Source organism: Dendrobates tinctorius, unplaced genomic scaffold, assembly GCF_039654945.1.
Source record: "Dendrobates tinctorius isolate UK_male_01 unplaced genomic scaffold, ASM3965494v1 ptg000143l, whole genome shotgun sequence".
In the NCBI taxonomy this organism is placed as follows: domain Eukaryota; kingdom Metazoa; phylum Chordata; class Amphibia; order Anura; family Dendrobatidae; genus Dendrobates; species Dendrobates tinctorius.
This window is the reverse complement of record NW_027361810.1, coordinates 24,767,877-24,912,055: the sequence shown is the minus strand read 5'-3', so window position 1 is coordinate 24,912,055 and position 144,179 is coordinate 24,767,877. Positions and strand designations below refer to the sequence as shown.

Sequence of the window (144,179 nt, the reverse complement as noted above, 5' to 3'; positions counted from 1 at the left end):
TGGTTAATTCACTAAAAAAAAAGTACAAGTAGGCCTGGATGCGTTTCATGAAAAATGTAATATTACAGGTTATTGGGTACTAAATTTTGTGGGATGATGATCCAAAGATCTAGTCTGATTGCCATATGTGGAGTTGGGAAGTAATTTTTCCCCTGATATGGAACTATTAGCATCTGCTTAATGAGTTTTTGCCTTCTTCTGGTTCAACATGTTAGTTTATAGGTTGAACTCGACAGACTTGTGTCTATCTTAAAGCTTAAAAACTATGAAACATCTCATCACAGAATCTAGTACTCACTGACAACATATACTGTATGACATGTGTGCACTGAATTTATGGAGCTGTCGCAGCAGTGATATACAGCTGGCGTCCAAGTTTAACTTCAAAAATAAACCTCGATACAACTCCACAGAAAAGTTTAAAAAAAAGTTATAGCTTTTGAAAAGTGAGGAGGGAAAATCATAAATAAAGTACAGCCCACTAGAACTCCATCGCACATTGGTCTATATTAGTGATGAGCAAGTATACTCGTTGCTTGGGTCTCCCCGAGCATGCTCGGGTGGTCTCCGAGTATTTTGGCATGCTGGGAGATTTAGTTTTTGCCGTCTCAGCTGCATGATTTGCCACATGTATTCAGCCTGTCAACAAGTCGCAAATCATGCAGCTGAGACGAAAACTAAATCTACGAGCACGCCAAAATACTCGGAGATCACCAGAGTAACGATGCTACTCGCCCATCACTAGCTATGTAAACTTGGAGCCGGTCCTGGCACTAGACAATATAGTTCAGGGTGTAGATATGTATGGATGTGGCTCACGTGCCTCGTCTCTCCTGAATGCCAAGTGCATGTGTCATGTGCGGCTTCCTAATGTTTTATTTATGTAATGTGCGGTATTATAATGTGATGTTTTCTTAAAGTCTTATTACTGTAATTTCAATGTGTTTGTATCTGTGTGCTTTAACTTAGGGACAACATCTGGGAGGAGTTAGAGGGAGATGGTGCAAAACCTCAGCAGGGTCAGAGGAAAAGGATTTCCTGTTTTGAAGGCAGAGCCCGGGCAGGCTTGCCCAGGGTGAGACGCTCACCACATCGAGGGACAGAGAGTGCCCCAGTTTAACCGTTGGAACAGAACTGTAACTTTGTGGTGTTTCCGGAGATCTGTTCCCCAGCAGCCAAAGTTGATGTGAAAAGGAGGTAACCGACTGTACCGCAGGACTGAGACTTCTCTTGTCTTTCTATGTGCAAGGTGCCAGGGTGTTCACTGACTGTTGCTTAAGGGATTCGCCCATGACTACCACCCTGTGCCGCCTTGTTACAGATAATCTAGGGATTTCAGGTTTCACAATGCAAATTGCATACAGCTCTTTGACATGATGAAGCTGATGTGCTTACTTTGAAAATACACATCAGAGTGGCTTTATTATATTCAGATCAGTTTTATTTTGTAATTGTAGATATTTTTTTTACAGATGTTCTGTACATGTTTATGGGTCCTCAATATACAAAAACAATGTTCACAGTATTTGGTCAGTATTTTCCATCAGTATTTGTAAGCTAAAATCAGGAGTGGAACAATCAGAGGAAAAGTATAATAGAAACACGTCACCACTTCTGTATTTATCACCCACTCCTGGTTTTGGCTTACAAATACTGATGTAAAATACTGACCAAATACTGAACGTGTGAATGTGGCCCAAAACTGCAAGCAGTTACCTATTTTTATTTTTTTTTTAACATTGATAAAAATCTGGAAAGTTAATTAAAAACATCACTAAAACTGTTAGACTCAAGTTTTTCATCATTCTTATTTGTTTAACTGTACTGTAGGCCATTCTCTAATCATAAATTATCTTTACAACTACTTTTAAAACTTAACTTTTCTTTTTTAATGGTTTGCTTTGACTGGACCAAAAAAAGCTTATTGTAATTATATTTTACCCAAGAGGAATCTAACTTGAATAAATGCCAATTTTCATGCTATCCCAAAGGAACATATAGTAGAAAGTGCTCAAAACTACCACACATTTCATTTAATTCTTGGCTCAAGAAAATGTTTTTTTCCCTAGAAGATGTGAGATGACGTCTACGATAAGATAATGAAAAGTGTCCTTATGACCGGAACAGTAGAATTTACACTCCCCAGGCATCATATATATATTATCACATCCAGAAGCCGGCTGATGGGCTGCGTGCCAGGTTCTACATTCACTGTGTTTAACGGAGAAGACAAAAACACCCTTTATTACATCGAGCTGGTCCGGTTCTTAAGAACGTCTAAGATGATGATTGACCAGACGTCTCCTTTCCTGTTTAATCCTCATTATGAGCAGTTTCCATTCTCTCACTTTCTTGCTCAAAATCCCCCAAAGAAATAGTAAGGTAAGAATGATAAAGACATTTTTTCATAAATGCCTGAGGTCACACTCATCTTATAGGTGGACCCACCCATTAACCAGAGAGAGATATGTCTGAAACGATGGAACAACTTGGCAATGGGAACAGCCCATGCTGTACTGAAATCCGACAGCTGCACAGAACTGCTTTGACCTTAAAATGGGAGGAAATAAATCATAAAAGAGCAAAGAAAGCTGTTAACACAATAAGAAGAACATGTGGAACCGAAAAATTCAATTTCTATTTACGGGAATGAACTTGTCATGTCGGACGCTGTTCACACCACAGCATCCGGCAGGCAGAGGTAATTCCACCTCCAGCCACTATAGCCTCAGTGGCGCCGGCCTGATCTTCAGGCTCTCGGGGGTTAATCCTGCTGGAGACCAGGTTGGATGGTTAGTCACGCCCACGGTCTTTAAATAGTCATGCTGGCCTATGGGCGTCGCCGATTATAGCTTGTGTTTCATACCAAGTGGTTCCGGTCTGGAGTGGAGGTGTTCAAGAGAGAGAGATTCATATCTGGTGTCGTATGATCCGTCGTTATCCTTTCTCCTTCCCATATTTGTGTTTAGTTGTGCCCTGTTCACATTACTGTTTATTCCTGTGTGTGTGCGGCGCAGTGCAGTTTAAGTTCTCCCTGTCTGTCATTATTTGTGTGGGAGCTTTGGTGGTGACTTCTCACTGGGTGGAGGGTGGAGGGTTAAGTGCAGGGCTGAGCAGGAGATAAGGAAAGGTCGGAGGCTCAGGCATTTGCACCTTCAGCAAAAACCCTGGGTTGAGGGTCAGACAGGGTTTCCCCTAGTAAAGGGACACCACAGGGGCCCCGGGTCTTTCAGCCTTAGTTGAACTTAGCCCCCGTGACATTATAATCGGCCCACATTTTTCAGGAGTCCATGGATCCATTAGATTCCATAACCCGCCAGTTGGCGGCGCTGTCCATACAGGTCTCCGAGTTGAATGGGGCAGTTCAGCAGCATGGCCTGGTAGTAGCAAAGGTGCAAACGGCATCTGCAGGTATCGGTGCAGAGCCGAAGTTTCCGCTGCCAGAACGATTTTCAGGCGATCGCAGCAAATTTGTCGTATTTCGGGAGGCCTGCAAATTATACTTCCGCATGCGGCCAATATCCTCAGGTAATGAGGCCCAGCGAGTAGGGCTGGTGTTGTCATTACTGAGTGGTGACCCCCAAGCATGGGCATTTTCCTTACCACCTGACTCTGCTACATTTCATTCGGTCGATAATGTTTTTTCTGCCCTCGGGCTCATTTACGATGACCCTGACCGACTGGCTCTAGCGGAATCTAAAATCCGCGCCCTCCGCCAGGGGGAGCGCTTGGCAGAAGACTATTGTTCGGAATTTCGCCGCTGGGCTGTAGACACACAGTGGAATGACCCAGCACTGCGGAGCCAGTTTATTCATGGGGTATCAGGGAGGGTGAAACAAGCCCTCCTGATGTATGAGACTCCGGCATCATTGGAGTCTGCCATGAGTTTGGTGATACGTATTGATCGCCGTTTTCGTCAGGGGGCACAGGAGACGCTACCTCTGGGGGAAAACAGAGGTGCAGGTGTGGTTGAAGTAGATGAGTCCCCTGAACCTATGCAGATTGCTGGCGTGGCACAGGTTCGGCCTCGCGCTCCGGGAGTCCGGAAGTCCGGAGCATGTTTCTACTGTGGTAAAGGTGGTCATTATGTTAACGTTTGCCCGGTACTACCTAAGAGGGTCACACCGGCGGAAAACTGTTAAGCTCAGAGGGTATGGAGGAGACCCAACTGAGCGTATGCATATCCTCCATGATGGTATCTCAATGTATGCTCCCTGCCAAGGTTATTGTCGCCGGCAGAGAGCTACCTATATCAGTGTTTGTGGATAGCGGTTCCGCCACCAATCTCATAGATGAGGAGTTTGCACACACCGCCGGGTTTAAGATTGAAAAACTTCCTCACCCCATACAGGTGGTGACCATTAATGCTGTTCCCCTCCCTCAAGGGGAGATTACTGAGTTTGTGGCAGAGGTGAAACTCCACATTGGGGTCCTACATTCTGAGTCGGTTACATGTAGGGTCCTCCGTAATCTCCCAGCTCAAATGGTCCTGGGTTTTCCATGGCTGTCCAGGCACAACCCGGTAATTGATTGGAAAACTCAGGACATAGTACAATGGAGTGGTTTCTGCCAAGACAATTGCTTGGCCACATGTGTGTCCGCCGTGACGCCCAGCCTGCCGGAGGCTTTGCAGGATTTCGCGGATGTTTTCTCTGAGAAGGGTTGCTCAGAACTGCCTCCACATAGAGCCTATGACTGTGCTATTAGGCTAAAACCCGGGGCCAAATTACCTAAGGCCAGGATGTTTAATATTTCTGGTCCTGAGAGACAAGCTCTGAAAGACTACATCGCGGAGAGTCTGAGCAAAGGTCACATCCGGCCTTCGTCCTCGCCTGTAGCCGCGGGGTTTTTCTTCATTAAGAAGAAAGATGGGGGGTTACGCCCGTGTCTGGATTTCCGAGAGTTAAACCAGATTACTATCCGTGATCCCTACCCAATGCCGTTGATCCCGGATTTGTTCAACCAGGTAGCGGGGGCAAAATGGTTTTCCAAGCTGGACCTCAGGGGGGCGTATAACCTCATAAGGGTCCGTCAGGGGGATGAGTGGAAGACGGCGTTTAACACTCCTGAGGGTCATTTTGAGAGTCTGGTTATGCCGTTTGGGTTGACCACCGCGCCTGCCGTTTTCCAACATTTTATTAATGATGTCTTTGCTCATGTCCTGGGGAGATTTGTGATTGTATACCTGGATGATATCCTCATTTATTCTAGCGATCGGGACACTCATTTGCAGCATGTTAGGCAGGTGTTACAGTTGCTCCGGGAGAACCAGCTCTATGCTAAGCTGGAAAAATGTTTATTTTTTGTCCAGGAGTTGCCCTTTTTGGGATATATTGTGTCCGCAGCTGGTTTTAAAATGGACACCGCTAAGGTGCAAGCGGTGTTGCAATGGGAGAGGCCGGAGAGTCTGAAAGCACTCCAGCGGTTCCTGGGGTTTGCGAATTATTATAGGAAATTTATAAAACACTTTTCGACTGTCGCCAAACCGCTCACGGACATGACAAAAAAGGGTGCCGATCTGGCGAACTGGCCTGAGGTGGCTATACGTGCATTTGAGCGTCTGAAGAATAGTTTTGCTTCAGCCCCCATTCTGGTGCAACCAGACGTGTCTAAACCTTTTGTGGTAGAGGTTGATGCGTCGGAGGTGGGAGTGGGGGCAGTACTGTCTCAAGGCTCGTCCTTGAGCGAGATGCATCCATGCGCCTACTTCTCCAAGAAGTTGTCGCCGGCCGAACGGAATTATGATATCGGCAACAGGGAGTTGTTGGCCATCAAACTGGCTTTTGAGGAATGGCGACACTTCTTGGAGGGGGCGGCTCACCAGGTCACAGTTATCACCGACCATAAGAATCTGCTCTACCTGGAGTCGGCCAAGCGTCTGTCTCCTAGGCAGGCTCGCTGGGCATTGTTTTTTACTCGTTTCAATTTTCTTGTGACGTACCGTCCCGGGGCTAAAAACACCAAGGCGGATGCTTTGTCTAGGTGTTTTCCGGGGGGAGAACCTCGGGAAGAGCCGGTACCCATCCTCCAGAAAGGGGTAGTGGTCTCGGCTCTCACGACTGAGGTAGAGGCGGAGATTGCCGAGGCCCAAGAGGAGGTACCACCAGGACTTCCCGCCAACAAATCATTTGTACCCCTGCATCTTCGGCCTAAGGTGTTGAAGGAACACCACGATTCGGTACTGGCTGGTCACCCAGGGGTGAAGGGCACCTTAGAGCTGGTATCGCGTCGTTTCTGGTGGCCCAAAATCCGGCAGGACGTGGTCTCGTACGTGGCAGCTTGCATCACGTGCGCTAGGGCTAAGTCACCCCGAACCCGTCCTGCTGGCACGCTACAGCCTCTGGGGGTACCCAATAGGCCATGGACAGAAATCTCCATGGATTTTATCACTGACTTGCCAGCCTCGGCAGGGAACACGGTCATCCTGGTGGTGGTTGACCGTTTTTCAAAGATGGCGCATTTTGTGGCGTTGTCCTCTTTGCCCAATGCTAAGACGTTGGCTCAGGTATTTGTGAAGGAGGTGGTCAGACTCCACGGAATACCGTCTGACATAGTATCTGATAGGGGTACGCAATTTGTGGCGAGGTTTTGGAAAGCTTTTTGCTCAAGGTTGGGGATCAAGTTGTCACATTCATCGGCGTTTCATCCACAGTCTAATGGACAAACTGAGCGCATGAACCAAAATCTTGAACAGTATTTACGATGCTTTGTGTCCGACAACCAGGAGGAGTGGTCTACTTTCCTTCCTCTGGCCGAATTCGCATTAAATAATCACCGCCAAGAGTCATCAGGAGAGTCTCCATTCTTTTGTGTGTACGGTCAACATCCTCAGTTTTGTACCTTACGTCAGGGTGACTCCGGGGGTGTCCCGGAGGAGGATCAGCTAGGAGCCCAATTGTCATCAGTCTGGAGGCGGGTGAAACAGCGTTTGTTGAGCATGAGTGCCAGGTACAAACGGGTGGCTGACAGTAGACGCGTGCCAGGTCCGGACCTGTGTGTGGGTGAATGGGTGTGGTTAGCTACGAAGAACATAAAACTCAAAATCCCTTCTTTAAAACTGGGTCCAAGGTTTATTGGGCCTTTTAGGATTTCTGCCATCATTAACCCAGTGGCTTATCGGTTGGAACTTCCCGCAGTGTACAAGATACACAACGTGTTTCACAGGGCTTTATTGAAAAAGGTGGTAGGCTCTGTGGACACAACGCCGATGCCACCTCCAGTCATGGTGGATGGCGAGTTAGAGTTCGAGGTCGCCAAGGTAGTGGACTCTCGAGTAGTACGCCGTACTCTTCAGTATTTGGTGCACTGGCGGGGGTATGGTCCAGAGGAGAGGTCTTGGGTTCCAGCCTCAGACATACATGCGGATCGGCTGGTCAGTTCTTTTCACCGTCGTCATCCGGACAAGCCGGGTCCTATGAGTCTTGAGGGCCCTGGGGTCCCTCGTAGAAGACGGGGTACTGTCATGTCGGACGCTGTTCACACCACAGCATCCGGCAGGCAGAGGTAATTCCACCTCCAGCCACTATAGCCTCAGTGGCGCCGGCCTGATCTTCAGGCTCTCGGGGGTTAATCCTGCTGGAGACCAGGTTGGATGGTTAGTCACGCCCACGGTCTTTAAATAGTCATGCTGGCCTATGGGCGTCGCCGATTATAGCTTGTGTTTCATACCAAGTGGTTCCGGTCTGGAGTGGAGGTGTTCAAGAGAGAGAGATTCATATCTGGTGTCGTATGATCCGTCGTTATCCTTTCTCCTTCCCATATTTGTGTTTAGTTGTGCCCTGTTCACATTACTGTTTATTCCTGTGTGTGTGCGGCGCAGTGCAGTTTAAGTTCTCCCTGTCTGTCATTATTTGTGTGGGAGCTTTGGTGGTGACTTCTCACTGGGTGGAGGGTGGAGGGTTAAGTGCAGGGCTGAGCAGGAGATAAGGAAAGGTCGGAGGCTCAGGCATTTGCACCTTCAGCAAAAACCCTGGGTTGAGGGTCAGACAGGGTTTCCCCTAGTAAAGGGACACCACAGGGGCCCCGGGTCTTTCAGCCTTAGTTGAACTTAGCCCCCGTGACAGAACTTTCTTGGAAATAGATGAGATGGTTCTCATTTATTTTTATGGTGTTGCTGATCTGTAATGATGATCAAGAAATTCTTACGAATTTGTGGAAAATTGAATAAGTTTGTGATCTATGACCATGTCCTGTTTTTGTATTAGGCCGTGTTCCCACGGAGTAATTTGAAGTGTGAAATCATGAGTTTTTCAAGTGGAAACTAGAGATGAACGAACCCGAAATTTAACTCTGTGCTGAATTCCGAACATGGACTTTTACCAGAAGTCCATTTTAGTATTCGGAGTTCTGGGTGAAGTCCGGGAAGAGAGAAAGCGAGAGAAAGACAGACAGAAAGAGACTGTTGATTTCAATGGAGTTCTGGTTCAAGTTCAGATACAGTTTTGGTACTCGAGCTGAACTTTGGACTGGTACCAGAACCTGAACTTCCACAAGTCCATTCATCCCTAGAGGAAATCCTTCAGGAAACGCACCTTGATGACTATGTATACATGATGCCTATTAGATCCTGGAGCAGGCACTGAGTTTTCCCAGACGAAGCCTCTTCAAGAGAAAGCTAGGATCTTCGCGGCAACTTTGTATCCGGCATCTTTTCCCTTGTCTCTTGATTAAGAATTAATAGGTTACTTCCTTTAACCTCTCCAAGGTTTCCAAACCCAGAAGCTGTTAAAAGAAATAAAATTACTGGACATGTGCACAGCAATGTCATTTTTGCATTGCTGTGCATTACGTCAATTTTGTTGAGAACATTTTGGTGCTTTTTCAGGTGGATTCTCTCCAAAATTCACCTGAAAAAGACACCAGGTCCATACAGACACTATGAAGTTCTTGGAAGAGCTTTTTTTCCTAAAGCATTTTTTTGCTGCCTTTTCAGGATCCATTTCAGAGAAGTGACAGAAACTTTTTTTTTTATCCCCATGGTTAATTTTCATGATTAAAAAAAAAAGTTAAGAAACTCTCCTCATATAAACAGCAAAGTGGATTTCATATAGAAATGCAGAGAAGAATTTTTCAAGCCGTTTCAATCAGTTTTCAAGGACGATTTTTAGGAGAGAATCCACTCAAAAAAACTGTCTAAGGTCACGTTCACACATTCAATATTTGGTAGTATTTTACATCAGTATTTGTAAGCCAAAACTCGGAGTGGGTGAAAAATGCAGAAATGGTGACGGGTTTCTATTAGACTTTTTCTCTGATTGTACTTTTGGCTTAGAAATACTGATGTAAAATGCTGACCTAAGGCCACATTCACACATTCAGTATTTGGTCAGTATTTTACTTCAGTATTTGTAAGCCAAAACCAGGAGAGGAGCAGTCAGAGGAAAAGTATAATAGAAACATGTCACCACTTCTGGATTTATCATCCTCTCCTGGTTTTGGGTTAGAAAATCTGATTTAAAATACTGACCAAATACTGAACGTGTGAACATAGTAACATGTTTATTAAGGTTGAAGGAAGACTTTAAGTCCATCTAGTTCAACCCATATCCTATCCTAACCTGCCCTAAAGCTGGAGTCACACATAGCGACTTACTAGCAATCCCGAAAACGATATCAACGTGTCAGGATCGCTGGTAAGTCGCTATGTGATCGCTGGTGAGCTGTCAAACAGACGCGCGCGCGGCATCGCTGTGTTTAGCGCTGATGCCATGGATCCATGTAAGAAATACAAGTAAAATAAAAAATATTGTTATTCTCACCTTCCGACGTCCCGCGCAGCATTCCCGCCTCTCTCCACGCTCCGGTCCCAGTAATCCTTTGCGAGAATGACCGCGATGACGTCCATTCTCGCGAGATTGCGAAGTCTCGCGGTCATTCTTCCAAAGGATTACTGGCACCGGAGGGTGGAGAGAGGCGGGAATGCTGCGCGGGACGCCGGAAGGTGGGAATAACAATATTTTTTATTATTTTACAGCTGATCGCTGGTCTCCCGCCTGTCATACGCAGCGATGCGTGCTGGCCAACGGGAGATCAGCAATGAAAAAAATGTCCAGAGGTTTCTTGCAGCGATCAGCGATACCGGTAGGGGGGCCGGTCGCTGATCGCTGTCACACACAGCGATCTCGCTGGTGAGATCGCTGTTGTGTCACAAAACTTGTGACTCAGCAGCGATCTCGCTAGCGAGATTGCTATCTGTGACGGGGCCTTAACATGTTGATCCAGAGGAAGGCAAAAAAACCCATGTGGCAAACAGTAAGCTTTACATTGGGGAAAAAAATTATTTCCCGACTCCACATACGGCAATCAGACTAGCTCCCTGGATCAACGCAATATTAAGGAAACTAGTGTATATACCCTGTCATATTTATTATACTTTTCAAGAAAGGCATCCAGTCCTTTCTTAAATTTTATTAGGGAATCACTCATTACAACATCATATGGCAGAGAGTTCCATAGTCTCACTGCTCTTACAGTAAAGAATCCGCGTCTGTGAGTATTCTTAAACCTTCTTTCCTCCAGACGTAGAGGGTGCCCCCTTGTCCCCGTCACAAGTCTAAGAGTAAAAAGATCATTAGAAAGGTCTTTGTACTGTCCCCGCATATATTTATATTTAGATCACTCCTAAGCCTTCGATTTTCCAAACTAAATAACCCCAAGTGTAATACCCTGTCTTGGTATTGCAGACCCCCCAGTTCCCTAATAACCTTGGTTGCTCTTCTCTGCACCCGCTCCAGTTCAGCTGTGTCTTTCTTATACACCCGAGACCAGAACTGTACACAGTATTCGAAGTGTGGTCGCGCTAGTGACTTAAATAGAGATAAAATTATGTTCTCCTCATGAGCATCTATGCCTCTTTTAATGCATCCCATTATTTTATTTGCCTTTGCAGCAGCTGCCTGACACTGGCCACTAAATGTGAGTTTGTCGTCCACCCATACACCCAGGTCCTTTTCAGTGACAGTTTTGCCCAGTGTTTTACCATTAAGCACATAATAATACATATTGTTCTTCTACCCAAGTGCATGACCTTACATTTATCCCCATTAAAGCTCATTTGCCATTTATCAGCCCAAGCTTCTAGTTTACATAAATCCTCCTGTAATATAAAATTGTCCTCCTTTGTATTGATTACCCTGCAGAGTTTAGTGTCATCTGCAAATATTGAAATTCTACTCTCTATGCCCCCTACAAGGTCATTAATAAATATGTTAAAAAGAAGCGGGCCCAAAACTGACCCCTGTGGTACCCCACTGCTAACCGTGACCCAGTCTGAGTGTGCTCCATTAATAACTACCCTTTGTTTCCTATCCCTGAGCCAGCTCTTAACCCACTTACACATATTTTCCACTATCCCCATTGTTCTCATTTTATGTGTCAACCTTTTGTGTGGCACCGTATCAAAAGCTTTTGAAAAGTCCATGTACACCACGTCCACTGCATTCCCTTGGTCCAGTCCTGAACTTACCTCTTCATAAAAGCTTATCAGATTAGTCTGACAGGAACGGTCCCTTGTAAACCCATGTTGATATTGGGTCATGAGGTTATTCTTCTCCAGATACTCCAGTATAGTATCTCTTAGAAAACCCTCCAGGATTTTACTCACAGTTGAGGTTAAACTTACTGGCCTATAATTTCCAAGTTCAGTTTTTGTCCCCTTTTTGAATATTGGCACCACATTTGCTATACGCCAGTTCTGTGGTACAGACCCTGTTATTATGGAATCTTTAAAGATTAAAAATAAGGGTCTATCTATGACTGTGCTTAATTCCTGCAGTACTCAGGGGTGTATCCCATCCGGGCCCGGGGATTTGTCAATTTTAGTGATTTTTAGATGTCGCCGTACTTCCTGCTGGGTTAAGCAGGTGACATTTAATGGAGAATTTTTATCCCTGATCATGTTATCCGTCATGGGATTTTCTTGTGAAAATACTGTTGAAAAAAAGTCATTTAGCATATTGGCTTTTTCCTCATCCTCCTCCACCATTTGACCCAGACTATTTTTAAGGGGGCCAACACTATCATTTTTTAGCTTCTTACTATTTATGTAGTTAAAGAATATTTTGGGATTATTTTTACTTTCTCTGGCAATGAGTCTCTCTGTCTCAATCTTTGCTGTCTTGATTTGCTTTTTACAGAATTTATTTAATTTTCTGTATTTATTTAATGCCTCATCGCTACCTACTTTGCTTTAATCTCTAAATGCTATATTTTTGTCCCTTATTGCGCCCCTTACAGCTCTATTTAGCCATAGTGGTTTCCTCCTATTTCTAGCATGTTTATTCCCATACGGTATATATTGTGCACAGGTCCTATTCAGGATGCTAATAAACGTCTCTCATTTTCTTTGTGTATTTTTATGTCTCAGGATATCGTCCCAATTTGCCTTCCTGAAGCTTAGTGTACTTGTAACCCCTCTACTACACATCTTATTAAAGGATACATGAAAACTTATTAATTTGTGATCACGATTACCCAAGTGACCCTCAACCCTTAGATTTGATATGCGGTCTGGCCTGTTGGTTAATATTAGGTCTAGCAGTGCCCCCCCTCTTGTTGGGTCCTGAACCAGTTGTGAAAGGTAATTGTCTCTCATAGTTGTCAGACACCTATTACCTTTGCTGGAACTGCAGGTTTCGATTCCCCAATGTATTTCAGGGTAGTTGAAGTCCCCCCATAATAATGACTTCTCCTTGAGTCGCAGCTTCATCTATTTGCTTTATGAGGATATTCTCTGTTGCTTCCATTATTTTTGGAGACTTATAACAAACCCCTATCAGTAATTTATTATTTTTCCCCCCTCCCCTTATCTCTACCCACAGGGAATCTACATTTTCTTTAGATTCATATGTATTATCATGAAGGATGGGTTTTAAGGATGATTTTACATATAAACACACACCTCCCCCTCGCTTATTTGTTCGGTCATTTCTGAACAGACTACAGCCCTGTAAATTAACCGCCCAGTCATGGCTCTCGTCCAGCCATGTCTCAGATATCCCCACCATGTCATAATTATGTTCCAACAACATTTACTCCAATTCCTCCATCTTGTTGGTGAGGCTTCTGGCATTAGTATACATGCACTTTATGTATCTCTCTGTACCTCTATTCTTTCTTAAATTATTAATTGTTCTAACCCCACCCCCCAGGCCACCCCCATCCCCAATTTCATTATTTGTGCCCAGGTCTCTATCTGCACTGTCTTCCCCTCCTATAAAAGGAATACCCTCCCCCCCGTGCCTAGTTTAAATACTCCTCCAACCTTCTAGCCATTTTCTCCCCCAGCACAGCTGCACCCTCCCCATTGAGGTGCAGCCCGTCCCTAGCGTAGAACCTGTAGCCAACTGAGAAGTCGGCCCAGTTCTGCAGGAACCCAAACCCCTCCTTCCTACACCAATTCCTGAGCCACTTATTAACCTCCCTAATCTCCCGTTGCCTCTCTGGCGTGGCACGTGGTACAGGAAGTATTTCCGAAAATACCACCTTGGAGGTCTTTGCTTTAAGCTTACAGCCTAATTCCCTGGAATCTTCTTTAAGGACGATCCTCACCAGCCCCTCCCAGTAATCTGTCAACCCGATCAGCGATGTGTCGGACTCGAGCGCCAGGTAGGCAGCACACCGTTCCATGATCCCTGTCTTTGTGACAGATTGCCCTATCTGTTCCCCTAATAATTGAGTCTCCCACTACCAGAACCTGTCTGGCCTGCCCTGCTCTCCTATTTCCCCCCTTACTGGAGCAGACACTCCTCCGGCTTTCAGAGGACGTGCTACTCCTGCACTAACACTCCCCTCATCTGCCAACTTTCCCTTTTACCAGTACACCACCCTGCTGCTCAATGCACTTCCAAAAGGAGCTGCGCCCCGACCAGCTGCCCCTTATAAACCCTTAATTATGAACTCCCACCCTTAATTAACCCCTTGTGAATATAGTTACACCTCAAGATTTAAATGCAATACAGTTAACCCTTAAAAACACAGATAGTAAAATATGAGATTAACCCTGTAGAAAGAAAAAATAGGTTAAACAAGCCCCCCCAAAATTGAACAGGTAAAAAGCACTCAGCAACCTACAATTCAGTAACTCACACAGGTATCTGTTATAGGTTTTCCAAATACCTCTTCACTGAATCACAAGTCACACACTTACCACAGTTACCACATGGTCTACAAAAACGCCGTGTGACTGTAAACTTATATGGTGAGATTTTACAGTCCGGGGCCAGGTTCCCATTGGGTGGTTTTGTGTAATTTTTCTGTCATTATATATACACATACAGATTTTCTTCAAAAATGTGTAATGATACAATATATATATATATATATATATATATATATATATATATATATATACAGTATATATAGTGGCATTTTGACTGGTCATGTGATTGATAGGTGGTATGTATCACAGAGGTGGGTGGCCCTGTGATGGAAGGCTGGGTGTGTTTTGCTCAGCAGATCTAAAGCTGAGGGTTTTTGCTATACATTGGGAGGCTTCCAGGTGACTTAGAGAGATGGGTGGGTCCAGTCACCTACATACCCACCCAAGGGGTGTGTGTCTAAACACCTATTGAAGCCTGTGTGGTTGTGTATGTTTAAGAAACTGTGGTGATGTCATGATCATTTGACCAGTGCGTGTGATGTTACCTCACCTGTGGGTGTGGTTAGAGGCTACCTAATGGAGCCTGTGTTTGGGGCACATGTTGCAGTGCTGGCTAGTCTGAGCCAGAGGAAGGAGGCCTGTGAGACACCTCCGAAGTGAACGGTCTGTTAATCGTGATTGATACCGACCAGGGTCAGTGAGAGACGTTGTGGGATACCTCTGAAGATAAGAGGTATCCAGGAACCTGTTGATGTCAACCAAAACACGCCCAGGCTTCCATCACTGCGATACATACCGCCCATCAATCACATGACCAGTTGCCATGCCACTATATATATATATATATATATATATATATATACTGTTACTTAGTCTCGAAACAGCCCCCCACTTTTCCATTGTTGTGTCTGGTATTGACATTTGGGTCTAATGAAGTGATTGGATCCAATTTGCATTGTGGACAGATGTGGAATCCTGTTTGGAAGGAAGTAATTATATTTTGGTAGTCCTGATAAAAAGACAACTGGGCTATTATACCAAAAGGCACAAGAGTAGTGTATCATTTGTTTAATAGCTGCTAAGAAAGGATAGAAAGCTGATCGTTACAGGTCCTCAGGGAGAGGCGTCCTCCTCCTTCCTCCCACCCTTCATCAGTAATAGACTGGCTTATATTTCTTACATGTACTTTCTGGAGACACAGCGGCGATTAATGAAGGGAAGGTGGAAAAAGGCAGCAGAGCCTCTGATCTCGTGAATTCAGCCCATTACTGTGACTGCACCATATTATTTCTTAGTGGTTATTAACAAGCGTATATTGATCTGGTCTCGAGCTTCAGAAAAATGGCGTTGGTGGCAGTACACGATTTTGTTCTCAGCTCAATGACGAGCCGAGATCTCATTCTCTGCATGCGCCACCACAGCGCCATTTTCATGAACCCTGCCCCCAGATCAATCTGCGCAAGTGTCACCCGCAGCTAGGAAGGTGCTAAAGCGAAATTTAAATGAGGAAGAAGATAAAAACACCAATGGTCATAGAGGGGTGTGGCAGAGCCAAAAACTCTACCCACAGTCCCATCCCAATACATGCAGTGCAATCAGAATTTTCTATTGATGATTTAGCCAAAAGCAGGCTATAGATTTCTACACTGACGGTATCTAATAAATCAGTATAACAGCCCCATTATGCCCATAGTTTAAGGGTATGTGCACACGTTGCGGATTCTGGTGCGGATCCGCATCGGATTTGTCCCTGCGGATCCGCACCAGAATCTGCTGTGGTGTACAGTATGTGATAAAACACTCCGGGATCGGCTTTGCTGGGGTCAAAGGTCACGTGCGTTCAGTATGAAACTCAGGCGCAGAGCTGGGATTCGGGTGTAACTGACCCTGGGTCAGGTTTATTAATGGTGAAAGCAATGCAAAAGGAAATAAAACATAAAACAAATCCTTGCCTGTCCGGCACTAACTAAACAATGGACAACCTAGCTACCAACTGGCGGGCTTCTCCCGTCCAGCCAAACCACAGTTGCAGTGGGCACTGCTTTCACTCACGTGTGTCTCTCACACAGACAGGCTCTCTGTGTTCCCAGGCAGAGACACTCACACAACCACCTGGCATCCTTTTGTATCCACCTCCCATTATTCATTAGCAAGCAGGTGCGATACTGACCAGACTAGGCCACATAGGAAAGGAATCTGGGCGAGATATACCTGCCCTCATCCACTATTCCCACATGATTCTCACAAGTACCATATTATCCAATGCAAAATAAAAACCGCTGTGCACATGCTGCGGAAAATTCCGTGTGAAAAAGCAGCGGTTTATTTTCCGCAGCATGTCAATTGTTTTTGCGGATCCGCAGCTGCGTTTTCCATTCTGGCACATACAAATATACAGTATATATTCTCTCTCTTCTCTCTCTCTTTCTCTCGATCTCTCTCTCTCTCTCTCTCTCTCTCGAGAGAGAGAGATGCTCAGTCTCCGCAAGATAAATAGTACAGTCTATTAATAGGATGCGGTGATTCCGCATATGTTCAATGAACACATGCGAAATTACCACGCATACAAAAGGGGGCAGCGCTTTGGGCAGAGCCGTGTTTCTGCTGCGTCCAAAGCGCTACATATTCGGACCGTGGACACATACCCTTACAGTATATAGCAAAATCATGTTTTTCCTTATGAAGCCAGGCCTGTAGCTGAGCTTCACAGGAAGACTAACGTAGCCGTTAGAAGAGGGCTTCGGCAGGTAATTGTATTCCCACCATTGCGCCATTTAAATGCAGCTGTCAGATACTGACACTGGCATTTAAATGTTTGGTTAAATTGCTAGCTCCGACCACTTCGGTCACAGGCAGATGTCGGCTATGCGACACAGCCGGCATCTGCCTGGTATGAAGCAGGATCACTTCCTGAGTCAGGTTTGTACTTTGCTTGCTTTGTATAATACCCTGGACATGGTAAGATGCTTGTTGTTGCCCCTCTCTGGCACTGACATTCCCCTCAGCTCCTGTTTCACTGCCCCCCTGAGCCAGAGCATTGTTAAAAAATAGTCATCTATAATAATAAATGCCCTAAGCAGCTTCCGGTTGTAACAACTTCCGTCCAGTTGTAACCGGTGACGTCACTGCACACCTCTTTCCATGTTAACCCTCAACACACCACTCCTCCTCAACACACACACTCCTCTCACCTTTCACCATCTCCACTCACGTCCACTCACTCTTTCACTCCACATACGACCCTTTCTCTCACTCCGTCTCTCATACTCACGCTGTCATCGCCGCTGATCCACGATCCCCGACATCTTCTTCCGCCGGCGCCATCCTGGATGCAGACGTCCTCCACGCCGGCGACATGTTCTTGCGGCGACGCCACCTTGAGTATCGCAAAATCCCGCGATACTCAAGATGGCGTCGCCGCAAGAACATGTCGCCGGCGTGGAGGACGTCGGGATCCAAAATGGCGTCGGCAAAATCTCGCGAGATTTCGCCAACGCCATTTTGGATCCCGACGGCATCCACGCTGGCGACATGTTCCTGCGGCGACGCTATTTTGGATCGGCGAAATCCCGCGACACTCAAGATGGCGTCGCCGCAAGAACATGTCGCCGGCGAAGACGACGTCGGGATCCAAAATGGCGTCGGCGAAAACTTGCGAGATTTCGCCGACGCCATTTTGGATCCAGACGTCGTCCACGCCAGCGACATGTTCTTCCGGCGACGCCATCTTGAGTATCGCGGGATTTCACGATACTCAAGATGGCGTCGCTGCAAGAACATGTCGCCGGCGTGGACAACGTCTGGATCCAGGATGGCGCCGGCGGAAGAAGATGTCGGGGATCGTGGAGCAGCGGCGATAACGGCGTGAGTATGAGAGACGGAGTGAGAGAAGGGGTCGTATGTGGAGTGAAAGAGTGAGTGGACGTGAGTGGAGATGGTGAAAGGTGAGAGGAGTGTGTGTGTTGAGGGTTAACATGGCAAGAGGTGTGATGCTATCACATCCTCCCGATGCGATGGCATCGGGCCATAATCTAGTTTACCATATTTAGGCTTCAAGCCAACTACAAATGTATAAAACTATATGTGCAGTAAAAATATAATAACATAAAATATTACATCGTGCTCAAGTTGTTTATCTGTTTCATTCATTCACCAGCGTTACCAATTTTTCCCGTGAATATAATGAATCACACTTACCCGATTACAGCAAAATGGATATTGCGTGAAATATACATGAAAGATCTCAGATCCGATTAGTCACGCTGACGACATCATTATGTGGTTTTTCAGAAGGAAGACAATGATCCATATGTTTCAGCTTACACATAGGCGGACCTGGAAACATTTCATTACATATGGGATTCGGCTTTACATTTGAAATGGTGACTCCTAAATGAAATCACCTTCTAAAAATATTTTAAGAGAAAACAGAATTTTAAACGAAAGGCTGAAATCCGAAATAAAAAATACTGTTATATTTTTCAACATGATATATTTTTCCTATAGAGCCTCAAAATGCCTTCATATACTCCATAAGGGCCAATATTTCAAAACAATGCCAATTTCAAATGACTGTAATACAGCTACCAGTTAGGACTCCTTAAGTGCCTAAAACATCCAGAACTTTCGTGGTCCAATGAACCAAATTTCCAATAGATCCCTGGGGTGATTTTAAAGGGAGTCTGTCAGCCCAAACTGACAGTAAAGACAAAACATATAGCCTTATAGGGGATATAGCCCCTCTAAATATTGCACCTGTAACATCTGTGTTGTGTCAGTCCAAATCCCTGTACATGGCTTAAATGGTGAAGACAAGAGTGGCTTGCGCTAAGCTTGTCCATGGAAGCTCTATTAACAGGTATGAGTCTTCCGCGAACAGATACATAGTGACAGCACCTTTATTGTTCTAATCGCTGCCTCCATTATTCAGAAACTTAAAGTTAATAAAATATACTAATTAGGATACTCAGTGCATCGTTCTGTAAGGGGGTTGACTAAAGAAGTTACAGCATGAAGGAGCGGATGTAAATAAGTGTTATAAGTGAATGTTATGATTACACGATTGATAAAGTGTGTTGCATTTATCTTTATGGCCGATTTTGGTCTCTGTTCTCCTGGAGGCTTTGCCTCAAGGCCGTCTCTAGGAATTGAAGGAGGTCTGTCCACTACGGGAACCATTATAAGCATAGGGATATAGTTTACATCACACAGGGAAGTATACAGTGAACACAAGGGATTAACCCAATAGTTGGAAGGGCTTGATAAGTTAATAGGGGAAGCACTTGCTGCTTCTAGTCAGTAGAGTGTGGAGTCTAGTCAAGTTCAGGGTCAATTGTGTGAGTGGAGTTCAGAGGAAAGGCTAGACATTGCAGTGTTAACAGGTTATAAGACAGTGCATGCTATGCAGCAGAAGCAAAAAAGTTATGTCACATACCATATAAGAAAAGCAGGACAAAGGCACAGCTGCATGACCTCGGGTTAATGAAGCTGCACACACATCAGGAATACACTTCCAAGGAAAAAAAAATCTGTGTATCCATAGAGAAGAAAGCGGATAGGCACAATCCGTCCCGTTGAAGCGCAATGTAAGCGCGAAACGATCGTAGTCTGTATTTGCTCCATTGTTTTATCTGCCTGCTGTTGGTAACTATGTTGCCACAGTAAAGGATTTTTTTTGCACGGGACGGATTGTGCCTATCCGCTTTCTTCTCTATGGATAAAATGGTTATGTCAACACTAGTCTCCAAACAGTATAACGACACATCTGAAGGTTCGTGAGGATGCTGGGGCAGTTTTGGGCCTAGGGTCCAGAAGAGGCATTGAGTGTCATGTCTCTATCTTCCCTGTGAGGAAGATGTCGGCCAGGTATCAGCAAAAGGGAAGGATGGTGGGTGTCTGGAAAGCTGTAATGCCTGATGGAAGGTTACTGGTACCAACATTAAAGGTTGAGGTGGGGGCAGGTCCAGCATAACAGAGGCAAGGACTGAGTACACAGGACAAAGGGAACATCACCAAAAAGGGACTCTGTCTCAATATGCATGCTGCAGCCATGTGTAACTGAGTTGCACAGTAAATCTAAATCTGACCTAAGGTCTCCTGTCATGTCTGTAGCCAGATCTGGTCCCATGGACGGGGAGGTAACTAGGATTCCTGAACAACAAGTGAGTAAAGTCAGACTCCTGTTTAGAAGAGTGGTTTCAGGCCAAAGAGGACTCCGTCCCGGCCCACAGCAACCGGCCCTGTACTGCCCTTCAGTTCTGCCAACTGTTTTTACATGCCCCAACTCCCTCACTGCTGATTGACAGCACTGACTTGCCTGGAGCAAGCAATGTCTTTAGAGAAAGTACAGGCTGCCAATCACCAGTGATAGGCGGGGATGTACAAAACAAGGAGGCAGGTCTGTGCACTGGGCCTCTTGGTCACACCCAGTTTGCAGTGGGAGAATTTAGCATTTTAGATCCAGATGAAATATTACAAAAGGTAGTAGGACATCACAATTGATATCATCAGGAACCCCCAAGTCTTTCCAATTTTCCTTGCTTCCTCCCTTCCAATTCTTTAACATAGAAAACTGCGTTTATTTTTGTAAATTTTTAATAACTGCTCATGTATAAAAACAGATATCATATGGATTGCATATGAATGACAAATGATAGAAAAAAAATTGTCCGAGTTTTCTGGATGAAACTCAGATGACTTTTTTTTGTATACGCTTGTGTTGATCCTACCATAAAAAAAAAAAAATAATAATAATAATGATGATGAATGGTGTATTAAAAACATTTGTGTTCAATTAGATTCTAATGAAACTAAAAAAAAATAAAAAAAAGGTAAAAAACTGCAACATTTTTTGGGCAAGCCAACAAAAAGCTAATGAGGAATGTGCAAAATCTCTAAAAAGTGTCACGTCAGGCAAATGGACATGAAGACTCGAGCTTTGGGACACATGAATGTATTTAACATGATACCATTAGGTAACAGTTGTGCTAAAAAAGAGTAAATATACCCTATAGAAGCATCTCAGAAAACATGAATTCTCTTTAAAATATGTGGATTTCGCTTTATTTATATTGCAGCATATGAAAATTTAATCTGGAATAAAACTACATTCTACTGTGTTTTTCTGAAAGTGTATAGGATGGTTTTACTACTGAAACTAGTGGCATGGCTACATAGGTCCTAAGACAATGAAAAAATCATGCCTGTTTCGTAGTAATCTGGTGTGCGAGCGCTGTGAAATCAAGCTCTGAAGCCACATGCAAATTAGCCAGGAAGTGCATTAAGGGTGTGTTGATACAGTCTCCCCCCACACCTCTGTACAGGAATATGAAAAACACTTTAAACCACTCCGGAGAGTTAGGCTATGTGCACACGCTGCGGATTCACCTGCGGGTTTTTCCACACGGATCCGCAGGTAAAGTGACCTGCGGTTTTCCCCTGCGGTTTGGCACCTGGACAATGGAATAGGTGCCAAAACGCTGCGGAATCCGCAGAAACAATTGACATGCTGTGGTTTGTAAACCGCAGCAAAACCGCGCGGAAAAAAACGCAGCGTGAGCACAGCGGTTTTTAAAACCCATAGGGTAACATGGTACTGTACCATGTCAGCGGAACTGCTGCGGTTCCGCAGGGCCAAAAACGCTGCGGAACCGCAGCAGAATCCGCAGCATGTGCACATAGCCTTAGGGTGTGCACACGCTGCGGAATGCTCTGCGGATTTGTCCGCGCGGATTTAGTAAAATCCGCAGGTAAATCCGCAGGTCAGAAGACCTGCGGTTTATCTGCGGATTAGCCTGCGGCTTTGCCCTGCGATTTATCATCTCTACAATGGAGCAGATGGCAAACCGCAGCGGAATCCGCAGAAATAATTGACATGTCATTTCTTTCTGCAGATTGAAAACCGCAGCAAAACTGCGCAGAAAAATCTGCACCATCTGCACTGCGGTTTTCGTTTTCCATAGGTTATAATGCTACTGTACACCGCAGCAGAAACTGCTGCGGATCTGCAGGACCAAAACCGCTGCGGATCCGCAGCAGAATCCGCAGCGTGTGCACACACCCTTAGACGAAGAGTTAGGGAACAGAGGAAAGAGAAAGCTGTAATGATACTGATAAGTGATACACCCTACTGTGGCGCATGTGGATTTGTGGACCAACTGTGCCACAGGACCGGTCTGCCCAGGAATGGGTGTAGCTAAGCGGCTACGTGGTGTTCACTGGAGCTCCTGATAGTGGAGACAGACTGAGCTGCAGGTAGCCGCCAGGTACCATTCCTGGGCAGAACCCAGTACTGCAGCTGCTGAATTCAGGCATCAGGTACCCTGAGGCTGTGTGCACACGCTGCGGATTAGGTGCGGATTAATCCGCGCGGATTTTGTAAAATCCGCAGGTGAAACCGCAGGTCAAAATACCTGCGGTTTTACCTGCGGTTTTGCCCTGCGGTTTTTCATCTCCTCAATGGAGGAGATGGCAAACCGCAGCGGAATCTGCAGAAAGAATTGACATGTCAATTCTTTCTGCGGATTGAAAACTGCAGATAATCCGCGCGGAAAATTCCGCACCGTCTGCCTTGCGGTTTTTGATTCCCATAGGGAATCATGGTACTGTAAACCGCAGCAAAATCCGCAGCATGTGCACACAGCCTGACACTGATTTAGGGCTTAATTCAGACACACCAGTCTAGGGTACTGGAACAGAGACTGGACACACACGGACCGGGAGATAATGTTCATGCACTGGCCGCACCAGGACCAGGGGACGAGGTTCAGGCACTGGACACTCCGGGATTAGGGGAAAAGGTTCCAACACTGGTCGTTCCGGGACCAGGGGACAAGTTTCAGGCACTGGCCGCACTGGTACCAAGGGACAAGGTTCAGGCACTGGCCACTCCGGGACCTGGGGTCTACGGAAATAGGTCTCGACGCTTCAGGACCAGGACACGTATGGTAACAGGACTGGCCACTCTGGAACGGGGACTACGGATACAGGACTGGCCGCACCAGTACCAGCAATACAGGTTCAGGACACTGGCAGCACCAGGTCCAGGGGACCTCAACTCACTAATCATTCTACGTGTTGCTTGGCGTCTCCCTAGGGGAGAGGGAGTCTTTTCTACAAGATGCCTTACAGATTTTGGCTCAGAGCCATCTTGTATGTGCACTACATTATATTAAATGGCTCTCAAATACCAGCTGAGGGCATTTAGTATATGTGCGCTGCCTCTTTAAGAGCAGGGGAGCACATATGCACGCACTAGGCGCAAACACCAGGGACTGCAGTGCAAACACACAGACCAGGAGGATGGAGACCATGGCACCCTGGGGACCGCGCCCAGGACCTGGGGGCAGTGAGTAAGACGGCATCCCTGGAAGGAGGGAGAAGGAGACACCATGCAGGGGTGCCGAACATAGCGCTGCAATAAGCGTACACCATAGTGGTCTGAATGGGCATCCTCCATTCTACCTGAGGAAGCTAGAGAGAGAACGTACTCCATTCTTGATGAAGACAGGGAGATCATATTCTCCAATTGTCTGAGGGAAACAGTGAGAGAGAGAGAAAGTAGTAACTTCCATTTATAAAAGGTAGACAGTGAGGCAGCTTCCTCCATTTTAAGTCACGTAGTGAGACAAAGACATAATCCTTCACTCTGAGAAACAAAAAGAGAGAGAGACACAGAGAAAGGACATCTTCTCTTTTATCTGAGGTAGAGAGAGAGGCTTTTATTTAATCTGTGGCAGAGTGTGAGATAGCATCCTCCATTTTGTCTGAGGTAAAGAAAGATTGAGCCTCCGCCATATTATCTGAGGTACATGGAGAGAGATCGAGTCTCCGCCATATTATCTGAGGTACATGGAGAGAGATCGAGTCTCCGCCATATTATCTGAGGTACATGGAGAGAGATCGAGTCTCCGCCATATTATCTGAGGTTCATGGAAAGAGATCGAGTCTCCGCCATATTATCTGAGGTACATGGAAAGAGATCGATCCTCCGCCATATTATCTGAGGTACATGGAGAGACATAGAGCCTCCTCCATATTATCTGAGGTACATAGAGAGAGATCGATCCTCCGCCATATTATCTGAGGTAAATGGAGAGAGATCGAGTCTCCGCCATATTATCTGAGGTACATGGAGAGATCGAGTCTCCGCCATATTATCTGAGGTTCATGGAAAGAGATCGAGCCTCCGCCATATTATCTGAGGTACATGGAGAGAGATCGATCCTCCGCCATATTATCTGAGGTACATGGAGGGAGATGGAGCCTCCTCCATATTATCTGAGGTACATGGAGAGAGATCGATCCTCCGCCATATTATCTGAGGTACATGGAGAGAGATCAATCCTCCGCCATATTATCTGAGGTACATGGAGAAAGATAGAGCCTCCGCCATATTATCTGAGGTACATGGAGAGAGAGCGATCCTCCGCCATATTGTATGAGGTACATGGATTGACATCGAGCCTCCTCCATATTATCTGAGGTACATGGAGAGAGATCGATCCTCCGCCATATTATCTTAGGTACATGTAGAGAGATCAATCCTCCGTCATATTATCTGAGGTACATGGAGAAAGATAGAGCCTCCGCCATATTATCTGAGGTACATGGAGAGAGATCAATCCTCCGCCATATTATTTGAGGTACATGGAGAGAGATCGAGCCTCCGCCATACTATCTGAGGAACATGGAGAGAGATCGAGCCTCTGCCATATTATCTGAGGTACATGGAGAGAGATCGAGCCTCCACCATATTATCTGAGGTACATGGAGAGAGATCGAGCCGCCTCCATATTATCTGAGGTACATGGAGAGAGATCGAGCATCCGTCATATTATCTGAGGTACATGGAGATCGATCCTCCGCCATATTATCTGAGGTACATGGAGAGAGATCGAGCCTCTGCGATATTATCTGAGGTACAAAGAGAGAGATCGAGCCTCCGCCATATTATCTGAGGTACAAAGAGAGAGATCGAGCCTCCGCCATATTATCTGAGGTACATGGAGAAAGATCGAGCCTCCGCCATATTATCTGAGGTGCATGGAGAGAAATTGAGCCTCCTCTATATTATCTGAGGTACATGGAGAGAGATCGAGCCTCCGCCATATTATCTGAGGCATATGGAGAGAGATTGAGCATCCACCATATTTTCTGAGGCACATGGAGAGAGATCGAGCATCCGCCATATTATCTGAGGTACATGGAGAGAGATCGAGCCTCCGCCATATTATCTGAGGTACATGGAGAGAGATCGAGCCTCCGCCATATTATCTGAGGTACATGGAGAGAGATCGAGCCTCCTCCATATTATCTGAGGTACATGGAGAGAGATCGAGTCTCCGCCATATTATCTGAGGTACATGGAGAGAGATCGAGCCTCCTCCAGATTATCTGAGGTACATGGAGAGAGATCGAGCATCCGCCATATTATCTGAGGTACATGGAGAGAGATCGAGCCTCCGCCATACTATCTGAGGAACATGGAGAGAGATCGAGCCTCCGCCATATTATCTGAGGTATATGGAGAGATTGAGCCTCCGCCATATTATCTGAGGTACATGGAGAGAGATCGAGCCTCCTCCAGATTATCTGAGGTACATGGAGAGAGATCGAGCCTCCGCCTTATTATCTGAGGTACATGGAGAGAGATCGAGCCTCCGCCATATTATCTGAGGCATATGGAGAGAGATTGAGCATCCGCCATATTATCTGAGGTACATGGAGAGAGATCGAGCATCCGCCATATTATCTGAGGTACATGGAGAGAGATCCAGCCTCCGCCATATTATCTGAGGTACATGGAGAGAGATCCAGCCTCCTCCATATTATCTGAGGTACATGGAGAGGGATGGAGCCTCCGCCATATTATCTGAGGTTCATGGAGAGAGATCGAGCCTCCGCCATATTATCTGAGGTACATGGAGAGAGATCGAGCTTCCTCCATATTATCTGAGGTGCATGGAGAGAGTCAAATCATACATATATATCCCTTAAAAATGGTACTTTATTGTTTAAAAAACCACAAATGTGGTATACACCAGAAAAAGCGTGACTAAAGATGAAAAACAAAAATTAAAGTGTTCAAACAAACAAGCCCATACTAAGGTGACACCTTGGAATCCCTCGTAAAGACTAAGCTGTATCCTGCCTGTCCGCGGAGGTTGGCACCCTAGGGGGGAACGTTGTGGCGCCCCCGCTCAACGATGGCTGTCCCTAGGGGCCCTGATAAGCCCTACCGCCACTAGTGGTCCCTTCTACCCGATGCAAGATATGGGAACCCCTATCTCTAGACAGAGACCAAGCTGCTCTAAAGAGGACCCTGTGTCCCAAAGCAAAGAGGTTAAAATTAAATAGAACACATATGGCAATCGGTGGTCAGATTAGAGCAAGAGACATCATAATAGAAAAAACAGTTTGTGAATAGTGCCTCAATCTCATGTAGAAGATCTCTTAATATACAGAAAAGGCACTGACTCTAATAAGTCATAACACACAGAACGGATAAAGGCTATATCCCATTGCTGTATAAATACAGAAAAAATGCAGAACTGCCACAGCGATACTCATCTGCATTTTCTGCCACCTGCCAACAACCAGTTAACGCCTCAACGCGTTTCGCCTTATTAGGCTCATCAGGAGGTCCGATGCTGCGATATCTTGTGTCCCATAAAGGTGCAAATAGCTTACCGATACTCAGTGCAACTCCCCTCTTTAAAGCCGCCGCGCAGAGCAACAGCTCCGCCCACTCACGTTGCATGGCGTCTCTGCGCGCCAATTGCCTCGACACCCATCCACTGTTGCTCCAATCAGCTAACCGGACTCTCCAGCAGCGTCATGGTGACCAATCCGATGTCCTCAGACAGAAAGTCTCCCAGCATTCACCAATCAGCAGAGCTGAAACTGTTTGCCACGTCTGACATACACGCAGCGTCACTGCTGGATCGCCAATCAAATGTCTGTGGATAAGCCATCTCACAGCGCTCTCAAAGCGCTGCGGCTTAAAATCGCTGTCCTCTCCGAAGTATATCACCCACATGTAAAATACACTCTCCAAATAAATCCACAGTAAAGCGCTAGGTATGGCATATAGACCGATGATCAGTAGTCTTAGGCCGGTTTCACATTAGCGCTTTTTCAGCGCACGCACGGCCGGGGGTAGCTCCGCCCCCGAGCCGGCTCTCTGCCCGGCGTGCCCGCCCCTTGCTTGTAGCGCCGCCTACTAGCGGACAGCGGCGCCTGCGATCGGCGCACCCTATCTTTAGCATAGGGTGTGCAGATCGTGCGCAGGCCGTGCGCTAGTTGCGCTTTGACCTGCGCTGCGCACTTTTGACGGTGCGCCGTGCGCGCCAAAATCCGAAAAGTTTGATTTTGGCGCGCACAGCGCACCGTCAAAAGTGCGCAGCGCAGGTCAAAGCGCAACTAGCGCACGGCCTGCGCACGATCTGCGCACCCTATGCTAAAGATAGGGTGCGCCGATCGCAGGCGCCGCTGTCCGCTAGTAGGCGGCGCTACAAGCAAGGGGCGGGCACGCCGGGCAGAGAGCCGGCTCGGGGGCGGAGCTACCCCCGGCCGTGCGTGCGCTGAAAAAGCGCTAATGTGAAACCGGCCTTAATATGTTTTTCTTTTTTCGGCATGATGATTAGCATGCAGGTACGCAACTGTAAATCGCATCATAACCTTCAGCGGTGTGAACAGGAGTCAGTGGGCATGCCCCTCATTAAATGAATTGAACACTCTTTTACAATCAAAATATATATACCTATAGGAAAAAAGCATTATAGCACATATATATAGATCCTATAGTTGTTAATCCGATGTTAAATGATTTGCAAACATAGTTGGAGATAATAGTAGATATGCATCAATATATATATACAGCATCCCTAGCACACACCTGTTAAAAAATTATTATGCCAATGGAGCTGAGATTAATAAGAGCTGTTCACATTCATTAGAGGGTGGATCTAGATACAGCAGTGAGGAGGGGAATTTTTTATATATATCCAATATTCCATGACAATGCATGGGAATCCCATTAAAAATGGGAAACACAAAAAAACCCAAAAGACCAATATCCTCAAAGCAGAACACATTATTCTACTGTGGCTCATAAGAAACAGGCAAACGACAGTTGCTCAATTTTATTGCTTCAATTTAAATGAGCAACTGTCGTTTGCCTGTTTCTTATGAGCCACAGTAGAATAATGTGTTCTGCTTTGAGGATATTGGTCTTTTGGGTTTTGTTTGTGTTTCCCATTTTTAATGGAATTCCCATGCATTGTCATGGAATATTGGATATATATAAAAAATTCCCCTCCTCACTGCTGTATTTAGATCCACCCTCTAATGAATGTGAGCAGCTCTTATTAATCTCAGCTCCATTGGCATAATAATTTTTTAACAGGTGTGTGCTAGGGATGCTGTATATATATATATTGATGCATATCTACTATTATCTCCAACTATGTTTGCAAATCATTTAACATCGGATTAACAACTATAGGATCTATATATGTTTTGTCCCCGTTACTGTTAATATGTTTTGTCCCCGTTACTGTTTTCTCTCTATACGAATGATTGCATCTCTTCAGCAGACTCAGTAAAAATCTTGAAATTTGCCGATGATATGACACTGATTGGTCTCATCAGGGGAAATGCTGAAGACTTGTATCGGAGTGAGGTGGAAAGAATATGTGACTGGTGTAAAGCCAATAATCTTGTACTCAACATTAAAAAAACTGCTGAGATGGTTGTGGATTTTAGGAAAGATCAACATGAGATACTTCCAATCTACATCCATGACGAAGTGGTTCTTAGGGTCACAGAGACCAAATTCCTTGGTGTTATCATCTCTCATGATCTTAAATGGGGGAAAAACGTGGATGCTGTTATAAGAAAAGCACAACAGAGGATGTTCTTCCTGCGTCAGCTGAAAAGATATGGTTTGTCTAAGAATCTGCTGATCTTATTCTTTAATGCTGTCATCAGATCTGTGATTTGTTCCTCTCTGATAGTCTGGTATGGGGGAGCCACTGCTCATGACAAAACTCCGCTTACAAAGGACTTTCGGAACAGCAGAGAGAATTATAGGCTCCCCCCTGCCTAAAATCCAGGGTCTTTATGATAAGAGTATTCGATCCCACGCATTGAAAATTTCATCCGATCCCTCTCACCCGGGACACTCCTCATTCCAACTACTCCCTTCAGGACGTCGCTTCAGAGTCCCCAAATGCAGCACCAACCGCCATATGAACAGCTTCTATCCACTCTCTGTTCAACAATTAAATCGTCATGTGTAGACTATATACTGTATCTGTCTTGTTAGATGTTACTTGTTGTATCTGTTGTTATATATTATGTTGCCTCTTTGCCACAAAGAATTCCTTGTATATATGTAATATGTACTTGGCGATAATAAATTTGATTGATTGATTGATTGATATATATGTGCTATAATGCTTTTTTCCTATAGGTATATATATTTTGATTGTAAAAGAGTGTTCAATTCATTTAATGAGGGGCATGCCCACTGACTCCTGTTCACACCGCTGAAGGTTATGATGCGATTTACAGTTGCGTACCTGCATGCTAATCATCATGCCGAAAAAAGAAAAACATATTAAGACTACTGATCATCGGTCTATATGCCATACCTAGCGCTTTACTGTGGATTTATTTGGAGAGTGTATTTTACATGTGGGTGATATACTTCGGAGTGGACAGCGATTTTAAGCCGCAGCGCTTTGAGAGCGCTGTGAGATGGCTTATCCACAGACATTTGATTGGCGATCCAGCAGTGACGCTGCGTGTATGTCAGACGTGGCAAACAGTTTCAGCTCTGCTGATTGGTGAATGCTGGGAGACTTTCTGTCTGAGGACATCGGATTGGTCACCATGACGCTGCTGGAGAGTCCGGTTAGCTGATTGGAGCAACAGTGGATGGGTGTCGAGGCAATTGGCGCGCAGAGACGCCATGCAACGTGAGTGGGCGGAGCTGTTGCTCTGCGCGGCGGCTTTAAAGAGGGGAGTTGCACTGAGTATCGGTAAGCTATTTGCACCTTTATGGGACACAAGATATCGCAGCATCGGGCCTCCTGATGAGCCTAATAAGGCGAAACGCGTTGAGGCGTTAACTGGTTGTTGGCAGGTGGCAGAAAATGCAGATGAGTATCGCTGTGGCAGTTCTGCATTTTTTCTGTATTTATACAGCAATGGGATATAGCCTTTATCCGTTCTGTGTGTTATGACTTATTAGAGTCAGTGCCTTTTCTGTACATTAAGAGATCTTCTACATGAGATTGAGGCACTATTCACAAACTGTTTTTTCTATTATGATGTCTCTTGCTCTAATCTGACCACCGATTGCCATATGTGTTCTATTTAATTTTAACCTCTTTGCTTTGGGACACAGGGTCCTCTTTAGAGCAGCTTGGTCTCTGTCTAGAGATAGGGGTTCCCATATCTTGCATCGGGTAGAAGGGACCACTAGTGGCGGTAGGGCTTATCAGGGCCCCTAGGGACAGCCATCATTGAGCGGGGGTGCCACAACGTTCCCCCCTAGGGTGCCAACCTCCGCGGACAGGCAGGATACAGCTTAGTCTTTACGAGGGATTCCAAGGTGTCACCTTAGTATGGGCTTGTTTGTTTGAACACTTTAATTTTTGTTTTTCATCTTTAGTCACGCTTTTTCTGGTGTATACCACATTTGTGGTTTTTTAAACAATAAAGTACCATTTTTAAGGGATATATACAGTAGGGAAAAAAAGTATTTAGTCAGTCAGCAATAGTGCAAGTTCCACCACTTAAAAAGATGAGAGGCGTCTGTAATTTACATCATAGGTAGACCTCAACTATGGGAGACAAACTGAGAAAAAAAAATCCAGAAAATCACATTGTCTGTTTTTTTTTTCATTTTATTTGCATATTATGGTGGAAAATAAGTATTTGGTCAGAAACAAAATTTCATCTCAATACTTTGTGATATATCCTTTGTTGGCAATGACAGAGGTCAAACGTTTTCTGTAAGTCTTCACAAGGTTGCCACACACTGTTGTTGGTATGTTGGCCCATTCCTCCATGCAGATCTCCTCTAGAGCAGTGATGTTTTTGGCTTTTCGCTTGGCAACACGGACTTTCAACTCCCTCCAAAGGTTTTCTATAGGGTTGAGATCTGGAGACTGGCTAGGCCACTCCAGGACCTTGAAATGCTTCTTACGAAGCCACTCCTTCGTTGCCCTGGCGGTGTGCTTTGGATCATTGTCATGTTGAAAGACCCAGCCACGTTTCAACTTCAATGCCCTTGCTGATGGAAGGAGGTTTGCACTCAAAATCTCACGATACATGGCCACATTCATTCTTTCATGTACCCGGATCAGTCGTCCTGGCCCCTTTGCAGAGAAACAGCCCCAAAGCATGATGTTTCCACCACCATGCTTTACAGTAGGTATGGTGTTTGATGGATGCAACTCAGTATTCTTTTTCCTCCAAACACGACAAGTTGTGTTTCTACCAAACAGTTCCAGTTTGGTTTCATCAGACCATAGGACATTCTCCCAAAACTCCTCTGGATCATCCAAATGTTCTCTAGCAAACTTCAGACGGGCCCGGACATGTACAGGCTTAAGCAGTGGGACACGTCTGGCACTGCAGGATCTGAGTCCATGGTGGCGTAGTGTGTTACTTATGGTAGGCCTTGTTACATTGGTCCCAGCTCTCTGCAGTTCATTCACTAGGTCCCCCCGCGTGGTTCTGGGATTTTTGCTCACCGTTCTTGTGATCATTCTGACCCCACGGGGTGGGATTTTGCGTGGAGCACCAGATCGAGGGAGATTATCAGTGGTCTTGTATGTCTTCCATTTTCTAATTATTGCTCCCACAGTTGATTTCTTCACTCCAAGCTGGTTGGCTATTGCAGATTCAGTCTTCCCAGCCTGGTGCAGGGCTACAATTTTGTTTCTGGTGTCCTTTGACAGCTCTTTGGTCTTCACCATAGTGGAGTTTGGAGTCAGACTGTTTGAGGGTGTGCACAGGTGTCTTTTTATACTGATAACAAGTTTAAACAGGTGCCATTACTACAGGTAATGAGTGGAGTAAAGAGGAGACTCTTAAAGAAGAAGTTACAGGTCTGTGAGAGCCAGAAATCTTGATTGCTTGTTTCTGACCAAATACTTATTTTCCACCATAATATGCAAATAAAATGAAAAAAAAACCAGACAATTTGATTTTCTGGATTTTTTTTTCTCAGTTTGTCTCCCATAGTTGAGGTCTACCTATGATATAAATTACAGACGCCTCTCATCTTTTTAAGTGGTGGAACTTGCACTATTGCTGACTGACTAAATACTTTTTTTCCCCACTGTATGTATGATTTGACTTTGAGAACCCTTACAACATTGTAATTGAAATTGTACATGGAGAGAGATCGAGCCTCCTCCATATTATCTGAGGTACATGGAGAGAGATCGAGTCTCCGCCATATTATCTGAGGTACATGGTGAGAGATCGAGCCTGCGCCATATTATCTGAGGTACAAGGAGAGAGATCGAGTCTCCGCCATATTATCTGAGGTACATGGAATGAGATCGAGCCTCTGCCATATTATCTGAGGTACATTGAGAGAGATCGAGCATCCGCCATATTATCTGAGGTACATGGAGAGAGATCGAGCCTCCGCCATATTATCTGAGGTACATGGAGAGGGATGGAGCCTCCGCCATATTATCTGAGGTTCATGGAGAGAGATCGAGCCTCCGCCATATTATCTGAGGTACATGGAGAGAGATCGAACCTCCTCCATATTATCTGAGGTACATGGAGAGAGATCGAGCCTCCTCCATATTATCTGAGGTACATGGAGAGAGATCGAGCCTCCTCCATATTATCTGAGGTACATGGAGAGAGATCGAGTCTCCGCCATATTATGAGGTACATGGAGAGGGATGGAGCCTCCTCCATATTATCTGAGGTACATGGAGAGAGATCGAGTCTCCGCCATATTATCTGAGGTACATGGAGAGAAATCGAGCCTCCTCCATATTATCTGAGGTACATGGAGAGGGATGGAGCCTCCTCCATATTATCTGAGGTACATGGAGAGAGATCGAGCCTCCTCCATATTATCTGAGGTACATGGAGAGAGATCGAGCCTCCTCCATATTATCTGAGGTACATGGAGAGGGATGGAGCCTCCTCCATATTATCTGAGGTACATGGAGAGAAATCGAGCCTCCTCCATATTATCTGAGGTACATGGAGAGGGATGGAGCCTCCTCCATATTATCTGAGGTTCATGGAGAGAGATCGAGCCTCCTCCATATTATCTGAGGTACATGGAGAGAGATCGAGCCTCCTCCATATTATCTGAGGTACATGGAGAGAGATCGAGCCTCCTCCATATTATCTGAGGTACATGGAGAGAGATCGAGTCTCCGCCATATTATCTGAGGTACATGGTGAGAGATTGAGCCTGCGCCATATTATCTGAGGTACAAGGAGAGAGATCGAGTCTCCGCCATATTATCTGAGGTACATGGAATGAGATCGAGCCTCTGCCATATTATCTGAGGTACATTGAGAGAGATCGAGCATCCGCCATATTATCTGAGGCACATGTAGAGAGATCGAGTCTCCGCCATATTATCTGAGGTACATGGAGAGACATCGAGCCTCCTCCTTATTATCTGAGGTACATGGAGAGAGATCGAGCGTCCGCCATTTATTTGAGGTCACAGAGCGATATTTTGTTAGAAAAATGAGAAATCGCTTGTCACCTTTTAACCCTTCTAACTTTCTAACAAAAATAGTTATGTTTCAAAAATTGTGCTGATGTAAAGTAGACATATGGGAATTGTAATTTATTAATTAATCGTTTTTAATAAGTCAATAGTATACATGGAAATAAGCAATATTGCAAAACATCTTATCAGAGAAATCATCTTTCTCTGCCAGAATTGATCAGTCATTATCAAAAATCACAATTTTGAGGTAAAATCTGTATCCAGTGAAGACTTTCCCATTATATACTGAGATAGGTGACAGCTGCTACTGATAAGATTCTATCTAGACAGGAGGGGGAGGAGCTCTGCCTCTAACTCCTCCCTCCTACATAGAATTGTATCCATAGCAACTGTCATTAATCTCATTGATGGGAAAGTCTGTCTTGTTTGCCTGAATAAGAGCTACTGATAGTTCAAAAGTCTTTTTACTTCTAGGCCAATATTCAGTTTTGAAATTTAGGTTCCAGTGATAGAGCGGCAAGGGACCCAAGGACACTGGTGTCTTCATTGATAACTGATGAGAGGGAGGCAGGGGACTCAAGGACATTGGTGTATACACTGATGACATGTGACAGGGAGGCAGGGGACCCAAGGTTACTGGTGTCACTGACTAAGGAGGCAGGGAAACCAAGTACACTGATGTCTACATTGATGACCGGTGATACTGGTGAAAAGGAGGCAAGGGACCCAAGGACACTGGTGTCTACATTGATGACTGATGACACTGATGATTGGGAGGCAGGGAACCCATGGACATTGGGGTCTAAGCTGTGACCTGGTTACAAAACTACAACTTCAAGCTTCCTTTGACTATGCTGCGACTACCAGAAAATGCTCTGCACTGTTCTCTTGTGACACCTAGTCGTCATTGACCGTAGACCACTAGTATATTGTGTTTATATAGAAAGCCCGAATGTTGGACTGCAATTACCATTTGACATAATGTCTTCCCCAGTGATATAATTGGTTTATTTTGAGGATAAATATCAGATGGCTAGGCGAGTGTAAGGATCCTTATGACATTATTTTATCTATAAAACTAAGTGAAATAAACAAAAAACAAACTACAGTTGTAAAAACAATCAAATGAATATTTTACTGATTATTTGGGGCTATAATGACTCATCCTAGCACTTTGTAGCATCTGGTGACTCATTGTTACAGTAATACTGTAAACAAATACAGATGAAGGAGTGAGAAATTAAAAGCAGAATTTAATACATTGAGCAACAAAAGGGTTGATCGGCTCCCAAAAATAAAAAAAAAATTAATATTAGCAAGTAATGGAATTACTGGAAGTCACATGATGACATTTCAAGTGAACAACAGTCCATGAACGAACAGAACGGCTCTTTGCTCTGGGGGTCTTCATCCAGTGTGAACTTCCGTCAGCTGATGCCCTGGCCACTTCTTTTGAGCCATAGTGAGTAGCCCTCACGACATCATGATGTTGCTGGGGCTTAGTAATTACAAGAGAAGGCCAAGATATTGCAATTCGAGTGTCATCCAAGTAAATTTGCACAACCCTGTTCTTGCCACAACAAAGTACTGACTTTAATGCTTGACCAAGGTCATCTAAGCCTTTTTGCTTAGCTCTAGCCACAGTATATGTCATAGATGTCCAACAGAAGTGAGCACTATCACCGAGACTCATGTCTATCTCAAGAATGTGGCCTTGTTACACATAGAGCTGACTCTTTCCATTTACATCTGAAATCCCGTACAAACAAATGAAAAGAGCCACCTCTTCAGTCTTGGTGGCATACGATGGGGCCCCATTCTCCAGATAAATGCTGGTCTCAGAATCTGAAGGGTCTGAAATCTCTCAGGGTTTAAAGTCTGAGGCCTGAATAAATCTTTGGAAGTGGACTTCTTAATACATTTTGTTGTATAGTGCCTGAATGAATCATGAGGACTTCAACTTTGAGTCCTTAAATTTGGAGTCTGAATTAATTGAGGGATTTGATGGCTGGGGTCTTACTTCCACTAAAAATAACACACAGTCATTGGTTATAAAAGCATTTATTGCATAGCATATATAAACTTCATGAATGACAGTAAACCATCTACTTTGCAGATTTATAGTAAACAAATTTTCAAACTTAAACAAATGTCAAGGTTAGGACATGGTTAATATCCTGTTCTCACAGGGTTAACTTTTGCCAGCCTCTCTTTGGATCTGGGAGGGGTATTTATACTCACTCCAAACTAGCATTCTCTGTCAGTTATACTGCTGTTCTGGTGTGTCTGACTCCTGGTGTGCGTGTACTCTGCGTTGTTTGTTTGCTTCCCGTGTATGACCCGGCTTGTTCCTTCACTCTGTACTCCGTCTCTCGTTTTGATACCATTGTCTTTTCTGGTTCTGACCTCCTGGCTTGGCTATCGTTACTCCGTTACAGTTTACCCCTATTGTACCATCTAATGCCCGTTCTGGTTTTCTGATCTATTGCTACGTCCTGACTATCCATTCTGTCTAATCCTTTGGTACTGTATTGCTATCTCGTGCTTTGACCTTGGCTTGATCTGGTTTCTGTCTCTGTCTATGCCCCTTGGTAACATTGTCCTGTAGTTACCTTTCTAGGAGTTTCCCTGCAGCTCCTAGCTCCGTGGAGCTTAGGCCACGCCCCCAGCAGTCACGTGATTCAGGTCCTGGAGCATGCATTGTCACCACTGCTGCCCGCTCCGCAGGTATCTTTGTGCACAGTCTTTGTACTCAGGACACGCGCTCTGGCTCAGTGAGCAAGTGCAGTGCGGTGTTCCTGACACAAATGCATAAAAAGATAGAACAAAGCAAAAAAAAGTAATCATGTCTGCCTGATTAACATCTCTGCTGTGGCTCACAGAGGAACGGATCTCAAGCGGGGGACTCCCTCCTATGATATCGCTATGTGACTAATAGGACAATGGAAAAAGTTGCATTTATGAACACTTTTGGAGCACAGTATACAGTTAACGTTGCTATTAACACGGCAGTAGTGTTAGTAAATAAGCAGCTTGCCAAAAATTATACATCTGGTGAACTTATGGAGTCAGTTTGCTTGGCGGCAGTTGGGTTGACATAATCTGTTCTAGGAGAATATTTGATGGTGGGTCAGTCCCCCCAAAACTGGCATGTTCGGAAGACTATTACTTAATGGGAATGGGGGCCTTAAGTGAACAGACGTCATTGCTTTGGTCACAGACAGTAATTCATCTAGTGGCTTGGGAAAGAACAAGATACAAAAATCTCCACCTAGAGCATACCACCTACACCTAAGGGAGTGGTAAAACAAGCAGTCATTAATCTAATTGCTAGACTGGTAAAAGGTAGAGATTTTGTGGAGAAATTAGACTTCAGTTAATTTTATCATGTATGTAAATCATAACTTCTAACTATTGACATTTAGTTAAAGCTGTACAACTGTGTTGATTAATTTTACCTTTGGATACTGAAGACCGATTAATTAGTAATTTTAATGAAAGCAGCAAAAAAACATTTATACTTCTAAATTCCCTATGGTTATAGTATTGGCATTTAAACGGGCTGTTTCATCTTCCTAAATGAGTAAAAATGTCTGTAAAGATAAGCGACTTTGCAATTGACCTCTTATTAAAAATCCTCTCCATTCTCAAGAACGAAATCATTTGTAATTCTATAGTTAACAGCTTGTTGCCTAGGTTACAGGCCACTTCTCCAGTTTATCAGAAGTGCAGCGCTTACAAGCTCTTTGCTGTAGAGCTTGCATTTACCTCTCTGAAGCTGGCCGGTTCACTGTATCTGTCCAGCTTTTGTGGCCCACTGATGCTGCCGAGATAAAGCTGCCTCTGCTTGCAGCATCAAAGTGTGCACACTTCAGACCAGCAGAAACCATCTTGCTTGCCTGAACTACATACTCACGGGCATGAAGCTGGGTGCGCTCTTGAACAGACAACTTGAGAACAAACATTTCACTAAATGGCTTTTGGTCTATGACTGTAAAAAAAGAAAACCCTGACCTATGGGGAATGACAATGAAATCAGGAAATTGATCTATTTGGATATATAAAATAACTTTTTAATTGGACATTCACTTTCAAGATGACCTGCCATTTCTCCAGACATTTCTATTTTATTAAATACTATTATTTCCTATTAAGTAACAATCCGGGAATGCTAACAATGTCTCACAACTCTAAAGATATGATAACTAAACTAATGGCTTCTACCACTTCCTTTGTCCTTCCTTTGGGGGGGTGTTTCTTTGCACAGATTGGCATAGGCAGTACTGTCAGGAAACGCCCGACCCTTAACGGTAACACCAATTTGTCAATTTGTGAAAGAAAAGATGCACCAAAATTGTTATTTCACAGTGAACACAAATATTTTCTAAAATTAGAGAAATTGGTTCCTTAGGTTCCTTGTTTATTAAATTGATTTATTTTTGTAATCTAAATATTTAGGAATCTTCACAATGCATATGGACCCCCAAACCACACTTCTGAGGGTTGCTATTCTTACTTAAAGAGCTAATTCACTAAGTAGTGTAGAAAAAGAAATTGCAGCCTTTTGGTCCCAGTAAATTAACATCACTTAAAAGCTTTAGCAAGAGATTCACGAAAGGCAGATTCCCTCTTTCAGTAGGTCAGACTATATCAAAAGAAGGTGTACGTGCGATTTTCAACATTTCTTATTGTGAATATTTTGAAAAAAATTTCAAAACTCCTGTACTGTAAACAGATGATCAGCATTTCTTGAATGCGATCAGATATTCAGGGTAGGCGACATCATCACGAAAAACGACAAACATTTTGGGGTTCTTGACATCATCAACAACTGAATCATAGCGGCCTTTGTTGGGGTCACCATCGACATGTGGAGCTTCCTTATAGGAGCGATCTCCCTTACAGTATCGTCCAGTTATCACTGCGGCTTGGTAGATGTATTTCATCCCATTAGCATCAGGACAAGAGTATGTGTCCCTACAAGAGTACTTTGAGTCTTCAGCAAAGTAGGTCCCGTTTCCATACATTGTTGCTGTTGGAAATTAATAAAGTGAATTTAGTAACATGTGATCAAAAGACAATAAAATATACTAAAACTGTACTGCTGGCCATAGACATTATATAAGTATCAGCCAATTCTGCAGTTTTGGTGTGAACAGCTTACGATCTGATGGGCTCTATCCTTTGTTCACATAATGAGCTGCTGCCAGAATATTAACCCATGGAAAGAAGTACAGTAGGACATCCAGTAATGTATGGTCACCCTCGTTCCCTCCAAATTGAAATATTAAACTTAAAAGAAAATCTGTCAGGAGGATTTCACACCCCAAACTATTGATATGAACATGGAACTCTTTCAAGGTGTCAGCAGACGGCAATTTAAAAGTCATATATGAATATCATGCAGAGAAAGATTTCCAGTTTGTCAAGAAGCGCTTCCGGCTGATTCATTAATTACTCCGAGTATTTCAAGGAATATCCAGAAAAAGAAGGGGGGGTGCAGATCTAAGTGCAGAGTGTTATCATTGAGTCACCGTAGGAGGCAAAAACAGAAATACTAGCTAAGTCCAGAAAACCAGAGAAGTTGGCAACTATCAGATTGCAGACCCCTGAACCTATCAACACAACTAGCAGTAGCCGTGGGGGGTTCCTACGATGACCTAGACCCCTCGATCACAGCCGGAGAGATACATAGGCCTAAAGAAGGAAAGGGGAAATCTAACTGCCCCAGAGCAGACCCCAAAGCCATAGGCAGCCCCCCACATATAATGACGGTGAAGCAAGATGAAAACACTTACACAGACAGAAAGACAGGCTGAGCAAAGACGGGGCCAAAAACTACCTAGATAGGAACGGATAGGAAGGCTGCTGTCTGCAATCTGCCAAAACCCTATCAGAGACCAAAGCCAACAAGCTGATATAAAAATGGCCCTGAAGCAACTAAGCTTCAAAAACTAAATCAGCACTCAGGTACTTTCAGAAGACAGAGCTAACGGAACACTGCACACTCCAGCAGGGAGTGGCAGAATCCAAAAAGCAAGAAAAACAAAAACAAATCTTAAATGCAAAAAGGCAAAACAGAAAACTTAGCTTTAGGAGAGCAGGAATCAGACTGGTGTCCAAGAGTCCACAGAGAAATCACCCGCAGGGCAGAAAGGGCGTAGGCTGCCTTAAATCCAGTCAGTGACTCCACTCAGCCAATCGTCTTCATTAGTCCCAGGTGCCTGATAATTAGGCTCACTACCTTCCTTCACTAGAATAGGGAGTTCACCAGGCCTCAGTGACGGAGGGGAGAATGAACTCACAACAGCAGAGTTTTAATTATGTCAGATAGAAATAAAAAATTCTTCTCACCTTTTTGGTGTCTTGTTGCTCAGCATATAACCCTGTGTTTGGGTACCGGAGTAATCGTCTGGATCTGCTGGCCTGCAGCTCAAAACAGGTGGAACAAACTACCTTGTAGGAGATTCGTCAGAGAATGCAGAAAAGGATTTCCAGTTTGTCAAGGAGCGCTTCCGGCTGATTCATGAATTACTCCAAATATTTAAAGGAATATCCAGTTTATTATTAGACATCATTATTATCATTATTCCTTTAAATATTTGGAGTAATTAATGAATCAGCTGGAAGCGCTCCTTGACAAACTGGAAATCCTTTTCTGCATATATGAATATCATAAGTTTATCAGAGCTTAGCTGCTTTTTACATATGGGGTTTATGAAGTCGGATAATTAACCCCCCCCCCCCCCCCCGTTTTCCCTATTAAATAGCCTTTTTGAATCTTGCACAAGCAGTTCTATGATCTTATATAAGAAATTGTTTCCTATGGATGGTTACAATTTTTGTGTAAAACTGTACCCTGAATTTTTCACATGTATGATTCAATTTGAAAATATAATATATGAGCTATAAAGAAAATGTACCTTTTATGTCATATAATAAAATAATATTGTTTGTTGGATGAATTTATACCACCATGTGTTGTCCCATCATGTAGTGCCTTACAACCCTTACATGTTTTTATGAAAATTGTTGTTATTGTATGTAACAAAGATTTTGTATTGTCATTTTAAACAGAGTTCTCAAATTTTTGATTGGATATGTTATTATTTAAATTAGACTACTTGGATTTTTTCATTGCGGCTTTGTATGCGTTTTTTTAACATTTTTAAATTGCGTTTTTGACGCTGCGGTTGTCACTTTTTGGTGCATCATGCTTTAAATTAACCTGAGTTGTTTTTGATACTTCCTGTTATTTTGCTCTGACAACATTTTATTGACATACTGTATTTTGCAGATTATAAGCCACACCCTAAATTTTGGGGAGGAGAATAAGAAATGAAAATGTTTTAATGAAAAAGTGGGGCATGTTATAATCCACTTTTACAGTAGCTTACCTGGGTGCGGCGATGGTGGAGCGGGGTTGCAGGTGGCAGGGTCGCTGCTGCAGGAAGCTGTTGGAGACAGGAGATGCTGCGGGACCCAGGCTGGTAGGACGGGGTGCTCGGTGGTGCGGGGGCTATGGCAACATTTGTGAAAGCCCAGAGCCCCTCACTTTCCATACTTAATAATGTGGTGTACTTCAGGAAAATATCAAATGGTGCATGCGCAATTGAGATCTCAGGAGATGAGATCTCTATGCTGAGATCTTAACCTGCGCATGTGCCGCCTCCGGCGGCCATTTTCCTGTTGTCCAACGCATTGAAAGGTATGGAAAGTGCAGGGGTCCGGGCTTTCATAAAGTGTCGGCGGAACCCCTGCATCGGTGAACACCCCGTGCTAGCAGCCTTGGATCCGCGCCATCGCCCTCCTCCTGCCTCTGCCAGAAGATTCCTGCAGCAGCTACCCTGGGACCCAGCTCCACCACAGCCCATAAGCTCCACCGCAGCTACAATTCAGATTATAAGACGCACCTCCATTTCCCCTCCAAACTTGAAGGGAAAAATGTGCGTCTTATAATCTGAAAAATCTGGTACTTAGGTGCCGATTTCCACCGCCAAAACGCACTTAAAACTCATGTGCATTTATTTTACCTGCGGAATTTCCACACCTAATGGAAGTCTATGGGGAAAATCCACACTGAAAACTCAACTTCTGTTTTCTAGACCAGGCTAGTGCAGGTCAATAGCTGGCCTCCGTTGTGGTCTTTGCTAAGCACACAGAGCCTGTGATTGGCTGACAGGGGATGAGACCCCAGTGGGTGCGGTGCCTGTTACTGTATAAGGGGCCTCTCCTGACTCCTTACAGTGGTTATGGATACTGTACACCCTGAGCCTTACTGCTCCTTCTGGGGTAAGGGAGGAGGTTGTCCTGTGTGCTGTGGATAGAAGCCTTCACACTTCTTTCCACCAGCAGAAGGAGTAGAGAGGTAATCACATGACTGTCAGGCTCAGTGCGCGCAACTCTCTCTCAGCGATACCCCGTGTGTCCTGCATCAGAGAGCCAGCGGCACCATCAACAAAGATGGAGACCACTACCAGCGAATTTTGCAGAGTGCATAAGAGCAACCACCCCTCCATCTGCAAATGACTCACATATGGCCCCTTCCTCTCCTCTTAATGTTGATTTTGCTGCTGCATCTGCTGTTTAACAATTATTAGGGCCATCTGCCCTTCTGGGCTCCTGTGCAAGAACACAATATGGGCCATAAATAGCTTGGGGGGAGAAATTCTGCTGACAGTTTCTGTTTAAAGAAGCCCTCCTCCTCCCATCAAAGTTTTCATCCTCTTAATATATTGCAGTCATCATACTATATAGCACTTTGTACTTAAAATTGCTCATTTTGCCTTTCCACCCAGCTAATGTTTCACTTTTCCTTTCATTTATCATCCCCCTCTTCAGCTCCTGATCCAGCTGCTCCCTCCTCCTCCCTACCAGCGACTTTTGCAGTGACTTATGACTCATACCAGGGATAAAAAGACTTCCTATTTCTTCATAAAGCTTAGAAGGATTCAGCTAGTCAGTTTTTAGTCATGTGATGCCATAGACTTAATGGAAAAAAAAGAATTTACTGGGTAGAAGGGCAAGTGATCAATTGTAAATACAAAGTGCTATATAATATGATGAGTGCAATATATTAAGAAGATAAGCATTTTGATCGGAGTGCTGCTTTAAGTTCTTAAGTTCTATCAGGCTTGTATAGTCTCTGGTGTGGAGCAGCAGAGTTTCCTCCAGTGAATTTAGTGAGACAGTGACCCAAGCAAGTTAAGTGAATGTCCTTTATTGTCCAACTACTGCACATATGAAAATAAAGTCCTGTGCCACTGGCATTTGTACCCCCGTATGGTTCCCGGGCGCTACCGTGTATGTCCACGTTGCTGGCTCTGGCCTGTGTTAGCTTCACACAGCTAAGTATACAACTGAAGAACCTTCAGCTCTGCTGCATGTGAAACCAAAACACAAAACTTTTCTGCAGGTTTAAATGAAAAACAGTAGCCATGGACCACTTTAAAGACCAAAACTGGAGGGAGAGATCCATTTCACTATCATCCTACAGATATCTCCAAAGATAAAAGCGCAAGCCAGGTTTTCGTAATCTGACTTGGTCAAATAACTTGACCCAGTCCACACTTACTTTTATTTTGCATGGTAACTACAGCTGTAGCTGTGATGACAATGCACTCCAGCGGGCTCAGTATCCTTCTAAGCACATTCTGGGGGATACACAATGGCCCTGGCACAATCCATTTTTGGATTTGTGGCAGCTCTGGTTCCATTCACATTAAACCTTTTTTCCTTTCAAGCCAGCTGGCAAGCTGGTGTTACTTCACTGCTGCTGGTCAGCTGATGTTGCTGGTGACCACTCCCACATCCTTTAAAAGGTCACCTGATGAATTAGCTGACTGTTGGTGATACAGTTCCTCTTTGGAGACCAACCTTTACAGAAGCAACCCTCTGGTGTTTGGAGTCCTGTTACTGTGCTATCTGTGGTGTGGAGTTAAGCAGTGGTGTGCACAAGCTAAGTGCTGTATTTTTGTTGCCTTGTCCCTTTGGTGTCTGTCTTTCCTTTCCTTTTGTTATTAGTGCAGCGGTGGGACTAGTGCTCTCACTAGCCATTTCCCTACTTATGGATAAGAGCAGGACAAGTGAGGGATTAGGTATCCTGCTCGGCAACGGGGTGTTAAAACCCATATAGGGACGTTAGGGAGATCAGGGTAAATCCTCAGGTGAGCGCAGGAGTTGTCCATTCCCCCGTTCCCTATCGTCAGGGCCCACCATTGTAATTGTGTCCCTGGTGTTCCCGTGTTTGTTGCGTCGTTTGGTGACTGACCAACCGTTTGGTTGTAATAAGGAAGAGGAACAGCATCCGGTCTAGGTGAAAAATTGTATCAAAAATTTATTCTGCCAGTACAAAATACAACGTTTCAGCCATATTGTGGCCTTTTTCAAGTATAACGTAACAGCACATATGGTGGCCTTTTATAGTGTGGCACAGCCAATCACCATTTAGGTAACACCCATCACAAAAAATCCATACATAAAATACATATAAATACATCCATCAGATACATATATATTCAATAGCACAGTTTATCTAGTCGTTAACAGTAATGGTCATAATCATATTAGAAATATTGCAAAAGCATTTCATATATAAACAACCATCCCCAAATCAGCCCACCAATAATCGTGATGCATCAAAGGTATCCATAGAAATAACGCACCAATCACTTGCAATAATACATATCCATGTGTAAACCGCCAATCCCTAATCACATAATGGCGCCAACCCCAAAGGACCAATCATATGAGGACTCACACATCCATGTATCGGCAGAGTTCCCTCTCACCCACATGACAACATCAGCAAGACCCAGGCTGTATCAGAGGCGCAGTCTAGTGACGCGCACCACCAGGTCATGGCGCACGCGCCGTCCATCCCTGCAGACCCGGTCACGTGACGTCTCCGTCACAAAGCACCGCGCATGCGCGGTGCCATGCAAGGGATCAGCCACACGAACCGCCCACTGGGGGGACCGCGCACGCGCAGAGACCCGGAGCACGCAATCACACAACGCACCCCCTCACAAGCTCGCGCATGCGCTGATTAGCGAAAACAAGTGTAATACCACACTTGAATAAATGAGTGCTCCTTATACATTGTGCAACGTATGTGAATCAAGGATTTCGTAAAGTATGGAATATTATTAAAGTTACTATGGATGTGGTTACTTGATTCCAAATGTCTCTTATATGTTGCTTTGTTTGGGAGCATTTTGGCCTATCTGTGTGGACTCATTTTTTCAAGTGTGGTATTACACTTGTTTTCGCTAATCAGCGCATGCGCAGGCTTGTGAGGGGCTGTGTTGTGTGATTGCATGCTCCGGGTCTCTGCGCGTGCGCGGTCCCCCCGGTGGGCGGTTCGTGTGGCTGATCCCTTGCATGGCACCGCGCATGCGCAGTGCTTTGTGACGGAGACGTCACGTGACCGGGTCTGCAGGGATGGACGGCGCGTGCGCCGTGACCTGGTGGTTCGCGTCACTAGACTGCGCCTCTGATACAGCCTGGCTCTTGCTGATGTTGTCATGTGGGTGAGAGGGAACTCTGCCGATACCTGGATGTGTGAGTCCTCATATGATTGGTCCTTTGGGGTTGGCGCCATTATTATGTGATTAGGGATTGGCGGTTTACATATGGATGTGTATTATTGCAAGTGATTGGTGCGTTATTTCTATGGATACCTTTGATGCATCACGATTATTGGTGGGCTGATTTGGGGATGGTTGTTTATATATGAAATGCTTTTGCAATATTTCTAATATGATTATGACCATTACTGTTAACGAACTAGATAAACTGTGCTATTGAATATATATGTATCTGATGGATGTATTTATATGTATTTTATGTATGGATTTTTTGTGATGGGTGTTACCTAAATGGTGATTGGCTGTGCCACACTATAAAAGGCCACCATATGTGCTGTTATGTTATACTTGAAAAAGGCCACAATATGGCTGAAACGTTGTATTTTGTACTGGCAGAATAAATTTTTGATACAATTTTTCACCTAGACCGGATGCTGTTCCTCTTCCTTATTTGGACTATTGTTCATTTGGGTCCATGAACCTTTGAACCTGCATCTACTCCTCCGTTGTGCTGTCAGGTGCTCTTTGTTGTCAACCGTTTGGTTGTGTCACACTGGGTCAGTCACTCCGTGACAGGCCCTCGCATATAATTCCCCTCAATGTCTCACATATCTCTCCCTGTTCAAACTTGTGGGGTTGAACACCTTTTACTATACAGGGTGCCCGCAACAGGGCATTCACATTCCCTTGCGACTTCTCTGCTCGATGTTCCATGGAAAAACATCAGTTTTGTAACTGGTGACCGGAGCTTTCCTCCTTACCATTTCGCATCCTGACCAGGGGTGAATGGTCTGTCACCAGGTGAAACTGTGGCACCAGTAAATAACAGCTTAGGAAACTCCAAGGCACACTTAATGACCAAGCATTTTTTCTCCACTACGTTGTAATTCTCTGCTGGGATAAGTTTTCTGCTCAAGTGGTTGACTGGATGTTCTTTTTCGTTCACCTCTTGCGGCGGAACTGCTCCTAGCCCTACCTCAGAGACATCCATTTGCACGATAAATCAGTTTCTAAAGTTGGGATAAGGATGGGCTGTCCACACAGCGCTAACTTCATGGACTGGAAGGCGGCGTCCGCCTGATGATTCCACCGGACCATGACTGATTTCCGTCCCTCTAAGAGACTAGTCAAGGGTGATGATCTCAAAGAAAAATTAGGTATAAACCGTCTATAATATCCAAGGATACCGAGGAACGCTCTCACCTATTTCGTAGTAAGAGGCCAGGGCCAGTTGTGTATGGCTTCGATTTTATTTATCTGGGGTTTGATAACTGAAGCATCTTTACCTCTTCCGAGATAGCTTGCATCTGGACCTCTGGCACACGGCATGGTTTCATTTGCACCCTTACTCACTGTCATGTTGGATCACAGACGTCCGTTATGAGAATACGTCTGTATGCTGCTGCACTAATTTCCAAGCCTCCCTCTGCTACTGTTTCGATACACTTTTGATAATATTTACCTTGTTCCCAGCCTCTTACCGGGTTGGTGTCAGATGTCAGAGGGAGCATAGGAGATGTGACCAGAGTCGGCTCTGTAACCAACCAGACATTCCTAATCTTTCCATGCCTTTAATAGATTATGTGGCGCACCTGAGGGTTCGGTTGCTACAGAGGTACTGCACCTCATCCAGAGGTGTAGTATCCCACTACCCAGGTAAGGTGGAGGCACCTGACTGCACTCTTACACCTGCATCCAACACTCACTTATAGTAGCAGGGCACCCTGGATGGACCCTAAGGGAGTAGGATCTCTTCCCTGCTGGGTAAGGAAAGGGTGTTTGGAGGTGGGTGGAGCTAGGAGGCTCAAAGCAGAGAGAGCTAGAGGAGTCTTCCCTGTGGAGAGGAAGCAGACAGACATCTGTAAAGTAGCTCCCTATCAGAGGGGCTGCTGGAAAGGAAACTGAGAGAAGAAAGCTCCCTGTAGTGAGAAGGGATCTTAGAGGCACGCAGCAGCGGCAGAGCTGCCTGTGGGGCTCGTTCCACGCTGACAGACGTCAGGTGGAGGGATCAGGTCGCAGAAGGGTCTCGGCCCCTAGCCTAGTGGAGTGGACAACAGGACTCAACTAGAAAGCTGACAGCTGTGGCAACTTTAGGGGCCACAGCCACCAACCACAGTTATCTTCTCTGGAAACGCTGCCAGAAAGGAGCAAGGAAAAGCATTGGGCACAACAAGGTCCGCGGCTGCTGGCCTGGGACACTGACTGTGAGGTGCTGGGAAGGAAGAGGAGTAGAAATCAGCACAGTGAGATGGCCAGGGAAGGTACACACTGAAGGGAGTGCTGGAAAGGTGTTCTCTATCTGTCTGGAAGTTTGCTGGATCCTTCACCCGGAGGATGCAGCACCAAGCGGGTACCTGTGTACACCAGAACTGTGAGTAAAGCTTTGGAAAGGAAAAAAATGGTCCAGCTTTGCAAATTCAAGTCCAATTTATTGTTAAAAACAAGTCCAAGACAGAGCAAAAAATGGTGTGTTCACATGAGTAACAAGTAGTAGATTACGCGTTTCGAACAATAGCTTGTTCTTTCTCAAAATTCTGTCTCGTGCCTCACTGCATCTCGCAATCTGCTCACACAGGCAATTGTGATGTCTACCATATCATAGTTTGAACGGAGTGAATCCCGTAGACGACTGTGGTACTTCCCGGATGGCAAATATTAGCTACAGCAATAACATATTCCAGTTCTTAACATCTTTAGCTACCACCTTTTTTAACCTAGACTTTAGGGTTCTTACTATATCTTTCTAATAGACCATCGGTCTGTGGGTTGTAGACTGACATGCGCAACTGTTTGATCTGGAGCAGTTTACACAATTCTTTAATAACCTTCGTCATAAAATGAGTCCCCTGATCCATAAAAGATTTCCTTTGGTAGCCCAAGATGGTAGAACATGGCAAAAAGCTCCTGGGCAATAAGTTTTGCCGAGGTATGATGGAGAGGAATCACTTCTGAGTAACGAGTCACATAATCCGCTACTACCAATATGTATTGGTGGCCCTGGGCTGATTTCACTATTGGACCGACCAGATCCATAGCAATCCATTTAAAAGGTATCTCAATAACCGGCAGTGCAACCAGTGGACTACGGAAGTTTGCTGTGAGTGCGGTCAGCTGACACTCTGGGCACGACTCACAAAACATCTGAACCTCTGCATACACCCCAGGCCAAAAGAACCCCTGCAGAATACACTCTTTTATTTTTTTAAGCTCCCAGATGACCTCCCAACACGTGTTTGTGGGCCATCTCAAGCACCTCACGGTAGTATGATTGCGGCATTACCAGCTGCTCAATTATTTCATTGTGAATTTTGTCAACCCAGTATAACAACTCCTGGTTGACCGCCATACAAAGAAAAACGCCTCTGCGCCAGGTTGCTTTGCGACCCCATTTACCATTATCACCAGTTCCATGTCAGTGTGGGATCCTGGAGCTAGGCTGTCTCAAATGTTCCCTGGGACACTTCCAGCTCTGGGATTGATGGTGTCTCTTCAATCCCTCCTGCCAATACTGTACGTGTAGGGGATATCTAACATATTTACACTCTTTCCCTAGGTGGGAGAGCCTACGGCAGGTATCCCTGACTCGGGATCTTTGGACTCTGCACCAGGACAGAGCTTTATTCTGGGAGGGTTAACTTTACTCTCCCACAAAGACCAAAACAGGGGTAAGTGTGGCGCCCCTGAGGGTTCAGTCGCCACAGAGGTACTGCACCTCCTCCTGAGGTGTAGTATCCCACTCTCCAGGTAAGATGGAACACCTGACCAGCCTCCAACACCTGCATCCCACACAAACACAGTAGTGTAGCAGAGCAACCTTCATGGCTCCCTGCTTGGAACACGAAGAGTGCTGGGAGGTGGGTGGAGCTTAGACTGCACAAGAGAGCGGGAGAATATTAGGAAAAGGTCAGTCTGTGAGAGAAGATCCCCAGAAAGGGATGGAGTGAAGGAGGTGCTGCAGCAGACTTCATTGACCTGGAGCTGCTGGCACAGGAAAGAGCCATAGAAAGCCTGATTCTTCAGAAGGAAGATAGTTTAGTACGGAACGTAAGAAGAAGAAAACTAAGGACTAGGGTCAGAGCAGAGCCCTTCCTGAAGTTTGAAGCGCATGGCCGGGGTCTGGTCCCCGAGGCTGTTTGTGAAACTAATGTTCCAGCAGCAGACACAGGAGGAATAGGAGCTGTGACCACTCTATTCCCTCAAAAGACTTGAAGACACGGTGGCAACCTAAGTGTGAGCCGGGACATGATGGATGGAGTTCCCGAAGCAGGCTACAGTCACTTGTCATGCGAGTAGAGTTCCAAGGAACATCTGAGAGGAGGAACTTGAGTTTAACACACAACTACAAGTACTTCAGTTTAAGCGCTAATGAGGAGACGTTCAGAACAGGCACATGAAAGGGAGAACTGGAAAGGTTAATTCCACCTGCCTGGGAGTTGGCTGAGCCCCTGATCTGGAGATCGCGGCATTGAAGCGGGCACCTGTCTGTGCCAAGAACGTGAGTAAAAGAACTGGAACTGCATTCTTCTGTCTCATTGCCTTCTTCCTGCGCCAACCCACTCAGCACTGCTACATCTCTGTGCCTAATACTACACCATCTACTTCTCACTATCTCCTCATTTGCCCACCCCATCTACTCTGCCCTGGGACTACAGCCCTACCTGTGGAGGGCTACAACATCATTGCTGCACCACACCATCTGTCCCAGAGAAGCAACCCTGCAGCGCTGGTTAAACTGACCAGAAACCACAGGTGGCGTCACGAATCATCTCAATAACTTTATCCCCATTACTCTACCCCTTTTACATTGACCGCCTGAGGCCACGGACAGGGTCACTGCCACTGTTACATCTCCCATTGAAATCAACGGGCCCGGCACCGAGTACCCCACGGCCTCTGGGGGCGAGTCATAAGTCTCTCCCAACACAGTCCCAAAAGGAATGGTTTTTAATGCCCCCACATGTTTATCTTCTCCACATGGAGTGGAGAAGGTAACCTTCATCGTTGGATACTCCCGGTGTTCACCGTATATATAGACGACTTCGACTTTCCCCCAATGGTTTCTAGGCCGGAGATCAGTGACCCATGGATGAGTGTCACTAGTCTCCCTGAGTGCAAGAGAGCCTCCGCTTGGTGTCCATTGACACGCACCTGGCACAGATGGGGTTCACTAGCTAGACCGATGGTGTCCGCGGCATAGACGGTCTGAGCATACATTGACACCTGGCGAGTAAACCCGCAGTCCATAGGTTCATGGGGCAGTTGGCAGCCACATGTCCTGGCCCTTGGCACTGCCAGCACCTGATAGCGGTGGCACCGCTAGTCCATGAGACGGGTTTAGGGCAACTAGTTTCCTGTCACCCTCACTTGGCGTATCCCCTCAGTATGGGCTCAGTTCTGAATGACCCCAACCAGATTTTGTGATCCTTTCCCTGGATCCAGGGCTTGTAGGGGCCGGCTTGATAGCTGCAGTGGGGGGGTCCCATATGAAGTCCTGGGTGGGCGTATAATGCTCGATCAGGCTAACCACCTGGTTTAGGGTGCCCGGGTCCCCTTGCCCTACCCAATGCTGTATAGCTGCTATCAGAGTTCTCACAAGCCAGTCGACAACCACACTCTCTACCATCTGGGAAGGAGTCAAGGGCTCAGGCTGCAGCCATCTTTTGACCAGCTGCAACAAGTCATACAGCTAAGACCTAGCGGATCGGGCCTCCACAAAGGACTATAGATACACTTGCTATATGTGTTAACCCCCAGTTGGGCAAGGATCTCATCATTCAGTTTCCCATAGTCCTGGGCATTCTCAACTGAAGTCAAAGTAGGACTTATGGGGGTCTCCCATCAGGAATGGGGCCATTACTTCAGGCCACTGGGAAGTTGGCAGGCTCACTCGCTCTGCTGTGCGTTCATAGACGTAAGGAAGGCTTCCACGTCGTCCTCCAGACTCAACAATCTCATCGCTGTCCTGACTTTGTCTGTGGCCTCAGGTCATATCGGGGACGGTGGTGGGGGTGTATCTTGCAGGGCCGCAGTCTGCTGCAGTATCAAGTTGTTTGTCTGCTGCTTATGTATCTGCTGCTGCACTTGAGAGAGGGCCAACTGCTACAGTATCTCCTCAATTTTGTTGGCAGGCCTGGGCTGTAGTGTTGCAGGCTTGATTACCGACTTGCAGTTTTCTTCAGGGTATGTCTAAATTCACACTGCCCATGTTCTCAACCATATGTAGAGCAGCGGGGTTTCCGTCAGTGAATTGAGACACTGACCCAAGCAAGTTAAGTAAATGTCCAAATACTGCATACATGTAATTGCTCACCTCTGAACCGCAGCTGGGAATATGAAAATAAAATTCTGTGCCATTGACACTTGTACCCCCAATCTCGGGCGCTACCGTGTACGTCCACGTTGCTGGCTCTGGCCTGTGTTAGCTTCAAATAGCCAGGCATACAACCGCAGCACCTTCAGCTCTGCTGCATGTGAAACCAAACACAAAAAGTGACACACCTAAACCTTAACTGCAGTATAAATGAAAACCGTGGGTAGCCATGGGCCTGTTACACGCTTCAATGGCAGGGATCCCACCAACGATCCAACGTGGATGGGATCTCTGGGACATAGTTAGACTCACCAGCGATCAGGACCAGCGAGCAAGCTGGTATCAAGGGTAAACAGCGGGTATCTAAGAGCCGCGCGGCTCTTAGTTACCTGCTGTTTACCCTGGATAACAGCTTCCAGCGTCGCTGATCGTTGGTGTCTCTATCACAGGCAGCGATGTTTGCTGCCCAGCGGGAGACCAACGATAGAATTATGGCCTAGACCATCAGGCAACGATTGACGATCAGCCATCTGATTGTTGATCGTTGCTACATGTCACACGCAACGATGTTGTTTCGACATCGCTGCAAAGTCAGCAAACTGGTGATGTTGCAACGATATCGTTCACAATATCGTTGTGTGTAACGGGGCCCTAAGACCAGGACTGGAGGGAGAGATCCATCCCACTACCATCCTACAGATCTCTCCAAAAATAAAAAAAAGTCCACACTTACTTATATTTTGCATGGTAACCACAGACGTGGCTGTGATTACAATGCCCCCCAGCGGATTCACTATGCTTCTAAGCACATTCTGCATTCTGGGGGATACATAATGGCACTCGCATATAATTCCCATCACAGTCTCACACTGGAGATTTAAATTCTTCCTGTACTTTCAGACACCTTAATCTAACTTGATAGACAATATAATGAAAAAAAACAAATCTGCCTATCACTTTATTAGAAATTACATTGTCTTACTGATAAAAATAAATTACTCCAAAGTGTCGGCCACTAGGTGTCTCCTTTTCTTTGCAACTTGCTATACACTGTCTGTCAAATGTAATCTGTCTCTAGCAGACGAGACGAAGAAACCTCGAGACGAGATGGATTTCAGAAAATGGGAACAGGTTTCATTCTACAAAAAGTCTTCTGCTCTTTTCTCTGACTGCTGCATACAGATTCGAGAGGCAAGTCACATTTCATGGCAATTAATCCACTGGACAATGACAAACACAATCCTTGGGCTGGGAAGTGAGATAAAGGAAATTCCAGCACCTGTAGTAGAATGCTAAAGAAGAGTTGTACATTGGCCATAGCTCGTAGACCCACTGCCTGGTAACTTACCATTTTTACCACAGTAGGCTCTGTTGAATCCGTTACGGTTAATGTTGGCAATTGCATTAGAATGTGTGCCGTGATAGAGGGGTCTTATATTTTCCTCTCCAGGATTTTTTTTGTTCACGTCATGCTTGTTAATGGTGAAACATTTCCAGAGTCTTTCATTCTGAATACGTTTGATCTACAAGATAAAAAAAGGAAGTTGGTTTCTGTTTCTTTTGTTTTTAGCATCTCCTGTTAAAGAGAACCTGTCACGTCATTTCAAACATCTTAACTGTCCCCGATGCGTTGTTAGTGATTCAATTTGCATCAATAACACTTTTTTGTATTAATATTGGTGCTGTAATCATGTCCAAAAATCACTTTATATAGTTTGAACGTACCTGCTCATTTAGCATAGGTGTGTAATTCATTTTCTGTTAAGTCACGGGCATCGCCACCAACTTGTTGCGCCGATGTTACTAGAATCCTGCGCATGCACAGTGTGACACTTGGAGTCGCGCTTACGAACCATGGTGCTTGGAGCCGCACTTGCGCAGTGTCCCATGCATTACGGTGCATGTGCAGCTCCCCGACATTGCACAAGGGCGGCACCCCTATCGACACTGTGCAAATGCGGCCAGCTACACACTGCGCAAGCGTGGCTGACTGCTACTCACTGCTCAAGCGTGGCTTCAAATGCCACACTGCTCATTCCAGTGACGTTGACGCAACCAGGGAAATCAATCAAATTGAGTGGGCGGCGACTGAGTGTTTATAGGTGTATATAAACTAGTGGGCAATAACCTCCATAATTTGATTTTCTTTCTCCAATGTCGTTTTGTAGAATTTATCTTTGACTTCTTTGTATTCGTGTGATATCTCCTTAAGTATTACGTCCTGACATTCACTTTTCTCCATGTCGGTCCAGGTTTTTGGATACAGATCTGTTGTTGCAGCAAAAAACATTGAGCTGGAATTAGATTTTATGGAGTGTCCACATTTTAATCACAGATGAAAGTGAACATTGTAATAGATCAGCAAGTGGTACTTATGAAGACAAATATGTATGGTACACATATATACTGCTCAAAAAAATAAAGGGAACTCTAAGATACCACATCCTAGATATTACTGAATGAAATATTCCAGTAGCAAATCATTATTCATTGCACAGTGGAATGTGTTGAGCACAATAAAGCATATAAATGATCAATGTAAATCAAAATTAATATCCCATGGAGGTCTGGATTTGGAATGATGCTCAAAATCAAAGTGGAAAATAAAATTACAGGCTGATCCAACTTCAGTGGAAATGCGTCAAGGCAAGGAAATGATGCTCAGTAGTGTGTATGGCCTCCACGCAATAGCGTAGCTACCGGGGAGGCAGAGGGGGCGGGGGTCCACTCGGAGCTACACTACTGTATCTGTATCGGCGTGCGCAGCGCGCCTATACAGTTACATTCTGCGGCAGAGCAAGGAGAATCAATCTGTAAGGAGCAGAGCTGCGTGTGTACGGAGTGGAGCCGCGTGTGTACGGGGTGATGTGGAGCAGAGCCATGTGTGTACGGGGTGTGCAGAGCGAAGCCGTGTGTGTACGAGGTGTACAGAGCGGAGCCGTGTGTGTACAAGGTGTACAGCGCGGAGCCGTGTGTACAAGGTGTACAGAGCGGAGCCGTGTGTGTATGAGGTGTACAGAGCGGAGCCGTCTGTACAAGGCGTACGGAGCAGAGATATGCGTGTATGAGGTGTACGGAGGAGCGGAGCAGCATGTGTATGGGATGTGCGGAGCGGAGCCGTTTGTGTATGAGGTGTACGGAGCGGAGCCGTGTGTGTGCAAGGTGTACAGAGCGGAGCCGTGTGTACGAAGCATACAAAGTGGAACCGCGTGTGTATGAGGTGTTCGGAGCTGTGCGTGTACAAGGTGTATGGTGGGGAGCATTCATTCCTAACAAACGTCCCGGATCCAGCGGGACATTCCCGATTTTGAGAGTCTGCCCCGCTGTCCCGGCTGGGAGCTTACTTTCCCGTGGACACAGGAGTACACGGCGGAGCCCCGAGGAGCACTTTAAAACTCGCATGTAACGTTCCACTTGAAGTGATGTGCTGGAAGCGGAAAGGAGGTAATTTCGGGAGGAATCATAGAATCATAGAATCATAGAATCGTAGAGTTGGAAGGGACCTCCTGGGCCATCTGGTCCAACCCCCTGCTCAAAGCAGGATTCGCTAAATCATCCCAGTCAGATGTCTGTCCAGCCTCTGTTTGAAGACTTCCATTGAAGGAGAACTCACCACTTCTCGTGGCAGCCTGTTCCACTCATTGATCACTCTAACTGTCAAAAAGTTTTTTCTAATATCTAATCTGTGTCTCCTCCCATTCAGTTTCATCCCATTGCTTCTAGTCTTTCCTTGTGCAAATGAGAATAAAGTTGATCCTTCTACAATGTGACAGCCCTTTAGATATTTGTAGACAGCTATTAAGTCTCCTCTCAGTCTTCTCTTTTGCAAACTAAACATTCCCAAATCCTGCAACCTTTCCTCATAAGACAGGGTTTGCAGACCGGTCACCATTCTGGTCGCTCTTTTCTGAACTTGCTCCAGTTTGTTGATGTCTTTTTTAAAATGTGGTGCCCAAAACTGGACACAATATTCCAGATGAGGTCTGACCAAAGAGGAGTAGAGGGAAATAATGACTTCACGTGATCTAGACTGTATGCTTCTGTTAATACATCCTAGAATTGCATTTGCCTTTTTTGCTGCTGCATCACACTGTTGACTCATATTCAGTCTGTGATCTATTAGTATACCCAAGTCTTTTTCACATGTGCTGTCACTTAGCCCTATTCCTCCCATTCTATATATGCTTTTTCGATTTTTATTGCCCAGATGTAGTACTTTGCATTTCTCCCTGTTAAAAACCATTCTGTTAGTTGCTGCCCACTTCTCCAGTTTATTTAAATCTTTTTGAATCCTCTCTCTCTCCTCTAGTATTAGCTATCCCTCCTAGCTTTGTGTCATCAGCAAATTTAATCAGTTTACCCTCAATTCCTTCATCTAAATCGTTGATAAAGATGTTGAACAATACAGGGCCCAGGACAGAGCCCTGTGGTACCCCATACAGGGCCCAGGACAGAGCCCTGTGGTACCCCAAGAGATTGTGACGGAACCCTGGAGGCACTTCATGCAATGCTTCAAAGCCATCACAATGTCCTCTGACAGCGCGGACAGCGGGATCGCCTTGGAATCAGGGATGCCGGCCATGTGAGCGGATCATGATATGTCCTGCACCAGGAGGCTCAGTTAGGCACTACAATGGGAGCTGAGCTGCTATAGTATCTTTATAGAATCTTTCTTTCTCTCTCTGTTTCTTTCTCTGTTCTTTCTCTCTCTCTCTCTGTTTCTATAGGGGATGGGGGGTGCTGCCTTATACTACAGTCTGCATATAGGGGATGGGGGGCTGCCTTATACTACAGTCTGCCTATGGGGGATGGGGAGGCTGCCTTATACTACAGTCTGCCTATGGGGGGAGTGCTGCCTTATATTACAGTCTGCCTATAGGGGGTGCTGCCTTACATTACAGTCTGTTTATGGGGGGTGCTGCCTTACATTACAGTCTGCTTATGGGGGGCTGCAATATATTATTGAGTCTGCCTATGGGGGGGCTGCATTATACTGTAGAGTCTGCCTATGGGGGCTGCATTATACTATATTGAGGATTATCTGGTGTATTATACTATATGGAGGCTATCTACGGGGCCATCATACAGTGTGGGGATTACAGTGAGGGGGCCATCATACAGTGTTGGAGCCATCATTGGGGGATATTAAGGGGTCAGTATGTATACAGTGAGGGGGCATTATACTATGTATAGGGGAGCTGCACGGGGGGGAGACTCAGGACATTATTAAATCTAAAGTGGGCACTTAATTGTTATAGGGGATCTCAGGTTACTGTGACTGTCAAATGGCACACAGAGGGCATTATTACATTCTAGGGGGTAAAATGTGGGCACTGTTTCTAGGGCACTTGCACCCGGCATTACTATATTATAGAGAGATGCTTTAGAATTTAGAGGTCACACAGAACCACACAATAGGTGCAGTAATAGGGACAAATACGGCAGCAGCGGCTCAGCATTGGGGTATCAGGTGCAGTAATAGGGGCACATACGGCAGCAGCTGCTCAGTATTGGGGTATCAGGTGCAGTAATAGGTACACATACGGCAGCAGCGGCTCAGCATTGGGGTATCAGGTGTAGTAATAGGGATACATGCAGCAGCAGCTCAGTATTGGGGTATCAGGTGCAGTAATAGGGACACATACGGCAGCAGCGGCTCAGCATTGGGGTATCAGGTGTAGTAATAGGGATACATGCAGCAGCAGCTCAGTATTGGGGTATCAGGTGTAGTAATAGGGACACATACGGCAGCAGAAGCTCAGTATTGGGGTATCAGGTGCAGTAATAGGGACACATACAGCAGCAGCGGCTCAGTATTGGAGTATCAGGTGTAGTAACAGGGACCCATACGGCAGCAGCGGCTCAGCATTGGGGTATCAGTTGCAGTAATAGGGACACATATGGCAGCAGCAGCTTAGTATTGGGGTATCAGGTGTAGTAATAGGGACACATACGGCAGCAGCGGCTCAGCATTGGGGTATCAGGTGTAGTAATAGGGATACATGCAGTGGAAGAGTGGAAATTCAGCAAAGCCCCCCGCGGGGATGGCTGAACACACCAAAAAGCTGAATAGACCAACAAAATCAAGTGTGAACATTAGCAGAAAAACTTAGCTTTAGATGACTGGAACAGAGCTGAAAACCAAGAGCTGACAAGCCAGAAGATATCACCAGCAACTGAATAGGGCGTCGGCTGTCTTAAATCCAATCTAGGACTCCTGAGGTCCAATCGTCACCCTCATTCTCAGGTGGCAGATCTCCACCGATCAAATCAGCCTCACTACCTCCTGTTACCACCAGAGGGAGTCTGGAAGGAGAACTCACAACTGGTGAACCAGAGAATGAACTCACAACACATACGGCATCAGAGGCTCAGTATTGGGGTATCAGGTGCAGTAATAGGGACACATATGGCAGCAGCTCAGTATTGGGGTATCAGGTGCAGTAATAGGGACACATACGGCAGCAGAGGCTCAGTATTGGGGTATCAGGTGCAGTAATAGGGACACATACGGCAGCAGAGGCTCAGTATTGGGGTATCAGGTGCAGTAATAGTGACACATACGGCAGAAGCGGCTCTGTATTGGGGTATCAGGTGTAGTAATAGGGACACATATGGCAGCAGAGGCTCAGCATTGGGGTATCAGGTGCAGTAATAGGGACACATACAGCAGCAGCGGCTCAGTATTGGAGTATCAGGTGCAGTAATAGAGGCACATACGGCAGTAGTGGCTCAGCATTGGGGTATCAGGTGCAGTAAAAGGCACATATGGCAGCAGCGGCTCAGTATTGGGGTATCAGGTGCAGTAATAGTGACACGGCAGCAGCAGCTCAGTATTGGGGTATCAGGTGCAGTAATAGGGACACATACGGCAGCAGAGGCTCAGTATTGGGGTATCAGGTGCAGTAATAGGGACACACGGCAGCAGAGGCTCAGTATTGGGGTATCAGGTGCAATAATAGTGACACACGGCAGAAGCGGCTCAGTATTGGGGTATCAGGTGCAGTAATAGGGACGCATACGGCAGCAGAGGCTCAGTATTGGGGTATCAGGTGTAGTAATAGGGACACATACGGCAGAAGCGGCTCAGCACTGGGGTATCAGGTGCAATAATAGTGACACATACGGCAGAAGCGGCTCAGTATTGGGGTATCAGGTGCAGTAATAGGGACGCATACGGCAGCAGAGGCTCAGTATTGGGGTATCAGGTGTAGTAATAGGGACACATACGGCAGAAGCGGCTCAGCATTGGGGTATCAGGTGCAGTAATAGGGACACATATGGCAGCAGCGGCTCAGTATTGGGGTATCGGGTGCAGTAATAGGGACACATATGGCAGCAGCGGCTCAGTATTGGGGTATCGGGTGCAGTAATAGGGACACATACGGCAGCAGAGGCTCAGTATTGGGGTATCGGGTGCAGTAATAAGGACACATACGGCAGCAGCGGCTCAGCATTGGGGTATCAGGTGCAGTAATAGGGACACATACGGTAGCAGCGGCTCAGCATTGGGGTATCAGCAGGATGAGGGGTTTGCGCAGGTTGGGGATACATGGTGATGGGGCTGGAATATGAGGAGTGAAATGTGTCTTTGTTGTACTCTCTGTAGCCGAGTCCTGGCTGGAGACGTTGTCAGTGTCGGTCTTGGCCAGATGGAAAAGACGTGAAAAGTGAACGATTCCATCAGAAAAAACGTCAGCTGTAAGTCTCCAACTATAACTGTGCAGTAATCACTTACAGTATATGTTTTGTAGGACTGGTATTTACCACTGATCATATGGCGGTAATATCCATGTTAGTCTTTATATAGAGATTATTTTGAGTGACAGCGCAGTCGTCTCCTACATCCACTATTAGGGGGCGTCACCCAGTTGTAATCAAAGTTACTGGTTAGGGGCCCACTCAGAAGTTTCGCCCCCCTGAACCAAAACCCTAGCTACGCCTCTGCCTCCACGTGTTTGTATGATCTCCCTAGAAAGCCTGGGCATGCTCCTAATGAAGCGGTGAATGTTCTCCTGAGGGATTTCATCCCAGGCCTGGATTAAAGCATCAGTCAACTCCTGGACAGTCTGTGGGGCAACGTGGCGTTGGTGGACGGAACGAGAGATGATGTCCCAGATGTGCTCGATTGGATTCAGGTCTGGGGAACGGGCAGGCCAGTCCATAGGATCAGTGCCTTCATCATGCAAGAACTGCTGACACATTCAGCATTCAGCCACATGAGGCCTAGCATTGTCATGCATCCGAAGGAACCCAGGGCCCACTGTACCTGCATATGGTCTTACAATGACTTCAACCAAAAGATTAAGGAAGTATGAACCACAATTTCGTAACAGACATTCAATTTAGTTAAAACCAACATTTATTTGGTCATGAATAAAATACAAACTCATTGTATAAATCACAAAAGATAGAGATACACGGTGCACAATATAACCACTAACAAGGGTATCACAATAGACAAATTCAGGAAAAAATGTAATTTTATATAGCATTACTATAGTGCACAGAATATATGTCTACAGAAAATATGCACTAATGATAACATCATGCGATATATTTATGACACCTGTGCACCACTCTTAAATATAAAAATTAATAACATTGTCCCCAGATACTGTGATCAATATTTCGCATTTGATTCCAAAAAGACTAATAAAAGAAACTGCCAGAAAAAGTATGTTAAATATGGGTTGCAAGCTGAAGTTACCCAGGACAACTGCTTAAGGGCAAAAATGAACAGGCTGAGAGTTATTTGTCAAAGGAATGTATATCTTTCTTAAAGTGCTATGTGCAAAGTGCAATGAGATATAGATATCATTAATGTGATTATGTATAATTTGCCTAGTGGCGGTATACAAATAAACAGCCTCAGATATAGTTAAACTCAATCATCTTCAACCATGGTAGCATGTCTCTGTATGGAAAAGCCCATAATCACAGTGAAGAACCAGCACATTAAATAAACATGGCAGCTTGATGTGAATACCTGACCTGTTAGTGGCAGCCGTTCCCCGACGCGCGTTTCGTATACTTACCCCCCTATTGAAGAAGCTCACGCGAAACTCTATTTTCTAGAGTAGTGATGCAATTCCAATTTCATATATTTCATGTTTTCATGATATAGTGTTCTACTTTATGTGTTAACAAGATAAGACTAGGTTTAGTACATACTGTTATATGTTAGTAGCTCAAGTTACAGGTATAAGATACAATTAACGTTTGGGACGAGCCCACAATGAGAGGGGGCTAGTACTAGTGAAAACCAGGCACTTTCTGGTAGTGACTCAGATAGGGAAGTACAGTAACAAGGTTAAATTCAAGTGCAGTGGGCTGCTAGGGCCAGCATGCACCTATCGTTTAAGGCAGTGCGAGGCCGTACTAGAATCCTGTGTGGACATTCCAGCAATGTCGGGAGTTCAAGGCCCAGCATGTGGGCTAAAGGGCGCATCACGTCCTCTGGCGCACATGGGAAGATGGACGCATAACCGTGGGAAATGAAGGTAGCGGATCCCGGGTGCACAGCGGAATTGAACAGAAAATCTGTTGGACTGATGGTGAGCTTAGAGATTGTCCAGGAGCAATGAATGGTAGGGCTGAAGGTGTGTTGTGCTGAGGAAGTTAGGAACAAGAAGTTTTGGGCCTTATCCCACATGTTATAATATGATGAACTTGAACTGTCCAGGAGACTTCTATTGGTTGAAATGAACTTGGTGTCCCCCATTTGGGTGCGGCGGCTCCTGAAGACAGAGGCCTGGAGACAGCAGAGGCCTCCGGCCAGCAAGTGAGTGTGATGCACCCCACACCTGACTGCATACTGGGACTGGACATAGTTTTACTGTAAAGTGCCAGAGCGCAACAGGACAGCAGCTCGGTCATGACTACAGCTCTCGGACACTTTACACTAGCATTTGTCCACTACTTCAGTCATCCTCCGTATATGTACTACAGATGTTGGGAGGAGTTGTATGGAATGGGCTCCTTCTGTGACTGCAGATAGCTATGGTTGGAGCAGTTTAACCCCATATATTCTGCGGTAAACAGCGATAATTGCATCTAAGTGGTGTGAGGCAACGCTGTCATTTACATGGGGAATTCTTGCTTGGCAGCGAACAAAACACATCCGGCCCGGGTTTTCCATCAAACATAGCAGTCCATGCGGTTTATTATGCAGCATAAACCGATAGAAGCAATCAACAAAACTTCACATAAACAGCAGAGCGTCCGTTATAGCTTCCCTCTGTAATCCCAGTGTTCACACAGGTTGTTCAATATCCAGCGTACAGGCTCTCTTAAGGGCCTGTCACACTAAGAGATATCGCTAGCAATATCGCTATAACTAGTGACGTTATAGCGATATTGCTAGCGATATCGCTATGTGTGATACTTACCTCCGACCGGCTCCCCCACTGGTTATCGCTGATCGCGCGAGAACGTTCAGGACTGTTTCTCGTCGGCCACTTCCTGCAGCGCTTCCTGCTGTGAGGACGAGCGACACGTGGAGCCGGGCGGGAGGACGCAGGATCGCCTGGTGTGACAGGTAAGTAGCGATCCCCGTCCCCAGCGATGTCGCTGGTGAGATCTGCCTGTGTGGCAGCTCACTAGCGACCACTTAGCGATGTACCAGCGATCCTGGCCGCGTCATATCGCTGGTCGGGATCGCTGGTACATCGCTAAGTGTGACAGTACCTTTAGCCTCATTTATCTCACCCACGTCAGGGTCTCCACATGGTTCTGTCACTCATGCTGCAGACGTCCATATCACTCCAGGGAACTTTCAGGCTCTGGCAGCCATTACACACAGCCACACACAGGCTGCTAACCAGGAGACACTCCTGCGCACGGGACCTTCCGCTCTGGACCAACGAGGTCCCTGCATTCACCACATGTGACCTACCCTGGCCACATTATATGGTCCATAGCCACGCCCACCAGGTCACGTGACTATGACCTCATCACAGGTCCTTCACACACTCACATAGCCTTTTACTACAGGCTTTTTCAGACACACCCCTGGGTGGGTTTGTAGGTAAACGGCTAGCCCAACTCCCGAGTTACCTGGAGACTTCTCCCTTATACCTTGAAACAACACCTCAGCAATATCATTGCTGATCAATACGCATAACTAAGTCTCCATCTCAAATCCACCCACTTTGAGATACATAACCATCCTTCAGGATTCTGCCACTCATCCTTTCTCTTGGAACCTCCACACAGCGCCCCCTAGTGGACACAGTGGTTACTACACCACAGTGGTTAGACAGAAGGGGTCCCCTCTGACACCTGCCCTGAGCTCCCATGATGCAATAGTGTCCAGTGCTTACATATCACCAGTCACCTCGGTAAGTACACACTCCCAGTCCCTCCAGTTGTGATGATGGTCTCATAACTGCAAGTCAACAGCTATATCTCATACTACTTCAGAAGAGTATTCCTGGGTTCTCCATGTGAGAGGCACGGCCAAACACTTCTTCCAGCGGCTTATCTTCCGGAGAACAAAAGAATTGGCTGTTGAAATTGCTGAGGAAGAGTCAGGTGCCCCCCATAAACATTAGATAGTTGGGCCACCTATCAGATATTACAGACTTTGACTTTACTAATGCATATGGGGGCTTTGAAGGGATCATCCACTTTCAGAGAAGTTTTTCCAACAACCTCTGTTAGTAGTAAAAAAATGGAAAAAAAAGTCCTTTACACACCCTTCCCAGGTCCAGTGCAGAGTCTCTGCCGCTGTTCCCAGCGTCTATTATTGTCTGCCGCACTGACAACACATCGACTTTGCTGTAGAGAGTAACTGAGCTTAGTGGTTCTACTAACATAGATTGCATGAGCTGCCTCGAGCTGCAGATCTGCTGTTGCGATGTGATGTCAACGCTGCAGACAATAAGACACCAGGAGCAGCGGTAGAGACTTAGCTCTGGACTTAGGGAGTAAAGAATATATTTTTTTTAACTTCTGTTGTAGCTCATAGGAAAAACTTTTCTGAAAGGTGATAACCCCTTTAAGTTAAGATCCATTTTATATAACCTTTGTTAGTTAAAACAAAAAAAAAGAGAAATCACAATATCATACCTTTTTGAAGCATTGCTGACACTATCAATTCTTCCCTTTGTAGTGCCTTAAAAGAAAAGATAAAAGTTACTTGAAACAAAGTAAAGGCCTCCAGCTCAGATAACGGTGATGGAAAAGAGTAAGTACTGAGAAAACCAAAACAATTGAAATGCATATAATACAGATGCAGCTGCTTTCCTCTTTCAAAATGAACCCAAGGTCCCATCAATATCAATTGTTGCAGGACATGGTTTTAACATGTGACCACTTGCGTATTTAAAAGACTATAAAAAATTCAACAATGTCATTGGGACCACCACGAGGGTAGTAATGATGTATTTCTGCTAGGAAATTGTTTGAGAAGAAAATCCCACTGTTGTGCCCATTCTGTGCAGCAAGATATTTTTAAGTGCTGTTCCAGCTATCGCCAGTAGGTGTCATAAGTTGCCCTTCTTTTTCTTATTCATGTGTTTGGAATCTTCTGCTTTCCTAAATGGTTAACTGTTCAGAACCTCCCTTCTTCCATCCCTGGTCAACAACATGTAACCATTTTCAGCCCGTCTTCCGAGCAGCTCACGTGCGTCCAGCTCTCTGCAAAACCATTGCTTATAACAAGCGGATTCCGGTAAGGTTAATGCAATTATAAGTTATGCATCTGTGTTAGCAGCCATAATGCAGCCCTCCATGATGTTTGCAATGCATGTTCAGCTCCTGTAATGTTATTACACTGCATAATAGTTATATGCATCCTCTGGATATGCATCCTCTTGTCAGTGAGTGCAAGCTGGCAGCCATTAGTTGTTTTAGATATCTTTCTCCTTTACTTCTGTGTATGTTATATTGCTCAGCTTCTATATAATGCATGCTACCGAGATAACTGCATCCTGTATCATTGCTACTGTTGTGATAGTACCTTGTATTTGCTGTGATTACCTGTAAGTATTTGTGTATTATATATTATCTACCAGTACTGACAAGCTGCATTATCTGTCTCTAATAGTTTTTACCTGAATCATCCACATTGTGAACAACAATATCTGAATCATCCATAACTGTGTTCAACAATCTTTGATATCATCTATAACTTTGTACAACAACCCCTGATCTCATCTACTACTGTGTTTTACTATACCATCTGTTATCATCTCCCATTATTGTCCATATCATCCCAATAAAGCACCCATACAGTTTTGTTTCTGGGAGTGGATGAAATTTTAAGCTGTATGCAGGAATCCACACAGCATCATACGTGGAAGAAGGCAGAACACCCACCATAACCTTACACTTGTTTTATTTGCTGTCCTTGTAGTAAATGAGTCCTATTTAAATGGGTATTCACATATTTTGGTAAGGTATGCCATGACTTTCTGATTGGTGAATGTTAAACCTCTGTGACTGTGTACTCTGGTGCTCCATGCCACTAGCAATGCAGGTGAATGACGTTGTGTTATAATAAATATCCTGTACAGCTGGTAAGGATGTGCAGGGTAACAGATGTGCATGGTAAACCTAAATGGGAACATCCCTTTATTCTCAGAATAGATGTAATATTATTATTTATTTAGCGGTCTTCGGCTTGATCACGAGTCATAGTGACTTGATGGATAAACACTCTGTAGGAAGATCGATCTTATGCAAGCCTAGATAGATCCACCAGGGTCTACTTTTTGAAATCTTGATAGTATCAAGCCATCAGCTTACTGATCTTCCTCTTCACCTTGTTCGTTCTATTCTTCCGACCATGATGTCCTCCAGTGACTGCTCTCTTCGTATGATGTGTCCAAAGAAGGCAAGCTTGGTGATCTTTGCTTCGAGTGACATGCCTGGCTTGATTTGTTCCAAAATTGATTTGTTTGTTCTTCTTGCCACTCATGGTATTGGTAACACACTTCTCCGGCACCAAATTTTGAAGGCAGTGATTCTTCTTCTGTCTTGTTTCTTTATCGTCCAGGTTTCGCATCCGTATGTTACCACAAAAAGATATAAAATTATTTATGAGCTGAGTCTTCATTGTCAGTGAACCGTTCCTCGATTTGAAGACCTTGCCCAGTGACTTCATTGTTGATTTGTCCATAGCTTTTCTCTTTTTGACTTCCAGTGTCGTCACTGTATCGGAGTAGGTTGCAGTCCTTTACAACTTCCAGTTTGTTGCCGTCCATCCAGCTTAAACGTGTCCTGGTCATACCTGCCAGTAGTCAATATCTTCTTTCTGTTGAGTAGCAGTCCCATGTTCGAGCTTTCCATATTGATACACCGTAATAAGTTCCTCATTGCATTCCATCTACGCTTTTTGCTGTTATATCGTCTGTGTGTTTAAGATTGTTGATGATTTTTCCAGCAATTTTAAGTCCTATTGTTTCGGCAAGCACAGTCCTCCTGAAAATAGCTTCTGCATATAAATTGAAGAGAAATGTGGTATTACACTGTAAAATGGGACTGTTGCTTTAATAGATAAAAGCATGTTCAAAAGGGACCAATTTATTTAAAAGAACTAAAGCGCCAACTAGTCTTCTGATTCTTCTTTCTACATTGATTTGGATAAATGTCTCCAAATATGTGATAAAAACCACATTGATTGCAAGATCCATTGGTTACTACAGTATGTATGGGAATAGGATTAATCTTTCTGCCAGATTATGCTATGATCCCAGGTGTCCACCAAAATTACAGAACGAGGTACAATATGGTGGATGTACATGTAGAAAGTACCCAAATTCATATGCCCACATAGAAACCTTTGATGAGAGCTCTATATATGATCAGTCTTCAATCCTGGTTATAGATTAAAATAAGGTACCTGTAACTCTGTGCTTTTGGCTTGAAAAACCTCAAGATACTTCTTGTAAATGTTTTCATCAATGACAATGATGAAGATTGTTTCAAGAGATGGAATTAAGGTATCGGATAAGTACTTCAGAATACTGCTCAGAATGGCCTTGATGGATTCTTCTACATCTACTCGGGCAATGCCTGCAAAACAAGTATCTTGTAAGTGAAAACTGCTTTATTATAGTTATTCTTTGCATCAAAATTTTAGTATAATACTCATCATTTGGATATTTCCAATGCTCGTGTTAATATATCTTAGAAAGTTTATATTCATGAGAGTAATGTTACACCAACTGTATATTACCATTATCATTTTTCAATAACTTAATCATTTAATTTAAGTCACCGAAGTGCTACGAACCCTGAAGTAGGAGACAGGTTTTTACATCACAGAGATTTATAGCACATCCAGCTCTTTGACATACCGTATATATTTGTTCAGGATGTGAGGGAGGTAAAGTGGTGACTAGCAAATTCACATGTTGGATGTTCTAAGGACCATAGTTATGCATGACTCTTTCCATCTACAGTATTCTATGGGTCTTGTGGGAACAGTATAGCATACTGTGATGCTCCTTGAGGTTTGGTGACATACTAGCTAGAATATCCATGCAGAGTGAGATACATTAGTATGTAAGTGGGAGTGAGCATTACCAACCTCTACTACTCTGACTGTCTATGTATATGTGTTTGCTGGTTTCTGTTACTAATTTTATGTAATCAGATTTAAAGGGAATCTGTCACCTATTTTTTCCCCTATGAGCTGCCGGCACCGACATCAGGGGCTTATCTACAGCATTCTGTAATGCATTCTGTAATGCTGTAGATAAGCCCCCGATGTAACCTGAAAGATATGAAAAACGAGTTATATTATACTCACCCAGGGGCTGTCTGGTCCGGTCCGGGTCCGATGGGTGTCGCGGTCCGGTGCCTCCCATCTTCTAGCGATGACGTTCTCTTCCTTGCTTCTGTCGCGGCTCCTGCGCAGGCGTAATTCTCTGTCCTGATGAGGGCAGAGCAGAGTACTGCAGTGCGCAGGCGCTGGACCCTCTCTGACCTTTCCCGGCGCCTGCGCACTGCAGTACTCTGCTCTGCCCTCAACAGGGCAGAGAATTACGCCTGCGCAGGAGCTGCGTCAGAAGTAAATATTGCATTCTCTCTGCTCCTTTTTTACTCTAGATGTCCGCACCACACAAGGCAATAACAATCATCTGATTATTGCATGTTTGCTGCATTTCTTTTATGCGTTTTCCCATTATTTATTTGATGCGATTTTGGTGCAGATATGAAGCAGAGTTTTTAATGCTTTTGTAATAGTACTGAAAAGCTTTGATTCTGCACTTAAAAATGCAAAAGCTGTTTTTCATGCATTTTTTTCAGAAGCAGCCAACAGAAAAAATGCACCAAAACTGCAGAGTTTAGCAGCGCCTTCAAACCACAGATGGCTGAGATTTCATGGAATCATGTCCACTTTGCTTCTTAATTTAGACCAAGTTCACATGTAGCAGAAATGCACAAAATTTCTTTTGTGTTAAGCTGTCCAGGAAAAGTGGATGCGATTTAATGAACATTGCGCCCCCTGTGGTCTACAGACTCTGCTGGACTCTGCTGTTTTGGTGCTTTTTTCTCTTTTGTCTTCTTTGTGTAGACTAGAAAAACGCATGTAAAAATCTGCAGTTAGTTTTTTAAGGGCAGAATCAAAGATTTCCTGTACTATAGAAAACACATTAAAAACATGGCTGCACATCTGCACCAGAAAGGCATCCAATAAGGGGGAGAAGATTGTTATTGCGTAGTTTGGTGCACTTAGTTGCAGAAAACAAAAAATACAGTTTTTCTGCAACATGTGAACACAACCTTGCAGACACAAAAAAGCTAGATGTCGAACAGTGAAGCTACATAAAGATGTGGTTGAATGAACAAAAAATATATAGGTCCCAACCAGATATGAGCAGGACGCACAGATTTACATTGCTCCAGCCCTGGGTGATCAAAAGCTGCGCTGGGGATGCCAGAAGGTTAGAGATTCGCAGGCCTCCAGTCAAGTTGCCAGGTACCAATCATTTACACACTGGACCAGAGACCCGTAAACCCATCCGCTTGTCTCCAGTCCCAACTGTCCCGGATACAGTGGACAGTCTCAGATATGGGTCTATGCCTTGCAGTCTCGGGCGTCTGCTGAATTTCCCTCACTACCGCCACCCCACTGACAAATCCTCCTGCCATGATAGAAATTGTAAATGGGCATGGATTGGGGTGTGGCCACATAATCTGTCCCTTTTATCTTTTCTTCAATGATATGTCATTGGTATAATATTGAGAAGTCTGAATGAGACAGATTATTGGAGCGCCAGGCTGTCAGGTCCCGGGGTGCTGGTTAGATTAGTTCCGATGCTGCTCCTGCCGGGTGCCTCAAAGGAGGATGAGAACATGGAATGCAGGAAAACCCGGTCACAGGGAGCGCAAAGGACGAGGAGAAGGAGAGTAGTTAAAAGCTTTCTTCTTTTATTAGATTCCACTATGCGTTTCGACGAATAACCTCCGTCTTCATCAGGTGGCAACCTTGGTTACCAGCTCCCTGCACCAACGAGCTGGTTTCTAACATACACAGCGGGTAACTAAGCGACGTGCGTCGCTTGTTACCCGCGTGTCACTGTCCTGATCGCTGCTGAGATCTGCCTGTTTGGCAGCTCACCAGCGATCATGTAGCAACTCACCAGCGATCCTGACAAGTTCATATCGTTGTCGGGATCGCTGGTGAGTTGCTATGTGTGACGGGGCCCTAAGAGCAATTGGTTCTGCCAGACTATGAGACCTTTAGCTTTGTGGGAAGTCCTTTACATAGTGACTAATTGACTATCCAATGGACTGAGACAAGAAAAAAACCCTTTCTCCTATGTACAGTGAAGGTAGAATTACTACCCTGAAAAGTTCAAATGAAAGTTAAACTGTGACAAACGGAAGTTAGCCTGTTAACACCAACATTTCAGAAATTGAAGGTTTAAGCTTATTACTGTGGTATTGCAAGCTGACTGTGAGTGGTAATTTGAAAGGCAATAGGATATAGGCAAAAAAGACTTGGACTGTAACACCATAAAGTGGTCTTGGAGTATTTTCCTGTTTATACGCAGATATGGACGACACGTATATTTGCATGTTCACTACTGATGGTGGTTGTGAGCAATTCCATAGATGGACTCGGTAGTCATGAGGATACACAGAGGTGCTGGAAATAATTGTTCCAAGCAGCTTGTACAACTCCAAAGTATCTCTAAGGTGGGAGGGGCAGAGGGTGGAAGGCAAGCCTCCCTGAGGAACCACCGCTGCACTGAAGGACGGGCAGAATTCATCAGCCAAAAGCCTCAAAAGTATTCAGTGCTATCACTTATTTTGGTATTTTAAGGTAAACCATTAGGTTTTCTGTGCTGCAATTTTTTTTTTTTTACTTCTGTTTATGGCATAAGAAAATTGCAGCACAGGTGCGAAGAAGATGGAGAAAGTAATTTCTCCACCTCCTCCATTGAAGGCAACTTGTATGGGCGAGTACAATCCAATTTTTGGCACAATCGGCATGAGAAAATAACTGCAGATCTGCACTGCTCCATAGTATAACATTGGGCCTATTGCTATCTGATAAAACATCGCATTTCACTCGTCCCAGTTATACGGCAGTGTGAGCGAGCCCTAAAAGTGATAAAATAAATATGTTCTATACAGGGTGGGACTGGCCCACCAGAGAACTGGAGAATTCTCCGGTGGGCCCTGCCTTATCCTTCAGGAGTTTTCATAATGTAAACCTTGCAGCTGCTATGGGGCTCTTGAGTTGGGGAGAAACGTGGGCCCTCAGAATCAAATCCTCTGGGGGGCCCAATGTTCTCCAGTCTGACACTGGTTCTATATATAACAGAAACAGTAATATCACCCCACAAAAGCATCCAAAACCTGCCAAAATAAGTCTGGGTGAGTTGACAGGAAAAAAAACATTTCATTGTAATGAGAGACTTGTAACCTGGCAGCCCTGACAATGGGCCCCTAGAATAATTGCAATTTGGAGCTCAACTTTCATTTTTTAAACCAATGATCTGTGGACGGTTGCTGATGCAATTGCTAATTTCTTTCTCCCGCCAGTTACTTACCCGTTCCAATGGCTGGCAGTGCCACGCTCGTAAACCCGTTCTTATGGCATTCTTGCAGAATTTTGTCAATAGAGGCTTGATAAGCAGGCACCGTGATGGGTCCAATAATATGCATGATATTTTTGCTTCCAAGTTTTCCACCACTTGTAATTGCAACTTCATCTTTATTTAAAGTACCTAAGAAGGATACAGAGGTGAATGTAGGATATGAATATTATATTCTTCTCTTATGTGCCTCATACTCTCCTCTCCTAATTGTCATATATCATTGCACAAAAGAAAAAAGATACAATTGTGTATCCAGCTAAATTTAGATAAATTAAAAAAAGATACCAATTTTCTTGCATTCCTCCTTAACAGTGTCCCCTGCAGCTTTCAATATTGCCCCGGAAACACCTGTAAAGACAGAAATAAAATGCATAAAAATACCTTATAATTTATAAGATCACACTTATTTACAGCATGTTATTGCCTACTTTAGTCTGATGGATCCCATGAGGTACAATCAGGCTCTTTAATGAGTTCAGCAAGTGTTGTGCATGAAAGACAACACTATTTTGTCCCATGCCCTGTTTTGTTTGTATGGAATAACTTCATAACTTTTTAACATCATTAAATTAAGAAACTTTTTGAGACGAGTGCCTTACATCAGTTAGAGGAGCTTGAAAATGTATTACTAAGGCTATGTGCACACGTACCGGAACTCTCGCGGAAATTACCGCGAGAATTCCGGAATTCCATTCCACGGGAAAATCGCATTTTAAATTCCCGCGATTTTCCTGCGGAAAAAATTGCATTTTGCAAGCGTATTTAGCTTGCAAAATGCTAGCGTTTTCCAAGCGATCTGTAGCATCGCTTGGAGATCTGATTGACAGGTTGGTCACACTCGTCAAACATAGTGTTTGACAAGTGTGACCAACTTTTTACTACTGAGGCCGCCTATGCAGCATCAGTAGTAAAAGATAAAATGTAAAAAAAAAAAATAATGGTGTTATTCTTACCCTCCGACGTCCCGCGCAGCCGTTCCCAGTAATCCTTTGCGAAAATGCCCGCGATGACGTCCGTTCTCGCGGGATCGCGATGTCTCGCGGTGATTCGCGATGACGTCGCGCGAATGACCGCGAGACTTTGCGATCCCGCGAGAACGGACGTCATCGCGGGCATTTTCGCAAAGGATTACTGGGAACGAGAGCGTGGAGAGAAGCGGGAAGGCTGCGCGGGACGCCGGAAGGTGAGAATAACAATATTTTTTATTTTAAATTCTATTTTTTACAGGGATATGGTACCCAGAGCCCGGAGGACAGTCTCCTCTCCTCCGGACCGTGGGTACCATCCGTAAATGTTCTGCTTACTTTCCGCATGGTGTGCAAAGCCACATGCGGGAAGTAAGCGGAACAATGCATTCCTATGGGTGCGGGATCGCCGCGATTCCACAAAATTAATGAGCATGCTGCGGTTTTTACCGCGAATCGATTCCGCCGCGGTAAAAACCGCAGCATTAGCACAGCATTGCGGAATCCCATAGGAATGCATGGGATGCTTATTTTTTGCGTTTTTGCGGCAAAATCGCACGGTTAAAACCGCCGCGGAAACGCGAAAAAAACGCCACGTGTGAACTCAGCCTAATTGTGCTTGGAAGATAGCATCCAACAAAGGGTAAGTTCACACTAGGCGTTTTTATGAGCATTTTTTTCTGCAGCAAAACCTGATCTCTTGTCAGGAAAGAATCTGCAGAAAAGAACTCGTTTTCCATGGTTTTCTCTGTTTTTTTTCTTGCGGATTTGGTATGCTAGATTTGTTTCTTGTGCATGCTGATAAGGGCTCATACTCACTTGTGAGAGACTCGCACGATTCTCGCACGAGTCTCTCGCATGAAAACCCTGCACTGCCGCCGGCACTGGGACCGGAGCGTGCGGCTGCATAGAAATACATGTAGCCGCACGCTCCGGTCTGAGTGCAGGCAGCAGTGCCAGGTTTTCATGCGAGAGACTCGCACGAGAATCGTGCAATTCTCTCGCAAGTAATTTTAGTGTTGAAAAAAAGTCCTAGTCTATAGATTCAAGTTTTGGGGCAAAAAAAGCAGCAAAATCTGATACCTGTGTTTTTGGTGTGGTTTTTTTCAGCGTTTTTCACTCATTGAAATGAATGGGTGGTGAAAAAAAAACGTCAGGCAAAAGAGCCATCAATCAAGCAGGAGGAGGCTACTTTGGGTGGGGAACAGAGCTGGATTCACAGAGGCTTCATGTCTACAATAGTCATTTGCATATTAATTCAAATGTTGATTTCTCAGTAACGGAGCAAGGGACTGGCAATGTAAGGCCGGGATCACACACAGCGAGATACGGCCGAGTCTCGCAGGTTAAAACCAAGCTCTGGCGCCAGCACTCTGGAGCGGAGCGTGCAGCCGCACAGCAATACATGGCGCTGCACGCTCCGCTCCGGAGTGCCGGCGCCAGAGCTTGGTTTTAACCTGCGAGACTCAGCCGTATCTCGCTGTAGTGTGACTCCGGCCTAAAGGTATTACTGGGCCTGTTTTTTAGAACTCTGCAAAGGAATACGTGGATTTCGTCCGCGCTGCCCAAATGATGAAATTAAAATAGACATATCAAGAGAAGAACAGCTTCTAACTCTTACTAGGAATTTTTATGCAGATAATAGAATACTGTCTGATAACTATGAACTTTGACATGTGTCATCTGACTGTTTGGAGCTCATTTTTTTTAAATCGGTGTGTACTTAATGCACCATCTATGTATGCTTTATGTGGTATTTCCTGAAGAAGAGGTTGCAAAAAAACCTTGAAACGCGTAGAATAAACCACTGTCAAACTTTAATAACCTTCTGGAATTTCATCATTTGGGCAGCGCATGCCTTTACTACCTACTACCAGGTGAGCAGTTTTTTGTCAAACCGCTTACTTTATTTGTGGGATAAGACCCTATATTGCGCTTGTGTCTCCCTCTTTCCTCACAATACTGGGCCTGTTTTTTGAAAGAGCTACATGTTCATATAAAGATTGGTGTATGAAATCCTTCTGACAGATTCCATTCACAGTCTACTGTATTACAAAACATCATTTCTACAACAATTTACCAAATACAAGCAATATCTGACTTTATTTTCTGTCCTGTACTCTGCTATTTAGCAAAAATTACCTTCAATGTAAAGCAATTTTCCTTAGTGTTATTGCTCGTCCAGCTTTAGCAATGTAGGCAGTATACAGCTATATTTTTTTTTACTTACCTGAAGTTTGATTCAGTGATGCATTTGCCAAGTTCACAACACAGTCCGCCGCCTGATGAGTGATGTCTCCTTTGATTAATTCAATCATTTTTCCAAAAACCGAGAAGTGAGGGTAATTTGTCTGAATGTAGAGTACAAACTACGATTACTCACAGATTCCAGTACAGTGATTTATTTAACATTATATCTAGTGCATAATATTATTAAAGGGAATTTGGCACTAAGATCAATCCCTCCATACCACATATATGGGTATATACTGAAGGCATTTGAAAGCCAAATCCGTTGACACCTTAATCTTCTATCTGTTGCTGCATTCCTTGAGAAATAAATGTTTTAATTCACATGCAAATGAGGCATTAAGTGCTCTGGGCGTGACAGAATTTCACAAGACATTGCCTCCTTAGGTTGTTTCTCCACCCATCCATCAACTTCTTTAGTTTGATTGATATGTGACTGGGTGATATCAAGAAAGAAAATCAGAAAGTAGGCTATCAATCAAGCTAAAGAGACTGATGCTCAATAAAAACCTTGAGAGGCAGAGGCTCAGGAAGTGCTGTGTCATGCCCAGAGCACTTAATGTCTAAGGCCTGGGTCACACGTGCGAGAATCGAGTGAGTCTCTTGCATGAACATCCGGCACTGCCACCGGCACTCGGACCGAAGCATGCGGCTGCATAGAATTACAGTGCCAGGTGTCCATGCGAGAGACTCGCACGAGAATCATGCGAGTTTCTTGCATGTGTGACCCCGACCTAATAGTTGTATTCACCTCCCCAGAGACTGCAGTGCTGCTCGCCCTTCGTATTGCCTCAAGCTCAAGTGATCATCACTATACTATGTGCCTCAGAGTGCGCACAGGGGAGCCTACACTCTGCATCTTCCATAAGGATTTTTAAAGGAGGTTACAATGGAACATTTCTAATAATCTTATAGGTATGTGAACTAACATTTATGCACATTTATTTTATATATTTTGCATGCCGATTATCCTTTACTCATATTTCTGGTGCTGTATTATTTTACTGTACCACCATATACTGTATGTCTAAACAGACTAGACAATACTTTGTTCACATTACTGAATCATTATTCGTAATACTGATGCTATATTGTTTTAATATATACCCAGACAGCACTACTGTATATCTTTTATATTTCATTTTAATGGTCGCCCTTTTTCCTTCTTACTGCACTTCCTCAATCTATTAGTGCAGCAGTACTATTCACTATCAATTCCCCCACTTATGGGCCATCACACAGGACCCATTGTACGGTAGTGCTTGTTATTCAGGTAGCGGACACTCGCTAGGCAGCCAAATAACCAGGTCCGGCACGGGTTTCTCATATAACTCCAACAGTCCATGCGGTTTATTAGGCATCATAAACCATGAACAACAACATAAAGTTCATATACAACAGCATAGCGTCCATGACAGAGCTTCACTCTGTTTATCCTGTGGTCACGCAGGTCATGCAATGTCCAATATGCAGGCTTTCTAGCCTCACAGTTATCTCACCCCGTGGCCGGGTTACTTCATAGCTGCTTCACCACAAAGCAGACGTCCATTCCCTCACCTGGGAACTATCAGACACTTGCAGCCATTAAACACAGTGTCCACACGTGCTGTTAGGAAGGTAGCCACACGAGACCTTCCATATGGACCAATAGGGTCCAAGCATTCACTCATGTGACCTACCCAGGCCACTTTATATGGTCTGTAGCCACGCCCACCGGATCACATGGCTATGACCTCATCACAGGTGCTTCAAGCATTCATACGCAAATACTTTACTATGGCGTTCTAGACACCCGCCCCTAGGTGGGTTTGTAGGTAGCTGTTGCTGCCCGTCTCACCAGCTACCTGGAAAGCTCTCCCTGACACAGTGTAACGAAAGATCAGCAGTGCTTCTGCAGATCAACACACATATTCAAGCTTCCATCCCAAGGCCACCTACCTTGGGATACCTAACGATCATTCAGCATCCTGCCACTCATTCTCTCTCCTGGGACACCCACACAGCGCTCCCTAGCGGACACAGTGGTCACTACACCACATACCTCCCCTCTCTGTTCCCACTTGTGGGGTTGAACACACAACATTACCCCGGGATCTCGAGACCGGGCACCCATGTCACCTTGCCCAACAGGTCGAGAGAACCGTCTCCGTCTGTTTTGTCTATCATATGGCCTCATCTCTACGTTAGGCCTCCCCTGCCCCCAGCAGTCAGAATATCAGCCTTTATCTTTGGCCCTTTAGTCACAGTCTGTCTGTGTCATCAGACACTGTTTAGTTATCACACTCCTCCAGTGTGCTCCGTTACCTCCTTTTCTATCTATGCGTCTTGTAACAAATGGTACATCACCACGTCTAAGTTTGCTTTTCAGTGCATTAACCTCACGATTCATTGCATCTGTTGTCACTGTAGCATCCTCCAGTTCACGCTGTAATCTACGGTACAATGTATTGGCACGTTGAGCCTCTTTCTCTGCTTCTTCCACCTGGCGCTTCAGCTGTTTCAGACGCACATTTTTTTTCTCCGCCTGGCCTTTGTACTGCTCAGAATTACGCCTTTCATCATTCATTTGCATTAGTACATCCTTCAGTTTTTTCTCCGCACGACATACTTGTTTGCTTGCAGATTGTCGCTCTTTAGTTTCAGCCTACAGCTGTTCCTCCAGTTGTGCAACCTTTGCTTTTAACTCCTTATTCTGGCGATCTAACTGCTGACGGGCATTCTCATTCTTCTGAGCATTACTACGTTCCGCCTTGAGATCAGCATTCATCTGGTCAACCTGAAGTGTGGCCTTTCTCAGCCTGTCATTGGCTAATTCAACGTTGCCTTGTTCTTCCTCCACTTCTTCTTCAAGCTGAGCAATGCGAGACTCTAAACGCCTCTTTTCTTCCAAAGCCAGAGCATCTTTACCACTGTTGTTGGCAATTACATCCGCCAGTTCATCTCTTTCCTGCTGTGCTTGCCTCTTAGCATGCTCTGCGGCAGCAAGCTCCTCCTGCATATGGATCATCTCTGCTTTCATACTTTTCAGTTTCTTTTTATCTTCACTCTGTTCACCACTTGGGCCTGGCCTCTGTAAGCCTTCGTCCCAGTTCTTCTCCCACAGAAGACCTCTTACCGTTTCTGTTAGTACTCGTACCTCTTCTCTGAGGTACTTATTCAGACCTTGCCACGATGCCAGGTGACCTTTGAACTCTGAGACTTCCTTCTCTAGCTCTTCTAGTCTGTGCTCCCTTTCTCTCTCAGAGCCACAGTCTCCCCCAGAGACTGAGTCACCCCGATCATCCGTGAGAACCCTCCAGTTACCCTCTGACCGTGTGTCCGCTCCAGTTGTCTCATCTCCTAGCCCACCATCCATCATGTCACAAGACGCCAGGTCCGTAAGTTGGGCAGATGTACCCCTTCTTCCGGTCACTTCTACGACTGACTTGTCCACTTTAGCAAGCGTCACAGTCTCACTGTTAGCACAACAGCAGAAATGTCTCCATCCCCTTGCTGTAGAGGAACTCCCCTCTCCCACAAGCCAGAGAACAGTCTAGAGTCGCGGCCTATAACCACTGGACAGGACAGATTCGGGACTATCGCTAAATCCTGTCCCTCGATGTCCCAACCTGTCTCAAAGACTACCTTGGCAACCGGGCAACTCTCAGTGCGACCGTGGTTGCAAGTAACCCTCACCTTTCTGCCAGGTATCTCATGAGCAACCCGCACTAGAGTCACCGGGCTCCCAGGGTCGACCAGACCAACTATAACTTCATTATCTATCTGGAGGCCACACCCCCTTGGCATCATTCTGGCTGGGTAGTTCACCAGGCAGATAGGACAGACATAGGACATTTGCTCTTGGCAACAGTTCATCTGTACCAGGTTTTTCACATCGGAATGCTCCGCCCATTTTTGGGTTACCGCCCCCTTTCGGGATTTCCCCATGTCCTTTCTACAGGTCTCCTTAGACTACAGTTCACACCAAAACAGTTTATGTCTTTGTTACGTGGACCTGTCCTGTGTGACGCGACCAGCAGGCCGGTAAATAAAACAACAAGACGCGGCACGTGATACTGTCCTGTGTGACACAGCTCGCAGGCCGGTAACTAAAACAACAAGACAAGGGGAAGGGACACAGTTACAACGGTGGGCCCTGCAATAGGGACAGGGGACGTGGAGACCTCCTGCACTCCCCTGAGTCAGTGTCCCTAACGCTCCTAACGTTCCCTGTTGTGAACTCATTTTCTGCTCCACCAGTTGAGAGTTCTCCCTCTGGTGGTGACAGGAGGTAGTGAGGTTGGTTTAATTGATAGTGATCTGCCACCTGATGAGGAGGATAACGATTGGATCTCTGGAGTATCAGACTGGATATAAGACAGCCGATGCCCTATCATGGTGCTGGTGATTCAGTCTGCTTCTCAGGTCTTGGACTTCAGCTCTGTTCCAGTCTTCTCAAGTTAAGTTTGTTTTTGCTATTGTTCACACTTGCTCTTGTTCGTCAATTCAGTTTTTTGTGGTCAGCCAGCCCCTGCTGGGGTTGTGCTGAATTTCCGCTCCTATTTATCTGTAGTTGCCTTTTGGTCCCTTATTAGATTGGCCTCTTTTTGCTCTGTCTCAGAATATTTCAGAGTGCTAATATAGTGGGAGAAGTCTAGTGACTTCAGGGTTAATTTTGCTATCAGAAGTGTTGGACATTATTTTGGTAGGGTTTTTGGCAGATTGCAGACAGTGTCTTTCCTTTCCTGTCCTTTCTAGTTAGTCGGGCCCCATCGTTTGCTCAGCCTATTTTTCTGCCTTTGTGTTTTCATCTTGTTTCACCGTCAATATATGTGGGGCACTGTCTTTCCTTTGGGGTCTGCTCTGGGGCAGTTAGTTTTCCTCTTTTCCTGCTTTAGGCTTATGTAGCTCTCCGGTTGTGACGAGGCGTCTAGGATCATCGTAGGTACGCTCCACGGCTGCTGCTAGTTGTGTGGTAAGATCAGGGATCTGCAATCTGCACAGTTACCAACCTCTCTGGTTTTCTGAGACTTGGCTTGTGTTGTTTTTTCCTCCTTGGTGACCCATTCATAACAGAATCACCAGCCATACCACAGATTCTAGGGTACTCAAAAGCCGGGGAAAATTGTTTAAAAAGGAAAAAAAAAAAAAGTGTCAGAATTTTTTTTTTTTAATTATATTTTCTCCTCTTTTTCTCTGGGGCCATAGGAGGATTTTTTTTTTTCCTCTCCTAATAGATTAAGCAACTGTCTGATCGTGTGGAGCAACTTGCTGCTGAAGTACAGGGAATTTCCACCTATCTCATTCAGTCACATGCTGCTGAACCCAAGATTCCTACTCCTGATGTGTTTTCTGGGGATCGGTCTAAATTTCTGAATTTTAAGAATAATTGTAAATTATTTCTTGCCTTGAAGCCCAGCTCATCGGGGAGCTCTGTGCAGCAGGTTAAAATTGTCATCTCCTTGCTGCGCGGCGATTTCCTCTGACACCTGAAAATCCTATTCTGACTAATGTGGATGCATTTTTTCAGGCCTTGGGGTTGTTGTATGATGAACCTAATGTCGTTGATCAATGTTATGCGGGGCTTAGGTCAAGGAGGCTGACAAACCCGGGCCCCTGCGGAGTCCTTCAAACTAGGGAAAACCCTGTCTGACCCTCAACCCAGGGTTTTTGCTAAAGGTGCAAATGCCTGAGCCTCCAGCCTCTCCTTATCTCCTGCTCAGCCCTAATCTGAACCCTCCACCCTCCACCCAGTGAGTTGTAAAACCACCAAAGCCCACACAGTAATGACAGACAGGGAGAACTCAAACCACACCGCGCCGCAACCACACAGGACAATACTATAATGTGAACAGGGCAAAACAAAGCACAAATATAGGAAGGCGAAAAGGTAACAACGGATCATACGACACCAGATATGAATTTCTCTCTCCAGACCAGAACCACTTGGCACAAAACACAAGCTATAATCGGCGATGCCCACAGGCCAGCACGACTATTTAAAGACCGTGGGCGTGACCAAACATCCCACCTGATTTCCAGCTAGATTAACCCCAGATAACCTGAGTAAAATCAAGCCGGCGCCACTGAGGCTATAGTGGACGGAGATGGAACTACCGCTGCCTGCCGGACGCTGTGGTGTGAACAGCGTACGACATGACAGTACCCCGTCTTCTACGAGGGACCCCAGGGCCCTCAAGACTCATAGGACCCGGCTTGTCCGGATGGCGGCGGTGAAAGGAACTGACCAGCCGATCCGCATGTATGTCCGAGGCTGGTACCCAAGACCTCTCCTCCGGACCATACCCCCGCCAGTGCACCAAATACTGAAGAGTACGGCGCAGTACTCGAGAGTCCACCACCTTGGAGACTTCAAACTCTAAATCGCCATCCATCATGACTGGAGGTGGCATCGGCGTCGTGTCCACAGAGCCTACCACCTTTTTCAATAAAGACCTGTGAAACACGTTGTGTATCTTGTATACCGCAGGAAGCTCCAACCGATAAGCGACCGGGTTAATGATGGCAGCAATCTTAAAAGGGCCAATAAATCTTGGACCCAATTTCAATGATGGAATTTTGAGTTTTATGTTTTTAGTAGCTAACCACACCCAATCACCAACACACAGGTCCGGACCTGGCACGCGTCTAGAGTCAGCCACACGTTTGTATCTTGCACTCATGCTCAGCAATCGCTGTTTCACACTCCTCCAGACCGATGATAGTTGAACTCCTAACCGGTCCTCCTCTGGGACGCCCCCAGAGCCCCCCTGACGCAAGGTACAAAATTGAGCATGGTGCCCATAAACACAAAAGAACGGAGACTCTCCCGATGATTCTTGGTGGTGATTATTTAATGCGAACTCGGCCAAGGGAAGGAACGTCGACCACTCCTCTTGGTTGTCAGACACAAAACATCGCAAATACTGCTCCAGATTTTGGTTCATGCGCTCAGTTTGACCATTTGACTGCGGATGAAACGCCGACGAATGAGACAACTTGATCCCCAATCGTGAGCAAAAAGCTTTCCAAAACTTCGCCACAAACTGGGTACCCCTATCAGACACTATGTCCGACGGAACTCCGTGCAGTCTGACCACCTCCTGCACAAAGACCTGAGCCAACGTCTTCGCGTTGGGCAAGGAAGGCAACGACACAAAATGCGCCATCTTCGAAAATCGATCAACCACCACCAGGATGACCGTGTTCCCCGCCGAGGCAGGCAAGTCTGTGATAAAGTCCATGGAGATTTCTGTCCATGGCCTACTAGGTATCCCCAGCGGCTGTAGAGTGCCAGCAGGACGGGTTCTGGGCGACTTGGCCCTGTCGCACGTGATGCAAGCTGTCACGTACGAAACCACGTCCTGCCGGATTTTTGGCCACCAGAAGCGGCGCGATACCAGTTCCAAGGTGCCCCTAACCCCTGGATGACCGGCCAGGACCGAGTCGTGGTGTTCCCCCAACACTTTAAGACGGAGATGAAGGGGTACGAACGACTTATTAGCGGGAAGTCCTGGTGGTACCTCCTCCTGGGCCTCGGCAATCTCCGCCTCTACCTCAGTCGTGAGAGCCGAAACCACTACACCTTCCTGGAGGATGGGTACCGGATCTTCCCGAGGTTCTCCCCCCGGAAAACACCTGGACAAGGCATCCGCCTTGGTGTTTTTCGCCCCAGGACGGTAAGTCACCAGAAAGTTAAAACGTGTAAAAAACAATGCCCAGCGAGCCTGCCTGGGAGACAGACGCTTGGCCGACTCCAGATAGAGCAGGTTTTTATGGTCGGTGATGACTGTGACCTGGTGGGCCGCCCCCTCCAAGAAGTGTCGCCATTCCTCAAAAGCCAATTTGATGGCCAACAACTCCCTGTTGCCGATGTCGTAATTCCGTTCGGCCGGCGACAGCTTCTTGGAGAAGTAGGCGCATGGACGCAAATTGCTCAAGGACGAGCCCTGTGACAGTACTGCCCCCACTCCCACCTCAGACGCATCGACCTCCACCGTAAAAGGTTTAGATACGTCCGGTTGCACCAGAATGGGGGCTGAAGCAAAACGGTTCTTCAGAAGCTCAAATGCACGCACCGCATCCTCAGACCAGATAGCGAGATTGGTACCTTTTTTCGTCATGTCCGTGAGCGGTTTGGCTATAGTAGAGAAATTCTTAATAAACTTCCTATAATAGTTAGCAAACCCAAGGAACCGCTGGAGCGCTTTTAGATTACCAGGCCGTTCCCATTGCAGCACCGCTTGCACCTTCGCGGCATCCATTTTAAACCCTGCGGCGGACACAATATATCCCAAAAAAGGCAACTCTTGAACAAAAAACATGCATTTTTCAAGCTTAGCATAGAGCTTATTCTCACGGAGCAGCTGTAACACCTGCCTGACATGCTCTAAATAAGTGTCCTGGTCGCTCGAATAAATGAGGATATCATCCAGGTACACAATCACAAATTTCCCCAGCACATGAGCAAATACATCATTTATGAAATGTTGGAACACAGCCGGCGCGGTTGTCAACCCAAATGGCATAACTAGGCTTTCAAAATGACCCTCAGGGGTATTAAATGCCGTCTTCCACTCATCCCCGTGACGGACCCTTATGAGGTTATATGCCCCCCTGAGGTCAAGTTTGGAAAACCACTTCGTACCCGCCACCTGGTTGAACAAATCAGGGATCAGAGGCATCGGGTAGGGATCACGGACCGTAATCTGGTTTAACTCCCGGAAATCCAGACACGGGCGTAACCCCCCATCTTTTTTCTTAATGAAGAAAAACCCCGCTGCTACAGGTGAGGATGAAGGCCGGATGTGCCCTTTACTTAAACTCTCCGCAATGTAATCCTTAAGAGCTTGTCTCTCCGGACCAGAAATACTAAACATCCTCGCCTTTGGCAATTTAGCCCCGGGTTTTAACCTAATCTGACAGTCATAGGCTCGATGTGGAGGTAGTTCTGAGCAACCCCTCTCAGAGAATACGTCCGCAAAATCCAGCAATGCCTCCGGAAGGCTGGACTTCACGGCGGACACACATGTGGCCAAGCAATTTTCCTGGCAGAAACTGCTCCACTGGACTATGTCATGGGTTCTCCAGTCAATCACCGGGTTGTGCTTAGACAACCATGGGAAACCCAGGACTATTTGTGCTGGGAGATTATTGAGTACCTTACATGTAACCCACTCAGAATGTAGGACCCCAATGTGGAGTTTAACCTCAGCTACAAACTCAGTAATCTCCCCCTGTGGGAGGGGAGCGGCATTAATGGTAATCACGCAAATAGGATGAGGGAGTTTTTCGATCTTGAAACCTGCCATGCGAGCAAACTCCTCATCCATGAGATTGGTGGCTGAACCGCTATCCACAAACACTGATATAGGTAGCTCTCTGCCCGCAATAATAACCCTGGCAGAGAGCATACATTGAGATACCATCATGGAGGATATGCATACGCTCAGTTGGGCCTCCTCCATACCCTCTGAGCTTACCAGTTTTCCGCCGGTGCGACTTTCTTTGGTAGCACAGGACAAGCATTTACATAATGATCTCTTTTACCACAGTAAAAACATGCTCCATGCTTCCTGAACCCAGGAACGCGACGCTGCACATGCGATACCCCCGCGATTTGCATAGGTTCCGTGGGCTCACCTGCAGCAACCACACTGGCACCCCTGCTTTCCCCCAGAGGCAGCGTCTCCTGCGCCCCTTGACGCAAACGGCGATCAATACGAATAACCAAACTCATGGCAGATTCTAACGATGCAGGAGTCTCATACATCAGGAGGGCCTGTTTAACTCTTTCTGAGACCCCATGAATAAACTGACTCCGCAGCGCTGGGTCGTTCCACTGTGTGTCTACTGCCCAACGGCGAAATTCTGAACAATAGTCTTCCGCCATACGTTCCCCCTGACGGAGGGCGCGGATTTTAGATTCTGCCAAAGCCAATCTGTCGGGGTCATCATAAATGAGCCCGAGTGCTGAAAAAACATTCTCAACCGAATGAAACGTAGCAGAGTCGGCTGGTAAGGAAAACGCCCATGCTTGGGGGTCCCCACTCAGTAAAGATAACACCAGACCCACCCGCTGAGCCTCATTACCTGAGGAGACCGGGCGCATGCGAAAGTATAACTTGCAGGCCTCCCGAAAGATGACAAATTTGCTGCGTTCCCCAGAAAATCGTTCAGGCAGCGGAATCTTAGGCTCTGCACCTGCACCTGCAGAAGCCGCTTGCACATTAGCTACAACCAGGCCCTGCTGCTGAACTGCCCCCTTCAACTCGGTGACCTGTACGGACAGCGCCGCCAACTGGCGGTTAATGGAAGTCATGGAATCCATGGAAAAATGTTGGTCCGATTATAATGTTATGCGGGGCTTAGGTCAAGGAGGCTGACAAACCCGGGCCCCTGCGGAGTCCCTCAAACTAGGGAAAACCCTGTCTGACCCTCAACCCAGGGTTTTTGCTAAAGGTGCAAATGCCTGAGCCTCCAGCCTCTCCTTATCTCCTGCTCAGCCCTAATCTGAACCCTCCACCCTCCACCCAGTGAGTTGTAAAACCACCAAAGCCCACACAGTAATGACAGACAGGGAGAACTCAAACCACACCGCGCCGCAACCACACAGGACAATACTATAATGTGAACAGGGCAAAACAAAGCACAAATATAGGAAGGCGAAAAGGTAACAACGGATCATACGACACCAGATATGAATTTCTCTCTCCAGACCGGAACCACTTGGCACAAAACACAAGCTATAATCAGCGATGCCCACAGGCCAGCACGACTATTTAAAGACCGTGGGCGTGACCAAACATCCCACCTGATTTCCAGCTAGATTAACCCCAGATAACCTGAGTAAAATCAAGCCGGCGCCACTGAGGCTATAGTGGACGGAGATGGAACTACCGCTGCCTGCCGGACGCTGTGGTGTGAACAGCGTACGACATGACAATCAAGCTGAGAGAACTCTTGGCATTAGACCAGGGTGAGGATCCTGCAGAGTTGTACTGTCAAAAATTCCGAAAGTAGCTCACTATATGGTAGCTTACTACATGGAATGATAGTGCATTGGCAGCTCCCTTTCGGAAAGGTTTATCAGAGACCACCTGCCACCTTTTGAACAAATGTCTGAACCTATGCAATGTGATGGGGTTCTGTCTAGGGCGCAACGTCAGGAGTTTAGAAGGCGTAATAAGCTGTGTTTTTTCTGTGGTGATGCCTCTCATACTATTTCTGTCTGCCCTAAACGAGAGAAACATTTTGCACACACATTTGCTGTGGGCAGTGTACAACCTAAGTTCCTTTTGGCAATTTCTCTGATCTGCTCCTTGTCCACATTTTCCACTAAGGCTTTTGTGGATTCAGGAGCAGCTCTGAATCTGATGGATTTGGAATTTGCTAAATGTTGTGGTTTGTCCATGACGCCTCTGCAGATGCCTATTCCTTTGAGGGGTATTGATGCCACTCCTTTGGCGGAGAATAAACCTCAGTATTGGACCCAGGTGATAATGCGAGTTGCCCCAGACCACCAAGAAAATTGTAAATTTTTGGTGCTGCATAATTTGCATGATACTATTGTTCTGGGTTTCCCCTGGTTGTAAACTCATAACCCAGTTTTGGATTGGAAATCTGTCTGTGGTGAGTTGGGGTTGTCAGTGTGTTCTTAGGGACGCTCTTGTTTTCTCCACCTCTCCTCAGTCTCATGATATTCCTGATTATCTGGCTGATTTCTCTGATGTATTTAGTGAGAGTAAGTCTGCGTCTTTGCCTCCTCATAGGAGGTATGACTGTGCAATTGAGTTGATGCCTGGGTGTAAATTTCCCAAGGGTCGGCTTTTCAACTTATCTGTACCCGAACATGATGCTATGCGATCCTATATTAAGGAGTCGTTGGAGGAGGGTCATATTAGACCATCCTCGTCACCTTTTGGCGCTGTTTTTTTTGTGGCCAAGAAAGATGGTTCATTAAGACCGTGTATTGATTATGGTTCCCTTAACAAAATGACGGTTAAATATCAGTACCCGTTACCTCTGATGTCTGATTTATTCTCCAGAGTTAAGAGTGCCTGCTGGTTTATTAAGCTTGACCTCAGGGGGGCGTATAATCTTATTCGCATCAAGCACGGGGATGAATGGAAGACGGCGTTTAATACTCTGGAGGGACATTTTGAGTACCTGGTGATGCCTTTTGGGCTCTCTAATGCCAATTCTGTCTTCCAGTGCTTTATGAATGATATTTTCCGAGACTTTGTGGATAAGTTTTTGATCATCTATCTGGATGATATTTTGATCTTTTCTAGTGATTGGGATTCCCATGTGGAACATGTCTGGACTGTGTTCTGGATTTTGAGGAAGAATTCCCTGTTTGTTAAGGGATTGAAATGCCTCTTTGGTGTACAGAGGATTTCATTTTTGGGATTTATCTTATCTCCATCGACTATTGAAATGGACCCTGCCAAGGTACAGGCCATTTATGATTGGGTTCAGCCTACTTCTTTGAAGGCTCTCCAGAAGTTTTTGGGTTTTGCTAATTTCTATCGTAAATTTATAGGTAATTTTTCTAGTATTGTCAAACCACTGACTGATCTGAACAAGAAGGGAGCTGATGTGCTGAATTGGTCTCCTGAGGCTGTCTCAGCATTTCAGGAGCTTAAGCGGAGATTTACTTCAGCTCCAGTTTTACGGCAACCTGATGTCTCACTTCCATTTCAAGTGGAGGTAGACGCTTCTGAGATTCATAACAGTTCCCTATGCCGGTTCCGCACCGGGCGCCAATCAGGAACCTGTCACCCTAGCACACCCTACACCTTTCCCTTGCTAGGGAGCTGGGTGTCGCAGGCACTGGCCCCACCGCTGTACTAATACACACTAAGGAAAAACACAAACGGGGAAACACAACTTAGCTTTACTCTGTTGCACTTGCTCCTGGCAACGAGTCCACCACCAGAATGCAGCTCTCCTCCTGAATCGCTGCCACCAAGTTCTGTCAGAGCTACAAGGAAATCCCCTATGACTCCTTCCACACCAGGGCTAAGACAGTGCTGCAAGGAACGCTCTCCAGCTCCTTCCTCCACCAAGGATGGTTGAAATGAACACTATCACCAACACTGATTGCAACACCTGTGACTCTTTTATAGCAGAGCCAGCAATCACACCTGCATAATAATCATGTGCAGTGACGCTCACCACCACCGGGGGCAAACTTAGAACAAACGACACCACAGTGCAATAATCCTAATGGCCACTGGGGGCAAAAAGCAACCTTAAGCACAGCTTAAGAAAAAAAAAAAGGTTACCTGTGCTTTTTATCAGTCCTGATCCAGCATGGATCATGACAGTACCCTCCCCTTAATGAGGGGCCTCTGAACCCTCAAGACCACTCTCCATCAGGGAACTACCTACAGCGGGGACGCCCAGACCCAGAGTTCACCCCAGCAACTACCTGCATGTCAGGTTGATGAGAAATGAGCCCGCTGGTATTGGCAACGTATGTTCTGGAGGCAACACACATCTCCGAAGCGCTGACCTGGGGAGCGGGTTGTGTATGTGTTTGTTTGATATGAGCTGGTAACACTCCACAACACACTTCCACTGGATGTTTTTTAGTGGCCACCCATACACGCTCGCTCACACACAGGTCCGGACCTGAACGTTTATTGCAACTCGTTCGTTTGTCACCACTTGGACAACTCTTTCTGGGATTGACAACAGAGACCTAGAAGAAGACCTAGTAAGGTCGAAACGCGTAGTCTGCACTCATAAAGCAGCAGTGTGCCCTTTTTTCTTATGACCCCCTGTATATATTTGGGTTTCTGCCACATGGAACTATTTTAAAAGATAAAAATAAAATGGATTTTATGGCCAAGTAGGAAACATCCGCTGGAATTATTTGCTGGTTTTTGTTTCTATTGCAACATGGGTGTGCCTCTCCTATTACAACTCCGTGCGGCTTCCTGGCAGTGAGCAGAACCACTAAGGACGTCCAACTGGGTGAGCTGGCTATAATTTTTCTTGTTTGACAACAGAGGCATCCCCCTGTGTCACCACACTCACACCCCCGCACCTCACCAAGGGGTACCCCAGCCTCCAACCCCTTCCACCACGAGGTCTGCGCCTCCCAGGGTTGGCCAATGGCGAGGGTTGAGACTTGCCCCTACTCTCCTGCAGCACATCTGCTGCCCTCACCGGAGAGGAAGAGGTCCGTTGAAGAGAGACAGCAGAGACAGTAGTTCCTAGGCAGCAGCCCTCACACGAGTGCCCCCAGCTAACCACTTCCCTCGCCCGCCAATCTATTACCGGGTTGTGTCTTTTCAGCCAAGGGAGGCCTAAAACAATAGGTACTGGCATTTCCTCCAAGACGTAGCATGACAAGGACTCCTCATGATGTCCTATAGCAGATGGATATTCTCTACGACCTTGGTCAAGCTCCCCTGGCTCAGTGGAACAGAGTTTATGGCCTGGACGCTTATAGGCTGGGCTAGCGTCCTACACCTTAGACCATGAGTCTGGACAAAGCGAGCATCCACCAGACTGACTCCTGCTCCACTGTCCACAAACACCGGTATCACCTCCGGTACCTCACCAGCCAAGACCTCTGTTGACATGGTACTTTGGGAGGGCAAAATGGAGGAAATGTATACTCCCTGGTTGCCTCCCTCCAAGCTACCAGGGGAATGCGGCTTCTCAGATGGCACAGATAATTTGACGCGCAATGGGCAAGCCTCCAGGACATGACCAGTCTGCCCACAGTACAAACATGCCGATACCACTCCCCGAACCGTAGGCAGCTCCGATAACAAACTAGCTCCTCCTACTTGCATAGGTTAGACAGGAGACTTGGCATGAACTGGGCAGGCTCTCATAAAATGGCCAGGCTTCCCACAGGAAAAGCATACCCCCCCACCACGACGAGCCGCAGACACCCCCTTGTTTGTATCAACAACACCGGGCTGTCTGGGTTCCTCCGTCCGCACTGGTGGATCCTCTTCCCTAGCGAGGACATCAGGGGGCACTTTTTGTATATGTCTTTCCCTAAGGTGTCTATCCACCCGGATGGCAAGGGACATGGTGGACACCAGCGAGCTGGGGGCGGCGTACTGCACCAGAGTGTCCTGCAACTTTGGAGACAAACCCTGCACAAATTGACTCCTAAGTGCAGGGTCATTCCACTGAGTATTAGTGGCCCATCTCCTAAACTCTGAGCAGTACTCCTCAGCGACCCGGGCTCCCTGTTTACACCTACGGATTCGGGATTCCACCAGGGCGACACCATCAGGATCCCCATACACAAGCGCCAAAGCCGCAAAGAACTCGTCCACGGACTCTAAAGATGGCGAATCGTCCGGTAGGGAGAAGGCCCAGGATTGGGGATCTCCTTTAAGAAGGGACATAATGATTCCCACCCGTTGCTCTTCACTCCCTGATGAACGAGGGCACAGCCTGAAATACAATTTTCAGGCTTGTTGAAACACCAAGAATTCATCTCTCCCTCCAGAAAATCTGCCAGGGAGGGATATCTTGGGTTCTGGCTGAGCCTGTTCCTGAACCAAGCCCCCAGAGCCCACCAACAGCCGCAGCTGCCGCACCAACCCTCCGCGCAGCCCCATAATCTCATTAGTAAGGGTCTGCAGCAATTGGGCAAAGGGCTGAACTGGGTCCATGGCTCAGCAGAAAAAATGTATGGTTGGTGATAATGTCATGTGGACCCGTCCTATGTGACGCGACCAGCAGGCCGGTAACTAAACAACAAGACGCGGCACTTGATATTGTCCTGTGTGACACGGCTCGCAGGCCGGTAACTAAAACAACAAGACAAGGGGAAGGGACACAGTTACAATGGTGGGCCCTGCGATAGCGACAGGGGATGTGGAGACCTCCTGCACTCCCCTGAGTCAGTGTCCCTAATGCTCCTAACGTTCCCTATGCCGGTTCCGCACCGGGTGCCGATCAGGAACCTGTCGCCCTAGCACACCCTACACCTATCCCTTGCTAGGGAGCTGGGTGGCGCAGGCACTGGCCCCACCGATGTACTAATACACACTAAGGAAAAACACAAACAGGGAAACACAACTTAGCTGTACTCTGTTGCACTTGCTCCTGGCAACAGAGTCCACCACCAGAATGCAGCTCTCCTCCTGAATCGCTGCCACCAAGCTTTGCCAGAGCTACAAGGAAATCCCCTATGACTCCTTCCACACCAGGGCTAAGACAGTGCTGCAAGGAACGCTCTCCAGCTCCTTCCTCCACCAAGGATGGTTGAAATGAACACTATCACCAACACTGATTGCAACACCTGTGACTCTTTTATAGCAGAGCCAGCAATCACACCTGCATAATAATCATGTGCACTAACTAAAGAAACTAGAGTGCAATGACGCTCACCACCACCGGGGACAAACTTAGAACAAATGACACCACAGTGCAATAATCCTAATGGCCACCGGGGCAAAAACCAACCTTAAGCACAGCTTAAGAAAAAAGAAAAGGTTACCTGTGCTTTTTATCAGTCCTGATCCAGCGTGGATCATGACAGTCTTTAATGATACCACACAAGTTCCTGTTGGCACCACCACAGCTCCTGCTGTCACCGATCTCCGACACCTCCGGCTGCCGTTCACACATAGCTGCTGGTGTCACCTTCTTAACCGCGCCGATTTACAGCAAGCCGCTTGTCACCTTCATAACCCCACTGAGTTACAGCAAGCCGCTTGTCACCTTCTTGACCACACTGAGCCACCGCCAGCTGACTTGAGAGGGAAAAGAAAAAAAAAAACACACAAAACTCACGTGTCCTGTCTGTGTGCTATTCAGGACGTCCGTCTCCTCCTGAGACCGTCCAACACACAGGGCGCACCGGGTGCTATTCAGGGTGTTAGCAATGGTGGAACGTACTAAATAAAAATAAATAATAAAGTGCATTCGCCGCTCGGGGTCCACCGTGCAGTAGGTGATACACCGCTGCTAGGTAATGACAGAGGAGCAATATGGCGGTATGATGCGCACGGGTTCAACTTCACCCAGAGTGCGCAGAGCGGGCTCTGTTCACACACAGAGGTGCCACAACAAAAACATACAAAATGCTGAACCTGTTAGAGACACCGGCCTCAGGTAAATGCACACACGGTATCTGGTCACAGGAGCAGGACCCAAGACAGAGGAGCTCCGTCCCTCTAGACCTACCGTGTGTGCGGCGTCGCATCTGCAAACGCCAAGAAGGGCTGCAACTGCAGCGCGACGACAAAGCCAGAAAGCAAGCGCAATGTCGGACGCTAGCGTAGCGGTGCGGTGTGCACAGTGGCTTAAGGCTTGCCACTGACTGGCGCTGACTGCTAAACTAATTCCCTATCCACATGCGTAATATCAGAGGGAAGGGATTTTATAATGAGTCAGTCACCAGAACCATACATCCGTCACCACTCGCACATAGCAAGTATAGTCTATACTAGCGCATGCGTGCTTTTTATAGCCGTGCGGGACCTTCCAGATCTCCGAGATGGACCAATGAGATCTGGAGCAGGACCTGGGCACATGACTCCCGATCTCCAATGGGAGATCGTCTCGTGAGCATGTCCAGTAGGAGCACAGAGGAACTTAGTCTCTGGAGCTGTCTGCAGTAGATAGACAGCAGGAGACCGCAGAATGTGAGGCTCTGGATTCCTGCAGAGCAGACGCAGAAACCTGATGCCTAACACAGGGATCTGACCCGCCTCCCAGGGTTTCCCAATACACCGGCCTCACCAGGTCCAGGGGCTCAGCGAGTGCTCTTCAGGACATCCATCTCCTCCTGAGACTGTCCAACACTCACGCCTCACCAGGTCCAAGGTCACAGCAGTGCTCCAGGGATCCGATTCTTCTCCTAGAATCTCCCAACACTGACCCTCCAGGACCTTGCACACTGAACCCTCAAGGTACACAGTCTTTCTCACTGACCCCGGCAGTACAACACGGACACCTGTCCGTTACCTGTGTCGGCCACACAGGTTCTCGGGTACCTCTTATCCACAAAGGCACCCTATAGCAATCCACAGTCTCTTTCACTGACCCCGGTCAGCACATCACACGGCTTTCACGACCGTCACCTGTCGGCCACGCAGGTTCTAGGACCTCTGTACCGCAGAGGTGGCCTATAAGTCTCTTCCACTGACCCCGGTCAGCATATCACATGGCTTTCAAGACCGTCAGCCCTCCTGGCTCAGCGTTGCCAGCACTGCAACATGTGCTGTTGGAACCGTTACCCTTAGTAACCAAATTTTGCAGTCCTCGTCCGTTGCTCCTAGCAACAAGGCTACAACACTGCCCATAGCATTCTCCACCAATTTTAAGGTAGCGCTTGTTCTTCAGGTAGGGGACACTCGCTAGGCAGCCAAATAATCAGATCTGGCACAGGTTTTCCATAAAAACATCAACAGTCCATGTGGTTTATTCAGGCATCATAAACCAAAGCAATATGCAACAGTCTTACAGCAAAGCGTCCATGACAGAGCTCCACTCTGTTAACCCTGTAGTCACACAGGTTAGGGGACACTCGCTAGGCAGCCAAATAACCATGTCCGGCACGGGTTTCTCATATAACTCCAACAATCCATGCGGTTTATTAGGCATCATAAACCATGAACAGCAACAGAAATTTCATATACAACAGCATAGCGTCCATGACAGAGCTTCCCTCTGTTTATCCTGTGGTCACACAGGTTATGCAATGTCCAATACGCAGGCTTTCTAGCCTCACAGTTATCTCACCCCGTAGCCGGGTTACTTCATAGCTGCTTCACCACACTGCAGACGTCCATTCCCTCCCCTGGGAGCTATCAGACACTTGCAGCCATTAAACACTGTCCACACATGTGTTAGGAAGGTAGCCACATGAGACCTTCCATATGGGCCAATCAGGTCCAAGCAATCACTCTTGTGACCTACCCTGGCCACCTTATATGGTCCATAGCCACACCCACCAGATCACATGACTATGACCTCATCACAGGTCCTTCAAGCATTCATACACATATACTTTACTATGGCGTTCTAGACACCCGCCCCTAGGTGGGTTTGTAGGTCCTGCCCGTCTCACCAGCTACCTGGAAAGCTCTCCCTGACACAGTGTAACGAAAGATCAGCAGTACCTCTGCTGATCAACACACATATTCAAGCTTCCATCCCAAGGCCACCTACCTTGGGATACATAATGATCATTCAGTATCCTGCCACTTATCCTCTCTCCTGGGAGAGCTGAGGACCCGGTTTAGTTGTATGCAAGGGGGAGGTGCTGGGGAGGGTGATTGCGCCTGCGGCTCCCCAGCTAGTGCTGCCGCCAGGACAGACAGTAATCACTCTGCCCGTCCGTGCCCATGCACCTCTGGAAGGAGTGGAGGTGCAGGTGGAGCCATTCTACTCCGAGCACTTACCCCCTGGGCACCTGGTGGCTTGCGCACTGGCCACCATAAGAAAGGGGACAGCCATTGTACACTGTGTCAATCTGGAGGACCAAGACATTGTCCTAAAACCTCGCACCAAAATGGCAAAACTGGTAAAACCCCTGGAAGGGGTGCACCCACCTCCGGTGTTGTGGCTGGGGTTGAGTTCAAGGGACCCCTGGGCCGTAACTGTGAATTCCGTCCAGGCCGCAGGGTCCCTGCCCGAACAGGAAGGGCGAGCAATCTTGGAACAAATGCTAGTGGAACTCTCCGAACTAGGGTAAGCCCAGATACAGCAGGTGGAGGCCCTCCTGGGCCATTACAAAGAGGTATTCGCTAGCCACGAAGATGACTTCGGTTCCACCACAGCCATTACGCACGTCATCTCCACCGAAGGAACAGTCCCCATCAGGGAACGCTATCGGCAGATTCCTCCGCAATTGTATCAAGCGGTAAAAATACTACTGGGCCAAATGCTGCGAAAGGGGGTTATCCAGGAAAGCCAAAGTCCCTAGGCATCCCCCATTGTGCTGGTGCGGAAAAAGGAAGGCACGCTGCGTTTCTGCATGGACTACCGGAAGCTGAACGCCTGCACCATCAAAGACTCATATCCGCTTCCCCGTATAGAGGAGTTCCTGTCGGCCCTGGGGAAGGCGAATTATTTTTCTACCCTGGACCTGGCCAGTGGATACTGGCAGGTACCGATGCGATGTTGGAAGAGGATCGTGCAAAAACCATCTTCATCTTGCCCATGGGGCTGTTTGAATTTAATTGGATGCCTTTCGGACTGGCCAACTCCCCCGGGACCTTTCAGCGATTGATGGAGCGGTGTTTGGGTGACCTAAACTTCGAGGCCACCCTAATATACCTGGACAACATCATAATATACGCCGTCACGTTTGAGGACCACTTGCATCGTCTGAGTCAGGTGCTCGGCCGGTTACAAAAGTACGGGTTGAAGGTAAAGCCCCAGAAATGCCATCTGTTCCGCATACAGATCAAGTATCTAGGACATTTCGTCTCCGCCGAGGACGTGAAACCGTCTCTGGAGAAGGTCGCTGTGATACGGGAGTGGCCTACCCCCGAGATGGTGAAGGAAGTGCAGGCCTTTCTGGGGCTGGCTGGATATTACCGTTGCTTCGTGAAAAACTTCGCCCACCGAGCCCAAGCCCTGCAGGACCTACTAAAAGGAACCCCGGCAGGTGCCAACAGCTGGAAGGTACAATGGCATGAACCGCATGAGGAAGCTTTCCGAGACCTCAAAACCGCACTCTCGGAAGCCCCGGTGTTGGCCTATGCCGATTTCTCGCAGCCGTTTATTCTGCACACCGACGGGAGTTTGCACAGGCTGGAGTCTGTGTTGTCCCAGATGCAGGACGGACGAGAAAAGGTGATCGCCTATGGCAGCCGGTCGCTTCACGACTCCAAACGAAATCCCGACAACTACAACTCCTTTAAGCTCGAGCTCCTTGCGTTGGTGTGGGCCATGACAGAGTGATTCGTGGAGTACCTGGCGGGTTCCGAGGTGGTGGTGGTGCGAACAGACAACAACCCACTAGCCCACCTCGAAAATGCCAAATTGGGGGCCCTGGAGCAACGTTGGGTAGCCCGGATGGCCACATTTAAGTTCAAAATCATTTACAAATGAGGGGTAGAGAACGTCCACGCCGACGCCTTGTCCCGAATCCGACACACAGACGAAGAGTTAGAAGGAGAAGAAACCCCATTTTCCTCAAGCACTGCCAAAACAACGGCGGTGACAAGAGAACAGATGGATACGTCAACAAAAGAAAGATGAGGAAATTGGCCCCCAACGCCGATGGGTGGCCACAAAACAACTGCCCAATGATGCTCAAAGAAAGATGCTTTCTCGGGACATGTTACTAATGCTACTCCGGTGGGAGAAATTGGTGATCAAAAACGGTTAATGTACTGAAAAACGGAACTACGAGCAGAACCAACGGCCGCATGTCAAGTGTAGTGCCGGGGGGCCCAACTAACTGAAATTGCCCAGGAAGCACATGAAAAGGGGGCTCATTTTGGGTCGCAAAAGACTTTCCAGTGGCTAGAGCGGATAGCCTACCATCCCTGGTTACAAACCGAAGTGGAAGAAGTTTGCAGAAAATGCCGCCTATGTGAACTGACCAAACCACCAGAGCAAAGAGCCCCTATACAAACAATCATTATGACGACACCCCTCGAGCTATTAATGATAGACTACCTGATCATCGATCCAGCCCATCAGGGGTACGAGCACTGCCTAGTTATGGTAGACCATTTTACCAAGTTCGCCGTGGTGACCCCCACCCGAGACCAAACGGCGGAATTGGCAGCCTATGCTATTTGTAAGAACTTTATTCAAGTGTATGGTTGCCCTCAACGTATCAACTCGGATCAGGGCGCCTGCTTCCTGGGAAAAGTAATGGAGGAACTACATCGTTTGTATGGCATTGACAAATCTCAGACCACACCATACCATCCACAGGGGAATGGGGCCTGAGAACGATTTAATCGGACCTTAATCCAAATGCCTGAAGGACAACTGAAAGACCCGTTGGCCTGAGTACGTCCCCGAGCTGGTCTGGGTATATAACAACCGGGTACATCGAGTCACCGGCTACACTCCATACTCGCTACTCTTCGGCCGAGAAGGCAAAGGGATCACGGAGGTGGAGTTGGACCCGGATGAGGAACGACCGTGTGGAGGGGTCCCCTCATGGGTCCAGGATCACCGGTACCGTCTGCAGACCCTTCATAGACTAGTGCAAACAAAGCTCCGAGATCTGGAACACCCAGGAAAAGTCCCATCACAACCCACAGAATTCCGCAAAGGAAATCGCGTCCTCGTACGAGACCGGCGCCCCCAAAACAAATTGGAGCACCGGTGGGAGGAAAATCCCTACCGAATACTACGATAAATAAGTTCAGATGGGCCTGTATAGGAGATACAGTCTGAAAAAGAAGGGGACCAACTCGTCCTGACAGTACATCACAATATGTTGCGGCCCTGTATATCCGCGGATCCCGAACAGCCCGAGGCCCCACCTCAGGCCCCAGATCCCACGCCAGCTATTTGGGATAATGAAGACGAAGAGGACTACCAATGAGTGCTGACACACCCAGGGCCAGTGCCCCTGTGGCCCCGGCTATCCAACCACCTTCCACCACCCCAGATGACTCCACCACTCCAACCGAACCATGACGCTCCGAGCGGTCTACAGCAGAAGACCCCCCCAAACGATATTAACAAGATCAGTTCGTACGGCAAAATCGACTTCAGCGCCAAGACAAAAACACGAACCCCCCTAAACCCTCACCTGAGGACTGGCGAGCAAAAGGGATGGGAGAGTGTAGGAGAGAGAGCCCCAGAATAAGGGCCTGATGTATAACCAGACCGGAACTAAGGAGGCTGTCACCTAGGTTCCCAGAGGGTCTGTTCCTGGGGAAGTAGTTACAGGCCGGGACAGAGGCTCTTCTAGAAAATGTGGGGGCGGGGTGACTATAAAAGGGGCACAAGAGACCAGTAGGAGGCAATCGGTGAGGAGAGAGATGAGAGACAGGCAGGAGGAGTCTAGGTGGCACTGGAGAGCAAGAGCAAGCCAGCATCCTCCAGAGAGAAAGAACGGGGGCTCCACTAACCCAGGGAGAGGACGGGATCGAGTGACACAAGGAAGAGAAACAGCGAGAGCCGTGGCCTGCACGCTGAGACCAGAGGTTGCTGAGACCCGTGGGCGCACTGCCCCGCTCCATACCGTGGCTGCGGCCTGCACGCTGAGACCCGCGGCTGCCACTGTCCCACTTGAGATCGCGGCTGAGGCCAGTACGCTGAGACCCACGGCTGCCACTACCTCGCCTCCCAGAGGGGCTGCCCCGACGGTGGGTAACCCTCCTGAGGCCTTTATGCACCTGGGCGTAGGGACGCCCAAAGCCTGCGACAACGCCTCGTCGACTGGGCCCAGCGGCTGAGACGCCGAACAGACATCTCATGGACAACCACTCTGCAGGACATCAGAGATGGATAAGTGACACTTCGTTGATCGTTAACTATAGTCCAAGGACCCATAGTCGGCCATATCGCGGCCATATAGTTACCGGCACTTGCCGTATTGTCTGATATCGTGTTATTTGTGTAATAGTGTCTAGCTTCCCTGCGTGGAAAACTATTGTCAGCTTTACAGTTATTCCGTATAATCTATATATAAGGTTTGAGTTTGCACTTGCTCCGTCTCATCACTGCATCCTGCGTACCTGCAAGTACCACACACCCACCAACACACACAAAGCTCATCAGTTTAAGCTTAGTGTCCGTAGGAGGCAGACCTGGATCTGATCCCAGATCTGTCTTTTTTTTCCTACAGGTGTTTTTTTTCCATTAATGTTTTCCCCTTTTGTGTTTCAGGTTCTTTATGGCAGCAAGGTGTAATAACCACTCTGCCTTCCCACCTCATGTGACTGAGAGAATAGTGCGGCTCCTCCCACACTGTCCACTCTCGTCTCACCAGGCAGGACCCTATACCCTGCCACCTCTGTGTCCAGGGTGATCTGTAGTGACCAGTCCTTGCCTTATTCCTCACCCCAACCCACTCCTCGGAGCGGGTCGGGAGGAAGACTGTGGTCCCTACCCTAGGTGACCTTCCCCCTCTTCAATGGCCGACACCATCTTCTGAACCGTCAGGGACTATGCTGATGCGGGAAAGAGGATGCCTTATCAATACCAGGAAGCTCCCCTTTTTCTCAAGGGGGGGAACTGATGCCATCCTTAGGAGTGTGAAGAAGAAATCAGGGAGGGGCAGTAAGATATATGGAAGACGAAAGAGATACCAAGATAGGACCAGGGCATCCTGGCTGATCGACAGAGGATCACGGGACCTAACTAAGAAGTGGGACATCTTGGCATTCATTCGAGATGCCATCAGATCTACGTTAGGGTGCCCCACTTCTGGCAGATCTGGTTGAACACTTCTGGGTTGAGCGACTATTCGCTCGAGGCGAGACCCTGTTGACTTAGGGTCATCAAGAAGATCAAGTCAAAGGGAGTACCCATAATTCTGGTGGCTCCAGACTGGCCCAAATGGGTCTGGTACACAGAGCTAGTATACATGCTCACAGACACATCCTGGAAACTTCCCAACCGTCTGAACCTCCTTTCACAGGGTTCCCTCTTCCACCAGAATTCTCATTTGCTAAGTTTAATGGCATGACTGCTGAGGCCACCTTTCTCAAGGAAGCAGGGTTTTAACCTCAGGTCATACAGACCATGATCAGTGCCAGAAAGCCTGCGTCCTCTTGCATTTATCTTAGGACGTGGAGAGCCTATGTCCACTGAGGTGAACACAGTGTTCCCACATGTCCTTTCCACTACCAGCCATACTGGTTTTTCTCCAGTCTGGCCTCGACTCCAACCTTTCCCTTAGCACTCTTAAGGGCCAAGTTTCTGCCCTCTCAGTTCTGTTGCAGAAGGATCTGGCATCTCAGTCCCAGGTCAAGACCTTCCTCAAGGGCATTGCTCATCTGGCTCCGCCTTATCAGCCTTCGGGAGATCTGTGGGACCTTGACTTGGTCCTATCTGCCCTTCAGCACTCTCCATTTGAGCCCATCCAGGACATTACAACTTCCCTTCTTTCCTGGAAGGCTGCTTTCTTGGTGGCTATCACATCTATCAGATATGTTTCTTTCCTGTCATTCTCCTTTTCTCATTATCCATCAGAAAAAGCTTGTTCAGACCGGTTCCTTCGTTCCTTCCTCTTTCCACACCAATGAGGATATCGTCCTGCCTTCCCTTTGCCCTTCCCCAGTTCATCCCCTGGAAAGGTCTCTCCACAAGCTGGATCTGGTCAGAGAAGAGAGCTCTTCACTTCTACCTCTCTAGGACAGCTACCTTTCGGCGCTCTGACTCTTTGCATGTCATTCCTGAGGATCGTCGAAGGGTCTTCCAGCTTCTAAATCTACCATCACTTGCATCTTTTTTTATCCATGTAGTAATGCTTAATTTTCAGTGGGTTAGCCCTGATAGGCAATTGTACACCACCAGCGCCATCTTTGGGTCAGGAGGTGATCAATTTAAATTATTTTTTTACTGTATGGACAGGGAGAGGTACAGTGCCACAATAAACTGGAGGTTCTTACTGCTAAAGTATGCATGGAAAATAGTAAGTGCAGCTTATTCACAGAAATGATAATGACTGCTGTTCGCTGAGCTTTGATTGTTCTCACCTTGTAATTCTGAAAAAAACGTTGATATTTTTCATAAATATCCAGTTTGAAGACAACAATGACTATCTCACAAATGTCGGTCATGACAGAAGGATCGCTTAGGTAATCTTCTATTCCTTTCACAATGTGTCTTATGGAAATACCAGCATCTAATTTAGCTTCTCCTTGAAAATGAAAAAAAAACAACAACAACAAACAAATGAGAATTAAATTCCATTTACTTCCCAGACTAAGGCTACTTTCACACATCAGTTTTTCGCCGTCAGGCGCGATCCGGCGTCACGCCGGAGCGCCGGATCCATCAAATGTTATGTAAAATCGGATGTGACGGATCCGGTTTTCTGCCGGATCCCGTCTTGCGCATCTGACCAAAAACCGGATCCATTTTTCCACGGATTTCGACGGATCCGGTTTTTTAAACGTCCCTTGGGGGCTTCCAAACGTAATTGGCTACTGAAAACCTATATATAGAGTGTCCCTACAGCCCATCTTTGACAGGTTGTAGAGGAGCAAGTGCAGGTTGGAGAGAAGAGCAAGTGACTGGCGAAGATGGATGTTATGATAGGAAACATTTTGAAGAATTTGGTGGATTTTACAGTGGAGGCGAATCGTTTGAGGGTGATTGTTCTGGAGAAGGAGAGAGTGAGACAGCAGCGCATCATGCGTCAGCGACGTCAACGCCGTTTGTGGATCCACCCCATCACAGCCAAGAGAATGACGCGTGGGGTGTATTCTGCACTCTGCATGGACCTTAGATGAAACCCGGATAAATTTTTTGCATATGTTCGGATGAAAATGGAGAATTTTGATTACTTGGTGGAGCGCATTGCAGACCTCATAAGAAGATCGGACACCTATTGCCGCTTCTCCATTTCTCCGACAGAGCGTCTGATGGTGACTCTAAGGTAAGCCACATTTATTGGATCTGCTCGCTTCAGAGCACACTTTCACTGGAATGTTGTTGGTGGTAGATTGTATTTCCAAGTGTTATAGCTGAGTTTTGGTATGTAATGCTGTGATTTTGAACTAATTTGTTTTTTTTAATTCCCCCCAGATTCTTGCAATTGGAGAATCCCTTTCGTCACTCCATTTCCAGTACAGACTTGGGATTTCCAATCTGGAATTGTGAAGTACACATGCCGTGCACTGTGGGACTCTTTAGTTGATGAGTTTGTACCAGAGCCCACAACAGAGAGGTGGATTGAAATTGCTGAAAAGTTTCTACAGATATGTCAGTTTCCAAATTGCTTGGGCGCTGTGGACGCGAAACATATCCGCATTGTAAAGCCAGCAGGATCGGGATCTGAATATTTCAATTACAAGAAATATTTTTCCATTGTCCTCATGGCCATCGCTGACACGGAATACAAATTTATTGCTGTCGATATTGGGGCCTATGGCCGCTCCAATGACTCTCAAGTTGTCAAACTGTCTGCCATGGGGTGTAGACTGTATGGAAACACCTTCCAGTTCCCACCCCCTAGACCGCTGCCTCAAACATCTGGCCCACCTATGCCTTTTGTATGTATAGGGGATGAAGCCTTCCAGCTGTCAGAACACCTTTTGAAACCGTACTCTAGCAGAGAATTGACAAGAACAAAACGCATTTTTAATTACCGCCTCACAAGAGCAAGAAGAATGGTGGCGTGCGCTTTTGGTATTCTGACAGCCAAATGGCATGTCCTATTGACTGCGATCAACCTCAAGACTGAAACTGTGGACGAGGTGATCAAAGCTTGCGTGGTCCTGCACAATTTTGTTATCTGCAAGGACCCATTTCCATTGAGGACCACTCTGAAGAAACCACCTTGCAAGATTACCATAACATTACCAATAGAAGTTCTGTGACGGTTTCACGAATGAGGGACAATTTTGCCCAATACTTTGTCACCTCAAGGAAGAATAGACTGGCAGGATGACAGAGTTTGATAAATTTCTGCCCTTAACCAAAGTCATGTACCTTCTGTACCAACAGTATACCTTTGCCACCAAAGTTGTCTATCTTGTTGTGGTTTATCAAATTTTTTTTTATCTTTTGGCCAGAGTTGTGCCTTGGTTGTGTTTCAGCCAAAGTATTTCACCTTTTAACAAAAGTTGTGTACATTGTTAGGTAATCGCCAACAAGATACACAACTTTGGCTAAAAGGTGAAATACTTTGCCTAAAACACAACCAGGGACACAACTGTGGCCAAAAGGTAAAATTTAGAATCATAGAATCATAGAATCGTAGAGTTGGAAGGGACCTCCTGGGCCATCTGGTCCAAACCCCTGCTCAAAGCAGGATTCGCTAAATCATCCCAGTCAGATGTCTGTCCAGCCTCTGTTTGAAGACTTCCATTGAAGGAGAACTCACCACTTCTCGTGGCAGCCTGTTCCACTCATTGATCACTCTGTCAAAAAGTTTTTTCTAATATCTAATCTGTGTCTCCTCCCATTCAGTTTCATCCCATTGCTTCTAGTCTTTCCTTGTGCAAATGAGAATAAAGTTGATCCTTCTACAATGTGACAGCCCTTTAGATATTTGTAGACAGCTATTAAGTCTCCTCTCAGTCTTCTCTTTTGCAAACTAAACATTCCCAAATCCTGCAACCTTTCCTCATAAGACAGGGTTTGCAGACCGGTCACCATTCTGGTCGCTCTTTTCTGAACTTGCTCCAGTTTGTTGATGTCTTTTTTAAAATGTGTTGCCCAAAACTGGACACAATATTCCAGATGAGGTCTGACCAAAGAGGAGTAGAGGGAAATAATGACTTCACGTGATCTAGACTGTATGCTTCTGTTAATACATCCTAGAATTGCATTTGCCTTTTTTGCTGCTGCATCACACTGTTGACTCATATTCAGTCTGTGATCTATTAGTATACCCAAGTATACCCAAGTATAACTTTTTCACATGTGCTGTCACTTAGCCCTATTCCTCCCATTCTATATATGCTTTTTTCATTTTTATTGCCCAGTTGTAGTACTTTGCATTTCTCCCTGTTAAAAACCATTCTGTTAGTTGCTGCCCACTTCTCCAGTTTATTTAAATCTTTTTGAATCCTCTCTCTCTCTCTTCTCTAGTATTAGCTATCCCTCCTAGCTTTGTGTCATCAGCAAATTTAATCAGTTTACCCTCAATTCCTTCATCTAAATCGTTGATAAAGATGTTGAACAATACAGGGCCCAGGACAGAGCCCTGTGGTACCCCACTTGAGACATTCTTCCAACTGGATGTGCAGCCATTTACGACCACTCTTTGGGTCCGATCACTAAGCCAGTTATGAATCCACCTAACAGTTGCCTTGTCCATTCCATACTTAGTCATTTTTTCAATAAGGATTGTATGAGAGACTTTGTCAAATGCTTTGCTGAAGTCAAGATATACTATATCTACAGCATTTCCTTGATCCACCCAATCAGTGATACCATCATAGAAGGAAATTAAGTTAGTCTGACATGACTTATTAGTTACAAACCCATGCTGACTCTGTTTAATCACTTCATTCTTATCCAGGTATTGACATACATGTTGTTTAATAATTTGTTCAAAGATCTTTCCTGGTATAGAAGTCAGACTCACCGGCCTATAGTTGCCTGGGTCCACCTTCTTCCCCTTTTTGAAGATAGGAACAACATTTGCTCTTCTCCAGTCTTCTGGCACTTCTCCTGTTCTCCAAGAATTTTCAAAGATTATGGAGAGGGGTTCAAAAATTTCTTCTGCTATCTCCTTCAGTACTCTGGTGTGTAATTTATCTGGACCTGGAGACTTGAATTCATTTAGGTTAGCTAAGTGTTTCCTCACTATCTTTCTGTTTATAGATATCCTGGATTCTTCTATTTCCTTAATAGGACAGTGAATAACAGTTGATGTTACATTTCCTTTCTGAGAGAAAACAGATGCAAAATAGGAATTTAAAAGTTCAGCCTTCTCAACATCCTGTCTTACCATTTCATCATTTTCATCCTGTAAAAATCCTATAGCATCTTTGACTTTTCTTTTACTTTTGACATATCCCCAAAATCCTTTATTATTGCTTTTGACATCTCTTGCAAGCCTCAATTCATTTTCAGCTTTAGCTAATCTGATTTGTGCCCTGCATGTTCTGCAGACAGCATTATATTCTTCTTTAGATATGCCTCCCTCTTTCCATTTTATAAACATTTTTTTCTTCCTTTTTAGCATGTGCTTAAGTTCTGTGTTCATCCATCCTGGTTTCCTTAAATGCTTCCTATTCTTCCCTCTTTTCGGAATTGTTAACAACTGTGCTTTGAGAATTTCATTTTTCAAGATTTCCCATCCTTCCTGGACATTTTTGTCTTTAAGGATATCCAGCCATTGGATCCCTCCAATTCTCTTTCTGAATCCCTTAAAATCTGCCTTTCTGAAATCTAACCTTGACGTCTGAGTCTTCACAGGTCTTCCGCCTCTAGTTATCCAAAATTCCAAAATAGCATGGTCGCTACCTCCTAGGGTCCCAGCCACTGTTACCTCCTCAACCATTTCCTCCCTGTTTATTTACCTTTTACCCAAAATTATCTACCTCGTTTAGTATACCCAATAATTTTTACCTTTTCTATACCCAGTATTTTACTTTTGGTTTAAACATATTTAGCCGCAGAAATAAATGACAGACAACAATTGTAATCCAACAATTTAACTTTTATTGAACCATTTTTTTTTTTATAAAATGTTTGTCAATTTCAATAGAAAATTTTTTAATAAAGCTTTAAACCCAAAAACGTGTATTTTTATTGTCGACACACAATCATAAATTAGTGTAGTGTGGGGTGGAAATACTGCTGGAGGGGCTGCGGGACACTTCGACATTGGGAGTGTAGAGAGAGGACTGGGATGGTGGTGGGGAAGGAACAGTTAGAGGTGATGGGGTGGAAAAAGAAATAGAATGGGTGGACATGTGGGAGGCAGAGCAGGTGGTGTGTGGTGGAGTGGAGGGTTGAGCAGGGACTGGAGTAGCAGATGAAGTGGTTGAGAATTGGTGCGGGGCAGGAGTTTGGTACGGGCAGGAGTTTGGTACGGGCCGGTTGCTGGAAGTAGGGAGGTTGCTGGTACTGGGGAGGTTGCTGGTACTGGGGAGGTTTCTGGTACGGGGGAGGTTTCTGGTACGGGGGAGGTTTCTGGTATTGAATAGGAGGGGGAGGAGGGACATTGGCTGGAGGGGGTGCAGGTGGAGGAATTCGTGGGGTGGGAGGAGGAGGTTGGGAGGTAACCTGCAGTAGAGCAGCGTGGCACGAATGCATTACATGCATCTGCTGGCTAGGAGAGAGCGTTTTCATGCGCTCCACTACAGACCTGAAAAACGTGTGGTTTGGCGAACTTCTTGCTTCTGAATGCATGGTTTGCAGAAGTGTCTTCAACTCCAGAATGGCGGAGTTGATCTGCTGAAAGCCTGCGACAATGTGCTCTGACAAGATTTTAAGACAGTTCTGGAAAGATGCATTCAGATGCAAGAACTCGGGCGCACGGGTCTTTTCCTGACCCCTCTGCCGCTGCCGCCCAGTACCCGCAGGTGTACTAGAGGTGGCAGCGGCAGAAGGGTGGGGTAAAGGGAAAGCGATCTCCTCACCAGCGGATTCATGTAATGTAGGCGGCCACTATGCTCCAGCGCTGGTGGATGGGAGAGATGGATCGAATGTGAGGGTAGGCTGGGAAGGTGCAGATGGGCCGGGGTGGTCCAAGTGTCCCTCGGTGCCGGTCTCCTCAGGGATCGCCCCAGAAGGGTCCAACCGTGCAGGCTCCCGAGTGCTGGTCACCGTGCTGTGGAATAAAGAGAAAAAAATACAATTAATATACTGACATGGTATGGCCCTGGCTGAAAAAAAAAATTACACATGTAAACATTTTTTTTTTTACATGGGGTGTGTAATATTTACCTTCTGGTGACCATTGTTGCCCGGAGGAATGACAGGGCTCGAGCGTACTTGTACTTGCTCCTGTGTCCTCCAGATCCACTCGGGGCCCACATCTCTTTGTTGAACTCCTTCTTGAACCGATCCCTCACAGACCACCACTGCTTCACAATTTTCTCCCCTGAAACAAGAAAGCACAAAGTGGTTAGTATACAACATCAGTGTTTCCCAAACTCCAGTCCTCATGCCCCCCAAGGGTCATGTTTTCAGGATTTCCATAGTGTTGCTCAAAAGGAAATCCTGAAAACATGACCCGTGGTGACCACGAGGACTGGAGTTTGGGAAACACTGCTTTACATCCAGCAACCGGAACTGTATATACTTACGCTCTTGAATCTGGGCCCGAGCATCGAGGTCCTCCCAGCGGTCCACGAGGAACGAACAGATTTCCTCCCAGAGCCGAAGGGTCACAATAAGATTGGCATGGCGGCAGTCCCCCATATTCCACAGCGGCTCCCTTTCTCTGACCAGATCGATGAGGAGGTCCACGTCAATCCCCCCCTCTTCACCGTCAGAGTCGGGAGCACGCTGTGAAGCCTGTTAAAGAAAAAGAGAAAAAAAAAACCATTAGCCTCCACACTACTAAGAAATGTAAAAAAAAAAAGGAAAAAAAAAAACAGAAAAAACAAATTATACTTACACGATGGTGACCGCCGCGTTGCTCACGCCGATGACCCTGGGAGGCACTGCGAGGACCTCTTGGCCGAGCACCAGATTCGGAAGACTAGAAAAAAATAAATAAATTATGTGCTTGGATGTAGGCATATGTGTTGTTTGCTGTGTGATGTCTACACTAAATTGTTTTCTATGTGTTGTGTGCAGTGTGATGTTGTGTTTCTGCGATTGATGCAGAAAACTTACCAATTGCGAGCCCACTCCAGGTATCTGTCCACCCCTTCGTTCTTCTTCAGGGAGATCCTCTTCAGCTTGTGATTCCTGTTTCGAAATAAAAGCCAATGAATAGACATATATTCCAGAGATGATGGATTGTGGAAATAAAAAATTACCGTTAAACGCTGACGATGCGAGGGAGGGCTCCCAGAAGAAGAAGAAGATGTGGTGTCCTGCTGCCGGCCAGACTCCGATCCTGTTGCTGCTGCTGGTGCTGCTGCTTCTATAGGGCGGCTTCTGCTGGGGAATAAAGAGAAACAAAGGGCAAATTAATATATTGATATTCCATGGCCCTGGCTAAAAGACAAAAAATTGGTTAAATTTTTGAGGAATGGGGGATGTGATAATTACCGTCTGTCGTCTGCTGGTGGACTCTCCTCTGCCTGTTCAGCAAGGTCCCTTGACTCCATTTGGGGTGGTGCTGGTGGTGCGGTACTCTCCTGCCTTCTCCTGCGGCTGGCTCCTCTCTTGGCTGGCATATTGGCTGTGGCTGAGGGTCCCACTGTCATGGTTATATATGTTTGCTGTGGGCAGGGCTACTGAGCATGCTCAGACCAAAAAAAACGGATCCAGCCACCGGATCCGGCTTTGGCCGGATCCGGCGCTCATAGACTTTCATTGTGTTAAAAAGCTGGAAGCGCCGGATCCGGCGCTTTCAGTTTTCCCTGGAGACAAAAACCGTTACAGTTGCCATTTTTTCCAGACGCCGGATTGAGACATATTGCCGGATCCGGTAAAAACCGGACAAACCGCATGGCCATCTGGCGCGATCCGGTGCAAATACAAGTCAATGGGGGAAAAACCGGATCCGGCATTGCATTTCGCCGGATCCGGTTTTAGTAAAAATAGCCGGAACTCGCCAAACGGCGAAAAACGGATGTGTGAAATAGGCCTAATCCTGATCTCAATGCCACCATTAAATATATAGGAATAATTAGAAAAAAATTAATTTAAACATGAGAACAATCTTGTAATGCAAGGACATCTTTCTATTCACACTGCTGCAAAGACTTATTTTCTTAAAAGTCTGAGGTTCACAATAATCTCAGGTTCACCTTCAGGACCAATCACAATTTTGCATTTTTTGACATTTTCTTCCTTTGCTGGGTTATGGACATGATTTCTATGGCTTTTTTCATGACTACTAGTTTTCTTTCCTAAAAAGCTAATAAATCCAAAAGACATATAGTGTAGGGTAGAGGAAAAAAGGAGATAGGAAATAGAAATATCATTCTGGGTGTAGTTTAATAATACAAAGTCTTTTATCATATGACCCTCAAAACACGTTGCCAGAACCTGGAGGTCCCTGATGTGCCTTTATTTTAGCATTGTATATTCAGAATTTTTGAAACTCCCCATCAATTTCTATGGAAAATATACTTGCTGGTCATATGTTCAGGCATATGAGCATTATTGAAACACTTCAGGTTTTCAAAAACGCCAAATTTTAAAAGAAGTGGCGTGTCCGTTCAAGTGTTTTTCCCTACGAAGATGCTCAATGCTTTCAATACAAGCCAATGGGAAGAATAAAAAATGTATGTAAGATGCTTGGGCTTCTTTTTGAGTGTTTTGTCAGTATTTTCACTTAAAACAAACTATAGCGGTTTATTTGTTGTTTGAAGGGAATCTGTCACCAGGTTGTTGCCCATGTAATCTGAGAGCAGCATAATGTAGAGGCAGAGTCTCTGATTCCAGCGATGTATCAGTTACTGGTCTGCATGTTGTCATTTTGATACAATCACAGTTTTCTTTTCTGCAGCAATCTAGCAGTGCTCTGAATGCTGAGTTCTGTGTAACTCCACCCACACCACTGATTGGCTTTCTGTGCACACTGTACATTTACTGGTAGGCCTACACAGAGTAGGAGGACTATCTGGCACAAGACACCTAGTCCTGTAGGGATAATCTCCTGCTGATAATAAACTGATTTTACTGAAACAACTCCACACAGCCTAGTAAATGACATCGCTGGGATCACAGACACAGGTACAGTAAGGCTGGTTTCACATTAGCGTTTTTGTGCGCAGCGCATCGTGCGCATCCATGCGCATGCATCATGCGTACCTATGTTTAACATGGCGTATGCATGGTCTTGCGTTTGCATGCATTCGTCTGCGTTTTCGTGCACATGCGATTTTTCCAGGTCTGCGTCTAGACGCGCCAGACGCAACCGGTTGCATTTTTGGGTCCACCCAAAGGTGTTAAAAAAAAACGCTTGTGCACGGAATGTGTCAAAACAACGCATTACAGCCTAGGGGAACGCAGGCGTGCGCATGCGTTTTAAGAGTAAACATGTCTAGACACTGGTTTAAACCACCCCCTGCACAAAGAAATATTGTTTGAAATGTGAGTAAAAAAAACCTAATGTCTGACTGTACTTTTTTCTCCATTTATATTATGTGCTAATGTCTCTTTTTTTATTGCAGCATGTCTTCTTCATCAGCAGCAAAATCTGAAGAATTCAGCTGTAACAGGGTCTATATAAAGAATTCCCATGACACATGCCCAATGATGTCCCATTGGTGGAGTCTGTTTCAAGGATTTTTGTCCTGTGAAATGTGACACCTAGAAAACGCATGTGCATAAAAACGCAAACGCATGCGTTTCTACTTGCGCACGATGCGCTGCGCACAAGGACGCAAATGTGAAACTAGCCTTACTGATGGGTTTCACATCAGTTGGGATCCTTAATCATTATTTGGCAGCCATCATCAACATCTAACAGCTGTGGGGTGGACCTCCGCTCCTCTCACAGCTGTTAGAGGCAGATGATAGCTGAATTATTCAGCCATTATCAGCTGGGAAAGATGTAGGCTTGGCTTGCGACCCTGCATCAAAGAAAGGGATCCAATAAATGACGCAACTGTACGTTATATGGGTCGCCCTCCCAGAGCTGTGGGGTACTCGATACCGGGCCCGATGAGCTTCAATGGGAGATGTCACGGCAGCTGGGACCTGGCCCGTGGCCCTGGGCGCCCATTGTAAAAGGAGTTGTTGCAGTGTGCTTATGGTGATGAAAGTTTATAAGTGATTCGTGACACCACCTGTGGTGTTCGGCAATGAAGATGTAAGCCGACGCTGCAGATAGATCCTCTGGGACAGATGGTGTGGTGCAGCAGTGATGTTATAGCCCTCCACAGGCAGGGCTGTAGTCCCAGGGCAGAGTTGGTGAAGTGACACTTAGATGGTGTAGTGTCGGGCGCAATGGATGTAGCAGTGCTGGGCGGGTTGGCGCAGGAATAAGTGGAGGACACCAGGGCATGTAGTTCCAAAGCTTTACTCGCAGTCTGTTGCAGGTACAGGTGCCCGCATCCGTGCCGTGTCCTCCGGGTCCGGAGCTCAGCCATCTTCCAGGCAAGATGAAGTACTCCTTTCCAACACTCCTCCAACATATGTGCCTTTTCTGAACGTCTCCTCTTAAAGCGCCTTTGAATGAAGTACTCCCAGTACTGAGTTACACTGGAGTTCCTCCTGTCAGATGTTCCTATGAACTCTACTTGTACGGCAGACAGCTGTAGCCTGCTTCGGGGACTCCTTGCTACTAAGTCCTGGCTCACTATTATGTTGCTTTTGTGCCCCCAAGTCTTGTGTGGGAATAAAGTGGTCACTACTTCTATTCCTCCGGTGTCTGCTGCAGGACCATTAGCATCCGTACAACCTCGGGGACCGGACCCCGGCCTTGCGCTGTGAACTTGGGAAGGGTTCTCTCTTCCAACCCTGTTCCTTAGATCTCCTATTCTCCTTACGTTCCGTGCTAATCCTTCTTTCTTCTGGAGAATCAAGCTTCCTTTCTTTGTCTCGTTCCTGTGCCAGCAGACCCAGATCACTGTGGCCTGCTGCAGCACTTCTTTCTCCCATCCCTCTCCCGGGGATCTTTTCTGTCTCACTCTCTGTCCTTCTACATCCTCACTCTCTGACTGAATGAATGACTGACTGACTTGAACTCAACTCTTCCCGCTCTTTCACGTAAACTAAACTCCACCCACCTCCCAGCACGTTTCGTGTTCTAAGCAGGGAGCTACCAAGGGATGCTATGCTACACTCCAAGCAGGGAGCCGCCGAAGGTGCTTTGCTACACTACTTTGTGGTGTGGGGTGTAGGTGTTGGAGTGTGGTCAGGCGCCTCCACCTTACCTGGATAGTGGGGTACCACACCTCAGGAGGAGGTGCAGTACCTCTGTGGCGACTGAACCATCCACCTGAAAAAGACATCATTTTTTACTTATCCTTCAGTTTGATTTGGATCTAGTTACCCTCCTACCACTCTGGGACCAATAAAGGGAGCAGAGTGCTTTGTATGTGAAAGCAGAGAAGACAGAAGTGTTGAAAACCATATTGGTCTTTTCTCCAGGGTCATGCTGGTCGCTTACTCCCAGGCACCCAACATTTTGTTGCACATTTGTTCAGGCAGCCAACTGAAACCAACACCATAAATACACATTGGCTCATTTTACCAATTTGACTTGGGCTCAGTTCACATTATGATTTCAGTCAAACAGAAACCATGACAGTGCCAGATCCGTCGCATTACTGGTGCCCAATGGACCAATATTAACTTACAGTGGGGTGTGTTTTGTTCCATTGATGTTATTTTGATTCATTACTTTTTTTCCGTCAGGCTCCATATGATGGAGCCTTCGACATATATCATCAAAAGAGACAAATACATTGACAGATGAATACGTTAACGTTTCAGCTTGAAGAAACATTACTTACCTGTTCCCATTGCTGGAAGACATATAGTCGTCAGTTTGTTTTGATCACAGGCTTTAAGAGCTTTCATCACCGAGGGCACAATATTATGTGATTGTACTTCAATTAGATTAATTATTTTGCGGCACTTCATATTTCCAGCTGAGGTCACAACGTAGCCTTCATTGGGGAGTTTAGCTGAAAAAAAAACAATTATTTCACAATTGTAAAGCCAAATAACAAAAATGATAAACCATGCATGATTTTGTTTTTTATAGGGATGTATTGTCGCTAAGCAAAATTCTGGTAGTGTCAGCGGCCCGGCAGATTATTTTATATAAGTGATTGTCCACTGACAAATGAACCTTGGAAAAGAGGAATCAGACATGTTGAATGTTCATGATGGAATATCACAGAATAGTTTTTATTTTACAGCTGATAATTTAGTGTCAATCATCTCAGAATAGCATACTTTACATCAAAAGAAAATGTAAAGGACATATCTGTACATCGGGCCCACCTGAGGAATTGACTCGGAGGACTCACCTTCTACCTATACAGAAGCATTGCACTCTCAGAAGCCGATATTTCCTGAAGTGCTGACAAACGTCTCTGCTGCTCAAATATTGATAAATCTCAATTCCTAATTGAGAACCTCATGTCATCAAGTGATGAGCCGAACGTGGTCAGCTCTCAGTCTGTCTCCACCACAGACACCAACAATTTAAAAATGTTCAATTAGTAATTAAAAATCCTGATATATCTGTTACACACCTGTCCTGGATCTGGGCTTTGCTCTCCTCATCCCGGTCCACTGCACTCGGTTGTGCTCCACACTGGGCTTTGCAGGCGACCTGGCATACTCCCATATAAGCCTCACCAAGACACACCCCGTGTCTTCTTGACATTAAGACTTCTGGTGTTCCTGAGTCCTGTCTGCAGCTTCTAGTACCTCTGTTACCTGTCTGCGGTCTCCAGGATGTCACCTGTCTGCCTGCGACTTCCAGTACCTCTGATATCCATTACCCTTGTGCCTCACCTGCCTTCTGCACCAATACCCATGGCCTGTATATCAAGCCAGACCTTGAGGTTGGCGCATCTACCCCACAAGGTGAGCCTAACACTATCTCTTGATATATACCATACTAAGTTAGCACCACTGTCAGTTTGAACTGTCATTGGCATCAGATCTGCAGTGAAAGTGGCAAAACAATAGACCGAGGTATAAATCTTTTTTTTTTTTCACACAACACTAAAAGGAAGTAATATAGAAGGCAAGCTGACATACCTAGACGTTCACATTCTTCTTTTATGTTAGGACCTGCTGCATCAAAGATGGCTTTAGCTACACCTAAAATAATATATAAAGAATAAAAATAATTGATATACGGACATCATATTTCTTACAGCATTCTGAAAGAATGGCAATTTGTTGTCACCTATTAAACAGCTAATAAAATGTATCACCAGGTTACAAAGTGCATTATAAAATAGATCTTAAATTTGCTTAGACTGGTGTACCCTTCCAAGAAGCTCCTGGTCAGAATGGCACAGTCCATTGTGAAGGTTTAACCTCAATCTATGCCCTCTGTTTGATTGACAGCTCCTCAGTGTGCCTCCTACCCGCTGCTGTTCAGATTTCACAATACTCACTACAAGCTGCAGCTGTCAGTCAGGTTCATTAGTGCTCACCTTATAGTTGAACTCATAAAATATTCATTTCAAGATCAGGACTATACATCGTATTCCGACATAGATTTTTAAAATAAGTACAACAGTCTATTATTCAGGTCCAAGATGATAATGTATGCAGTTTGTTTTGTGATACATGACAAAAAACTTAATATGACCACGTTTTTTTTTTATTTTGCAAAAATGGCTTCCATATCGCAGTGCATAAAAAAAACCAGTTGCCACATTTTGGCTTCTGCTTTTTTCTGATTTGTTCATACATGATAATTGTACTTTGGCAGTAAAAATGTTTTAATACAAAGGAGCTGTGTCCCATCCCTATTATTTTTCCACTTGAAACCAATAGAAAGGTGTCAACCTTTTGCTCATGCCAAACCTAAACTGCAATTACTGTACTCTACTTATTTTCCAGGTGCCACATGTGGCAAGTAGCCACAGTACATAAGGCAAGTGGTAAAAGTGGCAAGTTGTTCACTATTATAAGGTGTTTAACCTAATAAAAAAGAACCAGGTTAATTTTTAGTATCAGATCTACTTGTGTGGATAGCTTGGTTCTATTACTTATCTTTGTATTAATCCAGGTTCTATAGTGTAAGTGTTATACTCCTAAAGGTAACATGAGAGCAGATACTTTCTGTCTGATTCCCCAGCAGCATGTATCAGACTCTGGCTGCATAATTTCATCCAGGTATGTTGGACTCAAACACTGCATACTTTAAAAGCTGCTGAGGACCAAGCCGAACGGAAGAACACTGTACTCGGACAGGCAGGTCCCCGGCAGCTTCTCTCTTCACTGCAACATTTGATTCATGTTGTCACTTCTTTCACGCTACAACCTAACTAAAAGGGATGTGCATAGCTATGGCTCAAATTTTCTGAGGCCAAAAACAGTGCCCAACGTACCCCAGGAAAACATTAATAAGATCTCTATAACTCCATACGATGTGGAAAGCTTTATAACCATGTGGTCAGTGTTTAGATGTAATATCCAATTACGGTAAATTTGTAGTGCAAAACTTGATAAGTCTTTTATTATTTTCCCCTATTAATGTTATACATAAATACAGTAGATCTTTTTTTTTGTTTGTTAAAGCTCCTTACCAGAACTGCGGCTAAGCTTTGCATTTGTTAAATTTACTATAGCGTCTGTACTTTCTCCGGTGATGTCCCCCTTTTTCAACTTCACAGAGGCTTCACACACCACTATATCGCTCATGATGGCGTTTTTTTCCGAGATTTCAATTCCTAGTTACTGTGTTAAAACAATACAAGAAAGAGCATCAACAACAAATAACATTAGCATGAACAGAAAAAAAAGTTAGTGAAATATATAAAGAAAAATGTAATTTCCTACGACTTGGCAACCATATAGCATTAGAAACACAACCTCAGATTATGACCAAGGAAAGAGACAATATGTTGGCAAAAATAATTTTTTAAGTAAAACACCTTTATTAGGAACATATAAAAAATAGTGATTCTCCAAGCAATGGAACACGATAGCTCAATGCGATACCCCCATGGAAGAAGCGGGATAGCGAAACGGCGCTGTCGGGTGGGAGCACATCTCCAGAGGCTTTATGCACACGTCACTTTGTAAGTAATGCAGACAATTTTGTTTGCTTTCTTTGCACAGCTAATTTAAGAATGCAATGACCATTAGCAACAAAACAACCCCCTGGCGCACTTCCCTCACCCCACCCATAACAACAAAACCAAACTCGAAAACCAAAATTGATGGGTGAAGGTCGGTTACAGCTTTATTAGATTTTATTGGAACATACATTTAAATGCCTAATGCCCTGCTGCTTGTTCACAGGCAAGTCAGCCACCGAGCCATAACCTTTCACCGCTGTGACTTGAATTCTATGAGAAGACAAACAGATATTGATATTAGAGAACAATCATCACATAAAACAGAAAAAAAAAACCAAGGGTGGGACAAGTGCCTCCAGGTCCCAGAAATCCAGGGGAAGAGGGGGAGCTGGCTGTGCTTCCACATTTTATATCCACAGGAAGGGGCTGTGCTAACCCCTTCCTGCTCCTATTGGCTTTTAGCACACTGAAAGATTTAACCCCCAACCTGCCGAATCTCCGGGGTATCAGGCAAAGTGCGCTACAGCCACCAGGGGAAAAAGGGGGGAGGGAGAGGGGGCCCCACAGTCAGAGGCACTTTCTTTAACTAGTGCAGTGCCTTCCAGACTGCAGTGACCATTAGCAACAAAACAACCCCCTGGCGCACTTCCCTCACCCCACCCATAACAACAAAACCAAAATCAAAAAACAAAATTGATGGGTGAAGGTCGGTCACAGCTTTATTAGATTTATTTGGAACATACATTTAAATGGCATGTAACTTTATTAAAACACGCTCACCGCCTAATGCCCTGCTGCTTATTCACAGGCAAGTCAGCCAGCGAGCTGTAACCTTGTGCCTTTTCCTCCTTTCACCGCTACGGAGGATCTTGTTTCTCAAACAGGACTCCGACCCCCACCCATCAACAATAACGCCTGCTCAACCCCATCTTGGAGGCCAGATTAATAGATATCTAGACCAATATCGCTCAAATGGACCCCATCTGGCCTTAACAGAGCCACATTGTCACCCTCCAACTGTCTGTGCCTGATGACCACAACGCACTTCTCACGCACAAACTTAGAAATACGGGTGTTAATTGTCCTCCTGGTCCGTTCGACGGCCATTCCATCTCTGGCTCCTTGCCAAACTACCCTCGGAACGATTTCGGACCATACCAACACAAGCTCCGAAAAAAGCTAGGAAAATGCTCAATATCAGCCAGAATCATGGTCAGGAGCTCCGCCACCTTGTATGAACACAGGTCATTTCTTCCTGCATGAAGAACCAGTATTACTGGCCCTCTGGATCCTCTTGCGATGTTCACTACTTCCTGTAGGACTTGTGGCCATTGCAATCCCCCGATGCCCCGCCACAGCACATTCACGTCACGGAAACCCAAGAGTTTACCACCTGGGCAGCATTCAGCCCGTTGCACTGCCCAAAACTCATGCGAATGTCCAAGCAACCAGACCGTTGGTCTAACGGCATCTGTGAGTAAAATAAAGTGTTAGTACAACAAATCAGGCCGGATGTATCGAGCGAAACACGCTGAACGCCATCTCCCAATCCTCTGTACTTCGACATCAGACAAACCAGCCTTGGCAACCTCAGTGGCAGCCCCAATACGAAAAGAATGTGTACCATAATCTCCAGGCGTGACGCCCGTTACCGCTAAGCATTTATTAAATACAGCCTGAAACTGGTACCTAATTAAGGGTAAGCCGTCCTCATGTACCAAGAAAAAACTACCCCCCTTTCTAAGGGCCGAATAAGCTTTAAGTAAAGCAACAGGGCACGTCGGGGGGGTTGAAACGCGCAGCAAGACCCAAGTACCCCAGCCCAATGGATCTGTTTTCGACTTACGAATCCAAACGCAAACCGCCGCTTCCAAGAACACCACATCCCCAAATAGTAAACCACCCCCTTCACTAGACTTCGAACGCGGGACCAATTCACTGCTCCTTAATGCCCCGAAAAATGCCAAGCCAAAAGCTGCGGAAATGAGGGCCGCTTCAAAAGAAGAACTACTGTACACACAGATTCCGAAATGGCTATGATACGGCCAAGTAAAGCTAGTGAAATGGGTCGCCTGCACTCATTGCTGGGCTGAATCCTCCTCCAACCCTTCATGGCCTGTCTAATGATAAATGGTTTGGTAACATCAGCCCATCCCAACAACTGAAACTGAAAAGCCAGACCCGACAAACGCTGCTGCAGCCAATGTACCCGACAAACCCTTCTTATTAAGCTGACATATGTATTCCGTCGTGACTTGTAATCTAGCATTATCACAAACCTGAACCGGGCTGCCATCAAGCAGGAGGCATCAATCATCCCAAGCCTTACCGTATGCTTGCCAAGTTGACGAGGACACCGAAGAACGGACAAGGGGCATCAGCTGCTCACGACCAAATCCCACAGAAGCAGAGGGCAGAGGGAACCCGCTGGGAGAGCGTTGGGAAAAGTAATTCGGAAAACCTGCCAATCAAAATGAATGAATGAGTTATATCTTGCGTAATCAATGTTCTGAACTAATTGAGTGCGAAGCCAAATATTGAACTTCAGACACAACAGTGTTAATCTCCGCAGAAGGCTCAACACCTGCAAAGACTTGGACGACAAATGATTGATACACCGTGCCATACTCAATGTATCGGTCTGCAGATTAATTTCATGGTTGCACAAAAACTCACCCCAGAGATCAAACAAGACTACAATAGGGAAATTCTCACACAAAGTTCTGTCATGACACAAACCTGTCCTACACCACGACTCAGGCCAAGAATCCCGGCACCAACGATTTCCAAAAACTGCAACAAAAGCAGTAGCCTCATTACCCGTCGTAAACAATTCCAAATCCTGGGTCGTCCGATGAGGTAACATGAAGCAAGTGTGCCCATTAAATGATTGTACAAAGGACAACCATACCTCCAGATCCGCCTTCATGACCTTTGTAATCCAGAGCCTGTGGTGTGGGCTAGACATGCCTTTTGTAGCTAGCGACAACCGCCGTGAAAAAACCCTGCCAACTGGCATGATGCTAGCAAAAACCAACAAGCCCAGCAAAGATTGCATCTGTACCAGGGTAACCTTCCGGACTGCCATGAAACCCTCAATCAACGAAATCATCTTTTGAACCTTGTCATTGGGCAATTGATAGACCATAGCCAACGTATCTATTTCAATACCCAAGAATGACAAAACCTGAACCGGACCAATAGTCTTCTCAGCCGACAAAGGCACACCAAAATTCTGCTCAAGTGACCTGAACATTTCAAGCAATCGAAAACATAAGTCCGAATCCTTAGGACCAACAAACAGAAAATCATCCAAGTAGTGAGTAATGGACCTGCTTCCAGATTCATATCACACCACCCACTCCAAGAAAGAACTAAAAAGTTCAAAATAATAACAGGAGATGGAACATCCCATTGGGAGGCACATGTCATAGTAGTACTCCCCTTCGACCTGACAACCCAACAGATGAAAGCAATCAGGATGCACTGGTAACAAACGGAAGGCCGAATCAAAGTCTGATTTTGCCAACCAGGACCCTTTGACCGCCTCTCTGACCAACGCAATCGCCCTATCAAAAGATGCATAGGACACAGACGCATCTTTCGATGAAATCCCATCATTTACAGAAAAACCCTTTGGATGCGATAAATGGTGAATCAACCGAAAGGATCCCGGATCTTTTTTTTTGGCACAACACGCAGGGGAGACTCTCTGAAATTTTTGAACGGCGGAGAGGAAAAGGGGCCGGCCATTCTGCCATGTGCAACCTCCTTCCTAATCTTAGAAAGGAGGACATCTGGGTGCTCGCGTGCAGATTTCAAATTTGCCGGAAAGCTAGGTGAACTTTGCAACGGTATAAAAAAAACAATAAGAAAAACCAAAACGCAATTGACCTGCAGCCTCCTTATTGGGGTACAGGTTGAGCCACGGTCCCATCTCAACCATGCTCACCGGTGTCCTTCCATTCAGATTGCTGCGGCTTGCCTGGCAGCTTTCCAACGGGACGGGGACAGCGGGCCGCTGGGTGAGATCCCCCACACGCCAAGCATTCATGTTTGAATTTGCAGAGGCCGTAAAATCGACAGTGTCCCTCGTTAAACAGCCAACAGGCACCGGGTCTTCGCATGACCACTGAATTCGGGCCTGTTGAGCTTTGCCCAGTTGTCGCTGCTGGAAAGGGGTAATGCTTTTGTGTCATAATGAGAAGCAACCAGACCTCCGTCGCTTTAACCACCCACCCTATTTCCAGGTGTAGAGCCAAACACCTTCGGAATTCCTCATCATACCGCCACGAGGCGGACCCACCATGTCCCTTGTATGATTTGTAAATCATGTCCTGGTATATAAACAACTCTGAGCACCGCTCCGGGTGCCTCTGCCCCATAATGCAACCCAACACGGCGGAAGCCTGCAACCAATTATTCATGGTTTTTGCCACTTTTTGCCGTACCCAATCCAAAAACCTCTCGACAGGTCTCCGCTCCCTGTCAACTGTATGTTGATCCACCGAAATCAATACCCAAATATCAATGTAATCATTTTTCCAGATTTTATTGTTTGTATCGTCATCTATATGCGATCCCAGCGCACTAACCCCGCAAAATATGGCATCCTTATGCACCCCCGCTAGCGAGGAATCAACCCTAAGGCTGGGGTCACACTGGAGAGGAATACGGGAGAGTGAGAGGTGCAAAAAGCACGCATTAGACACGGACCAATGATTCTCTATGGGGTTCCTCGCACCAGCCGTATATTTCTCATCCGTATTCTACGCTCCGTGCCACTCGCAGCATGCTGCGATTGTCAGCGTACTACGCCCGTAATACGCCAATGCAAGTCTATGGGTGCGCAAAAAATACGGATTACACACGGAACACACGTGTGACTTGCGAGAAATACGCACCAGGTGTCTTTTAGCAAAGCCGGCAATTCAGTGCGCTATACAGTAAACTCACACTGACAGGTTTAATAAAGAAATGAAAGAATAGATATAGACACATAGAATACATATATATACACTCACTGGCCACTTTATTAGGTACACCATGCTAGTAAGGGGTTGGACCCCCTTTTGCCTTCAGAACTGCCTCAATTCTTCGTGGCAGAGATTCAACAAGGTGCTGGAAGCATTCCTCAGAGATTTTGGACCATATTGACATGATGGCACCACACAGTTGGCGCAGATTTGTCGGCTGCACATCCCTGATGCGAATCTCCCGTTCCACCACATCCCAAAGATGCTCTATTGGATTGAGATCTGGTGACTGAGGAGGCCATTTGAGTACAGTAAACTCATTGTCATGTTCAAGAAACCAATCTGAGATGATTCGAGCTTTATGACATGGCGCATTATCCTGCTGAAAGTAGCCATCAGATGTTGGGTACATTGTGGTCATAAAGGGATGGACATGGTCAGCAACAATACTCAGGTAGGCTGTGGCGTTGCAACGATGCTCAATTGGTACCAAGGGGCCCAAAGAGTGCCCAGAAAAAATTCCCCACACCATGACACCACCACCACCAGCCTGAACCGTTGATACAAGGCAGGATGGATCCATGCTTTCATGTTGTTTACGCCAAATTCTGACCCTACCATCCGAATGTCGCAGCAGAAATCGAGACTCATCAGACCAGGCAACGTTTTTCCAATCTTCTACTGTCCAATTTCGATGAGCTTGTGCAAATTTTAGCCTCAGTTTCCTGTTCTTAGCTGAGAGGAGTGGTACCCAGTGTGGTCTTGTGCTGCTGTAGCCCATCTGCCTCAAAGTTCGACGCACTGTGCGTTCAGAGATGCTCTTCTGCCTACCTTGGTTGTAACGGGTGGCAATTTGAGTCACTGTTGCCTTTCTATCAGCTCGAACCAGTCTGCCCATTCTCCTCTGACCTCTGGCATCAACATGGCATTTCCGGCCACAGAACTGCCGCTCACTGGATTTTTTTTCTTTTTCGGACCATTCTCTGTAAACCCTAGAGATGGTTGTGCGTGAAAATCCCAGTAGATCAGCAGTTTCTGAAATTCTCAGACCAGCCCTTCTGGCACCAACAATCATGCCACGTTCAAAGGCACTCAAATCACCTTTCTTCCCCATACTGATGCTCGGTTTGAACTGCAGGAGATTGTCTTGACCATGTCTACATGCCTAAATGCACTGAGTTGCCGCCATGTGATTGGCTGATTAGAAATTAAGTCTTAACACACAGTTGGACAGGTGTACCTAATAAAGTGGCCAGTGAGTGTATATAGTATATATATATATGCATTCTATGTGTCTATATCTATTCTTTCATTTCTTTATTAAAACTGTCATAGGGCTCCATTATATGTCCATTTTGCAAGCCTGCGAGAAAATCTCGCCATACGGATGCCATACGGATTACATACGGATGCTGACATGCGCAAAATACGCGACCACACCTTGATTACGGATGACATACGGAGCACTGTTTAGGGGTCTGTCATCTGTATTACGCATGTAAAATACTGACCGTATTTTGCACAGGTTAGTGTGAGTCCAGCCTAAAACCGTCCTTCGCCTCACCAGTCGGGGCGGGCAATTGCCCGATCAGCGCCCTCAGTGCCAAAATAATTGCAGTATTATCCACATTTTGAAAAGAACACTCACCCAAATTCGCTGACGGAGGAGGGACTCCCATTGGTGGAGGAACTCCAGCTCCAGAGTAAGCCGCGTGGAAATTGATGCTGTGACTTGAAGCCTCGGGAGGTGCGCTTGGCTCGACCAGGCTGGAAGTCCTGGATTGCACCCTCGACTCCCTGCATTCGGAAGGAGGATGAAGCACGCGCTCGGGGCTCTCAGACGCGCTTGTCACCGCAGAAGATGATGATGGAAAGCCACGCCTCGAGGACCGAGACTTATAACGCCCATGGGATGAGGACTTATGGCCTGAATGCCTAGATTTCTTACGACGCCGATTCGGTGCGTGATGCCCGCGGCGTGATTGGGGGGGAAGAAGAGGAAGAGGATCTGAGGCATCTACGCCGGTCCACCTTCCTGTTATGTGACAGATCACCCTGAACAGGGGCTACAGAAGCTTCCCTGCTTGTGCCAGGACCCGCAGTAGCAGGGGCCACATTATGATCTGCGTGCCCCTGAGCCTGGGCGACACAGCAAAACAAGCCCTATAAGACCCGGGGTACACCCCTCAGACGGGGGCGGTGCGGGCTGATTGCCACCGGAAATAAAAGACTGCATCGGCATAAGGAGCACGGAAGTAGGAGCCCCATCAGGGGACAAAACTGCACTCCCTCCAGGCTGTGCCACAATGGGCTCTTCTACTGAGCCAGCAGATGAACTGCTCTGCCTGCCTCCCATGGCAGGCACCTCAGAACTATGAGGGTTAATTACCACATAATGCTGCCTCTGGGTACGCACGGTAGTGCTGGGCACCTGTGGAGGATGAGTGTGGGGGCTGGGAGCCTGGATAGACGTCGACGCTGACTGGCGCGAATTGCTCCGGGGGGACACTGCAGCCTCGCGCGTCTGAGTCACTGGCAGGAAGTGAGGGGGCGGGGACTTCCTCCTGGTCGCGCGCCAACAAGAGATACCAGCAGGCGCCGGTGAAATCACCCCAAGACGCGCAGGAGGGCAGGAGCGCCGGGCGGACCGCCTGCCTCCTTGCTGACCCGCCGCCGCCTGTCCTTGAAGCAGCAACGCGGCGGTGGCCGAGCCAGCCGGCGGGAGACCAGAGACGGGGCCAGGCAGAAGTGAGGAAGCTGGCAGCTGTGGGCTGGAAAGATGAGCACTGAGCCCTGTAACCAGAGCCTGTAACCAGTGCTCACCTTCCTTCGTCTCTCTCAAACGCAGGGCCTCAATAAGAGGGCCTGACATGTCTCCCACCAGACAGCGCTCAGACAAGCGCCTCTAGGTCCCAGAAATCCAGGGAAAGAGGGGGAGCTGGCTGTGCTCCCACATTTTATATCCACAGGAAGGGGCTGTGCTAACCCCTTCCTGCTCCTATTGGCCTTTAGCACACTGAAAGATTTAACCCCCAACCCGCCGAATCTCCGGGGTATCAGGCAAAGTGCGCTACAGCCACCAGGGGAATAAGGGGGGAGGGAGAGGGGGCCCCACAGTCAGAGGCACTTTCCTTAACTAGTGCAGTGCCTACCATTTTGCTTAATGCACACATAGCGTGGTTTGCATAAATTATCTTGTGAACTCTGCAGATTCATCTGAGTTGCTTTTTTAGCACATTTACTATAAGGGCTTCTGTTTATACACATGATTCAATCATGTGTAACTATGCAGCATAGGAACATTTCACTCATGTTCCTTTTCAATTAGGTATGGCAATACATTTATATTTATTTCTATGCTATCGGTTATGATTTATCATGCAGTGCAATTTGCATAAGATTATTGTAATAATAATTTCATAATCGTTACATCTGTGTATCATAAATTACTACTACCTCCTGTCATATATAATATAAAAAAATTTTTTTTGCATATATGTCATGCATTATTTTTATGTGTGCATTTTTTATGTGTGCATTTTTCATCTACATTCATGATATTTATCTAGTCCAGGATTTTTGAATGCTCCTTTTTTGTGCTCCATTACTTGGAGAATCACTATTTTTTATATATGTTCCTAATAAAGGTGTTTTACTTAAAAAATTATTTTCGGCAACATATCGTCTTTCCTTGGTCATAATCTGAGGTTGTGTGTTTCTATATCTATTTTTGACATTTTTTTGCTGTACTGCGTTCTATGACATTGTGGTATTTGACCAAATAGCATTGTATTATTGCTGTTACACTGCTATGCAATCAAGTTTTAGAAGTTTGTCCTCCCTCTCTCCCAGTAGCCCAACTCTGATGTCAGTAACACCCCCCTTCTTCCCCAGTTAGTTTATGTAAGCCATGTGTGGTGTGACTGGTGGTCGCGTGGTTAATGGGAGGTATATGTCACAGGGATGGATGCAACCTGGAGTATTTTGTCTCTAGTGTACATGAGCACTAAAGATGTCATTAAGTGCACTGGGTCCGGGTAGCTATGAGAGATGGGAGGGTCTGGCTACCCATGTTGACTCACCTCTGGGTGAGGGTGTTGACTGTACCCCTGTTTTCCTTCAGGACCTGCAGGAGTTTCAGGATCTGCCGTGAGGTCATGTCCATGTGATCCATGTATATCCATACTCACGATGCCGTCAGAAAGGTCCTGGTCCGAATCCACCGGACCCTGGATGTTCGAGTCCGGTGGGTTCAGCTGAACAGTTACAAAAAGTTCAGGTACCAGAACAGTACTCGGACCCGAACCCAGACCCCATTCACTTGAATAGGGGGGACCGAACATCCTGCTTTGATCGGTGGTGAAATCATCACTGCCAGACACCCGCAGTTCCCACGCTGTCAAAAGACAGCGTGAGCATGCAGCTGTGATCAGAGATATAAAGTTTACCTCCGGTCACTGGTGTCAACTGTGGGGACTACTGCTCTCATCAGCCGACGCCTGCTACTGCTAATAACAGTGAGAGCAGGAGCCGCTGATGGGAGTATTCATCAGCCGGCTCCTGTGCTGTTAATAATAAAAAAAAAAATGGCGTGGGTTCCCCTGTATTTTCTATAACCAGCCAGGCAAAACTCACAGCTGAGGGCTGCAACACTCAGCTGTCAGCTTCAACAAGGCTGGTTATCAAGAATAGAGGGGTCCCCACACCGTATTTTTTAATTTAAATAAATAATTTAAGAAAACATTGGGGTGTCACCACCATTTTTGACAACCAGCCTTGCTGAAGCAGACATCTTGGGGCTGGTATTCTCAGGTTGCTAAGGGGCCACAGATATTGGCCCCCCATCCTAAAAATAGCAGCCCACAGCCACCCAGAAAAGGTGCATCTATTAAATGCGTCAATGCTGGCGCTTTGCCTGGCTCTTCCCACTTGCCCTGTAGCGGTGGCAAGTGGGGTTCATGTTTGTGGGGTTGATGTCACCTTTGTATTGTCAGGTAACATCAAGCCCACGGCTTAGTAATGGAGAGGCATCTATAAGACACCTCTCCATTACTAATCCTATGGTTATATTGTAAATAAACACAGAGCAAGTATAACGTCTTTTATTTGAAATAAAACAAAACACAGTTTTCCATTTTTATTTAAAAATAACCAACACAGTTATACTCACCTAACACCTATTCCACCGAAGCCCTTGTCTTCTGTAATAAAGCAAAAGTAAAAAAACAACAATATCCGTCACCTGTCCGTCGTTCTGTCACATGCCATAATCCATGTCTGGGGGATAAACAGTTTTCAACCTGGACGGTGCCATGATGCAACCGTCCAGGCTGAGAACCACTGGTGAATGAGCAGCGTCAATGACTAGTGGTGACATCATCGAGGTTACTGCCAGTTACTGAAGCTGCTTTCTCAGCTGGCAAATGAACTGTGGTGACCTCCGACCGTGAGACATTATATCTATTCTATGTGTATATATCTATTCTATCCTGTGACGCTGTGATATTACTGCATGGAGCAGATGAATTGACTGCTTTTCAAAGGACACCGGTGTGTAAAAATCGAACAGCACTCGCATGGTCAGAGTGCTGTGCGATTTTTTTTTTTAATTATTTTTCCTCTCACCCATTGACTTCTATTGCCGAATGTGATCCGATTACGATCGCAGCATGTTACAACTTTTTCCAGTCCTATTGTGATCTGATATGAGCTGGAAAAAAAACAGCAGATGAACACACAACGATAGAATAACATTGGTCTGAATGCAATCCAATTTTTAATTGTATTGCATTTGTCCAATTTCATGTCAAGTGGGAATGAGCCCTTAGGTCGGAGTCACACTACCGTGCAACATGATAAAACATCGCATAGCACTCGACCCATTGTTACTCTGTGGGGCAGCTCAGATCTGCGGTTATTTTCTCATGACGAATCTTCATGCCAGAACAATCACAGCTTGCTGCAATTGGGAGCGAGACTGGGCTCACTCGCACCCATATAAGTCTATGGATGCGAGTGACACAATGCACAGCACTCTGATATCACCTGAGTGTGGTGCAATATACGCGATGCCGGCAGCAGAGGAGACAGAGAACTTAATTTCTCTGCCTCCTCCGCAGCTGTTCAAGAGGCTTAGAGCACAGTAGTGTAGGAGGAGAGGCCTCCGCCGAGAACCCAGGCCAGAACCGAGGGGACCGTCTTCCAGGTTCCTGGGGATCTGTTTCCAGGGAGCAGAGCTAGGGGATGGACTGCTAAGACTGACAGGGCAATTGGGGGAGGAGTCCAGAGAAGAGGGGCGGAGAGGGCCAGACTGTGTGAGTCAGCAGAACAAGGGAGAAGGAGGTGGAGACTTGGGAAGGGCCAGAGGGTGAGAGCCACGAGCAGCTTCCAGAGAGGAGGACAGCGACAGGAGGGAGACTCTCGGTGGACTGCAGGGAGACGGCGCCAAGCTTACCGACAAAAGAAGACTGCTGCCTCACTCCAGCTCTCGGCTGCGGCCTACTCGCAGCCATCCGCGGCCGACGCCGCCTCACTCCAGCTCGCGGCTGCGGCCTCCTCGCTGCTGCCCGCAGCCACCGCCGCTTCACTCCTGACCACAGCGGAGACTCCTCCTTTGCCGCCCGCAGTTGCCACCGCCCCGCTCCAGTCCGCGGTAGAGACTGGGCCTGTGCCCGCTGCGGATCCTCCAGTGCGGCCTCAGACTGCGCCTGCGGTCTATCAACCGCCACTTATCACCGCCGCTGCCAGTCCCTGTCAGGGAGTTGCAGCCTCCACTCTCCCACTCCCAGGTGGTATCCCGCTGCCTCTGCTGGGGGACATCCCGCCAAAGAACTCTCCGCGGGCCTGTTGTGCCCCTACTTCTGGGCGTCGGAACGCCCGAAGACTATGCCTGATCTTCAGCGGCTCGGCCCAGTGGCTGCGATGCAGACACACTGTGGAACAGAACGCCGAGGGACGTCAGGACGGATAAGTGATACATAGTGACTAAGGACCCGTAGTCGGCCATTCCGCGGCCATATAGTGACCGGTCTTTGCCGGATTAGTCGTGTTCTCCCAATCCTTGTTTATGTGTATTGGCTCCCTGCGAGGACAACTACTGTTATTCTGTTGGTTACGTAACAATAGCCCTAACGGCATTTATCTATAAAAGTTAACGTTTAAAGTCATTTCTGTCTCGCATCTCGTCACTGCATCCTGCGTGTCTGCTATTACCACAGTAGCATGACACAAGGCTGTCGCTCACAGCAGAGCAGGAGCCGAGGGTCATTAGCATATCGCATCCGATGCTCTCGCTTCACATGCCATACGCCGGTGTGACTCCAGCCTTACTGAAAAAGACGGATATTCTTCCTATACCTACATCAGCTCAATACAAGAGCAAGAAAGGTGAAAAGGTTAAAAACCACAGTTAGCCATCTCTAATTCAAAATTGTCTTTTCAACTACTGCAGCTGCTGCTGTTACTACTGCAATTGCATAATACAAAAGTCCAGTTTAACAGTAAAACTTCTGGAATCTTCATACATGCTTCTGTAGTTGAGTTGAAGCTACAATATCTGATTAAATCACTTTGTGCGAAATTGTTCAATACAGACATCCGTAGAAATGCTGTCTCAAGAGCCCCACACTCACAGCCTGGTTATGGAATCAGAATAAAAAATGTGCATCTTTCTATTTATCATCTTAATGCTCATATGAGCAACAATGAGAAGACAGGGAATGAAATGAATGCTAACAGACAGAGGACTACTGACAATCTGTAAGGAGATGGGCATACCGCTCACATTCACCCTTGAAGATGAATGTATTGTTGCAGTGTATTCTAATGCGCAATGTGAATTGTGACATGCATTACTGGAGACAGTGTTGTGCTCTGCCCGACACTAGGGACAGTTGGGGTTAATGTTTGGGACTAGCCCAGAGTGACATGACTTAAAATGAAGGGCCAGAGACAGTTTCCTGTCAGGACGTTAGATAGGGCCCAGTGTGCAGCAGATGCTGACCTATGGTTTGGATAGTGAGCAGAACGTGGGTGTCCATGACATGAGTGGAGGCCAAGACAGTGGATAATGATATCCGGAGTAGAGGAAGGGAAATTGACAGAAGGACAGAGTGATGCATTGGGGTTGGGTCCCGGGACAGAATGAATAGCAGTACGGCCCCGAGTTTATAACTCCAGGACAAAACTGAAAAAGCCAGGACAGAACATTGTATGTGAGATGAAAAGCGTGCCCCGGGTGGGAGTTGCAAGACGTCAGATTCTTACTAACTGAACTGTAGCATTGTGGTGAAGACAAAGGACCTTGAGGCAGAAACAAGAAAACTTGGAAGAGGTAGAAATCGTGTGAAAATGATACGTATTGTACAGTAGACGATCGTGAAATTATGCATCTGCTATCTATTGTACATCGCTCCCATCAAGTTACTGTTAAGTTTAAAAAACCTTTTTTTAACTGGTGGTCTCCCTCATTGAACCTCTCAACACATGGTCCTCGCCAGCTGAAGTCACCGGCATCATGCGGCTTACAAGGGCATAGTCCCCTGATAGGCGAAGCCCACACATCCAGCCAAAACCCCCATCTTCATGTAGCATACCAGGTCGTGAAAGACAAGTACCTCATCCACAGCTACCGCCCCATGCCACGTTACAAATAATTCAATCACTACTATATTAACTTTTCTGATGTATAAAAAAATAAAAATAAATATTACTTATTGAAGCCCCTGTGATTCCAAGTACTCTCTACTCCATTCCAATCTTTGTTTACAGGGTTGCAGTCCCATATAGAAGAAATGACCACCGCAGCCCATTATTGGCCACAGTGATCTTGTGCCATGTAACTCAATATCAACATTGAGATCTGTGATTGAAGTGGTCACATGTTGTAGACAAGACATCACCAATGTAAGACAGCAGAGAGGGCGTGCTGGAGCGCCAATGACTTCAACAGAAAGAAACGCTTGTTTTGTAATTTTATAGCATTTCCTTAATTTGCCCCATTAATTAACAGTATGGTGGTATTATTCAGTCATTGGTGGTATCAACTGACCATAGTATTACAGAATTATTTAGGGTTATCCCCTTTCAAAAAACTTTGTTGTATAAACCTCCCACAAACAAACCAAATGCACCTTATCTCTGTTGTCTGGGTGCAACAGTGACGTAAGGTCAGCAACGCTGCAGCCAATCACTTTGCTCAGAGGCTTGTGCTGTCTCCATTGGCAAACTGCTGAGCTTTGCGATTGTCTCCAGCGCTGTTGACATGAAGTCACCACTCCAGCTGATCAGAGACCAGGAAAGCATTGGAGACACAACATTGCACTTGCAGAGGGTAAGTGAGGTATGGTTTGTTTTTTTTTGCAACAAACTGAGATGGCTAGAAAACATTTTCTGAAAGGGGACAACCCTTTTAAGATATAGTAGTATTATTTGCACATAGTATTCGGACAGTATTAGAATGAAAGAAAAACAGAAACAACAGCTCTCTCGGTAGAAAAATATCTCAAAAGTAGGGTGCGGTGCACGGCAGCCTCAGGCCAATTCCTGAGTATATGAAGCAAGAAAATGGATAAAAAATGCCAGCAACCACAAAAGTAAGTATAGTAGATTTAAACATAACATTTATTAAAGTATGTAAAAATCCAAAGGTGAGATTAAAAATACATACAAAAGATAAGACACCAGGGCTACACGTTTCGAGACTAAGAAACAGCTTTTGTATGCATTTTTAACTTCCCATATGGTTTTTACATACTGTAATAAATGTGATGTTTTAATCTATTTATTTTTGCGGTTGCTGGCATTTTCCTCCTTTTTCAGTAGTCAGATATATAAATATAGGAAAACATTTTTTTTGCTGTCCTGCTGAATGTTCTGTATTTTACTATTCATGTTTTCAACAGATTTTGTGCATAGCAGTTAAAGCACCACTCCAGCAGTTTATTTATTTTCTGCTCTGGAGTGGCGTTTTAAATCTAAGCCCCCAGAACCGCAGTCAAATACTCACACCCCAGCATCTTCACAGTACAGACTCGTATTATAAAGTGACCTCCGCGCAGCTCCGTGAAACACTGGAGCTGCGGCAAAAACGGATGAAAACACAGGAAGGTGAGTATATGACTGGGGGCAAGGAATTACATTTAGGCTAAGTGCACACGTAGCAGAAAATTTCTGCTGAAAAACCTGACTCCCTTCCCAGAAACCGCGCGTTTTTTTTCTGCGTGTTTTCCGCGCAGAAAACGCGCGGTCTTTATGCTTTTTTTTCCGCGCATTTTCAAAACGCATAGAACTAGCCAGAAACGCAGAAAAATCCACAAAATTAATGAGCATGCTGCGTTTTTTTTACCGCGATGCAGTTTTTTCGCGGTAAAAAACGCATCAATATGCACAAAAAGTGCAAAATGCATAGAAATGAATGGGAAGCTTATTTTTAGCGGTTTTATTGGAAAAACGCTAAAAATACCGCTAAAAAAAACGCTGTGTGTGAACACAGCCTTAAAGCACCACTCCAGTATGCAATAAAAATTTTTTTTAAAAAAACACGTTGGAGTGACACTTTACGCAGAACACCATTTTTTCAACATACAATTTTGAGAAGTCATGCTACGTTACTACTATTAATAATACTTAAGACAAACGAAATGAACATATAACCTGCTGTAAGTAAAAGCAATAGTGCATATAAATAGCATAGGGAACTCACTAAACAACGTTTTAGATTAAAACAAAATTAAAAAAGTGTAAAAGCCATCCCACCGGGGCCAAGGTAAACCTACTGTAAATCCGGATGGTCCTAACATCTAGTATTATAACCTTACCATATGTCAGAGTGATGTCAATGTGAATAAGGTCCGAGCAGGAATGGGTCCCGAAAATTGATACCCAACAATGGAAAGCTATATACGGCCGGGGTCACACTAGAGAGGAATACGGACGAGTGAGAGGCGCAAAAAGCACGCATTACACACGGACAAATGATTCTCTATGGGGTCCCTCGCACCAGCCGTATATTTCTCATCCGTATTCTACGGTCCGTGCCAATCGCAGCATGCTGCGATTGTCAGCGTACTACGCCCGTAGTACGCCAATGCAAGTCTATGGGTGCGCAAAAAATACGGATTACACACGGACCACACATGTGACTTGCGGGAAATACGCACCAGGTGTCTTTTAGCAAAGCCGGTAATTCAGTGCACTATACAGTAAACTCACACTGACAGGTTTAATAAAGAAACCAAAGAATAGATATAGACACATAGAATATATATATATATATATATATATATATATATGCATTCTATGTGTCTATATCTATTCTTTGGTTTCTGTTAGAAACCCTGTCATAGGGCTCCATTATATGTCCATTTTGCAAGGCTGCGAGAAAATCTCGCCATACGGATGCCATACGGAGTACATACGGATGCTCATATGCGCAAAATACGCGACCGCACCTTGCTTACGGATGACCTACGGAACACTATTTAGGGGTCGTTCATCAGTATTACGCCTGTAAACTACGGACCGTATTTTGCGCTGCTTAGTGTGACCCCGGCCTAAATGTAATATCCAGCTCAAAGAAAGGGAGGCCGCATCCTTACCTGCAGACACCTGAAACTTAACCAAAAAAATCAACTGGAGTATAAGTTGGTATGCATGCAAATTAGGAGCATGTTCACAATGGCTAAACAAAAACAAAATGACAATGTGTTCCCACATGTCTACTTTACATCAGCACAATTTTGGAAACATAATTTTTTTTGTTAGGAAGTTATAAGGGTTAAAAATTGACCAGCGATTTCTCATTTTTACAATATTTAGAAAACCATTTTTTTTAGGGACCACATCATATTTGAAGTAAGTTTGGGGGTCAATATAACAGGAAATATCCAAAAGTGACACCATTCTAAAAACTGCACCCCTCAAGGTACTCAAAACAACATTCAAGTAGTTTATTAATCCTCCAGGTGCTTCACGATAATTAAAGCAAAGTGGAAGGAATAAATTAACATTTTACTTTTTTCACAAAAAATTTACTTTGGAACCAATTTTTTTTTTCACAAGGGTATCAGGAGAAAATTAACCACAAAATTTTTTGTGCAATTTCTCCTGAGTACGCCTATACCCCATATGTGGGGAAAAGCCACTGTTTGGGTGCATGGCAGGGCTCAGAAGGGAGGGAGCACCATTTGACTTTTTGAATGCAAAATTGGCTGGAATCAATGGTGGCACCATGTCACTTTTGGAGACCACCTGATGTACCTAAATAGTGGAAACCTCCGAATTCTAACTCCAACCCTAATCCCAACGCTAACCACAACGCTAACACCATCACACCCATAACCCTAATCCCAACTCTAACCATAACCACAAACCTAACCCTAACACACCCTTAATCCCAACCCTAGCTTTAGCCCCAACCCTAACCCCAAACTTTAGGCCAATTCACTTTAGCCCAACTCTAACCCTAATAGGAAAATGGAAATAAATATATATTTTTTTACTTTATTATTTTTCCCTAACTAAGGGGATTATAAAGGGAAGTTTCATTTACTATTTTTTTTATTTTGATCACTGTGATAGGGACTATCACAGTGATCAAAATGAACCAATAGGAAAAAATCTCCTATTGTTGCCGGGTGCCGACCGGCAGATCTCGGCGGGCGCACTGCACATGCGCCCCCCATTTTCTTCCCGGAAGAAAATGCCGGCGGCCATGGAGGGATGCAGGAGGGCCCAGGGACACCAGGAGGTACCAGGGGGGATTGGGGTACCCTATTTCTCTCTCCTCTGATGTGCAATCACATCAGAGGAGAGAAAAATTAATTGGGAAATCAGATTTTTTTTTGTGGTCGCCGTTATACCGTTAATAACGGCGATCGCAACAACGGGGTCGGTAAAAACCGACCCAAATTATATTCTCTGGGGCCTTGGCTACCCCGACTCTGGTCGGCGCTATACCACTTTTTCTCTGCACTGTTAATTAACGGTGCTGTGGTTTAAGAACCCTTAACTGCCGCCGTTAAAAGACGTATCGGCGGTCGTTAAGGGGTTATGTTCCACAATGAATAGAGCATATTTAAAAACAAATAGGAAACACAGCAAAGTGCAACAAAAGGAGATATATATTGGTTTGTCTTCTCAATATATTTACCGTATGTGGACTCTTAGGCTATGTACACACGTGGCATATTTTTCGCGACGGTTTTAACCGCACGATTTTGCAGTGAAAACGCAAAAAATAAGCATCTCATGCATTCCTATGGGATTCCGCAATGCTGTGCTAATGCTGCGGTTTTTACCGCGGCGGAATCGTTTCGCGGTAAAAAAACGCAGCATGCTCATTAATTTAGCGGAATTGCGGCGATCCCGCACCCATAGGAATGCATTGTTCTGCTTACTTTCCGCATGTGGCTGTGCACACCATGCGAAAAGTAAGCAGAACATTTGCGGATGGTACCCACGGTCCGGAGAAGAGGAGACTGTCCTCCAGGCTGTGGGTACCATATCCCTGTAAAAAATAGAATTTAAAATAAAAAATATTGCTATTCTCACCTTCTGGCGTCCCGCACAGCCTTCCCGCCTCTCTCCACACTTCCGGTCCCAGTAATCCTTTGCGAGCGATGCGATGACGTCCGTTCTCGCGGAATCGCGAAGTCTCGTGGTCATTCGCGCGATGTCATCGCGAATGGCCGCGAGACGTCGCGATCCTGCAGAGAGCGTCCTAGGCTATGTTGTGAGGTGAAATTTTAACCCCGCGTGTTCCAATTCACCAAACAATTTTGCCCCTATCTACATAATGGGGAAAAGTGTGTGTGTATCAAGCCCCGCCCCTCATTATGATGTAATAATGGTTGCCATGGCGACGCTGATGTCATCATAGGTTGCAAGCCCCGCCGCTCACTATGATGTCATAATGGTTGACTATTGGATGGAGGATGTGTGATGGGTACATGGGCACGGGATTATGGGATGTAGGATATGTATGACGGGTATATGGGCACGGGACTATGGGATGGCGGATATGTATGATGGGTATATGGGCACGGGACTATGGGATGGAGGATGTGTGATGGGTATATGGGCACTGGACTATGGGATGGAGGATATGTATGACGGGTATGTGGGCACGGGACTATGGGATGGCGGATATGTATGATGGGTATATGGGCACGGGACTATGGGATGGAGGATATGTATGATGGGTATATGGGCACTGGACTATGGGATGGAGGATATGTATGACGGGTATATGGGCACTGGACTATGGGATGGTGGATATGTATGACGGGTATATGGGCACGGGACTATGGGATGGCGAATATGTATGATGGGTATATGGGCACGGGACTATGAGCTGGAGGATGTGTATGATGGGTATATGGGCACGGGACTATGGGATGGAGGATGTGTGATGGGTATATGGGCACAGGACTATGGGATGGAGGATATGTATGATGGGTATATGGGCACGAGACTATGGGATGGAGGATGTGTGATGGGTATATGGGCACTGGACTATGGGATGGCGGATATGTATGATGGGTATATGGGCACGGGACTATGAGCTGGAGGATGTGTATGATGGGTATATGGGCACGGGACTATGGGATGGAGGATATGTATGACGGGTATATAGGCACAGGACTATGGGATGGAGGATATGTATGATGGGTATATGGGCACGAGACTATGGGATGGAGGATGTGTGATGGGTATATGGGCACTGGACTATGGGATGGCGGATATGTATGATGGGTATATGGGCACGGGACTATGGGATGGAGGATATGTATGATGGGTATATGGGCATGGGACTATGAGATGAAGGATGTGTGATGGGTATATGGGCACTCGACTATGGGATGGAGAATATGTATGATGGGTATATGGGCATGGGACTATGGGATGGATGATGTGTGATGGGTATATGGGCACTCGACTATGGGATGGAGGATATGTATAATGGGTATATGGGCACGGGACTATGGGATGGAGGATAATTATAATTTGTTATAACTAACCACAGTTAGTTACTATGCCAGGGCAGCGCCGGGCTCTTCAGCTAGTATATATATATATATAATATATACTTACCTCACATCCTGTTCCGTCCAGATGTCTCCTGATCTCAGAATTCCAAGTGGCGGAAGTTCACTGACCGCCATATTGGGACACTCAAGTGATGGGTGTCTCAATATGGAAACTGCTGGTGGTACCAGCCTCTTGCGCGGTACCCCCAGCGGAACACCGTCGCCCCCCCACACACACACATACACTGTATACTCTGTACGCACCACACACACACACTCTGTATATGCCGTACACACCACACACACTCACACACACACACTGTATACGCCGTACGCAGCCTCTTGCGCGGTACCACCAGCGGAACACCGTCACGAACACGCCACTGCCGGGATCAGCCGAATGATTCACTGACTGCCGCCATCTTTGTACAGGAGGAGCACATGTGCAGTTTTAATGTGACCGCTGCTATCTGTCTGCACAAAGATGGCGGCGATCTGATTTACTGCGCATGCGCAAATTCCATGCAGGCGCAGTGAATGATTCGGCTGATCCCAGCGGCAGATACGCAACATGTCTACAGTCAGAGGAAGCCAGTCACATTAAAGGGGTTTTCCCATGAACGAAAGTTAATTTTAAAAATTGTCTGTGTCTGACTGTACGGAGCATACCACATCTCCTGGGCAGGGGAGGAAGCAAAATACAATACTGACATTACAGCAGGGGATCACAGAAGATTCATTTTATGAGGTAAAATATTTCAATTACTGTTTTTAAACAATATTTTACCTCACAAAATGTATCCTCTGTGATCTCCTGCTGTAATGTCAGTATTGTCTTTTGCATCCCCCTCTGCCCAGGAGCTGTGGTATAGACAGGTCAAAGAAGAGAGCACAGACGGGAGAAGTCAGCACATGGGGAAAAAGAGAGTGGATAGGCGGGTGAGCACATGGGGGAGAGGTTCTCAACGCTGCAAAGCCTGCCCCCATCGTGACATTATCGCCCTCCCGATGCGATAGCATTGGGTCTCCATCTAATATATATATATATATATATATATATATATATATATACAGTGGCTTGGAATTTATAACCCGTCACAGCTTTGCAGTTTAGGAGCCAGGTGATAGTTGCAGAACAGTTAAGGTGGACTCATTTAAACTAATAATGGATGTAAAACCTCATAGTGGTGAACAGGCTCGGCTTTGGTGGCCAGCCTCATGGACGTTGCAATGGTAATGTCAATCAGGGCCTGGCACGGTGGTTAAGCACAGTAGTGAGAATAATTGGGTCATTGGTACCATTGACGTTCTGAAATGCAGACTTTGATGGAATGGTCTGCGGGTGTCATGTCACGTTTGCAGTGCCCCTGATGTACCTAAACAGTGGAAATCCCCCACAAGTGACCCCATTTTGGAAACTAGACCCCACAAGGAACTTATCTAGATGTGTGGTGAGCACTTTGAACCCCCAAGTGTTTCACTAAAGTTTATAATGTAGAGGCGTGAAAATAAAAAAATCATTTTTTTTCCACAAAAATGATCTTTTAGTCCCCAATTTTTATTTTCACAAGGGTAACAGGAGAAACTGGACCCTAAGAGTTGTTGTCCAATTTGTCCTCAGTACGCTAGTACCCCATATGTGGGAGAAAACTACTGTTTGGGCACACGGTGGGGCTCGGAAGGGAAGTAGTGACGTTCTGAAATGCAGACTTTGATGGAATGGTCTGCGGGCGTCATATTGCATTTACAGAGCCCCTGATGTACCTAAAGAGTGGAAACCCCCAATTCTAATTCCAACCCTAACCCCAACACACCCCTAACCCTAATCTCAGCCCTAACCATAACCCTAACCACAAACCTAACACCAACACACCCATAACCTTAATCCCAGCCCTAACCCTAACCCTAGCCCTAGCCCTAACCCTAGCCCTAACCCTAACCCTAACCCTAGCCCTAACCCTAGCCCTAGCCCTAGCCCTAACCTGTGTACCTGCTTTTTTTTTTCTTCATTTTTTTTATTTTTGTGACAAGATCGCTGCCCTGCGATCTGACTCATAGTAACGCCACTTCTCCTCTGATCTCACACTGACAGATGATCAGAGGTGAAGCAGCGTTATTATGTGACAAGATCGCTGCCTGGCACATAATAACGCGACTTCTCCTCTGATCTCACAATGACAGATGATCAGAGGTGAAGCAGCGTTACTGTGTGACAAGATCGCTGCCTGGCACAGCTGTGCCAGGCAGCGATCTAGTCACACAGTAACGCTGCTTCACCTCTGATCATCTGTCAGTGTTAGATCAGAGGAGAAGCCGCGTTACAATGAGTGAGATCGCCGGGAAACAAGCAGCTTTCCCAGCGATCGCTCCCATTGGCTGCTGTGACGCTGACGTCATCAGAACCTGAACCAATCAGGTCTCGATGACGTCGGGGGTCCCAGCATGCATTGTGCACCGGGATCCCCGCGTTGTAAGGTATGTGGGGGGTCCCGGGGGGCACAAAACCGCCGACAGTAGATAAACGTCGGCGCTGCACAAAGCCCAGCAAGCGCCAACGTTTATCTACTGTGGGCGGTCGGGAAGAGGTTAAATGGGGGTTCACCCAAAGCATTTTGATATATTATAGTTACTTCATTGCACCTTGGTGCATTGTAGCACCTCTGGTCATTATTGTAGTCATTTAACTTAACTCATCTCCAGGGAGAGCTCCTCTCCTTATTAGATATGTCACTTAACTCCTATACAGGACCTTACAGTACTTAAGTATCCATGGTTACGCCCACGCATATAGTCAGTTAGCTGCTAGTGATAGTAACTATGAATACCTAAGTTACTGTTGAGCTGTGGATGAGTCATTGCGTCCAGACAGATGGTTGGGCTGTGGATGACTCATTGTGCACAGACACACGGACACATCCAAATAAGGTATATGGATAATAATAAATATGTGGCAGATTTGACTGAGTTTAAAATATGTGTTGGGCACATATCCTAACATCTTAATGTGCTTTTGGTATAATGTTCATTTCTAGATTTTTCTAAGTATACATGCAGAATGAGACTGTATTTGCCATGTACCAATGGTTTCTCCCACATACAAATCGTGTAATGGAACTGGAAGTTTCGCCAGTGTGATCCTTAAGGCCAGGGGTCCTCAAACTTTTTAAACAGGGGGCCAGATCACGGTCCCTCAGACCGTTGGAGGGCCGGAATATAGTTTTAAAAAAATTATGAATAAATTCCTGTGCACACTGCACATATCTTATTTAGAAGTAATAAAATAAAAATAGGAACAAATACAATATTAAAAATGAAGTTAAATCATCAAACTTACGGATTTTTTGGGTTCTTCGAATATCCTACAGTTCGAGTCAATTTTTTCTCTTTCTTGATATCATTGTTTCCTAGGGATTCAAAATTGCTATTAGTAAAATATACCAGCAATATACCAGCAATAAAATTGCCCACACAGAGAAATACAGACTGCACTGACCATCAATGCAGCCTGATCAGTGCCCATCAATGCAGCCTGATCAGTGCCCATCAATGCAGCCTGATCAGTGCCCATCAATGCAGCCTGATCAGTACCCATCAATGCAGCCTCACCAGTGCCCATATTGGTGGAACTCCACTTTTACCTCAGGCTCAGACTGGTGTGGTGCAAGAATCCCCAATAGGCAGCATTGGTCCCTAAAAGGCAGGTAAATGTCCCTGTCCCCAATAGGCAGCATGCGTCTCCAATATGCAGGTAAATGTCCCCAATAGATAGCACAGGTCCCCAATAAGCAGCACAGGTCCCCAATAGACAGGTAAATGTCCCCAATAGGCAGCACAGGTCCCCAATAGGCAGGTAAATGTCCCCATTAGGCAGCACAGGTCCCCAATAGGCAGGTAAATGTCCCCATTAGGCAGGTAAATGTCCCCAATAGGCAGCACAGGTCCCCATTAGGCAGCACAGGTCCCCAATAGGCAGGTAAATGTCCCCAATAGGCAGCACAGGTCCCCATTAGGCAGCACAGGTCCCCAATAGGCAGGTAAATGTCCCCATTAGGCAGCACAGGTCCCCATTAGGCAGCACAGGTCCCCATTAGGCAGCACAGGTCCCCAATAGGCAGGTAAATGTCCCCATTAGGCAGCACAGGTCCCCATTAGGCAGCACAAGTCCCCAATAGGCAGGTAGATGTCCCCATTAGGCAAATAAATGTCCCCAATAGGCAGCACAGGTCCCAAATAGGCAGGTAGATGTCCCCATTAGGCAAATAAATGTCCCCAATAGGCAGCACAGGTCCCCAATAGGCAGGTAAATGTCCCCAATAGGCAGCACAGGTCCCCATTAGGCAGCACAGGTCCCCAATAGGCAGCACAGGTCCACAATTGGAAGGTAAATGTCCCCATTAGGCAGCACAGGTCCCCAATAGGCAGGTAAATGTCCCCATTAAGCAGCACAGGTCCCCATTAGGCAGCACAGGTCCCCATTAGGCAGCACAGGTCCCCAATAGGCAGGTAAATGTCCCCATTAGGCAGCACAGGTCCCCATTAGGTAGCACAAGTCCCCAATAGGCAGGTAGATGTCCCCATTAGGCAAATAAATGTCCCCAATAGGCAGCTCAGGTCCCAAATAGGCAGGTAGATGTCCCCATTAGGCAAATAAATGTCCCCAATAGGCAGCACAGGTCCCCAATAGGCAGGTAAATGTCCCCAATAGGCAGCACAGGTCCCCATTAGGCAGCACAGGTCCCCAATTGGCAGCACAGGTCCCCAATTGGAAGGTAAATGTCCCCATTAGGCAGCACAGGTCCCCATTAGGCAGCACAGGTCCCCAATAGGCAGGTAAATGTCCCCCATTAGGCAGGTAAATGTCCCCATTAGGCAGCACATGTCCCCATTAGGCAGGTAAATGACCCCAATAGGACCCGGCGTTAAAAAAAAAAAAAAAAGTACTCCCCTATGTCCCCCGCTGCTCTCAAGAGGCGCCCGCTCATCTCAGTCTTCTTCCTGCACAGGCGGCGTGACGTCATCAGGCCGCGCAGGCGGCGTGATGACAATCACGCCGTCTGTGTGCACTGTGCTCTGCTGCATACGGAGGGCTGCGTAACGCCTTTCCTCGGCGCCTCTTCCCGCCCGCGATTACAGGTCCCGCCGGCATTGAACTGCAGTGCAGTTCATGAGTTCAATGTCGGCCTGGCGAGGGGCCGGATAAAAGTCCTTGGCGGGCCGCATGTGGCCCGCGGGCCGTAGTTTGAGGACCCCTGCTTAAGGCTAAGTTCACACATTCCTTTTTTTTGCCTCAGCTAAAACCTGATCTCTTGGAAGTTAAAAATCTGCAGACAAAAAGCAGGATTTGCTGGGTTTTTTTGTTTTTTTTTGCTGCTTTTCTTCCTGTGTTTTTCAGGATCTCAAAGTTCAGCTTTGCTTCCACCATACAAGCATGAACAATGCAAGACGTTAAGTCACTATAATGCAAGACATATGTGAAATCATAAAACATTTTTTGGGAAAAAAGGGCAATTTGAAAAATTATTTAGTGGAAAAAGATCATATCTAGGAAATTGGTTGTGTAGTGAATAGGATAGGCACTGTTTACTTTCACACATAGGTCAGGGCCATTGAGTTGGTCAGGTATTGTTCAATTTCACACATTGGTCAGGCAATCTTTACTTTCACACACTGGTCGAAAATTGAAATGGTCAGGCTTAGTTTACTTTAACACATATCACTGATTTAATTAAGCTATACAGTCAACTAATCCTAACTGCCATGCTCATGTGAGAGTGGAATGCCCCTCAGGGCCGGGGGAACTCGGTACCGAGCCTTTCAGGCTCTTTTAAGGGGGGAAGTGTCACGGTGGTGATGGTGACCCGGTCCGTGGCCCTGGGTGTCCAATAAAGAAGATGGAAGTTCAAATGAGGGGGAAGATGGTGGGATAATTAATTGCGAAAAGGGGAATCGTGACGCCACCCGTGGTACTCAGCTAGTGTAGCCGACGCTGCTATGCAGATCCTCTGGGACAGTGTTAAAGCAGCCAAGATGTGAAACTCTCCACGGGCAGAGCTGTGCTCCAGGGCAGTTGAGCCGGTGACGGTGGTGGTGTATGCAGTGTATGGCAGGTGAGCTGTAAATGAGTCCAAGGACACAGATAGGTGCAGTTTCTGGGTTTTTACTCACAAGTCTTGTGCACAAGATGACCCGCTTGGTACTCTGTCCTCCGAGGGAGGGGTCCGGCAAACTCCCAGGTAGATCAGGAACACCTGTTCAAGACTCTTCTTTGTGTCTCCTCTCTAGGCCGTATCTCTGTGCTGATCTCTCCCTTCCTTCCTGCCCTGCGCCTTCACAAGCAGTGTCCCAAGCAGGCAGCAACGGATCACACCGTGCGATGTGGGTCAGACCCGGGGTCCTTTATCCCAACTGCTGCCTTTTTGCGGAATGTTTGTGGTTGTGGCTGAGGCACTTAAAGTTACCTCAGCCTCCGGCTTTCTAGCTGAGCCTTGCAGTTCTCCACTAGCTTCAGGGGCTGGATCCCTCACTTTGGCCTGGTCCTTCCTTTCCAGGATACGGGCCCCACGGTTGGCTTTCGCACTATCCATGCCCCTAGGGCCCCTTCCTTCTACTAGGAGCTTGGTCAAGATGTTTCTCTCTTCTCTGACCCTCAGTCCTCTCATGGTAATCCTGCTCTTATGCTGTCCTGTCACCGACTGACTGGATCTTCCAGAAAGATCCTTTACCTAAGGCTTAACTGTCTTGTCACGAGCTCAGCTGCTCCCTTTTCCATGACAACTCCCTGTTTGCTCTCTCAGCTGACTACTTGCTGACTCACTAACCCCATCTGCTGGCCAGAATTTATAAGGAAGCTCCCCTTTCTGACCTGCAGCAGAAATTGTCATGTAATCTGTTACCTGGCATGGGGCCCCCCTCCTACCTCCAGGCATAATAATAATAAATTTTATTTCTATAGCGCCGACATATTCCGCAGCAATTTACATTTCAGAGGGGATTTGTACAGACAATAGACATTACAGCATAATAATAATCACATAGATTATAACAAATACCAAGAGAAAAGAGGGCCCTGCTCGCAAGCTTACAGTCTATGAGGAAAGAGGTAGACACGAAAGGTGGGTGGTAACAATTACCTTGATTGTATGGACCAGCCATAATGTTAAGTGTGTAACAGTACAGACACAGAGGGCTAATGGATGCATAAAGCATGTGGGAACATGATGCGGGGAACCTGGTTATGGTAAAACTTTTGGCTGTGCCACACAGGGATAGATTAGGTTAATGTGTTGAGGCGATAGGCCAGTCTGAATAAATGCGTTTTCAGGGCACGCTTAAAATTTTAGGGATTGGGGACTAATCGTATTGACCTGGGAAGTGCATTCCAAAGAATTGGCGCAGCACGTGTAAAGTCTTGGAGACGGGAGTGGGAGGTTCTGACTATTGAGGATGCTAACCTCAGGTCATCAGCAGAGCGGAGGGCACGGGTAGGGTGGTATACTGAAACAAGGGAGGAGATGTAGACCTTACCCCTTAGATGGAGGCAATGTCACTGTGACAACAGGACTCTGGGGTGTCACAAGAGCACCAAGACATTTTAATTTAAACTTGGGGGCAGGAATCACAAAAATAAATGGGTTTCACATCCTGCTGTACCTGCTTTATCCACTAAAAACCCTTCAAAAACTGAAGTCAGCGTTTTTTGTTAATTTCTGTTGGTGAACAAAATGCTGCAAAAACGCTTAAATTGACACGCTGCAGTTTTTAAAAAAAGCAGCAGTTTTCCAATTCAGTCAGAAAAAAACCCAAAGTGTGCACCTGAGATTATTCAAATCCCATAGCTTTTGCTTGTATTCTAAGGCTACTTTCACACATCAGGTTTTCGGCGTCAGGCGCGATCCGGCGTCGTGCCGGAACGCCGGATCCGGCAAATGTTTAGTAAAACCGGATGTGACGGATCCGGTTTTCTGCCGGATCCGTCTTTTTCTTGACAGACAAAACCGGATCCGTCTCATCCGGTTCATCCGTTTTTCTATCCGTTTTTCGACGGATTACGCCGGATCCGGTTTTTAAAATTGACCCTTGTGGCTACTGAGCATGCTCAGACCAAAAAAACCGGATCCGGCGCATTGCGGCGCTCATAGGCTTCCATTGTGTGAAAAAGCCGGACGCGCCGGATCCGGCGTGTCCGGCTTTTTCGCCGGAGACAAAAAACGTTACAGTAGACGTTTTTTCCAGACGCCGGATCCGGACACATTGCTGGATCCGGCGAAAACCGGATGAAACGCATGGCCATCCGGCGCGATCCGGCGCAAATGCAAGTCAATGGGGGGGAAACCGGATCCGGCATTGCATTTCACCGGATCCGGTTTCTGTCAAAAGCGCCGGATCGTGCCTGAAGGCGAAAACCTGATGTGTGAAAGAGGCCTAAAAAGCAGATTTTAATTTGCATAAAAAATGCATTGTGTGAACATAACCCAACAAGGTTAGGGGAACTCCAATTTGAATGAATTCCAACCAGACAGGTTCGTGGCAATATGACTAAGTCAGGTAGACTACGCTACTGTACTGAGGTGTCTCAGAAGTGCTTTCCTATGCCATACCGATCTCGCCTATGCAACACTCCAGTGTCGGTGATGCACTGTTCTCTTTGCAAGGAAAATCCTGAACTGACCCCTGTGGGTACTTGTACCCAGTACACTACTATATTTCATGTATCCCAACCTTCATACAGCCGTAAGCTTGAAATTAGCCTAACAATTCCAGTGCTGGAATCAGCAAGCAAAAGAAAACAGGATCTGAAAAAACAGCGCTTCTGTATGGAAATCTATCAGACGGTAGACATGACAAAGGCGAAATGTAGAACTAACACTTTGTGAGTGCCTTGAAAACCTCTCAGAAAGGCAACTAAGCCTTCAATAAATTGTAATCAGACTACATCTTTCACCCAGACATCTACCTTGATGCCGCAAAGAGAGCAATGATCAAACAGTAAAGGGACGCTCATGACTAATTATATATTACCTGTAGAGAAACAATCAGCCTCAAGGGGCAGAAGAAGCTGGCGGCAAAACGTGCGTCGGTGTGAGGGGACGCCTGGAGCACACTTCTCGTTGCTGATTGTTTCCCTACAGGTAATATAATCTATGGTCACCGTTATAGTTCCTTAACCGGTGGTCACAACATTCACTGACACCACCATCCTTATGTGGCCAGCCCTCGTTTTATTGTATTCAGAGGGACTTCATAGTTAGATTATATACCTATTTAAGGTCTCTTTCACACGTCCCTGTCCATGTGTGGTGACAGTTTTCACATGCACCGGAGACACGTACGCACGTAGACAAATTCAATGTCAGTGTGTCTTCATGGTCCGTGTGCAAAACACGCTGACATGTCCGTTTTAACACGTACACACGGCCCGCAAAACATGCTGTACGCATGGACGGCCACCAGGGAAGAAGCGGCTACAGTAAGCGCTGTTCCCCTGTCATTCTTCCCTGCTCTGCCAGCAACAGCTTGAGCTTTGCTTACAAAAAACGATGTAGAAAAAAAAAACGATGAAGAAATACATCAGGATAAGACTTTGCCCACAAACAGCAACCTTGTACGCCTTCAGAGTCCTCCTGGATGGAGAAAGAAAAATGTTGTGAAGAAGAAACAGAGAGTGGTGGTCATGGGGGATTCCCTGTTGAGAGGAACAGAGGCCGCTATCTGCAGACCGGATATAACTTCAAGAGAAATGTGCTGTCTTCCAGGTGCAAAAATTAAAGATGTGTCTGACAGGATA

General features: G+C 46.1%; 1 protein-coding gene across 2 annotated transcripts; it reads right to left on the bottom strand.

Annotated features, from left to right (window-relative positions):
- Positions 1-35,882: 35,882 nt before the first annotated feature.
- On the bottom strand, positions 35,883-122,240 carry LOC141049313 (protein mono-ADP-ribosyltransferase PARP15-like). 2 transcript variants are annotated; one of them, XM_073545604.1, is made up of 13 exons: positions 121,015-122,240; positions 113,896-114,046; positions 112,391-112,453; positions 111,127-111,300; positions 99,610-99,773; positions 73,995-74,115; positions 71,085-71,147; positions 70,752-70,928; positions 66,584-66,756; positions 63,808-63,853; positions 53,864-54,003; positions 53,084-53,258; positions 35,883-38,869 (listed from the first exon to the last, which is right to left on the bottom strand). In XM_073545604.1, exons 2-13 carry the CDS (start codon positions 114,008-114,010, stop codon positions 38,577-38,579), a joined length of 1,704 nt encoding a protein of 567 aa, XP_073401705.1. In that variant the 5' UTR covers positions 114,011-114,046; positions 121,015-122,240; the 3' UTR covers positions 35,883-38,576. The 2 variants fall into 2 exon arrangements, with proteins under 2 accessions (XP_073401705.1, XP_073401706.1); XM_073545605.1 differs by lacking the exon at positions 121,015-122,240 and adding an exon at positions 116,720-116,847.
- Positions 122,241-144,179: the final 21,939 nt, after the last annotated feature.

Coding starts and splice junctions, on each gene's coding strand:
- LOC141049313 (XM_073545604.1), bottom strand. CDS start 114,010: ATGAGCGATATAGTGGTGTGTGAAGCCTCTGTGAAGTTGAAAAAGGGG. Junction 111,301..112,390: donor AGAAGAATGTGAACGTCTAG/GTATGTCAGCTT, acceptor TTTTTTTTTCAG/CTAAACTCCCCAATGAAGGC. Junction 70,929..71,084: donor GGAGGAATGCAAGAAAATTG/GTATCTTTTTTT, acceptor TATCCTTCTTAG/GTACTTTAAATAAAGATGAA.